Source organism: Amphibalanus amphitrite, unplaced genomic scaffold (assembly GCF_019059575.1).
Source record: "Amphibalanus amphitrite isolate SeventyFive unplaced genomic scaffold, NRLGWU_Aamphi_draft 000841F_arrow, whole genome shotgun sequence".
Classification (NCBI taxonomy): domain Eukaryota; kingdom Metazoa; phylum Arthropoda; class Thecostraca; order Balanomorpha; family Balanidae; genus Amphibalanus; species Amphibalanus amphitrite.
The window spans coordinates 8,170-136,762 of NW_024882335.1; the positions used below are offsets into that span (position 1 = coordinate 8,170).

A 128,593-nucleotide genomic window follows, 5' to 3' on the forward strand; every position below is an offset into this window, starting at 1 on the left:
TATAACGGATCAATGGTCAACTCGAGTGGTGTACTTCCTCCCTTCTCCAAAATAGATCACATCCCAATCTTTGTGTCCCTCGTTATCGACACCCCCTCCATTTCAAAATACACCAAACAAATATTTGACTTCAGACAAACAGACATTGACAAACTTGTATCACTGCTTATGGACACTGACTGGGACACATTACTAGACTGTGACTTAGACACTGCAACTCAAAATATGTCCGATGCCTTAACCCTCGCCCATGTAGGGGGGGGGGGGGGTTGGTGCAACCCCCCCCCCCCTGAGGTTTTTCGGAAATAGTGCAAAAACGGCGCCGCCAAATTTTGGGTACCTTATGGGGCAAACCTTGCGCATCTTTTGATAAAAAAAAATTTGACCGGGTCATGTCAGGTCACGGAGTTATGACGTCACAAAGGGAACAGCCTCCGGCCGGATTTTCACAAACTGAGTGCCAACGCCCGAGGTTTCCTGCCGGTGGTACGGACATCGGTTGATGGATCGTGATGAAACTTCCCATGCATGTTGGGGCAAGTATTGGCTATCATATGGTATAAGAAACTTGACCGGGTCAGGTCAGGTCACGGAGCTATGACGTCACAAGAGGAACAGCGTCCGGTACTATTTTTGAAAAGCGCCCGAACCACTATTTTGCTAATTCTTGTCACCTCAATGGGAATATGCAGCAATATTAGCTTCTATAGGGAGCAAATGGACCTTCCAAATCCAAAAATACAATCAGATTTCAAAAATTTAAATTTTGATTTTTCGAATTTCTGCCGCCGACTGTGACCTTGCCGACTTCCGGCGCTCCCAACGCGCCATTTTTAGAGCTAGGGAAACGAAATACATACCAAACGATAGAGAATTGATCAAGGAACACGATAGTGAAGGTTTCAAGTCGATATCTCCCACCGTTTTTCCGCAATCGCCGCGGAAAGTTGAAAAAAGTCTATTTTTCCGAAAATTTGACCTTTGACCGGTCAAAAGTAGGTCAAATGTTGACCTAGGACCAAAAAATATACCACCAATCGCGAGATCTCGGCGAGAGCAATCCGTTGGTCTTTTCCGCTAAGCTCTACGACGCTCCGTTTTCAAACGCCAAGGGGGGGGGGTCGCACCAACCCCCCCCCCCCCTGCATGGGCGAAGGTGGCAGATCGCCGTTTACGGGCGAGGGTTAATGGCTGCAGCAATAGCTTCTATTCCCCAAAAAACAATTTCATCCAAAACAAATAACAAACCTTGGTTTAATTCAGAGCTAAAGCGCCAAATTCGGAAGAGAAACAGGTTATTTTCTATTGCAAAAAGAAGGGACACCCCACAGGACTGGACACGATGGAGACAGGAACGCAACATAACAACCGAGATGAACCAACGTTTTAAAAATATTCATATAAAATCGCAGGTAAACAGGCTCATAGAACAAAAACAGAATCCACATGCATATCACAACATCTTAAAAAGTCTTACTGGTAAAGTAGCAAAGCATAATATACCACCACTTATAAATCAAGACGGGATGCCAGTTACTGACGACTCTGCTAAGGCAACTATCCTCAATAACCATTTTGCAGCACAAACTCAACTAGACACATCCAACCAGCAAATTCCCCATATTACCCCTCCAACCTTCCCAATTCCTATCCTATCAGAGGCCCAAGTAACCGAGCATGAGGTTCTTAAAATTATCAATACATTAAAGGCTAACAAATCATCAGGTCCTGACAAAATTCCTAACAAATTGCTAAAAATGTCAGCACTACTCATTGCCAAACCTCTTGCAAAACTATTTAATAAATCTCTTAGGCTAGGAAAATTTCCCTCTCAATGGAAAAAAGCTTGCATAACTTCAATATTCAAGCAGAAAGGTTCAAATTCAGACCCAACTAACTACAGACCCATCAGTCTTCTTCCCTCCCTATCAAAAATATTAGAAAAAATAGTGTTTGCAAAAATATACACACACTTAATTGAAAATAATCTTTTAACTGAAAAACAAAGTGGTTATCGGCCGGGTCATAGCACTCAAATTCAACTTCTTTATCCGACACATCAACTGTATTCCGCCCTGGATAACAACAAAAATTTCACTGCAATTTTCCTTGATATTTCTAAATATTTTGATAAAATTTGGCATGAAGCACTTCTTGCAAAATGTGAAATTCAATACGGTATATCCGGCTCACTGTTATCATGGCTAACTTGTTACCTTTCAGACAGAACCCAAGTAGTACGCATAGGCAACAGTTTTTCTCATCCACAAAAAATTATGGCAGGCTGCCCTCAAGGCTCGGTTCTTGGGCCTCTGCTCGCCCTGATGTACCTTAATGACCTATCAAACAAAACAACAAACGAAACTCTTTTCTATGCAGACGATACTTCTTTATATTCCTCCTATCCACAGAACAGCAAAACACATTTACAATCCCTACAAAACGACTTAGACAATATCAGTAAATATGGATCAGAATGGGCTATTACTTTTAGTGCACAAAAAACAGTATTGCAAACATTTACAAACAAACAGAATAACTCAAATCCCGAATTAAAGTTTAACGGACAAAGAATACCAAGTTCAACAAGTCACAAACATCTCGGCCTCACCTTTTCCACTGACCTACATTTCCACGAACATGTAAATTCGATCATCAAGACAGTGAACTATCATTTAGGACCAGTTTACCCTATTGCGAAATTCTTACCGAGACGTGTGCTGAATGACTTGATTACGACATACATTAGACCACACTTCGACTATTGCGACATTATTTACGATGGACACTTGACCTTGTTCGACTCAGCGAGACTGCAAGCTTTACAAAATGGCTGCGCAAGACTGGTGACTGGGGCCCTATTTCGAACATCTACTGACGCACTACTTAAAGATTTAGGCTGGGAACGACTGGCAGACAGACGACGCATACACAGACTGATATTTTTCCATCGACTATTCTACAACGACCCTCCCCTCCCCTCATACCTGACAAACCTCATAACAAACACGAGACAAAGAGCTACGGGACTAAGACTACGCCAAGCCCAACTTCTCTCAGTCCCTACTACCCGTTTAACATCCTTCCGCAAGTCCTTTATCCCTACCACCATTCGGCAATGGAATCTTTTTCCTGAAACCCTTCGCAATACCCCATCCCGCCGTGAATTCACTCGTCAAGTCTGGCAGCGATTTGGGGCACCGGAGCCACCAACACTGCATTCAGTAGGGACCAAAATGGCCAACACATACCACACCAGACTACGAGTCGGTCTATCACATCTACATGCACATCTATATCAGTATCAACTTGCACAAAGCCCAGCATGCGCATGTGGACATCACCAAGAAGACACTGCCCACTACATACTCCGGTGCCCCCTATATACACACCAAAGATCACTCCTCCTTAACGCGGCGCGAACAATCATACCAAACTTCGAAAACATTTCCTACAAACGCAAGCTTAGTGCAATCCTATTCGGCCATGATCTTACTGAGAACCAGGGAATCAGCATAACACATCATCTCCATGCATACATTGTACATACTCAACGCTTCAACACACACACACAGCAATAACACACACACACACACACACACACACACACACACACACACACACACACACACACACACAATCACACACACACACACACACACACACACACACACTACACAACATCGTACCCGATTGCTGCTGCCCGGGGCCCGGACACCTGGTGACTATGTCCGGAGGGCTGCTCGGCGGGCTGCTGGCGGGGCCGTCGTGACCTGTGGCCAGGTGGTTTTACTTTGCACTTAATTTTCGTGTTAATATTTCCTTTTTTGTGTGTTTTTTGTGCTTATGTTTTGTGGGAAAGGCGCTTTGATTTAAGCATTTTGCTTTTGCGCCGATCCGCGATTATTTTCGCCGATATTTTTTGTTCGTGGTTACCAAAATACACTGAATGAATGAATGAATGAATGAATTTAAATGTAGTCCTGTGATCTTTAGATTCATACTAGCCGTTTTCGCGAAGGGCTATCCGGCGAGTGCACCTAATTTGACCGAATCTGCACCTAATCTCGTTTACAGCAAATAGCTTTATTTTATGAATTTATTTCAGTGCTTTAAAGGTAGTGTGCCAGCTTTCTTGGACCGTATGGAGTTAATGGCCCAGATAAGGAGAACCGGATTTTTAGAACTTATCCATACCTTCAAAACTCATGGAAACGTCTTAAATTCTTCAAATTTTGAGTACCCCAGTGCGAAATTCGCCCCGATGGGTTGTCGGTCGTACCCCAACCACATTTCACACCACTATGAACAATAAATGCACACACTGAAATCGCTATTACCGATATGCTCATCCAATCAAGTTTCGATAAACCCGTTCATCATCATCTCCTGCGGTTTCGAACACGCCTGTTAGGTGGCTTCTGATGCTCGTCGAGGTCGGAATTTCCAAATACGCGTGGTGCGTCGGGCCGCGCGCTCTGACTTCGGCCAAGAAAAATGCGTCAGCTGATCATTGTCATTTCTGCCACTTGCGTGTGGTGAAATGGGGTCATAACTTATAAGACGGCTTTTTCATATCAATTATTTTACATAAAATCATATTTCAAACCATAAATAATGTTCTACAGCCAAATAAAAGAAACAATACCAATACGGGCTTACAGTTTAAGGCTCGACATTGTGTTGTCTACGATTAGACAGCTGATAACTCATTCCCGTACGTCGTATGGTCGTAACACTATAATGACCTTTGCTTATTGTCACAAGTGCGCCGCATTCGCGATTGTTGCCCGACGCCTGTTTGCAGGTGAGCCCACTACAGTTGTTATACATATCTAACAGGGGCGTCGACGCGTAAGGAAAACTGGTCCGACTTTTTCTCGGGGGGCCCCACCGGTGGGGGCTCCCAGGTGTCGAGGCGCAGCAGGGCCCCCGCGGTCTCTAGCAGGGCCCCCGAGCCGCAGTAGGGCCCCCGCGGTCTGCAGCAGGGGCCCCCGCGAGCCACAGCAGGGCACCGCCTAGTCGAAAAAGTGGTCCGACTAGTCGGAAAAGTCGGACCGGTGTCGACGCCCCTGATATCTAAAAACCGAAAAACTTTTAGGCGAAAAAGGCACTATTCCAGGCCCATTTTTGATTTTTTTTGCGATATTAGGTAAAAACAGAAGCTTCTTATCCTAGGAAAAATAAAATGGGAAATCTTTCAAAGGTGGCACACTACCTTTAATCGATGATGCTCTCTGATAATATGGCAAAGCAGGCATATAAACAATTAGTGCAACCACTAGCTGATAGCTACTAAGAGACACGCTGAACCTAATCTGACCAAATCTGCATCTAATCTGCACGAAATGTGCACCAAATGTGTACCAGATGGCAGTCGTGAAAACGGCTACTATGACCTTGTTACGGAGCGAGCAAAGCGAGCGGAATCTGGCCCCGGCCGGCCGTGCGGACGCTTTTGCGAGGCTTATATCTCAGCAACCACTTGACCGATTTACATGCGGTAAATTTTGTAGCGTAGCTTCATTCCTTCTACCAAGTATTGGACTATTCCAGATGCACGTGGGTGACCCCTTATGCACGTGCCACGTGCAAAACGAAGAGGTGTCAGTTTTGTATTGTTGCAATATCTCGGTAACTACCTGGCCGATTGCGCTGAAAGTTGGCATGTAGGTAGGCCTAGGCACCCACTAGGCACTGCATATCCATGTGCCAGAGTTGGGGTGCTGCTGCATGTGCGCACGTGCAGGGGTCGTTTCCAGATCTCGAGAACGGCTCGACCGATTGCGCTCAAATTTGGTACACAGTTAGGGACCGGTTAGTAGGGTGCCGTGCAAAAGTCAGTCGGGACCCATTTTGCACGTGTGCACGTGCAGGGTGCCGCTTCCAGATCTCGAGAATGGCTGGGCCGATTGTGCTCAAATTTGGCACATCGCTAGAGACCGGTTAGTAGGGTGCCGTGCACACTGCACAAGTCAGTTGGAGGTACCCCTCGCAATTTCGCACGTGCAAGGCCCACCCTCTCGCTCGCTCCGTTAGTCGCCCCAAAAGGCGTTATTCTGGTAACTATGACCAGTCACTGACTTGTCTTATAAAAGGCTCATCTCCCGGGTCAGGGCACGGGACACAGAGCACGACCTTACACACTCCATCAGCAGCCCTCAGATGCCGTTTTGGTTTTGTCGTTGGACGCTATAGATGTCAGGTCGTCGACCGCGGTGCCTTCCATGCGCATAATATATTTATACGCATAATATAATTACATTAGGTATATTCACCGTAGTTCAGTTAAGGTTCGTTACGTGTATCGTGTCTCAACTTCTCTGTGTAGCATATCAAAATTTTCCTGAGATCGTCTTTAGGGTTAGCTTTGTGCTTAGCTTTATGCTACCTATACTCGTATACCCACATGACGCCCATACCTGCATGTGTATATTGCATATCTGATGTCCGACGCAGCCACCAGTGCAGTGGTCGCCAGCCACCAGTGCAGCGGTTTCCAGGACGCCGCTCTGGCACCCCGAGCCCCATTGTCCACGCTGGTGTAATCGCTGGTCGCTCTGGCCAGCGTTGTTCCTGTTCGAGACGGCTTGTGACATCGGCCATTTCCTGTGGTTCCGTGCCCCAGGCTCGGTCCGACTCGGCTCATTACCTTACACTGCACTCGTAGGCAGATTGGAAACGAGAATAGGAGGGGAGGAGAGGGAGGTCTCGACCCCACCATGGGCAGACTGGTAGCGATAAAAGGAGGGGGGAGAGGAGAGGTTTTGCAAACTGCTGGTGGCGAGAAGAGAGAATGGATGGGGAAGTCCGTCTGACTATCCATCCGTCTGTCCGTCTGTCCGTCTGTCCGTCTCTCCGTCTGTCCGTCTGTCCGTCTGTCCGTCTGTCCGTCTGTCCGTCTCTCCGTTTGTCCGTCTGACCGTCTGTCCGTCTGTCTGTGTGTCCGTCTACCCCCACCAACGCAGTATGGCGCAGCGGAAGTATGCCTCTTTCTCCGATCCCATTCTTCTGTAGTCTGTATAGTCGACTACAGAATGATGTTCCACTTTTCAAAGGCAATTATTTGCCTGGAGTGGTAGGCTGTGCCGCATCACACGGGCTGAGTTCACAAATTATAGCTTTTCCCAATGCTCATAATCGACACGCTTAATTGCGTGATAAACGGCACAAATTAGCGCTCCGGTCAACTGATAGCTCCTGAGGAGTGGAACATCATTCTGTAGTCGACTATACTGTATATACAGTGAACGAGTATACGCATTATCATGTGGGCTAAATCACAGTGCCTAGCATCTAATGGTGGGACGCTTGCGTCAGGCAGTGACCACCGACCCCCCCCCCCCGAGCTTATTTCCAATGTGCAAATCATTCCGCACAGTTACTGCAACGTATGTAGGTATGTAGGTATATCATTAAATATGGTACTGCTTACCCATGGGGCTTTTTGCTCACGAGCTCTTTGGTTTCGGTTTGTTTTCTGATCGATGGCTGCCTGTTTTTTATGCAATTGGATATTTATGATTAGATTGAATGTTCTTCATATTCATCAAATTTAAATCCCATCACAATTATTATTAGTTGAGAGAAAACTTTATTATCTTTGCTCGCCCAAACGCAGCTCGGCCCTGGCTTCTGCTATCTCTGTTAACAGCTGACAGGTGTCGCCCTGATCAACAATGTAGGTGGCGCGCGGAGCGTGCTCAGTCCCGACCGGACAGCAGATGGGCAGAGCTCCGGAGGTGAGGGCGAGGGGGGAGTGTGGCGGGGAGAGGTGGCACGTGCCCGTGCAAGATTGGGCGATCAACTCTGTCACTTGCTGCTGTGAGGTCAGCGCTAGAAAGTTTTGAAGCTGATTGAGGCAATCGTGGCTAAAACGATTTTAGGACTGGCTAAAACAGTGCTCTCTACAAAAAATAAAAACAACGTTTTAGGCTATAGGTACGGTAGACCCAGAGCCTCAGCCGCTGCACATATACCTACGGCTGCACTGTCAGCCCACTCCCCAAACTATTAAGTTATGGAAGTGCCCGACCCTGTCCACTTTTGGTTGCATTGAATACGGAATCATTGTTTGATTTGTTTGATCCAGGCTGACTCGTTTCAATAATTCCCCATTCTGTTCCGAATTATATTACAATATTTCATTTTTTACAGACGACATCCACCGAAATAAGGATCATCATTCTATGTGAACTTTTCAACTCATTTCAAGTCCAGGGGTGCTTTTGATGGTGATAGCCATAGGGCGCTCGTCGCTCGAGTATCCTCAAAACTACTAATTCTCCATTTTTGTTTTCCGCATGGCTTCCATCTGCCTTCCCCTACCAGCTCATAGGTATGTAGGTATTTGCCGAATATGCCTTAATTGTTACTTTACTTACCCTGCCTGGGCGGGGAGGGGAAGTTGATGCTGAACCCTGACGGCGATTCCGCCGATTGCGACTGCCTTTTTCCTTTAGTTTTCGGAAATAGTCGATGTGCGCAGTTTCACCTCTGCTCCATCACGACGAGGCTGGCTGGGAGTTGAGACCTTATCGGGGCGCTGGTTATCCATTTCGGCAAATAAATACGTCGAAAATCAAAGCGGGACTCTCATGCTATCTGAGCTAAAAGTTGCACGAGCTTGAAGGTGCACCTAGAGAAACAGATAGCATGTTTGCATATGGTCTAGAATCAATATTGGTTTAAACACTCAGTATGACATTAGCACAGGAAACAGCTCAAGTTTGCAGTGTGCTTGGATTGACGATAGTGCAAGCCTGTCGGCTTAAAATAAGCTTATTATGCTTTTTCGGAGACTGAGAGCAGGATAAGTGGCAAAAGTACCTATTGCACAAAGCGGTTGATACAATGATACATAGCTCATTGGTAGCTGAAGCATTACATTCAAACCCGTAGAAAACTAATGATTGCCCAAGTATGTTCAATTACGTAGCCATAGGTGCGGCGGCGTGGCCGGCGAGGGGGGGGGGGGAGGGGGCAGTGGGGGTGGCGTCAAATTCACAAATTCGGAGCCGTGATGGCTAACTATTGTTTATTTTGCTTAGTAGCTTTGGCAGACCTAGAGATTCTGTATGACGTTGATGATCATGAATAGCATGGATCGATTAACCCGCACATTCCCGTTCTCCGGCAATATCCTCCAAACCACTTTACGTATTGAGACGAAAGTTTCGGTTCCTTCAGCGGCATCAATTTGACACCGTGACACCTTGTGTTAACCCTCGCCCTGGCAGGGCATTTTTCATAACACGGCCTGGCAGGGGGGGGGGGGTCGATACGACCCCCCCTCGCGATTGGCTCCTATGGCACCTAGAAACACCAAATTTGGTAGGTAGGTGGACCCCTGGAGTTCTCGCTCTTGTGCAAATTTGGTTGCTCTAGGTCAATGTTTAGGGGGTTTTTGGGGGGTATAAATGCAAAAATTTCGCTAAAAACAGGTCAAAAGTTTTTCGCTTATAACTTTTGATCTAATTAAGATAGAGCAAAAAGAAAAGCACCAGTGAACTCAGCACGTCAAGGCGCGTCGAATGTTATACTTTGTAACTTGCTTAAGTGTACTTAAAGTTTTTCTTAAATTTTAAGTAAACTTAAATTGATAAATTAATTTAAAGTTAACCAAATTGCATCATATCGCATATCATTCGATTCGGCTGATCACCAGGAACACAATGGTACCATTTTTTAAGCTCTAGCGTCATTATGTGCCAAGTTATTGGCAAAAAACGTCATTTGACCTCAATTGACCTCATTTGACCTGACCCATGGATAAGTACACCAAACAAAGAAGCACCAAGTGACCTGCTGTTAAGTACTGTGGTTTCAAAACACAAAAGTGATAGAACGAAGCGGATATCTCCAGTATTTTTCGAATTTAGTATTTTCCCATAGGCTTAACATTACGACGTAATGACCTCTAACTGACCTCAGGTCAGCGACCTAAAAAAACTCGAACTATATGTTATACAACTCGGTGAACTTAGCACATCCTGAAAGTTTGAAGGAAATCAGTCCAAAACTGTGAGTTGGACAGGTGCAAAAAGAAAATTGAAAATTGACCATGACCTTGTACCGGTTTTTCTGACCTGGTGATCTGACCCAAGGTCACCCGGACCTTAAATTTTCAGGTCATATGTAAAAAGGTTGCCCCATAGGCTGTGCCAAATTTGGCGGCGCTGCGCGCCGCCGTTTTTACGCTATCCTCGAAAAACCTTAGGGGGGGGGGTCGCATCGACCCCCCTGCCAGGGCGAGGGTTAAAGTTTCAACTTTCTAGCTACCATATGTCGGCCGAAAATGACGTCAGAGTGACGTCATGTCGGCTGATTTAGTGCAAAACTTTGAACTACGGCAATCGCTCTCAAGACAAGTATATTGGTATATATTGTCGCAAGTATATTGATTAAAAATAAAGAATAACAAAGACCCGACACGTCCCTTTGGATGAATCTGCGCGGGGACCTTTTACGCCCCCCCTCCCTCCCTCCTCCTCTGACAATTATTTTAGACACAGATTTAAGATATCCCGAGCGCCGGAGCGCGAAGTTTCATTGCCTTCTCCTTGGTTGTAACCATCCTGTTGAAATCTTCTCAAACAGAACAGTTTGGCCTCGCCCCTGAGGAATGACACTGCATTGCTGTTTTTTTTTATCATGCTTCATTCAAAGGTCAGGTACGTACATCATCTTTCATCTCTCTATTTGTACTACTTAGGAATCAGGAGGAACCTGCTAGCCCGGCAGGCGGTGGGCCTACCAGCCACCTTCCGCGCGGTGGGGGGGGGGGGGCACTTTTTTGCCCCCCCCCCCCCGTATCTCCGAAACTACTGGACGGATCCGGAAAATTCAAACGGTGTTCGATAGCCCTGTCAAATTTGTCGAGGGAAACCAATTTTCATTGACCTCGGGGTCACCGATGACGTCACAGGTCAGGTCAAAGATAAAATGTTTCACCGTTCACGGGGCTTCTAGGGAAAGCGCTATAACACCGAGTAAAACGCATTTTGTCGAAAATCAGCGATAAGGCGTCAGTTGTCTTGTACATATGTTGCTATTAGAGGTCACTGGTCATACCAGGTCAGTTCACAGGTCAGGTCACCAAAGGTCACCAAGGGTCACCATATGAGCCCAACTTTACTAAGGTTATGCGATGCATGTTTTATGGTCAGTTTTTCATTTCCAACTCAATGGTGTTGGTTATAAGACCATCAGGTACGGTTTAGGTCACTTTCTGGTGGAGGTCAGGTCAAGGTCAGGTCAAAAAAGGTCAAATTTCAAAGTTGATATTTTTGCATAAAATGGGTATCGATTCGATGCAGCTCGTCACGGGGAGTCTAATGGTGGTCTTTGTTTTGCGCTACGAGGTCTAGAATTGCTAAAAAATTGAGTTTGAAAATTTGACGTCATCAATTTTGAACAGTTTTTTCGCTATAACTTGGCCAAAAAAAAGAGATATCGATCTCAAATTTGGTATGTAGATAGAAGGGGGTAGGGGCTATCACATACATTCCGGTTTTTTCGAAATTCAAAAAACTTTTTGGATTTTTTGGCTATTATATTCAAAAAATCTATTTTTTGATTTTTGGGGGTCAAAATCCAAAAAACTCGAAAAACCGAAATTGCAGTTTTATAGTCCTTTTAATTCGACACCTTTTATGTATGAAACATTTTTCTGTATCTCTAAAGCTGTAGGCCTGACAGCTCTTCCCGCAAAACTTTTTTTTGGGTCGAAAATGGCAAAAATGACTTCACTCTGACGTCATTAGCGGCCAACCTATCATAGCCTTTGGAAAAAATTTTTGGTCACCATGTGCGCTAGCTGCTCCCGGGAGGGTACTGAAAGTTTGGTGACGATCGGCGCAGCGGTTCTCGAGATATATCGAAAAAACTAAAGGGGGGCAAAAAAATGCCCCCCCCCCCCCACCGCCTGGAAGGCTAGGCGATGAAGGCAGTCACTTTCAGACCGATGTCCTGCTCCATGACAACTACTTCGTTCGATTGTAATTGCAACGTACTAACGCATGACGGGATAGCGCAACACGTGAATCAGTGTCATCGATCAACAGCGGATGAAGACGTGACTGAAGAGACAACCGCTTGGTCTCTCCGCGTCACTAACCTAAGGCCGGGCATAATATCTAAAATTGAGTTTTAAGTGAACCATATGCGTAGCATTTGATCCCCTCAAGTATATACCTACTGATCTAGTCATGATGATAGGATACCCCCCCCCCCCCCCATCTCTTCATAGGCATTTAATGACTATGGCCCTTTAACGCACGCTATCTCCATTCTTATGCACCAAACTGTACATATTTCAGTAATGTCATTCAAGTTTCCCCACATATTTAGCCTGAGTCAAGATGAGCTTTCCTCGTCAAGGTCGCGAGGTTCGTGACACAGGTCCTCCACGGACCAAAGTTTCGACAAGTGCAGTGGCTTCGGCCGATCACCGTAATGCAGCCGGTGGCACAGATTACACATGGGGCGGGGATACTGCAGCTTGTGGGAGCTACGCCATGCATGGTACTCCTCATACGCCGTCCGATTGCGAGACAGCTCCAGCAGATGGGCGGCCAGAGCCTTGGGCCCGGCGAACTCCTCCACGTGGATGAAGGAGTTGGGCGGTGCCACGCGGTGGTAGGACTGCGGCGACGGGCCGCGCACCACCGGCACCATGCCGGCCTGCAGCGCCAGCCAGAACTTCTCTGTGATGTAGTCGTCGCAGAGGGAGTTCTCGAAGGACAGGTAGAAGAGGTGCGTCTCGGCCAGGTGTCGGTAGCAGTCGGTTATGTGCTCAGGACACCGCCGCTCGCCGCACTTGCCGAATGTGTCCACTGCGATGTGGTGGCGTAGCTGGGCGACGTACTGCTCCCTCTTACACACGGTTTTACAGTGGGACACCATCCAGGCCACTGGCCGCACCCTGCAGCGACGGTGGGGGGGGGGGGGGTCAGATCGGTCAAACATGTGGGAGTAACAGCGGAAGGCTACTGTTTATATCCCTGATACAGAAATGCTAATATGTTTATCCATAGACCTCTGTATACATACATATACTCTGTATACTCTGTATACTCTGTGTATCATACGAGGGGGTATCGTAAAGTTCTGATCATCACCATGAATTAGATGTGATAGAATTTTGATTTTTTTATACATGATGTTCATTACTCCTTTACAAGTCACCACACACGACCGCAAACTTATTGTATCGTTTCTTGAGCTGCCTCAGGCGGTCATTGTAGGACCCTCGCGCTGTCCCGTAAATCACTGCTCCACCTGATCAATGACGTCATTTCTGTCCTTAAATCACCGGCCATACTGTGGATTCTTCATCTCCCGTAACAATCAAGAGTCAGTTAATACCCGGTCAGGCGAATTTCTTAGATGCGGTAGGATTTAATGTCCACATCATGTTGTTTCTTCAATCGCAGCTCAGGACGACTGGGCGGGGACGCTGTCAGTGCGGATAAAACATCTTTCTTGGGCTTTTTTGAGGCGATTCTGCTTGAGGCCACCTCACAACTTCTTGAAAAGTGTGCAGTAGTGCTTGCTTATCATTATCCGACCATCATCAAGACAGTCGGTAATGACTATCCTACGCCAGATCCAGAACACTGATAGCATTGACCTTCCATATCGGCTTCTGCATCTTCGCCTTTTAAGAAGGACAGATGTGCCGTGCTTAAACTTCTTGATCGTCTTTTTGTCTCTGGATCATATAAATAGATCCAGCATTTGTCACAAGTCATCAAATGATCGAAGATGTCTTCTATTTCCTAAAAAAAAGACCTAGTTTTCATTTCGAAAGGCCAAGACGCATTTTTCTCTTGAACAAAGTAGAAACACGAAATTGTAAGCGGGCTGACTCCTTTATCGTCTGTAGTTCTTCGCTGATAATATCCTCAGGCACTGCCAGCATTGAAACCTTTCTATTGCACAATCATCTGAAAGGTCACACGACGATCTGTAAGGATGAGGTCCTCCACTTCCTTCACAGTCACCACCTTGTCAGTCACTGGTAGTCACTCACTTCTTGACTCCCCTGCAAGGGCCATGCAACCAAGTAGAAAATCATTTCTTCATTTTCGGTAAGTGCATGAGATGGGCTTTCCTCGCCATAAACTAATTTCACGTTCTTGATGTATTTTCTCAGTGTGATACCGTTTCAAATGCATTAGTTGGATTACAGTTCGGTCCTCAATGGGCCCAATATTCATCTTTTTTACTTCTAAGTCTCTCCTACATAAGATAAAACCACTTCTCAGGATTTTCTTTGCGGGAACATTGTTCTTAAGTACCAAATATGATACCAACCAAAAATCATCAAAATCGGTCTATATCTTCTATGTGATGATCAGAACTTTTCGATACCCCCTCGTATTTCGAAACATTCTTCAAAGATATGTCTGAATTGTGAGTTTAGGAGATGCTTTTTACAAAATGCAGTATGCTGAAATCGACTAACCCGCGACTGGCGTTGAAAGCCGGCACCTTTTCCGTCTGCTTGCCTTCACCCGTCAGTCCATATGGAAACAGCACGTCCGCGTCCCTCGTGTACGCCATCATCAGGTCAAAGTAGCCTACCAGTTTCCGGAGCGGGAGGCGCGACGGAGTCTGCGGCGGAGCCTCGCGCCAGACTAGCACATAGGGCTTGTGTGGCCGTTTCCGGCTAGGTAGATTGCTCATATTTATTCTGTGTCCATGGATGACAACTGCGTCAGCAATCGACAGCAGCTTACGATCTGAGGTGGCTGAACAGCTGCTCACAGGGCAGCCGGAAAATGACGAGTTGTTCACATGGAAGTAGAAGCCAGGCTGCTCTGTCCAGTGAAGAACAAGCAGTGGTTTCTTAGGATCTTGTGCTAGATGATTTTGGCTCACCCCGCTTGTGAGATAAGGTGATCGTCTCTGAGGAAAGTGTATTTGCCGCGCTTGAATCGTTTTCTCAACGGTACTAAGGTTGAGTGTATGCGAGACATTATTTATAGGTGGCTTACGAATGAGAATAAAGTGAAGCCAGAGGAATACTGTCAAGAGGAGGATAGTTACCAAAAACAGGCTCCGAACTTCTCTTGACGTGCAGACGGGGACACACCTGAAACGAAATAAATGCATTTTATGTAGATCGTCGTTCACAGCTAATTGATCCCCCTCCGACCCCCCCTCCCCCCCAGCAGGGCGTGGGAATACATGGTCTCCAACGGGGCGCGGAATAACTTGGCCTACAAAGGTCAACTTGAAAACGGATTCCAGGTTCAAAGTCGTGACCTAACCTGGAAAGGCCACATTGCGTATCAGTCAAGCCGTATCGTAAAGCTGAACACATTCAAGTTGTTTTCATCGCTAAGAACGTCCGTATCAAAAATATCAGTCGAGCCATATCGTAAAGCTGAACACATTCAAGTTGTTTTCATCACTAAGAACGTCCGTATCAAAAGTTGTCGAAAAACTGCTGAAAACCTTTTATACTTTAGGGACATGATGAGGGGTCACAGATGTAATTCTTGCGAATTGCATATTTCACGTCTACCTGCAAAATGATGTCTGGAGTGCTCAGATTGACTTCCGTTCAAAAGAAGCGCAGTTCAATTTTCTCTCATCGACCTACAGAAAGATTGCGCAACCCTGAAACGTGCCAGGCCTCAACTTTTATAGATAACGATGTTCTAACTGTAATGAAAAGAAAAATGTAAAAGATCTTACCCTGACATCCTGTGTTTTAACAAGAGCTTCGTTGTTGTGACATCCGTTCAACAGTTCTTGTTTCTTTGTGGTATGCTCTTTGCAGTGCTGCAAAAAAAAAAACGATCAGACTTAATTCTTCACCTCTCGAGGATTTCAAAAACATTATGATAAGTGTATGTGTATATGCATTGCTTAGGTTTGAGAAAGGCAGCATCCTCACAAAATGACGCATATAACATTTGTTTCAACCCGGATATGTAAACACCAACCGCGTTTTCATAAGTGAAAGTCTGTACGGCCTTAATGACAACTTTGCCCTCGGTGCCAGAGGGGTTTCTACAGAGAAATGAAGTTACAGGACTCAGTAACACCCGAGGCCTGTATAGCTCGGATTTTTTAGGGTCACCTGACTGGTCGGTTACGTGACTTCACCATCATCGGTCAGTGGGGAACTCTGGAATCTATTGTTTTGGCGACGGAAATATGTAATATAAGACTACCACAGTGACTAGAGTTGCAAAATTTCCCTACCGCACTACCGGCATGCCGGTAATTTTTCACTACCGCAGGTTTTTTCGTGGTATTTGGCATATCCTGCCGGTAGCATGCCGGTATTTTTAATTTTGCACCAAAAAAAAAAAAATTATCAGCATATGATTCAAACTTTGGACACTAAGAGGCTATTGAATTGTAATAACAGCAATCTTAGCCACTGCAAAATACATTTTGTGGTAGAAGTTCCATTGCTAAGGGTAATTGTACACATGAACCTCAGCATTTCACAGGTTTGGCTCTAATAAGAATTGTCAAGAATCTACTGTGGTCTATCAAAGGAAGAATACTCATTCATGTTGCAAAAGCGCAACCAATTAGTAAGTCTAATGGTAGGTAATAGGCCCGTAATAGGTAAAATACAATAAAATAAATTAATGTTAATGGCAACATTCCCTAGGCAAAAGGCAGAATCAAAACAACGCAAAACACATTGTTTGGAAACTGGCCTTGAGTCTTGAGATGTGGTCCGAGATACTCTACAAAGAATTTGACACTGAAAATCCAGCTGAAAAGGCAGGTGTTAGGAAGCCCTGAGCCTAAATTAGGTCCCAAAATGAAATGAAAATGAATTAAACTGGCATTTTGTCTTATCTTTACAAGAAAACACAACATGCAGGCCAAATGAATACAAAGTGGCGCAATATGATCAGCTGATCAAGCAACCAAGGATTGACTTTTAAGATCCTCTGTCCCCTAAAAAAAAAAAGGATGTAAGCTGATGACGTAATATTTATTCATATGCCCTTTTGGTTGAATTACTCAAGAGAAGTGGATTTTCTTGTAGTCAATGACACTCACAGTGTTGATTTTATTGGATTTTAATATCGTGTTGGATGATTTTTATCAAAAAAATCATTCACGAGGCAGTAGTTTGCAGTCCTAAAACTTTTTTTGCAGTGTTTTAATCAGCTGGTTAAAAACTGTGTTATGGCGCATCTGTTTCGATCCTTTATAACCTTGTGTTTGTTCCCGCGTTTGAGATGGGAGAGGATGTTATATCGTTTTTATACATATTATTTGGTGACTTCTCAGGACAAGTGAGTCCTGTGAGAGACAAGTGAGCACATATTTTTACATGATTCGTATCTTACTCACGAGCCGGCAAGCCACACTCAAAGAAATATTTACCCTAAAAATATGGGTATTTCACGAGTACCAAATCGGTACTATATTTACGGGTCCTTTAACGCAGAGAAAACGTTTATATCTACTCAGTCAGTGTTAGACTACCTAAACTGATTGTATCACAAGACCTACTTTATTGTGTACATACCAGCTATTCTTAGCTATCTTTACCTAAAAAATCCGGGTTTTTTCACGAGTACCAAATCGGTACTAGTTTTACGGGTTATCCTACCTCCAGAAAACGAGTATCAATACCCTTCATTGTTTCGCATGAACTATTATTACGTACAAATACCAGTGATTCTAGGGTATTACTAGCCACAAAATCCGGGTATTTTTGGAGTACCAAATCGGTACTACATTTACGGGTTATCCTACGCCGAGAAAACAGGTAGCTCAACCCTTTTGCGTCAAAATACCGAATTTATTTGTGTCACATGACCTTCTCACACGCATACGTACCGAATTTGTTTGTGTCACATAACCTGCTCACACGTATACGTACCAGTGATTCTTTGGTATTGTTACCTTTAAAGCCTTAAACTTATCCGAAAGTTATAAGGTACTTTAAAGGTAGACTGCCACCTTTTTTCCACAAAACGGTTTTCACTAGAGCTGAGCCACCTATGTCCCAGACTGAAGTCGGTTTTCCGAAATTCGAACCCGTTTGCGAGAAATCGGAGACCAAAGTTCAGTTTGATGCCATTTTTTAGTCCAAGAAAACCGACATCTCTACTGTTTATCGATAACTTTGAAACATGAATTTTCTTATCTTTTGGTAAATATATGTCAAAACTTTGATTGTTTCGAGATCAGAGAAGAATTTTGGAGTGTCAAAATAAAAGTTAAACTTATATATTCAGTGGTTCCTTTTTTCCAAAAAAGTGTGGGAAATGGGGTTTAACATGGGCCAGACCCATTCCAAATGAGCCATGATTTTTTTAATGTTTTACGAACTTAAATGCAAAATAAATTAAACATGGCCAATTTCTCATGAAATCATATATTAGTAAATCATAAAATACCTTATTTTTTCAAATAAAATGTAATAATCTTATGACCTTGAAGTCTAGTGATGTGTAAACATTGTCGCTAGACATTAACCGATTGATAATTGTATGAAAATCGACAATTTTTTTTCGCGATTCACGTGATGATACTTTGTCAGGTGAATTCTAAAATTTTGTTTTGTCCAGGGAATAAATCATAGGCCGATCTGAGAAAACTTTTTGAAGGTGGCAGTCTTCCTTTAACACCATGCTTTATTTGTGCTACACTTGTCGCAGTTTGCTATAAATAGAACAAAACAATGATATGTAAAACGGAGTTCGCTTGTTTATTGGGTTCCAACGAGATGGACAGAACCGGATGAAGATCATCGATTTAATTAGGAAACATGTCATGACAAACAAATAATCAGATTTTTCGCACGATGTGGACGCAGTCCCTTCCCGCCTACGGCTGTCGTCAGCTGGCGGTCAACCGACCGGTGAGCATTGCCCCGTCCCGTAATGCAAGGTCTATACTCCCATTCGTACCTGTAACACCGCGTACGACACTCCACTTTTATGGCGCAATGCGCGATACCCGACGGCCCTGGCAGTTAGCTTGTTCGGTCGTCGATCCCCATATTTGTCGGCCGGTTCAGGTTGTCCTGACGCTGGTGCCCTTGCACAACACGATCCACCACCACACTCGCCCGGGAAAGAAAGTCACGTAGCTCACTTCCACAATAAACCGCGTGAAACGCGAACAGCACTCGCCGTGCGGCTCCCAGCCTCTACACACACCCACCACGCCGGCAACGGCGGTTCAAACTGGCTCATACTGAAAGCGTGCGCGCCAAACACAAAACGCGGAACGATGATTGGTGGAGAGGAACACCCTTCTGCGCATGCGCGACCTAGGCCACGCCCCCTGTTAAAATTACTCACAAAAGGTAAATCTACCTTTAAAAAATAAGGAGTCAGAAAACCACATTTAAGTACTTATACACCCTTACGAGTTGATGCATGTTACAGGTACCTGTTTTTCAATAACAAGTAGTAGAAAAACATGCTGGTAGAGTAGCCCTACACCACCGATTCTGGTTTGTTAGATAGATGTACCATCTCTTCTGAGTAATGGTACCCGAATCTGCATGGTACTGTAAACCCATATCAGGTACATTTGCTACAATGTGTGTAAAAAGAACCATAGGTGTACAGGAACCCAAAATAAATGGTGTATATTTATTTCTGTCCGAGTTTTAATATCCGGAGAAATCGGGATACCGGTACCCATAAGTGTAAAATTACCCGTAGAGGGGTAAATTTTTCTCTGTGTGCATGGCGGATAGGAAAAAGCAGATGTTGATCTCGCTTCCTCAGTTAGGAACATGGCCAAATCTGTAGTTTTTTTATAATGTGATTTATGACTAGCTATAGCTCATTTTAGGGTAATGTGGAAAATAAGAACGCTTGTGGTAAATGTGATTGCTGCTCACTGTGCAGTCTTCAGGAACACATTTCAGTAATTCAAGTTCTTTTTGACCTTGCTTTTTTGATGAATGTGTGTAGGCTTTTTGTAGGCAATACCTCTTTGATTACAGGTGATATTTTAACAGCTGTAAACTGGAATTGAGTTTCAAAATTGTGGTATTTGTGGGGCCAACTCAGCCAAAATCAGGCTGCTGGAGTTTTGGTTGGACAATGGGTGGCTGCTGGGTGGGGCGGTAACTGAAATTGCCATAATGTGGCATCTCATGCAGGGGTAAGCCAGAATCAAGAATGCAGGTTTTTTAGTATGCCGGTAATTTGGTGGTGTTTTTGCTTGGGGCGTGGTAGCATGCCGGTATCCCAGAAAATTTTTGTGGGGCGGGGCGGTGCCGGTAGCAGCCCATAGGGAAAACTTTGCAACTCTAACAGTGACATGGAATCGTGAGGCCATACAATCCTTGCAGGGTCCGATGCTTAACGTTTACATTGTTTACCTTGCGTGAGGTTATATATGACATCTCCATAGTTCATCGAAGTTTAACGTCAATAACTCGCGATCGAACTTATCTAGCGAGTTGGGAAAGCTTCCAATAGACTCAAAAAGACTGCAAAATCAAATGTTATGTGATTTTTTCTTCCACAAGCTCGTGATCTAAGAAGCTGTGACCTTAGACCAACACCCTTAGTTGACCTCACCAAAACAAAAAGTACCGATCATTTGAGGCCCCTGAGCATGGCGGATACAGGCACCTCTGCGGCCATTTTTGGCGAAGTTATTCACCAAATATCAAATCCAATCTTGGGTTACTTGACCTGACCTCAGAGGTCACCGATTCGCCCCCCCCCCCCTCAGATCTCGGAAAGCTACCGACCGATTTTGAAAATTCAAACGGTGCATTCGGTAACGCCACCAGAGAACTACCTCGTGACCGCGTTTCGTTGACCTAGGTGCAACCGAGTACGTCACAGGTCAGGTCAAAGGTCGCATTTTTTCACCGATTACGGGCCTTCTAAGGAATGCGTTATAACCCTCGCATGTGTGCGGCGTTTGCCAGCTTCTAATGTGTATGTATAGGGGGCCGGTTGGACCCCCCCTTGCCGTTTGGCCCCTGATTGAGCTAGAGCTTCGCAAAAAAACGAGCGTGTTTCTCGTGACGAGAGGAAGCCGATGGTACCCAATTTTAAGGTCCTAGGTCATTGGTTGACCTTTCAGGTCAGGTCAATGACCCAAAATCGGGAAAATCGGGACCTGTTAGAAAGTCGTAAAGTGTGGCTGCTAAGGGGTTTTTCGGGGTGCTGATCACGAATATCGTGTTAGTTTTGATCACAGATGGTGTTTTTAAGCATTTAGACCGGGTCGGATCAGGTCAAGTCAGGTCAACCAGTAGGGATCGTGACGGGTATTCGTAGTACGTGTCAACCGCCTCTGACAGCTTCGTAACATGTTATGAAGGCACCAAAACTACTTCGTAAATGTTCAAATAGTTTCTAAATTCGAATTCAGCTCCAAAAACTAGCCTAGAAACATGTATAGCTCGAAAAAGTGAACCGAGGTCACCAAGGGTCAATGACCTTACCAGACCTTCAGGTGACCTTGACATCCACCCAAATGCATGGGAGCAACATCAAATCACATGTTTGAACGTTTGAAACCACGAGAAGCTTGCAAACGCGCGACTTATGTGAGCCGACATACGCCGAATCGCGATTCCGGCCAAACATGTGTTCGAGAAATACGTCACAGGTCAAAGGTCACTTGGGTCAGGGTCATGAAATTTTCAGGGTAGGTGTAAAATTGATCTATGCGAGGGTACTAAAAGTTTCGTCGCGATCCGCCGCTTTTTACGTGAGTTATTTGCGAAAAACCATGGGGGTCCATCCGACCCCCCTTACACATGCGAGGGATAACATCGAATAAAAGGCATATTATCGAAAATTATCGGTGCAGCGTTGGTCGCCTAATCCGTATGCTGCTTAGGTCACTGGTGCCAGGTCAGGTCCCTGAGGTCAGATCACAAAGGGTCACAATTATGCATCCAACGATACTAGGGTCGCGTGATACATGTTTTGTGGCCAATTTTACATTTTAAATTCAATGGTGTGGGCTACACGATCATTAACCCTCGCCCGCACAATGGGGGGGGGGTTGTTGCCACCCCCCCCCCAGGTAGTCTCTGCTCTGCACTCAACATTTTTAAAGCTAGAAGGCTGATTTTTTTGCATAGCTGCTCCTCTATCCTTTCTTGATGTCCACTGAAAATTTCAAGTTTCTGTGGTTTTTGGTTTCAGAGATATGACCTTGTTTTTCAGGTCATGTCATGACCCAAATGGCCAATTCTCAACATCTTGCGTTGGCTATGGGCCTTGTGAGCTTTTGACACCTTGATTTCGGCCTTTTTTGCCAGTCTTATCTCCCACCTATCATGGAACATGTTGTTCGACGATGTACAGATGTCAAGGTCAAGGTCAAGGTCAACCTAGGTCATCTAAGATAATTGCGTTTTAGGCAAGCGGAATTTACTTTTTGTGAAGTTTTTTGACTGCATTTTTGGTAAAAGCTTCTCAGATCATGATTTCATGCAATATGGACACATAAACAATCGGTGCACACATCAGTGTACACACAGACACACACAGACATACAAACACACATATCCTCTTGAGTCCCGCCAATTAGCCCATGAATGGAGAGCAACGAAACTTTTTTGGCTGAGAGCTTTGGTGCCAATAATGACCATATTGGTGACATTTCAGCCATGAAGGTCATCGCGCATGCGCAATGACATGTATACTGTGATATACAAAAATACTCAAAGCCTATAAAATATGACTGAAATGTAATCCATGAAAACTTCCATACAATCACCAAAGTGTATTTTTTCGTTTGTTTAGGGCGTAAAATGGCTAATAGTATTGACACGTTTAATTATCAACGCCGCTCGCCCTTAACCCTCGCCCTGGCAGGGGGGGGGGGGGTCGATGCGACCCCCCCCCCCCTAAGGTTTTTCGAAGATAGCGTAAAAACGGCGGCGCGCAGCGCCGCCAAATTTGGCACAGCCTATGGGGCAACCTTTTTACATATGACCTGAAAATTTCAGGTCCAGGTGACCTTGGGTCAGGTCACCAGGTCAGAAAAACCGGTACAAGGTCATGGTCAAACTTCAATTTTCTTTATGCACCTGTCCAACTCACAGTTTTCGACTGATTTCCTTCAAACTTTCAGGATGTGCTAAGTTCACCGAATTGTATAACATATATTCCGGTTTTTTTGAGGTCACTGACCTGAGGTCAGTTAGAGGTCATTACGTCGTAATGTTAAGCCTATGGGAAAATACTAAATTCAGAAAATACTGGAGATATCCGCTTCGTTTTATCACTTTTGTGCTTTGAAACCACGGTACTTAACAGCAGGACACTTGGTGCTTCTTTGTTTGGTGTACTTATCCATGGGTCAGGTCAAATGAGGTCAACTGAGGTCAAATGACGTTTTTGCCAATAACTTGGCACATAATGACGCTAAAGCTTAAAAAATGGTATCATTGTGTTCCTGGTGATCAGCTGAATCAAATGATATGCGATATGATGCAATTTGGTTAATTTGAACTTAATTTATTAATTTAAGTTTACTTAAAATTTAAGAAAAACTTTAAGTACACTTAAGCAAGCTAAAAAGTATATCATTCGACGCGCCTTGACGTGCTGAGTTCACTGGTGCTTTTCTTTTTGCTCTATCTTAATTAGATCAAAAGTTATAGGCGAAAAACTTTTGACCTGTTTTTAGCGAAATTTTTACATTTATACCCCCCAAAACCCCCCTAAATATTGACCTAGAGCAACCAAATTTGCACAGGGGCGAGAACTCCGGGGGGCCCACCTACCTACCAAATTTGGTGTTTCTAGGTGCCATAGGAGCCAATCGCGAGGGGGGGGGGTCGCATCGACCCCCCCTGCCAGGCCGTGTTATGAAAAATGCCCTGCCAGGGCGAGGGTTAACTTCCGCTTCTTCTGCCCCTTGCCCACTGCTCTTAGTTTTTTAGTTGCGATTTCCTTTGAAGATATGGAACTTGTAGCACCTGTTGCGAATCGATAAGCAGTAGAGGAAGGCCTTGCAGCATTATCTGAAGCAACATCTCTAAAAAGAATCGCCGTACGGTGTGTTTTAGGGAGGTGCTTGCTTATGTCATTGTGCTTAGGGGTCGGATTCTAATTCATCGGGCGATTTATCAAACTTTGAGTGAGGATCTACGGTCATTGAGGTCATCAACGATTCGAAGAATGTTAACGCTCAACTACAGAGCCACTTAAAGGCATAATGTTGTATGTGAGCCACAAAAAGGGCTTTAACTAACCCAGCGACCATGTATACTACAGTATACATGACTAGTCCTAGGCACAGTCCGTTGTATACTGACGTTTACATTTATCCGTCGTGCAGGATCCCGTTGGTCACTCGGGTGTACATTTATTTTTTCAGAGGCCAATTCCTCCCAATAATTGTAGTGCTACTTCTTAACCCTATTAGTGGCAGGGGGGGGTTGTTTTTATCCACCCCTCAGGTTTTTCGGGAATATCTCCGAAACCGCTGAAGCTACGATGCTGAAATTTTCTGACTTTTCCTAAAACTAAACTGGGCACATTCCCTGAAAATTTCAAGTTCATAACTTTACCAGGGGCGGCTCCAGAGCACTGGGAATTGGGGGTCCTATTCGTGAAGCGAGTCATTTGGGCGAAGATCACGATGCTGCACCAGTTTTACGAACAGTGAATGAAAGGTATCATGTGATAACATATACAAAGTTATTGTGCATCCTCTTTTGACACGTTTTTGCTATAATAGGCGGATCCAGGCGTCCAAAAAGGGGGGTTATTTTTTACCTCCCAACATAGGTGCCCTGACACCGCCTATGCATGACCAATACAATTTTAGTCGTTCTCTCATAAGAAAATTGTAACATAACAAGACCATTGCCACCCTTTTTAGAAACAGTACCAACAAAACCCTTATTTACTATACTTTTTGTGTACCCCCAATCTCAATGATCTGTATCCGCCTATGATTTTTGAAAATGCATATTTTTAGGATCCATGTGAATTCCTGGTTCATTCTCTATCGATCGGCAAAAGTTGCGTTAAGATTGGTTCAGAAACCTGGCCGTGATAAACAGTCTAAAATGTATCTGCAATTTGCCCGTTTTTACCCCCCTCTACCCCCCTATTGACATTTTTTAATTTTATTTTTTTTTTAGAAATGTAGATCTCGTTGAGCCAAATCGAATGCCGTTTGAATTTCGAAAATCGGCCGGTTAGATCTCGAGATATCAAGGGGGGGTCGTAAACAGCCCCCCCCCTGCCACTAATATGGGGTAGCCAGGAGCCTGCCACTAATAGGGTTAAGCACGTCTCAATTTTTTTCGGACCAAGGACATTAGTATATCTTAGTATACATGAACTTTAATTCTTTCTGGCAAAGTTTCAAACCCACAATTTTGTTTACAAAACCTGCAGGCAATGATCAACAGCGAATGGTTGTGTTAGCAAAACAACAGTTTTCAATGAGTCATACTCTTAAAAAGAAATAACAGGAAAATAATTAGGAGACGTACCTCTATGCTGCGACCGCCGAGATACTGGGAAGATTGAAGCGCTGAGGCATCAACAAATTCAACTTGAGGATATAAATTCAGCCACCAGGTGGCGGACCATGGCATGAAGAATGCAACGCATGGCCATGAAATAGCCTAGCCATTAGTGAATTCCGTAGAGATCGACTTAAGACGATGTATACCCCAGTATACAAAAAGAACCAAGAGGATATATTTTTTAGGAGCTGTTAATATTTTTTTATAGTCTCGGCATTTATTACAAACAACAGTGATATTCTCACAAAACAAATGCACTGCATGACGATATAGTGGGGAAGCATCAGATGAACGATGATTCAGATGAGCTTTTGACTGGTCTCAAACGACCCGAAAAAAATACGCACAATGATAGACAACAGCCCGTGTAGACACCTGACATTCCGAACGAGACACATGACATTCCGCATCACGTCTACAACACATTCAGCTTTAACCCTCCCCTCCCTCCCTAGGTATTCACATAGTCACACTTCTCTCCAGCTCAGTTCAGTTTCACAGTTCACAATTACCTCTCACACCAGCCACTTTACCCTAGCGCGGCTCAGTCATTTCTGCTGAGCGTGGCCGGCGACAGCGACTGATACGGCTTTGTGACGGCCGTCAGCACGGCGCTACGGAACACCTCGTCCTCCTCACAGGTCACTGACATGTCCGTCAGGTCAATGTCTTTTTTTTTTTTAAACGGGCCGCGGGCCCCCGCCCGCACCCCGGAAAATACAAACACATATAATTGACATTGACCTAACTTGACCTGAAATGACCTCAGCAGCAAAAACCTGGTCGGGTAGTGTGACAAAGAGGTTCTAGCTGGCTTGGCACCAGAAAGCGGCATCGTCATCGGTATATGATAAGCAGCGTACTTGATATCCAACGGTGACCCAAAACAGCAACATTTTTTTAGTTTGACCTGACCTGGAAGGTCAATGACTGACCTGAGAAGGTAAAACTGGGTATCATTGGATTTGTCTCTTCCCAAAGAATCTTTTTGGTCTTTACCGCTAAGCTCTATCTCCAACAGGAACGAAATCCCCATCATGGGTGTAGAAACATTTTCAAAGTTGGTGTGGAGTTTACAGCCATTCTCGAAAACTACCCCCCATTTTTTGCCGACTCCAAAATCTCATGGGATCTGCATCCATCTCAGGGGGTACTCGGTCGGAGGTTGGGGGAGGCAAACTGCCCCGCTTGCCCTCCCCCCCCCCCCGTGGCGACGCTAATGGTGTTGAAAGCCTTCACTGGCTATACATAAGAGCTTAGAGGAGGTTTGAGCAACCACTGGAACAGACCCTATCATGCTCAAGCTCGGGTGGAAACGCCAATCAGCTCGTTTATCGTCTTGCCAATCAGCTCATAGACCCGGGAACAGGGGGGAGCGAGGGCGATTGCCCCCAACTTAAGAGCCGAGGGGGTGACGTCTCCCAACATTCATGCAGCGAGGAAGGATCTTTCCTCTTTTTGATGATGACATACACCGAACAGTAGGTAAGCAGAAAACTGAAGTGGTCGAATTTCGACTCGAAGAGAGGGTCCGTCATTGGAATAAAGCGTAAATACCGCTCAGTTTTCGGCCCTAAGAAGACCCTATCATCTTGCCCTATCTCTGAACTCATTCATAGTTTCGTCGCAACCGGCAAAACGCCAGAAAAAAAGTGTAATATGCGTACAGGGCATGCATATCTTGGCTCCCTGTCCTTTGAGGTCCTGAGGACGATAGCGGAAATTCTGTGACGATAAACCGAGAGAGGTGGTCGAGGATCCTCCAGTTTTTTTTTTTCTAATGGTATTTTCTAATGGTTCTTCCGCTCGCCGCAGCGCAGCTGTGCCGACACCATCAAACAGCAGTGGTTTCAGCAGGATGGAGACCATGCTTGCACCGTCCTGAAGACCATGCATTGTCTCAGAGAGTGGATGTGAAAAGTTTTCCTTGCATATTATATCAAAATTTGGACCGAATTTGGAGTGGGAAGGGCTAAAATTAGTCTGGGCTAAATCAGTCCGGGGCCGGGCCCAAAGCCACCCATTCAACCATTCGGACAAAATTTCTAAACAAAATAGGCTAACTTTTATTTCATACCAAAACGGCACATTCGGAAACCGTGAATGCTGGTCTTCTGTCTCTTGTGTCTACCAGCAGCAGATTCGCGAATATCAATCCACTGCTAGATTGACGAGCATGCACGTTTCTGCAATGTTTAGACAACAATATCTTCTAAATAAAAAATTATTCACTTTTTAAATGTAATATATCACAAAAAGGCAAGTAAATAAAGTCAAAATGAAGCCACTGCCAGCTTTTACAAAAAAAAACAAATGCATGAAAATTGTCTTTTCCTGATGAAGGAAAACTTTTCTATGGCGGGAACAACAAATTAGGTATCATTGCGCTATTGCAACGATTATGGCGCAGGCCACTTATGCACATGTGCTACAGCCGTCAAACCAACAATACATCATTCTTATTAAAAAAAAAATCGTAGAGCCAAAGCACATAGAGACGGTAATTGTGCCCTGCTGAATGTGAGGTTTGTTCAAAAATTGCTAACTTATTCCCCACATCTCGTCGAATACTGCTGTTTTTCAGGCTGGGGATGACACCAGAGCGGGTAAAAAAACCAGCATCTTGAGGCATAATTCTTGTACAAATAAAAGCCAGGGCAGTTGGATAATGATAAAGGCTTGATTAATGATAATCATTTTCATCATGCATATTGTGTAACTGTGATATCTAGTGGGTGCATGCTTACATTAAATGCTTCATACAGTTATTGCTTACTGCTGATTAAAAATGACATGCTTTTTGGATATTTTTCTTAAACTTAGAATGTGAAATATTTTTGTGTAGACTTGCAGACTTTGGGGTGCTTCTGCCAGTGAGGGGTGCATTTTTTGGCTCAGGGGATGCTCGAGCATTCCCATACCCCCCTCCCCTCCCCCAATTATCCGCCTTTGTGGACTATGAGGAACCCATACTGATTTCTTCTGGCCTTGAATCATATTTTGCTGTTTTTTTTTTTTACTCAAAAGTGCATGAGAAGTGTCACCACTTAAAGTTGGTGTGGAAAATCCACACCAACTTTCAAGTTGGTGTGGAGCTCTCCATACCAACCACATACGAAGTTACGCCCATGATCCCCATGTGCGTTCTAGGATGGGAAAATGGCATGTGCGGGAGAGGGTTAAGGTCGGTTTAGGTTCCGTTATGCCGTTAAGGTCAAGGTCAGGTAAAAAAGGTCAAATTTCGAACTTGATATTTTTGCATTAAAAGGGTATCTATTCGATGCAGCTCATCACAGGGAATCCGATGGTGGTCTTCGTCTTACTCTGCATGTTCTATAACGGCAGACAATTGGGTTTGAAAATTTTACGTCATACATTTTGAGCAGTTTTTTTCGCCATAACTTTGCCAAAAATGGAGCTATCGAGCTCAAATTTGGCATGAATTATAGGCAAACCAATAGCTCTATAAAATATATTCTGTGTTTTTTTTTTAATTGTGAAAATTTTGGGTATTTTGGGGTATTATATCTAAAAAATCACTTTTTTGTGCTTTGGGGGCCAAAATCCGAGCATTTAAAAATCCGAGATAGTAGTTTTGTAGCCTTGTTAATTTTACACCTTTTTATGTTAAACATTTTTCCCTATCTCCAAAACTGTAGCCGTCACAGCTTTTCCCGCAAAACCTTTTTTTGGTAGAAAATGACAGAACATGACGTCACTCTGACGTCATTTGTGGCCAAACTATGATAAGTTTTGGAAAGAAATTGGTCACAAGGTGTAAAATTGATGTCCGGAGGGGTCCTGAAAGTTTCGTGGCGATATCTGCCACACTTCGAGAGACATCGACTGAAAAGGAGAGGGGGTCGTTTCGGCCTACCCCAACGCGGCGCGGGTTAACCCTCGCCCTGCTGTGGTATTCAGCCGAACGCGTCCCGTTGGGGGAGGGGGGTCCTCTCGTCTTTGCCTTTGCCTTTGCCTCTCGTTTAACTAACTTCCGAACGGACGGTCGTAGCAAGACGCGAAAACGGTAATAGAATGCTTTCAGCAGGACGAATCTTTGGAGAGCAAGTATTTGCCTATAGGTAACAGGTCAGGTCAAAATCGGGTCAGAAGAAACACTGCAAGTTCTAATTTACTGCCTGTGAAGCCCAAATGGCGTAGAACGGACTGAGACTGATCGCCTAAAATAGTATTGAGCTTTTGATTGCAGCTGTCTCCGTCTTTCTACGACCATCCGTTCGAAAGTTAGAACTTAGACTCGAGGTTCAGAATCTATCCCTTTCCCCACCACTCAGCGGGGAGCGTTCCCAGCGCGGGCTCCCGGGGCGTGGGTTAACGTAACCTTTGACCTAGCCTTGCCATTTGGGCAGCAATCAAACAACCGGCATTAACATAACTTCAAGCGCAAGGCCTGGCTTATTGCCAGCGAATATCTCCTCTTCCCTGCCTACAGCTATGGCCTTGTGCTAGCGGGTCTACGAAATTCACAGGAAGTGCTGATAGACGAGCAAAAAGCGTGTACTAGCAAACCTCTGAGTGAGGGCTACAGTAAGAGAGAGAGAGAGAGAGAGAGAGAGAGAGAGAGAGAGAGAGAGAGAGAGAGAGAGAGAGAGAGAGAGAGAGAGAGAGAGAGAGAGAGAGAGACAGAGACAGAGACAGAGACAGAGACAGAGACAGAGACAGAGACAGAGACAGAGACAGAGACAGAGACAGAGACAGAGACAGAGACAGAGACAGAGACAGAGACAGAGACAGAGACAGAGACAGAGACAGAGACAGAGACAGAGACAGAGACAGAGACAGAGACAGAGACAGAGACAGAGACAGAGACAGAGAGCAAGGGAAAGAGAAAGAGAGAGGAGAGAGAAAGAGAGAGAGGAAAGAGAGTGAGAGAGATAGAGGGAGGGAGGGAGGGAGAGATGACGCTTCCTTTGGATTACTAAGTGTCAGATATTCTGTAATAGGCAGCACTCAGACATATGAAAATGGTCACAATAAAACTGGTGGATCTTCGATTGCCCATAGATCGTCGATATGTTACAGGCCGTATGAAAACTCAGTCCGTTTGCAAACGGCCTGGCCCGATTCAGGCCGTTTGCAAACGGCCTGGATAGCCCAGTCAGTATGCAAACGGACTGAAAAGTCAGGCCGTTTGAATACGGGCTGAAATTCCAGGCTGTATGCAAACCGCCTGAAATTTCAGGCCGTTTGCAGACCGTCTAGGCCGTATGACAACTTTCCAGACACCAGGCCGTCTGCAAACGGTCTAGGCATTTTGAAAACAATCTGGTCTGCATAAAGTTACAGCTGGACAATGTTGAGTTTGTTGAAGCACGACCGTTTCATGCATTACATGGCACCATGAAATCCTGAGGTGCATTCGGCATCCGGAAAAATATTGTCACTCGGATATTCTCCGTCGGAAAATTATTGTTGAGCGCCTATCTTCAGCATGTCTTGTTATCGCGATACCGTTCGTGATCCCCGATGATTCTCGCTAGTTCCGGAAAATTATCCCTCATTTCCCGATGACGAATGCAGGCCTGGTCAGGAAGAGATTAGCAGAACTGAGACCCGGCCCGTATAGCGCCCGGTCGACCCGGGCTTCCCCCGGACTTCAAAGTTTCGCCTTCCACCGCAATGGTCAAGTATTGCCGGCGTACGCCACCGGCCAGCAGTGTTCGCCACGGGCCCCAAAATCCCCAGCCCAGCCCGGCCCGGGCCCATGGGTTCAGAGCCCGGCCCAGCCCGTAGCCCGCTCTTGGCAAATATGTCCAAGCCCAGCCCGGCCCGGCCCGTCAAAAATAGCAATCTAGTTATTGTCTTAGTCTATTGCTATAATAAGCATGATTGATTACACTATTTTGAGAACAATTCAAATTGCATGAATATTACCATGGCAATCATGACTCCCTTCTTTTCAATGAATATAATCATTTCAAGTACCTATGGCACAAATTTTAACAGTAACAGCAAGCACCTCAGTCAATTAGGTCATAATTACACACCTATAAAAAGTTTACATGATTATATTAACTACATTCTATGAGTAAAGTTATCTTGCAAGCTGATGTGTGTGAACATTATCATGCATAATTGGTGACTCTAATGCATACTTGAAGGAAGTATTTGCAACTTACTCTATAGGGGAGACTCGGGGGTATGGGCCCCCTGGAGGTATGGGCCATCGCAGTTTTGAAGAAGTGTTGCGTATTTTTACACATTTGACCGCGTAAACTGGCAGCAGCCATTCCGTTATACAACCCAGGTGATTTTCAAAATCCTCCTCAGTCTTCTTTGGCGATGAGCGGTGATAAAGCGTTTTTGCCCTCTTCGAGTAAAATACTGTGCATACAGAAAATTCGTGATAAATTTGAACCAGGCTCGTTTTATGATGTCAGACCAATGCTAAGATAAAGTTTAAAGCATGCAAATTAAGACTGGATAGACAATTTGAAGCTTTCTTGTAAGATTATGGGCTGAGATGCTACGCAAATTCTGGCGTCCTAACCGGGAGGTTCGGGCCATCCACTCCCGTTGATCCTAAATCAATAAAAAGATGCTTTCATTGAGTGTCATCTTTAATAAGTTTTATTTTTGTCGCGCAAGGTTGAAAATTTAGCTTCAAATATCATTCGAACAGAAAAAATATCATTTATTTTATTTCATGGTGAATGATACAGTTTACCAAAATACATATGTGCCCAAGTAACCTCCATGAAGTAAGCTGTTGGCCGCTAATGCGGTTCCTGGGCTCTAAGAGAGATCAAGGTAGATACCAGCTACGAGTATTGTTCTCATTGTCGAGAAAAGAATATGAAACATGGCACCGGCCCATACCTCCCGGGCCATGGCCCATACCTCCCGGTATATTTTGATGGATCGAAAAAGCACATTATTTATTGCAAGTTATCTCGAGACAAAATAGTTGATCCCAGATGCCTAATATCAGGTACACTTTGCAGGCGAAAGGCAATTTCACGTGCACAGAGTGAAAAACCGGGTCTAGCCACTGCCCACTGGAAGAAAATGGCGTTTTCACAAAACCGGCCCATACCTCCCGGGTCTCCCCTACTTCCCAGCACTTACCAGCCGAAAAAAGCTTGACTTATGGGAATTGATGAATCTGTCTGGGATTGACCTTGCTGTTAAATTCACTCCATTGATGCTGCAATATCAAAAGCCTGAGAAAGCATACAAAATAGGTGACACTAGCTTTAGCACTGTCTTCCAAAAAAGAGAAAATCCATCCATTTATCAGCAAAACTGATTTAACCTATTATGATTTTCAATTCATGCCCACGTGTCAACCGAATCTCTGTGGACAACTATCTGCTGCTTTCCTGGCTATTTTATGTTAGGCTCTTTTCAAGATATGGATATCGCTAGCAGCGTAAGCAGAAAACATGGTAAGCTTGAAATGTCATTGGGTACTTTTACGACTTTTACGCATCATCATCATCAATTGAAAATGAGCGAACACTTCTTGATTGTCGCAGCTGCGGCAGGTAACGATTCTGACCAAACTGTATAATAAAACATATATTATCAAGTTTTTATTTTGTTTTTCGTTCGAGTTTTCAGTCTTTGTGATTTAGGTTTTATTGTTCATTTGTTTTATTTTGTTTTTCATCTTGATACTTACTTAAAAAACGTATTTATTTGATATACTGTTGTGTATACTACCTAGATGCCGCCACATAAACATAGCGCCATGATCGCAAATTTTGTTGAGAAGGGGCTGGATTGTTGTTGTTGTGATTTATTTTGACAAATTTATGGACATTTAAAGAAGCTTTCATCGCGAAATACTCTGTAGAATTCCTCGTTACTTACAGCGTGTTTCGTGAGTATCCTTTTAAGGTTCTGCTCGTTAAAAAGCCGTCGGTGAAGGAAAAAAGACTGTGTTGGAATTGTCTCACTATCGCCATATATAAGTGTTAAACTTAATGTAGCCCTGTAGCCCATCATTGTTGAGTGGCTTCTTAGTTTTTGGAGTTGTAGTGCTAAGTAAGTTATTATGATAACTACATTTTAACTTTTATTAACAAACTAATGATGCTAGAGATTCTCTGATCTTTTTGGTTGCGGAATCTTTAGAAAAACCCTCCTATGTGTGACATGATGTGATATTGGATAATTCTCAAGATTCCCAAAATTCAATATCAAGTAGGTTTTCTTTCACATTGCTTAAATTTGGCATAGTTTTAGTATTTTCCCAGTGGGTTTTGTTTGCATAAGTTTCCAAATTTTCTTAAATTGACATTAGTCGCAAAACCCATAGTCCACAAAGTTCTTGGCCCGGCCCGTCCATAGCGCATTAACCCTCGCCGGCCGAGGGGGGGGGGGCGGGTGCCGCCCCCCCATAGGGTTTTTTCGCGATAGCTCCGAACACGCTGGCGATAGAGAGCTGAAACTTGGCATACCTGACCTTTGATCCAAGCCGGATCTTTTGACACCAACCACATTTTTGGGTCAGGTCAGGTCACTGACCTATGACGTCATAAGTGAACCTCTGCACGGTCTTCAGATGTCGCAACTTCGCAACGCCCTCACTGCCAGAGGAGATGTCACAGGGAAATGAAACTTGCAGGATCTAGTATCCATTATGAGTCCCACAACTTGTATATCTCGGATGGATTTTTCCTAAAGGTCATATGAGGTCAGGTCATTTTCGTGACCTCACCATTATAAGTCAATGGGGAAAAATGAAAACTGCTATTCTGGCGCCGGGAACGATCTCCAACTATCTCAAGCACACAGAATCGTGATTTGATGCACTCCTTGCAAGGTTAGATGCGTCACTTTTGCAATGTTGACCTTGCGTGACGTCATTTATGACGTCATCAAGGTCATATTAGTTTTTCGTCAATAACTCTTGATCAAATTGAGCTAGCGAGTCGGGAAAGCCACCAGTGGACTCAGGAAGACCTGCCGAATCGAATGATATGCGACATGACCTCTTTCGACCAACTTCGTGACCTGGGGGTGCTGACCTGACCTTGACCTGAGGTCAACACCCCAAGTTGACCTGACCCGGACAAAAAGTATATCATTCGACGCGCCTGAGCGAGACAAACACGATGCTGCCAAAATCGGCGCCCTGCGGCCGTTTTTTGCGAAGTTATTCACCAAAAACTGAACCGTACCTTGGGGCACTTGACCTGACCTCAGAGGTCACCGGTTGACCTAGGACCTTAAAATCGGGTACCAATCTCTGCGTCTCGTAACAGCGCACACGCTCGTTTTTTCCGCGACGCGCTAGCTCCACCAGGGGCGAAACGGCGAGGGGGGGTCGTACCCGCCCCCCCCCCCCCTCGGCCGGCGCGTATGTAGAAAACCAATAGGTCCGGCGAGGGTTAATTAGGGTGTGTCGATAGTCGCAGATTCGCGTTAGACAAAGATATAAATTGGCGCGAGCATGCCAAAACACTAGCCTTGCAGTTGGTTTTGCGTAAAAATGCGATTTGACGAGGCTCGGGCAGGTCGAAGTTACAGCGAAAAAGTCGCAGTCGACGGTGCTGCCACCTACATTGCCAATAACGGGCACTATCATATCGTGATAATTGGGGTAGTTTCAAATGAGAAATGACTTCTATTTTTGTTCAAACTGCTTAAGAAGAAATAAAACTTTTCGGAAACACACATTTTTCCCAAATATCGCGTTCCATTTTTTCCTGTTGAGTTGTTAGGAAAGTGGTAAATTTCAAGGTTGACGGCTAAAAAACGAAACAGGAGGAACAGAGCAGGAATCACCAAGACGTGTGCCGCGCCGATGCTGTAGCCTGTAGATAAGGGGTGAGCAACAGAACCAGCATACCTAACGATTTTGATTACTGATAGATATTTTTCTCTAAATGGAAGACTATTAGTAACTCAGGCAAGCCTTCTAATATAGGTATCGACAGGGTTGCGGTAAAAGGTACAATCGATGGCACATTACAATTATTCTGAGTTGGGTAACAACACTCTTCAGATACCTACCATCAACAACCTCACTATCTCCTATATGGGAGCTATATCATCTGATTCCAGCGCCCTGAAAACAAACAGGTTATTACCAAAAATCTCTATATTAGCGCCTACCGACATACGCTGAATGACGCTATCAATACCCGACATTTGTAAAAGGTGATTCGCCACACAGCCCGCCGGCGTCTGAGGGGTTGAATAAGTGAGCCAGATTGCCAGCGACTCACCGCTGAACTACCGGGCATAACAAAACGGACGATGCGACATGACTCAGAGATCATCACAGACGCAACGAAAAATGTAACCGAAGGCCATCTGAGCTGTTGTTGTTGTTGTTGTTGTTGTGTGTTCCCTCCAGCCGCGTCACCGCGGTGTAGCCGTGCGGCTCTGGAGGTCCCTCACGGCGGCCGCCAGGGCCGCCACCTCTCCGTCGTCGCGGACGTCTTCCGGGTTCAGGAAAATCGTTCCGTACATCCGGAGACGCCAGCCCATGAGGGCCGGGCACCGGAAGAAGAAGTGCCGGGGCGTGTGGCCTCCTCCCGGCACACGGTGCACCGGCCCGCCGCACAGTCGATGTCAGGGCACTGGCGGCGATCGTCGGAAGGGTTCCGTCCAATCCGGTGGAGGTATTGGCGGGATCCTGACCAGTGGCCCGCGCGGAGCTGGTGGACGTCGACGGCCGACGATCTGTCCCCCGTCGCGGCCGGCGGCGGCAGCCGGTTCTCCATCAGGGTCCGGTACCAGCCCTCCGGCCAGGCGGCGATGGTGCGGTCGCGGGCCAGTCTGGCGGCCGCGCGGTGGGCGGTAGCGACGTCCACCGGGACCGCCGCCTGGGGGAGCGCGGTCACCTCCTTGGCGATCTGGTCGGCGCGCTCGTTTTCGTCGACGCCGCAATGGGACGGCACCCACTGTAGGTGGATCCGGCGGGACGGACCGGCCAGGGCCGCTAGTTCGGTCCAGATGGCGGCTCCTAGCAGGGTCTTCTGGGATGCCGGGCCCTCTCTCAGCGTCGCGAGGGCCGACTGCGAATCCGAGCAGATGGTGATCGGCGCGCTCGGCTGGTGCGGGTGGTCGCGCAGGTGGTTCAGGGCCGCGCGGAGTGTGACCATCTCCGCCCTGAAGCTCGAGCAGAGTTGACCGGCAGGGACGCGTAGCTCGTCGGTTGCACCGTCCGGCCACTCCACAAAGGCTCCTGCTCCTCCGCTGCGGACTCCCGCATCCGCCGACCCATCCGTCCAAACCCAGATGGCTTGCTGGGGGAGGGACGCTAGGTGTTTCTTCGCCGCCTGGTGCAGTTCGTCAGGTTGGGCGTCCCGCTGCAGCGCTCCGATGTCCAGGGAGAATGTGACGTGTGGGCAGGCGGCCACCTCCCACGGCGGCGCGCGGGCGGGCAACAGGGGCTCGATCGGCAGCACGATCCCAGCAGCCCGCCAGGTGTCGTGCCCCACCCCGCCCCATCTGAGCTCGTGCGGAACCCTCGTTCAGATACGTAATATCGCTATCTGCCACCTCGCGGTTCCCTTGTCAAGCCGAACTCATAGGCGGCGGAACGGGGAGGGCACCGCGGCACCGTGCCCCCTTTGATTTTGGCATTTTAACATTAGCCCTATGGGCGTTGCATGGAATGAATGGGACCAAAAGTCGGCAGTGCCCCCCTTAATTGAAGGTATTCCGCCGCTACTGGCCGAACTGATGACACGCAATGGCCAGTCAGTCACAGCTCAGCTTCCTGCGGAACACAGGAAGACACATTCAGTGAGAGTCGGTGGTCATTGATTGTGTCAATATTATTGACATGGTGACTAAAGAACGGTTATATTGCGCCAATACTGTTGCCAGTAGCAGCACCACCAATCTTTTGAACTAAAACCACTTGACATCGGTAAAAAGAAACCCTCTAGCTTTTTTTCAAACAATCCGTGAAATAGAGGGGATTAGAAAAACCGAAAACCCAAATATTAGCACTAGATAACATAGATCTTAAATTTTGGCCAACATTTTTAAAGCATAGGTACAGTCCTCAGCAGACTGCGTGGTAGGTATTCTTTTTCCGATAAAACCGATAATAACTCAAAGGCTATGTTATCAGTCGGTCGGAGCTCACTGAAAATAGATGCGCCATGCTCCCCTCCTTCAATTAGGTCTATCACTAATCGAAGTATACGCTTTGTGTGGCAACACAATGCAAAAGTTTGTTTTGGAGGCAAATATACACTTTTGGGTTTTGTTGCCAAACTCGGTGGAAAAGGAATACACCCATAATGCCAATATAGGGTGATGAGTCTCGCGCATCTTGCTGTTACGATTTCCGAGTGACCGATATCATAGTATTCGCGTTATTCTAGGTTTTGTCGAAAAAAGAATACCTACCACGCAGTTTGCAGAGGGCTGTACATCAGAGGAGCTGTTGGCGGCTTACCGTCGCGTCTGTGATGATCTCTGAGTCATGTCGCATCGTCCGTTTTGTTACGCCCGGTAGTTCAGCGGTGAGTCGCTGGCAATCTGGCTCACTGATTCAACCCCTCCGACGCCGGCGGGCTGTGTGGCGAATCACCTTTTACAAATGTCGGGTATTGATAGCGTCATTCAGCATATGTCGGTAGGCGCTAATACAGAGATTTTTGATGATAACCTGTTTGTTTTCAGGGCGCTGGAATCAGATGAAATAGCTCCCATATAGGAGATAGTGAGGTTGTTGATGGTAGGTATCTGAAGAGTGTTGTTTCCCAACTCAGAATAATTGTAATGTGCCATCGATTGTACCTTTTACCGCAACCCTGTCGATACCTATATTAGAAGGCTTGCCTGAGTTACTAATAGTCTTTCATTTAGAGAAAAATATCTATCACTAATCAAAATCGTTAGGTATGCTGGTTCTGTTGCTCACCCCTTATCTACAGGCTACAGCATCGGCGCGGCGCACGTCTTGGTGATTCCTGCACTCTGTTCCTCCTGTTTCGTTTTTTAGCCGTCAACCTTGAAATTTAGGTACCATTTTCCTAACAACTCAACAGGAAAAATGGAACGCGATATTTGGGAAAAATGTATGTTTCCGAATTGTTTTATTTCTTCTTAAGCAGTTTGAACAAAAATAGAAGTCATTTCTCATTTGAAACTACCCCAATTATAACGATATGATAGTGCCCGTTATTGGCAATGTAGGTGGCAGCACCGTCGACTGCGACTTTTTCGCTGTAACTTCGACCTGCCCGAGCCTCGTCAAATCGCATTTTTACGCAAAAACAACTGCAGGGCTATAGTGTTTTGGCATGCTCCCGCCAATTTATATCTTTGTCTAACGCGAATCTGTGAGAAAAACCCCTCTGTCGACACACCCTATTAACTAACTAGATGCCGGCACTCGGCAGCGCTCTTGCGTTGCCTTGGGCCAGAATTGGAGGTACGGTACTGAAGGCACACACCGGGCCAAACCACCGAAACCCAGACTGAGCTTGGACTGAACCTGAAACCAACCGAAACATCCCAAAAATGCTTGGAAGCACGTGAGATTGGTGTGGACTGTGGATGTCTACCTACAGTAAGATATGCACGTGCATAGTTGATGTCCCAGGCACCCCAGTGCAGTCATTTTCATAGCATCCTGTAGCATGTGTCTAGTTCTATCAGTGTACCGACTTTTGTGTCGCTATCTCGACGTTTCCCGTGATCAGAGGATCCATCGTCAAAACCGTTAAGCGCCCGGGGAGCATTCATTCTGGCCAGGGTTCATAATGTCCAGGGTACGTTATGCCCAGTGTCGAAATGGCCAGTGCCTTAAATGGGCCAGAGTTCATAATGTCCAGGGATTGCATGGTCCAAATGCGGCCAACTGGCTGCAGATAGGGTATATTCAAAGAGGCCAGGGTTCATAATGTCCAGGGCACGATGTGTCCAGTGTTCGAAATGGCCAGGGTTCATAATGTCCAGGGCACGATGTGTCCAGTGTTCAAAATGGCCAGAGTTCATAATGTCCAGGGCACGATGTGTCCAGTGTTCAAAATGGCCAGTGCCTTGAATAGGCCAGAGTTCATAGTGTCCAGGGATTACATAGTCACTGAAAGTGACGTCATTATGTAAAAAACACGGAACCAGCTCAATGCGAAGCAGTGCAGTGCCGAAGGCAATGCCTTAGGAGAGATTACAGGCAATAGTGAATCAAATATTTTTAGGTTAAGTGGTTATGTATCTGGCTTCAGGCCGAAGGCCTGAAGCCTGATGCATAACCACTTAACCTAAAAATATTTGATTTACTATTGCTTGCAATCTATTCATGCGAGAAACTATTTCCTTATCCCCGGTAGGCAAACATCATTACCTTAGGTTAGGTTAGGTTAGGTTAGGTTAGGTTAGGTTAGGTTAGGTTAGGTTAGGTTAGGTTAGGTTAGGTTAGGTTAGGTTAGGTTAGGTTAGGTTAGGTTAGGTTAGGTTAGGATAGGTTAGGTTTGGTTGGGTTGGGTGGACTATGTAATCCCTGGACACTATGAACTCTGGCCCATTCAAGGCACTGGCCATTTTGAACACTGGACATATCGTGCCCTGGACATTATGAACCCTGGCCTAAATAATACGCACCCCGGGCCCCCGCACGCGCAGCTTGCACCCCTCGGATATTATCTCGCCGAAATGTCAAGATTCAATGCATTTTTTCTTATGACCTGCAAGTTTTGAACCAGTTAGAGCCGCCGTTTACCCTGCAGGCGTGGCAACGTACGAAGGGTTGCAATCGGCTTGCACGTGCATAGCTCATGCACCACAGAGTTTAGCTCAACCAAATGTGCACTATTTTGGAGGCCTTGCCTGGGACTACAATTGAACCGATTTTGAAGTTGATAGCTCAAAATTTATTTGAGCCAGAGGACCTCACGTCAAAACGGCTTTCCGCCACCAGCACGTGCAGCCTGCACCCCTCGCAGACGGTGACCCCCCTGGAAACTGGTTCAAGGTGTTACCAATGTGTCCCGCCAGTGTGGCTTTGTCCGTGACCTCGGGTTGACCTGTAGCCTTGACAAAAAATTTCGTGTCACCGAAGCTTTGAAGTGGAATAGCATGTGCCACGAAGCACTGAGCGAACCGAGGCCAGCACCAAAAGTTTACCTCGCCGGTGACGAGTCGAACGGTACCACGTTGGTCCCGATCGGTCCACACATTTTGACTCCAGGTCCAAAAAAGCTTGGACAAACTCTCATACATACTGACAAACAGGCTCAGCCGAACTTTTTTTCAGCGACCCACCAATGGGAATTTCCGGATGCAAAAGCATGCTATCGCATGCTTTTGATCCTCCAATTCTGGATGATATTTGGGGGCCCGGCCCAGCCCGTAGCCCAGCCCGGCCCATGGCCCGTTGGGCTGGCCCGGCCCGTGGCGAACACTGCCGGCCAGCCGCCGGCGGTCGACCGGGCGCGGTGAGGACTCTAATGTGAGCCAGTGGCGCGGGAACTTCTTCCAGACTGGGGGGGGGGGGCTGAACCATAAAAGAGATCAACCTAGGGTACCCCCAAATCTAATTTTCTCACCGGTTTTAGGCCACTTATTTTTCAGACCTTGGCCTTTTCAACAAAAAAAAAAAAACGAAAGTATTTGCAAAAAATTCCGCTATTCCTTCTCAGCTCAGTGAAGAAACTACCGTTTTGGCAGCCTGGAATAAAGGTTTTAATCTGCCAAATGAGTTGCCGAGCCAGTGAAAGAGGTGGATTTTTCACTAACATGTTTTCTTCCTTTGCGACCCACATCCCTAATAAGGGGAGGACAAGCTGCCCCAACGGTTCCTGACCTCATGAAAAGTTGTGGGGCACCGCCCCCACGGCCCCAGAGCTGTAGGAGCAAGCTTCCCCCGCTGCCCCCTCCCCCGGTTCCCGCGCCTATGTATGAATCTATGAAATTATGTTGGTAGATTTCCGATTTCCATTCCTCCAGCGGGGGGGGGGGGTCTCAAATACATTACGAGCCCCCCACAGCCGAAAAGTTGGAGGGGCTCAGCCCCCGCTAGCCCCTCCCCCCCCCCCCCGGTTCCCGCGCCACTGATGTGAACTCTGATGTCCATTGCGCGCTCCGGCGTTTTATGCCGCAAAATAATCGGTGAGTCTTGTAGTGATACGTTTCACCAGACCTCACCAGTAGTGGCTTCACCAGGCTCCATCAACTGGATGGCCGTACACAGGTGGACCGTGAACTTGTATAATTAGTAATATTGTCGAAAAACGTCCGGGCCGAGCATCAGCACAGTAAGAAAATGTTCGACGTATGTAGACGAGTCATTCGGCATGGAATGCGCAAGCATTCACATGGATGCAACCTGATCATCGACCAGCCTGGATCCATTAAGTTCAATCTTCAGAGGCTGTTGTAGTTCGCCAGACCGTTTGAAAACTGACTAGGCCGTTTTCAAACTGTCTAGGCCGTTTCAAACTGCCTAGGCCGTTTTCATACGGCCTGATATTTCAGGCGGTTTGCAAACGGACGGCTTTTTCAGGCCGTTTTCAAACGGCCTGACCGGGCCAGGCCGTTTGCAAACGGACTGGGTTTTCATACGGTCTGTAACAGATATATCGATAGCCGTTTGCATTTTTAACATCAGCACGGCAGTTTCGGCCTCGGGGATAATATAGGCTGGACCTTCTCTCCCTCCCCCCCATTTTACAGCGGACATGATCCTGAAATAGAATAATAGATGTGCAGTGAAAACAGAACCGACGAGAGGCTGAGTAATGAAAGGTTGGACATCACATTGACAATTTGCGCAAACAACGCACAAAGGTATTTGTCATTCTAAATAACACTCTAATGTTATTTTAACACACATACCGTAAATCAGCTATAAAGGGAGCGTTATACCAAAGCACTTTTTACGCAGGTCACCTTTCTTCCTTCGTCATTCTACACTGCCTGGTCGTCCTGTATGCGTGGCTGAGCGGCGCAGCGCAGCGGTGTCCTAACTGCACGACGGGCGACTCACGACTCAGCGGTGGAAGGTGACGCGCTGGCAGCCCCCCTCCCCTCCCCCCCCCCCCACGGCGCTGTGAATATGGTCGGCCTGGTGAGCCAAGGTCCCACGCCTCGGGTGCACCGATGAGATGGGCCGAATGAATGTCACGGCTGCATGCGAGGCAGTGAACTGGTTAGCCGTTGTCACGACGGGATGTCTGGCGCGTGCAGCAAACTGAATAAAACCTAGCCAAAACTCTTTTACAATAAATATCTTCATATCATTAATTTGTTTCTTCAAAGTTTTTTAATGAAAATAATGCCTGATAATTTCGTGAATCAGGCATGCAAGCAACAACTGCTACTACATTAACCCTCGCCGGCCGAGGGGGGGGGGGGCGGGTGCCGCCCCCCCATAGGGTTTTTTCGCGATAGCTCCGAACACGCTGGCGATAGAGAGCTGAAACTTGGCATACCTGACCTTTGATCCAAGCCGCATCTTTTGACACCAACCGCATTTTTGGGTCCGGTCAGGTCACTGACCTATGACGTCATAAGTGAACCTCTGCACGGTCTTCAGATGTCGCAACTTCGCGACGCCCTCACTGCCAGAGGAGATGTCACAGGGAAATGAAACTTGCAGGATCTAGTATCCATTATGAGTCTCACAACTTGTATATCTCGGATTTTTCCTAAAGGTCATATGAGGTCAGGTCATTTTCGTGACCTCACCATTATAAGTCAATGGGGAAAAATTCAAACTGCTATTCTGGCGCCGGGAACGATCTCCAACTATCTCAAGCACACAGAATCGTGATTTGATGCACTCCTTGCAAAGTTAGATGCGTCACTTTTGCAATGTTGACCTTCCGTGACGTCATTTATGACGTCATCAAGGTCATATTAGTTTTTCGTCAATAACTCCCGATCGAATTGAGCTAGCGAGTCGGGAAAGCCACCAATGGACTCAGGAAGACCTGCCGAATCGAATGATATGCGACATGACCTCTTTCGACCAACTTCGTGACCTGGGGGTGCTGACCTGACCTTGACCTGAGGTCAACACCCCAAGTTGACCTGACCCGGACAAAAAGTATATCATTCGACGCGCCTGATCAAGGCGAACACGATGCTGCCAAAATCGCGGCTCTGCGGCCGTTTTTTGCGAAGTTATTCACCAAAAACTGAACCGTACCCTGGGGCACTTGACCTGACCTCAGAGGTCACCGGTTGTCCTAGGACCTTAAAATCGGGTACCAATCTCTGCGTCTCGTAACGGCGCACACGCTCGTTTTTTCCGCGACGCGCTAGCTCCACCAGGGGCGAAACGGCGAGGGGGGGTCGTACCCGCCCCCCCCCCCCTCGGCCGGCGCGTATGTAGAAAACCAATAGGTCCGGCGAGGGTTAAACCCCTACTAAGAAACAGTAGCCCCTTTTCAGGACGGAACATTGGGCACCTTTTTCATTGGACACCTATTTGATCCGTTTGATGAATTCGGAATCCGATAAATTTTAGAAGCTGATAACAAATAGGGTTTTTCGAGTGAAAATGTCGATTGTTTTGCTTCTTTGCTTTCAAATTCAATCACATATAGGTGCCCGATATTCCGTCATGAGCAGGGCTACGATGAACCTAATTTGACGAAATTGCACCAAACACCAAATATTTGCCAGTTAACCCGCGCGGGGCTGGGGTCTCCAGCCGAACGCGCGGGGCTGGGGGGGGGTAAATTTTACCCCCCCCCCCCTGTTATCTCCCGAACTAATGGTCCGATTTGGAAAATTCAAATGCCAATCGAAAGATCTCATCACGAACAACTAAAAACATGTACTTAATTTTAAGTTTGAGGTCAAGGTCAAGGTCAGGTCAAGGGTACAAATTGCAAGTTCCTACAGTATCGGCGTTGCACCGTAGTTGCCGAAGAATGGAGTCATGGACTGAGACTGATCGCCCAAAACGTGTTCTTAGGCTACCAAGACAATATTCGTTGCATACAATATCATTCAGAGGTCAAGGTCAAGGTCAGGTCAGGTCAGGTCAGGTCACCAAAAACAAAATATAGAAAAGGGCATGTGCGACACATGTTTTATGGGTCATTTTACTCATAGAATTCAATAGGCACACTCAATAAGTGATATGGACCACCTCTGGATGAATTTCAGGTCGAGGTCAGGTCAAGGTCAGGTCAAGTGAGGTCAAATTTTGAAGTTGGTTGTTAAGGCCTAAAAAGGTGTCTATCTGATGCAGTTTTTCACGGCGAATCGAATGGTGCTATTTTTGTTTCCGTACGACGTCTAGAACTTCCAAAAAAGTCATTTTTCAAAATTTTTGTGTGTCGTGACGTCATACAATTTTGAATAACTCGCACATTTTTGAACCGATTCTTCTAAAACTTGGTATGTAGGTACACATAGACCACTTCTCTGACAATCTGGATTAGACTGAGACGGCAAATACCAGGCAATCTCACACACATAGAACCGATTTGCCACTGAATGCAGTCACGCCAAAGATGCCGCTCCGGTAGTGCAGCAGCGGTGGTATGGGGTTCGGGCCTGAAACGGGCACAAGGCACGTGACGGTAACAATGACAAACCAAAGGCAGGTGGCCGGAGAATCTGACGTTGCAACAACGGAGGCAACTACATGCCACTCAGGGCAATTTTTGGGCTGGGAAACGGTACATGCCCCGCGGTCCCTAGCACCGCAACCAATTGAGTCATGAGCATGCGCGGCGCGGCGAAACACCCGGCACCAACGAGCTAACATCGAAAGTCACATTCAGATTGATACATTCAGCTCGGCTTGCTTACAGGCGGGTCCACATGATGGGCTTATGTCGATCCTGAGTCAGAAATACATAAATGGGGCATCAATGATAGAGAGAAAACACGACATGCATTGGAGAGACGAAATGCAGAGCAGGTAAACGTCAGCGGCATGGGCGTGACGGCGGTGAGCACTAGTGATGTCAATTACAGAAAATCGGAATACCGATACCAAACCAAATACCAACCAAAACCGTGGAGAATTACCGAAACCAAACCAACTTGGGAACATGAGGAAAATACCAACTTTTTACCGATTTCTTATAGCCTCTTAAACGTTAGCGAGGGTTCATGATACCAACAAAATACCAAACACATTAGGATTGAAATACCAAATACCGAGTTGGTATCGGTTTGGTATCGGTATACCAAAAGTTGGTATCCGATTGACATGTCTAGTGAGCACCTATACCTTACACCGCATAGCATAGCGTGCCAGTGCCCACTGTTTGGGCGCTAGTCCAAGGTCACGGTACCAATCAATACAAACAGGTCACATAGTCGGCTGGGGCATAGTTCGAGGCTGAGTAGGGCACTGTCACCATTGGACACGGGCCCAACATCTCCAAAATGCATGGTTCCCCGTATCCCGGTGTGCCTGTAGGCATGCTGACTCATTGATGAGGGATAAGGATCAATTTTGTTGTAATGCCAACGAATATATTGACATGAGAGTTTGTGACAATGGCGTGCGAATGAATTTTTATTGATGGAAAAGCATGCCTAATAATATCGACTGTCATGTCATTTTGTGTATATGATGACCTTACTTTACCTGACCTTGGTCATCGATAGCGAAATTCCGAGATAAACATTTTGTACCTATTGTTGCTCATATCAACTGATGAAAGTTTCAAAGCGATCGACCACTCGGTGTAGCTATGACGGGCACTGATTTTTTTAGGCGTGGCCACTTGACGTGACCAGGTGACCTGACCTTGAGTGACCTTGGTCTGAAAATTTCACAGCATGTGCGGAAGAGATGTATGATGCGGTGTCCGTGTGCCAAAAACCGGAGGGGTGTTCACTCCCCCCCCCCCCCCAGCAGGGCCCGGATTATGTAGGTAATGTCAAAACATAAGTGCTGCCCTGATTCTGCTCTTGTGCTGTTATTTGTCAGCATGTTGGCACAATAAATTGTGATTTGTGAAGCATGCTGGGGCATTCCACGTCAAATCAAACACCGAAATCCGTCATCCCCTTCGATTTTTCTGAAAATTTGTAGGCAGACTGGGCATGGTTCAAAACTGAGTTACGTATAATATTTTCGAAATTTGATAACGTATCGCTGAGATATAGGTCATCGAATATAGCGAAAAATGCCACACATCAATTTTTTAAATGGCTATAACTCTGGTTCCTTTTCTGGTATCAAAATGATATTAACAGGGTCTTATAGGCAATTGATAACGCTTTGATTTTTAATTGTAAAATTAAATTGAAGTGACCTTGAAATGCATTTGACCTTGAATTAAAACAGAAAAATTTAAATAACAAAAAACACGTCACCTTCGATTTGGGTAATTTTTACATCTTATGTCCGTCACAATGTTCCTAACCATCTGTGAAAAAAATTGGAGTGGGCCATTCATAACTTTCGCGACAAACGCCGTTTTCATGCATCAACATCACGCAACCGCGCGTGACCTTGAAAGACAGAGTCAAGACATGCTTGCTTGTGTACACTTTCTGAAATGAATGATTGCTGATTAGTGATATCCCAAACTCTGCGAGAATGGAAATGCATAGTCATCGTAGTCAAGCATTCACGTTCCATAGTAAGTGTCTCAGGCAAACGGTATTTTGCGGTGAATTTTGAGCCGTGTGGAAATGCATCATGAAGTAAATTCAACGAAAACATTATCACGCAACGATATCTTCACGTCTTTTGATCTTCACTATACGAAAGAACATACATTTTTTAGTATGTATGGGGAATTTCTAGTTAATCCAATAATAAATATGGCAGTTAGAGGCCTGCTAAGAGTAACATGTCGCCGGCTGAGGCGGGCTCGGCCGATGCGGGAAACGCAGCTATCACAAATTTTGTGTTTACACGTTCATATTTCAATTGTTTACCAACTGATTTTCAAAATTCTTTCACCATAAGATTGCCTGTACATTTCTTAGTCTTCTCACAAAATTTGACGCGAATCGAACGTAATCAGCGGTAGGGAGCGCGATGTAAAGACCGAACCGTTCCGTTCCGTCCCGGCACAGTCTACAATTCAGGCGGCGCGTAGCGGTCGGCGCCGGCTGCCGAGTCGCCGCGTCGCTGCGGCGACAGGATGTTCACTTTACACCGCTATTACTAGAACAGTTGTGAACCGATTTTCTTATTGTTTGCACGATGAGATGTTCAATTCAATTCTTGACAGGTAGCCATAATTAATTTCGCATTAATCTTATAAAATATTGGCGAAAAACAGGAGGGGTGGGCGAAATTCGCTCTTCCCCCTCCACTGCGCGTGCTAACATACGTTTGCATATGTGCAATTTTCTTCAAAACTTATGAATGGCCCACTCTAATATTTTCACAGGTTGTTAAGAATATGGTAGGCAATAAAATATATGAAAATGAGCCAAATCGAAGGTGACGTGTTTTTTGCTATTTCAATATTTGTGCTTAAGAACAGAGTTAAGCAAATTTCAAGGTCATATATTTAAGTAGGTGCAATTCTAAACAAATGCTTAAGAAATTACCTAAACAGTAAGGTTTATTTCATTCAAATCAAACAAGTACAACCAAAGTTATGGTCGTTCAAAAATATAAAGATGCAACATTTTGTAAAAATTTGATGCCCTATATTTAGAAGACCTGTGGTCAGAATGTGCAAAAAACATCAATGTAATGTCCGGGGCCACACAGGAACTCGCTCACAAATTTATAATGAAATCGCTGATGGTAAGGTGCAAAACAGCCCATTTTTGTTCGATTTGACGTGGAATGCCCCTGCTTAGGAGTGTTCACTATCTTGCGCAATCATACACAGTACACACACGTGTGGCAAAGAGACAGAGAGCCCCTAAATGCTGGCGATCATGTCGTCGGACGTGCCTCAGGTCACGTGACGCTCGCTCTGGCGTCCGTGTTTGTATGCTCGCAGCGGCGGCGGCGGCCGATCGTGTTCCGCCGTGTTCCGGGAAGTAGGAGCCGACCGGCCCTATCAGTGCACGGTGGCCAGCTGTGCTCATCTCGCGACGACTGACGTCATTGGTTGTCCGACGCCATTGGTTGATGAATAACTGAGCTGCGGAGTGCGGCTAGCAAGCGCACCGCGACAAGTCACCGCAGTTAAAAGTAAACAGCTGATACTGAACAGCTGATACAGCCCAGCAGGACGCCACACAGTCGCAGTCGTGGCGTGTTATTGTGATCTCTCGCTGCAGTGTAGTGCTGAGAAGTACTGTGTCTACTGTCTAAACGTCTGCAGTCTGCTTCAATTGGATGGCGGTGAGCAGAAGCAAGTGAGAGCAGAATGAGTTCAATGAAGAGTTCTTTCGGGCGGTATTTGTGAATGCTGCTAAAGCATCATCCGCTATCATCACCCTGATAATAGCTCAGAAGACATCATGGCCAGTTCTGGCAACACGAGTGCTCTCTTTTACTCTGTTCCTGATACGGATCTGAACAGATTCTTTGGTTCGGGCAATCGTGACCCCTAGAGTGGGCTACCTTTACGTCCCTGCTCTCTGCTTCTGCGGTATCTGCTACCTGAACAGGAGATTGAACGGTACGTTCTGCACCGACGGGTTCCACTAGAAAGCATGGAGCACATGATCAATTCTCGTTCAGATGGACGTCACACGGTCATCCACATTACGGGGTCGTCTGTAGAGGGACTTTCAGTGCCTCCGTACAGGGAACGGACACAACTTGGTGCGCCGGACGAAGTTCCTGGGCGTGCTAGAACATTATTTTACCAGGCTTCCGATGTTGATAGTATGTCTGAGGTTCGCTTTCTTCCAGTGGAGGTGCGACCGAGCTCTGGACAGCTGTACGTTGATGAACAGCGCGCCAGTCATGTGGGCTATGTTCGTGTGGTGCTTGACCAGCCAAACGACACGTATGGCCTGTCATTTCCTGTAAGAGACATCTGCAAAGGTGTTGAGGAAAATGACAAAGTTGTTTACTACTTGTCCAACAACGAGTTCACAAAGCGTTTGGAGAAGCTGGCCAAAGACAGCTGTGGACATGCTGATCATGAAGTGAGCGCCTCAGGACCAGCTATCACACTCGAGCCGAAACATAGCGGACAACAGGGCCTCGACTTGGTCCCTGACATCGATATCGTGACAGCTCTCCCGCTGCTGGGGCACCCTCCATTATTTTGTCAATGGCTTGAAAGGGTGTCGCAGCGAGATCTGTACTGGCCCAGTCATGAGACTGTCGACGACATCCGTCTTCATGGAAGATGCTTTGTGGTGACCACAGGACACGCCAGTAGCGAAGACAGAGACCTCGAATGCCGTCTGTCGTTCTCTGATCCAGAAAAGCGACTAGCGCAGACTATGACCCCCGCCCAGAGGAAGGTTTATTTGCTGGTCAAGCTACTACAGAAGTGCTATCTCAAAGTACCAAAGGTGTTGGTGACTTATCATCTCAAAACCCTTATGTTCTGGATCCTGGAAGCATCAGAGGCAGGGCAATGGACGGAGTACATGGTTTTCGAGCAAGTGCTCCGTTTTCTGGACAAAATGATCGAATGTTTGGAACAGCAAAACATCCCAAGTTACTTCTACCCAAAGAACAACCTCATCAGCCACGCAACACCGGAGCACGTTGCAGCGACTCTGGCAACTGTGCGACGCCTCCGCGAGAACCCACTGCACTACCTGTATGGCGTTGATGAGCGAGTCTGGATGGGGTTTTCAACACTGGTGCCTCTGCCGTCTCTGTATCGTCCCGCACTGAACGCGATAGGTGATGACAGCGAGGATTTCCGCATGAAAATGGCAAACGGTCTGATGCAGCATGCGAAGCGCGGCACCATGCGGGACATATTGTGGCCGTTGCGCTGTGCAGACCTCATGCGCGACACATTCGGCCTTCTGCAAGATGTGACGTCCACACAGCTTGGCGACGAAGCCCGTACAACCGAAGGATCCACAGTCTGGTCAGCTAGCGACTGGCTAGTTCTTGCTACCCTTGCTGTATTCGCCGCAGTGCAGCAAGAAGAGATCAGCTGGGTTCAGAAAGTGGCACGCCACAAACTACTCAGCGAAAACATGAGTTCCAAGGGTAACAATCCTTTCGTTGAGGCCACTGACACGCTACTTCCCGACAGACCACATGCTGCCTTCATGATCAAAATGTTTCTTGCTGCTGAAAGTGGAAACTACTCACCGCTTGACCCTTGTGCTACTCTGAAGTACTATCTGATGGTAGAAAAGGAAAAGCGGGAGTCCCTGTCAAACCAAGCCTTGAAGCGGCTCAGCCACCAATCAGTGTTGCAATCTAGCACAGCAAAGGAGCAGAGAGCTGCGTTTGGAGCCGGACAAGAGCGCGAACCTTGTGCCCACAATGTCTGCGAAAGCAGCGCAATGCACTCATCCAACTGTCATGAAGCTCTCATCGAAACCGAAAGTCCCTCCACAAGTCCCACTCAACGAGCAAATCTTGGTGGAGCAAGGCCAAAAGATCAGCGAGCGCTGACGCCAGAAGAACCACCTCCGTCGTCACCTGACTTGCCGTCACTGATAACCAGAGTGGTTATGCCGCGTGCAGAGCTCCAGAACTCGGCAGCCGCTGCAGCGTCGCCCCCTGGCACTCCATCGTCACCTGTGTCACCGACGATGGACCGGATGGCGGGAAACCTGCAGTTTCGAGAAACCTACGGCTGGTGCCCGCAGCTGATCGTCGAACTGCGCGTGGTCATTCTGAACATCATCGGGTACCTGCTGCGCCGCCAACCTAGACTGGCATGCCGCTGTGCCTTCTGGGTACACCAACTGACGACCAACTTTGGAGGATGGGGTCCAGAGGTCGCTCCCAATGTGCCTCTTTCTGCCGCGCCGCTGTTCCTCGACGTCCTGCCACCGTCTTCGGCTGCCTTGCTGCGCAGACCCTGCGCCAAAGCAGCGCTGCTGCCGCTCTCAGCCATGCTGGTGTTTGCGACAGTGACACGGATCGACGAGCGATTTCGCCAGCAGCTGAAACAGGTTCAGGTGACGGACGAAACCCTGGCTAAGTTCTTTGATGTGGAGTTGAAGAATAACACCGATGGCTGCGGTAGCTGTGATGACGTGGAGTGGACCAGTGTTGTGTTGAAGCTGTGTCTGCGGGAGATGTTGGGGCAAGACACACAGGACTGTTTGCGTGAAATTGGAGCAGTAGGTGGAAGTGATAAGGGTAAGATGGCGAGACAAATTTTGACGAGATACGATTTATAGAACTGAGAACATGATCACCACATCAATCCACAAGGGCGAAGTGTGAGCGAATGGTGATATTTCCTAGGTATATGTTGACCTGATTACCAACCATACCGAAATAAGTTTTGTCTGCATTGCCAACTTTATGTTGCGTTGATAATGTTTAGTTGTCGTTTATCGGTTCGAAGTGAAAGAGCTTATGAATATCAACGCGATTTATTTTAGACAGGTGCAAATGGGCCGAGAGAGAGATCGAAACGTAAACAAGTATAGCGAGCGCCAGCCCACGTCTCGTGCGCCAGTCACGCCGCTTGGCGCGCACGGTCAGCTGGCGCCGGCAGGGGCGCTCACAGGCACCCGGCACCGTGGGGTCGCAGAGGCGGTCCAAGTAGGGGGCCTCGGGGGGCCTATATACAAACACAACATCTCCCCCTCGAGACAACAGTCGTGAAACCGCCAAAAACACAACACTGCACGACGTTGTCTCACTCCTCATACGAGGTCGCACCCTAACAAACGAACAGACGATCGGGGCTGGCACACACGACTGCTGCGACCCATGGCGGCGGGCGCTTGTTCCGGCGTCCGCAGCGGGCGCGCCCGTTGTCGCCCGGGAGGTCACCGGTAGGCGGCGCTCCGGAGTCGGGTGGCGGCCACGGATCACAGCCAGCGGCGTCTCCGGCCATCCCCTGAACCGGGCCCACGAGCGGCGCCAGACACGCGTCATCCTCAGCACAGTCGGTCTGTCCCATGTCCGCCTGCGGCGGCGACACGGCGTCACTGACGACCTCTTCTCTGTCCCTGCTTTGCGTCGGCGGGCCTCCCACCAGCGGCGGCGAGGCCCCGTAGGCGTCATCAGTCTCACCGGGTACGGTGGGCTGTGTCACGGAACAGTCGGTTTGGCTCGTGTCCGTCGGCGGCGGTGACACGGCGGGGCCGGCAGCTGCACCTCGGCCCGTGCTCAGCGTTTGTAGGCCTTCCGCCGGCGGCGGCGAGGCCCCGTGGGTGTCGGCTGGCCCGCTAGACTGTCCTGCGGTGGACTCCATCTGGCCGGTGTACGCCGGCGGCGACGACACGGCGGGGCCGGCCGCTGCACCTTGGCCCGTGCTCGGCGTTGGGATGCCTCTCACCGGCGGCGGCGAGGCTCCGTAGGCTTCAGCGGCTCCGGCCGGGCCTGCGGGCTGCGCCGCAGTAACCCCGGGTTGGTCCGTGTCCGCCGGCGGCGGCAACACCGCGTCACCAGCGGTTTTGTTTACGTCGCCGGTCCGCGTTTGTAGACCTCCCGCCGGCGGCGGCGAGGCTCTGTACACTCCAGTAGCTCCGTCCGGCTCCGTAGACAGCGCCGCTGTACGCTCGACTCGGCCCGTGTCCGCCGGCGGCGGTGACACGGCGTTGTCAGCGGTTCCGTGTCCGTAGCTGGTCCGCGTTGGAAGGCTTCCCGTCGGCGACGGCGAAGCTCCGTGGGCGCCAGCCGGCTCTGTAGACTGCGCCGCGGTACACCCAGCTCGGTCCGTGTCCGCCTGCGGCGGTGACACGGCGTTATCAGGGGCTGCCTCTCGGTCCGTGGTCTGCGCCGGCCAGCCTCCCGCCGGCGGCGGGCAGGCTCCGCGCGCGCCAGCCGGCTCGGTGGGCTGCGCCGCGGCACGCCCGGCTCCTCGGCCCGTGTCTGCCAGCGGCAACGACACGGCGGCGCCGGTGGCTACCGATGGGCCTCCCGCCGGCGGCGGCGAGGCTCGGTACACTCGGTCCGTGCTCCAAGTTGGGATGCCTCCGGCCGGCGGCGGTGAGGCTCCGTAGGATGCGGTAGCTCCGACCGGCTCAGTCGGCTGCGCTGCAGGACTGCCGGTGCGGCCCGTGTCCGCCTGCGGCGATGACACGGCGTTGTCAGGGGCTGCCTCGCCGTCCATGGTCTGCGCTGGCCGAGTGGCCAGCCTCCCGCCGGCGGCGGGCAGGCTCCGTGGACGTCAGCAGCGTCACTCAGCTCGGCGGGCTGAAGCGCAGTGCGCCCGGCTTGGCCCGTGTCCGCCGGCGGCGGCAACACGGCGGTGCCGACGGCTACCGTTACTGGCGCCACCACCGGTGAGTCGCGTACTCTCGTCACTGCAGATGTCGCCACTGGACGATCGGCCGTGGTGCTGGCCCTCTGGTGGCACACCACCTCAAAATGTCCTGGTTCGCCACACGCACGACAGATGGCGCCAGCGGCGCGACACGTGTCTCCGCCGGCGTGCTGGCGACGGCCACAGGTAGGGCAACGCTCAAGAAACTGATGATCTGTAGCGGTGGCGGAATGGGCGACACTCGGCCGCCTGCGCCTCTTGTAGGCCGGCAGGCGCGCCGCGGAATGTCCCTCGTTGCCGCGGAGGTCTGGGCACGTGACATGGGCACCATCGCTCGCCCGACGAACGGTCACGGCGTATTTGAGCGTCAGCTCAAAGTCCTCCAGCCTGCGGCTCACCGCTCCTAAATCACTGTCGGGAACACTGCACTCGGCACGGTCGTTGCACGTCGATGCCGACTTCGGTTGCGCGGTCGGGGTTGACGACACCGGCAGGCAGACAGTCCGGCGGGCGGCGCGGCGGCAGCTGATCCAACGGATCCATCAGCGCCTCGCTCAGCCCCCGACTCTGACACTCCGGTCGTCGCGTCCGTCCCCGCGGAGGGCTCCCTGGTTAGCAGCCTCTCCAAGCGCTCCAGGCGCTTGTCGGCGTCGGCGGCTCTCCTCACTTGCCTCTCCAGCAGTGCCGTCAGTTCTTGAATGATAGTCATCGCGGTATGCTCAATCACGTAGTAATTCACAAAACCGACCGCGCCATGTTTAGTTGTCGTTTATCGGTTCGAAGTGAAAGAGCTTATGAATATCAACGCGATTTATTTTTAGACAGGTGCGAATGGGCCGAGAGAGAGATCGAAACGTAAACAAGTATAGCGAGCGCCAGCCCACGTCTCGTGCGCCAGTCACGCCGCTTGGCGCGCACGGTCAGCTGGCGCCGGGCGCTCACAGGCACCCGGCACCGTGGGGTCGCAGAGGCGGTCCAAGTAGGGGGCCTCGGGGGGCCTATATACAAACACAACAGATAATTGCACTTGAGCTCAGTTCGACGTACTGCTTTTTTCTGTTAAATCGTTCTTCGACAGATATTTAGTCACGGCATGCATTCCGTTTACCGTTAGGATCGCATCTATGCCTTTGATTTTTGAAGTAGTGTCTGCTCTCCTGGCAGAGACTGCGTTATGTTAAAACGCAAGTAGACAGTATGTATCGTATGCCTATTGCCTTGTATGTATGTGAGGTTACAAAACCGCGTGCCTGGATCTATTACGAGTATATTCAATGGCTCCTGCCTCTTTTCCTTGGTTTCACGACGTTAGTCGGCATTATAGGTATAGTCTTGTCCATCGCGCTTCGCAGGAAAGGTAGGCAAGCGTAGGCAGGGTTGGATAATTTAAGGGTTTGAAGGCGCTCGAGCCCCCTTGCACTGCCAAAAGATTCCTTGCAATTGGATATTTCACATAAAATGATGATTATGGATGAATCAGTGCAAGTGCAATAATGAAAGTCAAAGTGTCTACCTACATAAAGTGAAACACCGGGGCATCAGGAAAGAAAATCCGCTGAGGAAGCTCACGTGTCTATTTAAGCTCGTTAAAATTTACGGAACCGTTTGGACATTGCTATAAAGCTCCCTCATGCACTGTTCAGAATGTTCTACTGCCTTTGTCCCACTCGTGAGCCCATGGGGATGTATGATACGACCCGGCACCCGTTCGCAACACAGTAACAACAGGCGAATAACATAATCGCAGCCGGTGCCAGGCCGAGTTGCACCGCCGCGGGACGGGGTCTTTACTTCAAACACCTGCCCTAAAGCGTAAAGGCCTGGCTACACTATGCGTTTTCTGCGTGCGTTTTTGCAGGTTTGCGTGTTTTGCGTAATATCGTTCTAGGAAAAAAGTTATAAACAATATAATTTTTACTTTGGTTATATACAAAAGCTAATATAACTCTTATGTACCTAACTAAAATTTAAGGTGAAAAACATCACAAAAACGTAATATCGTTCCTTTTTCTAGAACGATATCACGCAAAACACGCAAACACGCAAAAAAAAGCATGAAGAAAACGCATAGTGTAGCCAGGCCTTAAGACGAACGGAACGAAATCCTTTGTTTTACAGCAAATGTCAAACAGTTGGCTTTCCAACGATGGGTTACTTTGCTCTGCTGAATGTTAGCATATCGTTGTAGTCGCACCTATCTCTTCATTTTCATTGGATCATTCTGTTTGCTTGGGTTAAAAAAAAAACTTATGATGATCCCATTTCAAAGTGGAATCATGTCCGTTGTTGCATACGCTGTATTACATTCATTTTAATCTAATTAATTGATACATTGTAAAAAGATAAGTAACAAAATTAAGTTACCTTTTCATGTCGTAGGTGTCACATGCCTACCTAAATGGAAGCTGGATTTTGTAAGTATATTGTATCCTTGTGTGAATAAGCACTACCTACTGTCTCGTAAGCTTACCTCAAACTCTCTGCAAAACGGAGCTTATCGACGGCCTTCGGCTGCACGTTGAGGCTGCACTCTGTCGGCCATTGACTGAATGTAGGACATTCCAGATGTCGCTGCCGTCAGCGCTGTGACCTAGCCGTTCTCTACTGCCAGCAGTGTGCAATGTGCATGGAATTGGATATATTATGTGGTGTGTAGTAAAAGGGCGGCGGAACACCGTTCCGTGCTTCTATCCTCAGGATACTGAAATCCTTCTCCTCCACGCCGCAACCCCCTTCCGGGCTGGACAGTGGACAGGCAACTTTATCTCATGCGGGCTGCTCCCTTGGAGCGGCACCGCTGCTCCCGAGGGAGCGCATCCCGTAGCCGGGTGCAGTGAGTGCCTTGGGGCTGGGTGGCCTGTCCTCTGGACGGGCTCAGCCCCGGCGACTCACTAGGGTGCCTGCCCAGACCAATGTCTCCCCCTATATCCTATCATCCTCCCGGCTCTGAAATGGTCTCATTGGACCGAAAGAGCCTAACCCAACAAAACAAACAAACAAACAAAAGGGCTGCGGAGTCAATGAATTCTCCGCGAATCCGACTCCGACTCTGATTCCACTGCCCATAATCTACTCTGACTCCGACTCCTGGCAGAACTGTCGACTCGGACCGACTCCAACTCGGACTCCGACTCCGACTCCGACTCCGCAGCCCTGAATAAGTGTGATGCGTATGGCGATTGGCAGTACCTTAACTGTCCCCATGAAGGGCGGTAGTTGATTGACAGATTTGTTTTCCTAGGGCCCTAAAATAGCTTAAAAAATGATACAAGAGCAAGTGGCGTCCACTAAGCAAAACAAAAAATCAAAAATCTCTCCAAAATTTGATTATTTTCCGCTATAACGTTTATATGATGTTCATCGATGTAATATCACTGGATTCTTACTTCTTTTAACCCTATTAGTGGCAGGCTCCTGGCTACCCCCTATTAGTGGCAGGGGGGGGGGGGCTGTTTACGACCCCCCCTTGATATCTCGAGATCTAACGGGCCGATTTTCAAAATTCAAACGGCATTCGATTTCGCTCAACGAGATCTACATTTCTAAAAACAAATAAAATTAAAAAATGTCAATAGGGGGTAGAGGGGGGTAAAAACGGGCAAATTGCAGATACATTTTAGACTGTTTATCACGGCCAGGTTTCTGAACCAATCTTAACGCAACTTTTGCCGATCGATAGAGAATGAACCAGGAATTCACATGGATCCAAAAAATATGCATTTTCAAAAATCATAGGCGGATACAGATCATTGAGATTGGGGGTACATAAAAAGTATAGTAAATAAGGTTTTTGTTGGTACTGTTTCTGAAAAGGGTGGCAATGGTCTTGTTATGTTACAATTTTCTTATGAGAGAACGACTAAAATTGTATTGGTCATGCATAGGCGGTGTCAGGGCACCTATGTTGGGAGGTAAAAAATAACCCCCCTTTTTGGACGCCTGGATCCGCCTATTATAGCAAAAACGTGTCAAAAGAGGATGCACAATAACTTTGTATATGTTATCACATGATACCTTTCATTCACTGTTCGTAAAACTGGTGCAGCATCGTGATCTTCGCCCAAATGACTCGCTTCACGAATAGGACCCCCAATTCCCAGTGCTCTGCAGCCGCCCCTGGTAAAGTTATGAACTTGAAATTTTCAGGAAATGTGCCCAATTTAGTTTTAGGAAAAGTCAGAAAATTTCAGCATCGTAACTTCAGCGGTTTCGGAGATATTCCCGAAAAACCTGAGGGGTGGATAAAAACAACCCCCCCCCCCTGCCACTAATAGGGTTAACCCGCGCCCCGCTGGGGGGGGGGGGGCAGAATCTGCTCCCACGTCCCGTTTTTCGCCGATAACTTCCAAACGCGTTACGGCAGCGACGTCAAACTTTCCGTACCTTATCATACATCAATTTAACACGTTCTCTGAAATTTGGCGCCAGATTCGTCGAAACATTCTTAAGAAAATAACATTTAAGTGACGTCATGTCACGCCATTTTTGCCTCAAAAACGGCAAAACTTCAAACGCCGCTAACCAGGGGCGGATCCAGCCGATCCGTTTGGGGAGGGCAAAAGTTTCCGACCTATCCGATCCACCCCGCACTGGGAGGAATGTAAGATAAATTTTAGATGGGGATGCAAAATTTTCTCAAGGGGCCCCACTGAAGGTTTTGCCCCCCCCCCCCCTTTACTTTTTCAAACTGTCAATCATCGATTTATGAAAGCCAAAAGTTAAGGAAACAATCCATGCAGGAAGTTATCCAAAATGCTTGCATATTTCAGTGAACCTCACAAAATCACAGCATACCTAAATAAGTGAAATGCGACAAGTTTTTTTTTACTGGGTGATTTTTCTTATGCTAACCACCACCCGCAAGCCTCAAACCACTTTTCTGGATCCGCAGTGGACCTTTGAGAGCCCTACGGGTCCGCTCTTACTTACAAGCCGTAATCGCCACGCCATATGTGGAAGGCTTTTGGTGTCAATGCATACATACATACATACATACATACATACATACATACATACAAGACCGTCAAAAACCTCTGGAAACTGAATGGCTCAATGGAGGCTCCTCCAGAGACCTTCACGACTTCTCAGATTGAATGAGCCCCGACCAGGGTCGGTTCCTCAGAAGGTGCTGAAGGGTTTCAGAAAGCAGCGTAGGCTCGAGTCTTGAAAGTTCTTCTTAGGGTTCTTCATAGGCCAGCGTGGGCCCTTGGAGCCTTCGTTACAGGACTCTCAGAGGTCAGCATGACCCCTGCAGTCTGCCTGCATTGAGGCCCGATCAGAGGCCGTCGTGGGGCCCTCAGATGCCAGCGTGGGCATTTGAAGCTTGCGTTGGGTCCTAGAGGTCGTCGTGAGGGCCCTCAGGGACCGTCCGTCTCGGGCGGAATCAGTGTGGAAGTCGTTGTGAGGGCCCTTAGAAGCCTTCAAGAGGACCATCAGAGGTCGTCATGAAGATCCTTGGCCATCATGACGGTTTTCATAGGCCCTGGGCCCTCAGATATCTTTGCAAGGCCCTCAGAGACTGTGGTAAGGCCATCAGAGTCCATCGTTTGGGCCATCAAGAGACCGTCACAGGTTCCTCAGATGCCAGCATAGCTCCTGCAGCCTGGTTGTGTTGGGGCCCTCAGAGGCCGTCGTGGGTCATCTAAAGCCCGTGGGCACTCAGACCTGATGGGTCTAGGACCGTGTCACGAGGGCCCTCAGAGACCGACGTGGGGGCTCTCAGAGGCAGCGTAACCCCTGGAGTCTCCGTGGGGTCCTCAGATGCCGTCATGGGGCACCAAACGCGGTTCGGGACACTCCTAGCCGGTGAGGGCCCCAAAGACCAGCATAGGGCGCTCCTGACCAACAACTGGACGTCTGATGATCGGTGATCCCACATGATCGTTCGTTTCCCGATCACTGGTCTTTGGGAGAAAATGTATTTGGTGGTGTGACAGGCCTCTTATACGGCTTTTGGGGGGTGCAAAAAGCTATGTTTGCACTCCAATGTTTTTCCATGGGTCTGGAGCTGAAGCCCCTGCACCCTCTATCCGCGGATTTCCGCTGCTCTTGAGCACCGAGATGACCAAGCGACTTTACAACGCCACACTACCTACATGTAATCAGTTCAGGGAGTTTGATCTATTTACAGCATTCTGGCATAAGTCATCAGCAGCGAACGTCCAGCTCCTTCCTTCCGAATGGCCGTCACCGAAAGTCCTGCTTTACGTCCAGATAGCCCTCGACGCCATATCATGGCCATATTTAATTTTATCATCTCTACATGCTTTGGGAGGGGCAGAAGGACAGTCTTGCCCACATGATTTAGCTTTGGGGAGGGCAAATGCCCATTTTGCCCTCCCCTGGATCCGCCACTGCCGCTAACATCTTCATTTTTAAAGGAATCAAGACGTAACAAAAAGGTTATACGTGATTCCAATTTTTCTTTCAAATGGCTATCTCGGTTTTTAAAATATTTTGAATTTTTGCCCAATGAACTTTTTTGGGAAAATAATTATAAAATCCGAAATTTTGAGTGTATCGAAAAAACAGAATATATGTCAGAGAAGTGTTCTACGTGCACCTTCATACAAATTTTTAGAAGAATCACTTAAAAATTGTGGGAGTTATTCAAACTTTTATGACGTCATGAAACACAAAATGTTTGAAAAATGAATTTTTCAGACGTTTAAGACCTCGTACGGAAACAAAAATAACACCACTCCACTCGCCGTGAAAAACTGCATCTGATAGACACCTTTTTAGGCCTTAACAACCAACTTCAAAATTTGACCTCATTTGACCTGACCTTGACCTGGCCTCGACCTGAAATTCATCCAGATGTGGTCTGTATCACTTATTGAGTGTGCCTATTGAATTTTATGAATAAAATGACCCATAAAACATGCGTCGCACATGCACTTTTCTATATTTCTTTTTTGCTGACCTGACCTGACCTTGACCTTGACCTTTGCATGATATTGTATGCAACGAATATTTTCTTGGTAGCCTAAGAACATGTTTTGGGAAATAAGTCTCAGTCCATTCTTCGGCAACTACGGTGCAAGGCCGATACTGTAAAAACTTGCATTTTGTTCCCTTGACCTGACCTTGACCTGACCTCTGACCTACTTAAGCAAAAAAAATCGGCTCTTAAGATTCGCCTTGTTGAGAGCTTTCGATTGCCGTTTTCCCTGTCTTTCTACGACCATCGGTTCGGAGGTTAGACAGGGGAACAGGGGGGAATCTGCCCCCCCCCCCTCAGCAGGGCGCGTATGGCTGAATAGCCCAGCGGGGCGCGGGTTAGCTTGCATGCATTTTTGTACTAAAAAAAGGAAAATTATAAAACTGTCACATTCAAAGTCATTTGTATTGGTATTATTTAAAGAAAACGTTACCAATAAATTGTGCGTAATGTTACGTTCAACTGGCGCTTTAACTACCCTCATATGCATATTGCATACCCTTTGGGTCCTATATGATTGAGTCGTTTGTGGAACGCCTTGGTGGAAAGCCTTTGGTGGAATGCATCTTAACTCTGTATGTTACGCACTTCAGATAAAGAGCATTTTGAAGCAGAAAAAAATCATCAAGGTTAGCTTAGGAGCCTCAGAATGTAAACTAAAAATATTTACAATCTGTTCTGGGTTGCTGGCAGGCATCGGTAGGATTGTGATTGCAGGATTGCAAAATCCTGATTGCATTCCTTTTTGGTGGATTGCACCTGGATTTGAACTCCATTCCAAAAAACAGGATTTGATTGCGGATTGGATTGCATCATACTTCCAATTTTTGCAATCCAATCCGGATTGTGTTTGATTAGTGCTTTGAAATGGTTTGTTGCGATTGAAAATTATGAGATCGGCTTCATCGGCTTAATGTTCTTTGCTATCAAGGGCTTTACATCGAAACTTGAAATAATTACGGAGCGAGCGAAGCGAGCGTAGTCTTTCCTTAGATTAACGGAAATTTCTGAGTATGAGCGGCCGGCCGGCCGGCCGGCGCGCCGTAGGGACTTATGCGATCCTAGCACGAATTAAGTGGCAAAAACAAGTATTTTAATTTCGACTTTCTTCATACCTTTTGTACGCAAAATTGTCCAGCGGATCCGAATTCGACCTTAACCCTATTCCTGGCGGGCTCCGCCGGGACAAGAAACTGGCGGGGGGGGGCCGATTCGGCCCCCCCTTCAGATCTCAAAAACTACACATCGCAGCGACAAACGGTAAACGGCATCGGATACGCACGGTCAAGATCTACAATTTTTACAAAGGTCATTTTCAGGTCAGGTCAAAGATGACGTCACAGGGGTCGAAAAAGTCAAAATGGCGGCGCTAGATATGGAGAGCGTTTTTCTCGAATAACTTTCGAATTAGTCAAGATAGGAACAAACTAAGGGCATCATCGTGATCCTCTCGTCAATCCGCATCGAATGATATATATGTTGACCTCGAAAGGTCAAGGTCAAAGGTTGACCTCAGGTCACGTGACCTCGAGGTCATCATGTATATCATTCGATGAGTCTTGACGAGCTGAACACAATGAGACCATCCACGCGTCGGTATCTTGTTCCTGTACGGAGTTATTGGCCAAAAACCTTTGGTGACCTTTGATGACGTCACATGACCTCACAGCTGCCCAACAGCAAAACAGACCTCAAGGTAGTGAAGGTTGATCGTATATGAAGTCATGTATGGTATATGGGGCCATTCCGACCCGTTTTAGTGGTAAAAACAGGGAGTTGATTTTTCCCCCATTGACTTATAATGGGGAGGTCGCGAAACTGACCTGACCTTAGGTCACCGATATCAAAATTCCGAGATATACAAATTGCACATACTGGTACCCTAACTAAAGCCTGAAGAGAAGAAATTGATCGGTCAAAAACTCTAGCTCTGGCGTGATTGCAAACTTTTCTGAGGTAGGGTCACCAAACCGCCTCTGGTGACCTGACCTGAGGTCAGATCAACTCAAAATTTTCAGACATGTTGCGTAGAAGCCTTTTAGGAAAAGTCAGAAAATTTGAGCTTCCTAGCTCAACGCGTTTGGGAGAAATAACCAAAAAACCTCAGGGGGGGGGGGCTCCTGAGGCCCCCCCCCCCGCCAGGAATAGGGTTAAGTCGCTTTAAAAATTATTACTTATATCTCAAAATGCATCACAAAGTGAAGGGTTGCTCTGACAAGCACCGTGCTCCCCGAATAAGGCGAAAAATTACATGACAACGAAACGCTCGGTCATTCGTCTTGTCGAGCACCATCTTCATGTTGCGATATGTCTTTATCATCGGTACTTCGTAAGGAATATGGCCATATGCATGACAAGCTCGAAAAATAATATGAAGATATGAATTTTGAATGAAATACGGAGAATGTTCACATGCTTCTTGTCTCAGAGACTTGACTCAGCAAATCATAGTCTTACAAAGTTTGATACGCGGTGTTACGTGTGGAAACACATACCAAAATATTATCCAATAAATTCTGCATTGGAATCAACTTTCATTTTTTGCCGAAATTTGCCGAAACCTTTACTACAAGACATCAAAGCAGAAGATGTCGCGTAGCTCCCAGCGCCCCGCTGCCCAGCGCCGCGGCGCGGCGGTCAGCTGATTGCGGCGGGTTCCCGGTCAGTACGGGCTGGGGGGAGGGAGGGGAGGGGTGACATCATGTGTTGACCTTTAGAGATAAGCTCCAAATAGTTTTTACATAACACAAATAGTTTTTACATAACACAAATAGTTTTTACATGTTAAGATATTTTTTTTTATAAATTGTAGATACTTCGTATCCATATTTAAGTGGCTACTTGACAACGTGACCTGACCTGACCTGACCTGACCCGCCCACCACTATCCACCGCCATGTTGTAAACAACGTGATGTGACCCGACGAGCTTAGTGAGGCGTTCAGCATGTGTTTTAAACGGCTGACCCTTTCCAGAGCCTTACTGGAGGGCAGAGGCATTGGTAAATGTTGTCCTCAAGATGTTCGACGCTTTTGTGACCAGTTGGTTGCGTTGACTGGCCAGGAGGCGCCAGAGGATTCGGTGCGAGATGTGAGCCAGGTAGCCTATGCGATCAGGCGGCGCTGGGTCAGCTGCAATCGCACCAAAAGGTGGTTCATGAAGGAGAATGCTGACTGGCTAGAAGAGACGGTGTGCCTGTCACGGCCCGTATGCCAGGCAGAGGCAGCCACGTCGCGCGGCACGGGACGGCCCAGTCTCCCATTTTCTGCGCAGAAGCACCGCGCGAAGCTGAAAGCCACAGCCGTGCTGCGGAAGCGGCACAGTAGCCGGGAGCTGATGTTCTCCGCGGCCTCCGTTCTCCATCAGGAGGGACACCGGAAGGCGGCCAAGCTCGTTGCGGAGGCCGGCTCTCCCAGCCGGGGCCCACAACTGGCAGCGCAGCTCGCGTCACAGTCCACATCTCCGGAGCCATACACCGTTCAAGAGGCCCTGTCGCTCGTCGTAGATTTGGACCTTACAAAAGCGCAATACACTCAGCTGCAACAGTCGGCCAAGAAAAAAGGAAGTAAGCTGTACCCGCCCTACAAAGCGGTTGCCAGAGCCAAGTCCGTTTGCCTGCCACCCGCTGCTGCTATCACCGTGGTACCGGACCGAGCCAGCGTCGATCTGCAGGCGCTGCTGGACCACACAGCAAACCGACTGTTACAGCTACAGGAGGTGGTGGTCTCCCAACTCAGCTCGGTCGAAGAGGAGAGCCGCCCCGATCTAAAGCTGACCTGCAAGTGGGGAATGGACGGCTCCTCCTCCCACAGCCAGTACAAGCAGAGCGGCGTCCAACACGACAGCAATATGTTTGTTGTCTGCGTGGTGCCGCTGCGGCTGGAGACGGAGAGCGGCACAATCGTGTGGGAGAACTTGACGCCAGGTTCTCCTCGTTTCTGCCGGCCCATCTCTATCAGCTTCAGCAAGGAGACGCCGGCAGTGATCACGGAGACGACAAGCCGCATGAGGGAGGAGATCGCTGGGCTACAACCGCTGCGGACTGCCTCAGCTGTCGTGAAGTACGTTCTGCACATGACGATGGTTGACGGCAAATGCATCAACGCTGTCACCAGCACTTCATCAACGCAGGCCTGCAGCATCTGCGCCGCCACGCCCAGCATCATGAACGATCTGGACGTTGTATCAGCCCGACCTGAGACAAACATAGAGTACGGCATCAGCAGCCTCCACTGTTGGATTCGGATCATGGAGGCGCTGCTACGGATCGCATACCGTCTCCAGCTGAGAAAGAAGACAGCGGCATCCCCGGAAGAAAAACAGCAGCTGAAGGAAGCCAAACAACGAGTCCACGACAGCTTGAGGGAAAAGACTGGCCTTCGAGTGGACGAGCCAAGGGGCGGCGGTGTAGGCAATTCAAACGACGGGAACACCGCCCGGCGCTTCTTTCAAGCTGCCGAGGACGTCGCTGCCTGCACGGGCCTCGATCGGGACCTGATTCGGCGGCTGCATGTGATATTGCAGGCCGTGAGCGGTCGACACGCAGTCAACCCAGACGCACTGGCCAGCTTCTGCAGGCAGACCGCCCTGATGTACGTGGAGCTGTACAGCTGGTACAGCATGCCTGTCACGCTGCACAAGCTCCTGATCCACTCGGCCACGGTCACCAGCTGGTGTCTCCTGCCCATCGGGTGCATGTCGGAGGAGGCGCTGGAGTCGAGCCACAAGCAGCTACGGAAGTTTCGCTTGAAGCACACTCGCAAGGACAGCCGCCTCCACAGCATGTCCGACCTCTTCGGATTCATGCTCGTGAGCAGTGACCCGCTGATGAGTAGCCTGGAGCTCAGCAGCAGGCGGCGCAAACATGCAGCCAAACAAGGACGGCTTCTGCCGGAGACCCGTGCACTGCTCTCTGAACCACGGCCACCTGGGCCCGGTCAAGGCGGGGCAGTGACGGCAGTGAGCAGCAGCAGCAGCAGCAGAAGCAGCAGCAGCAGCAGCAGCAGCAGCAGCAGCAGCAGCAGCAGCAGCAGCAGCAGCAGCAGCAGCAGCAACAGCGAGGACTGCACTGACAGCGACAGTGACAGCAGTGACTAAAGCATTGCAGTGCCACAAGCCAGGGGCGTCGTTCATCGGCCAGTCAACGACGGAACATTCTGCACTGAGCGAGCACCGTGGACTGCCGACCTGGCGACTCACGCATTTTATAAGTGTATGTATGGTTCCAAAAATGTCTGCTAACTACATCTGTTTGATTTTAGTTTGTATTTAAGTTACGTTTGTTTTGATTTTATCCATGAAGGTTGTTTTTAAATAATACGACGATGCCGCACAATCCTGTCTTTACTGGTTCCTGCCTTCGAAATTCACCTTATCGAGCGCCAACTATTGAAAAGTTTTGATTTAAATCTAAAAGGGTAACGGTTAGCAGGCCAGGTTAATATCAGGTGTTCCGCCGTCTATCCTTAGAAGGCGATAAACACCACTGACAGATTCGCAACAGTTGCATTAGCACCAGAACTGGCTCCCATCCCAAATGTTCAATTAAATGCTTAGTTCGTAATAGTCTCCCAAAATTGTCATGCAAGTCGTATCACTAAAAAAAAGTCCACCGCGATCATCTAAGGTCAAAGATCTTGACCTGACCTTCACATGACTTTAACACCCACCAAAATCCATTGCACAAACCGAAACGCATTTCACGTATTGCTGCGTTTCCAATCTGATTTTTTTTAGAAGCATCCGTATGCTGTGCGCATATACCCCGCTTTATCACCATTCTAGCCTCAAATGGTCTCGAGAAACAGGTCCAGATCAAAGGCTATTTGGGTCAGGGTCATGCAATTTTGAAGTTAGGTTTAAAACTGATTAACTTGAGGGTACAAAAAGGTTCGTTGCGATCTACCGTTTTTATGTGAGATATTCGCAAAGACCTAGGGGTCCATCCAACATAACAACCCCCTTTACCTAGATGCAAGGGTGGAGCCCGAGATCTCCTTCTATGATGACTGACCATGAGCATTGGTTATAGGCTGTAGGCATGACAAATATATGTTTCTAAAACAATTGTAGCCCGATTAACTTCTTCTAAACGCTTCCATGCCCACGCTGTATTGCTAGCCGGAAACGCCTCTACGCTAAGTCAATGGGGCGGGGCGGGGGAGGGGATGGGGTGGAGCAGGGGAGACAACCAAGCTGTCGGGGAGCAGGCACCATTAGTCGAACCATTTGAAGGTGAAATAAAGTTATCAAGAGCAGTGTAGGGCGCGATATGAATAAATTCGTGCTAGGAACGACAAAATCCCCATAGTGCGGCGGTGGTCACGCTTTTGCGAGGCTTATATCTCAGCAACCACTTGACCGATTTACACGCGGTAATTTTTGTAGGGTAGCTTCATTCCTTCTACCAAGTATTGGACTATTCCTGATGCATGTGGGTGACCCCTTATGCACGTGCCACGTGCAAAAAGAAGAGGTGTCTGTTTTGTAATTGTTGCAATATCTCGGTAACTACAGTCTGTCTTAAAAGTACCGCGCAAAGTGACGGTGGATCCATCAAGCTTGACCGAGGAAGGGCCTGTTATAATTTGAAAGTCACCGAACCAATCGACCCGGGGAATGGGCGAGGATATCCACTGCTTCGATGACTCAAATTTAGCAGTCCTTCCTCGGTCAGGCTTGATGGATACTCCGTTACTTTGCGCGGTACTTTTAAGACAGACTGTACTTGGCCGATTGCGCTGAAAGTTGGCATGTAGGTAGGCACCCACTTGGCACTGCATATCCATGTGCCAGAGTTGGGGTGCTGCTGCGCGTGCGCACGTGCAGGGGTCGTTTCCAGATTTCGAGAACGGCTCGACCGATGGCGCTCAAATTTGGTACACAGTTAGGGACCGGTTAGTAGGGTGCCGTGTACAGTCTGTCTTAAAAGTACCGCGCAAAGTGACGGTGGATCCATCAAGCCTGACCGATAAAGGACTGCCAAATTTGAGTCACCGAAGCAATGGACATCCTCGTCCATTCCCCAGCTCCATTGGTTCGGTGACTTTCAAATTATAGCAGGCCCTTCCTCGGTCAGGCTTGATGGATCCACCGTCACTTTGCGCGGTACTTTTAAGACAGACTGTACAAGTCAGTTGGGACCCATTTTGCACGTGCGCACGTACAGTCTGTCTTAAAAGTACCGCGCAAAGTGTCGGTGGATCCATCAAGCCTGACCGAGAAAGGGCCTGTTTTAATTTAAAAGTCACCGACCAATTGACCTAGGGAATGGACAAGGATGCCAATTGCTTCGGTGACCCAAATTTAGCAGGCCCTTGCTCAGTCAGGCTCGATGGATCCACCGTCACTTTGCGCGGTACTTTTAAGACAGACTGTACAGGGTGCCGCTTCCAGATCTCGAGAACGGCTTGGCCGATTGTGCCCAAATTTGGCACGTCGCTAGAGACCGGTTAGTAGGGTGCCGTGCACAAGTCAGTTGGAGGTACCCCCTCGAAATTTCGCACGTGCAAGGCTCACCCTCTCGCTCGCTCCGTTAGTCGCCACAAAAGGCGTTATACTGGTATACGCTGATGAACTACACGATAGGCGTTATCACAAGTGTATTCGCGGCCATTGGGGCGACGTAAGAAAAGAAGAAACCAACTGGCCCCAAGAACTTTAAATTATCAGTCAGCATGCACCTTTTCCTTGATGTGTAGAGAATTTACCATTATTTGTTACAGAAAATTGCATTTAAAATCTTCCATTTATGATTTTTTCATCGTTTGCACAATATGTTCTTTTACTAAGCTAGAAACACTAATTAGAAATAGTTCCCGCATCATCAAGAACAATAGGGAAGGCTTTAAGTGAATAAAATAATTTAAACGGTTTTGGAGTCTATGTGAAGGCACTTCTAAAATTGCCTGTAGAAATATTGAAGGCAAAAGTTCAACTTTTTCACAAGACGGATGTCTATAAACCTATTTAACTTGTGACAACTCAGCCGGTATTTCGTCGCCTACAGCCCAGCTTTCCCTAGTGACCGATAGAGGCGCTGCCATCGATGTCCGCCCGTGCCGCCTAACGATAGGAAGGGCAAAATTATGTATTTGAGGGCGAGTTTTAAAAATATAAAACACTGGTTGGGTAGAGGTTTAAATGTGGGGGTGTTTGAGGCAAAAAATATTTCCCATAAAATACCTGTGCCTTAGATAGGAATTACTCGCAAGACTAGGTACCAGAAATGGGTGATTTGGGGATGGAGGCACGGCCCTATGCCCCCCTCCCCCTTCAGATCCACTAGTGCGCATAATAATACAACAGGATTGCAAAAAAGGATTGCGGATTTGATCACAATCCAAGTGAAAAAAGGGGATTGCGGGTAGGAATGCAATCCACTTCGGCACTAGGAATGTGGATTGGGAATGCAATCCTTTCAAAAAGGATTTTACCGATGCCTGGTTGCTGCTAGTTGCATGTCACTAAAGGGCGCTGATAAAAACATCTCGCTCACCTCGCCCAGCTGCAGCACGTAAAATACCACCAGCAGCAGCACCATATATCGGTACTTCGACCTCCAGCCCTCCAGAGGGCGCCGTTTACTTCTGTGGGGGTGTGTGCCGCCAATTTACTGGTGCCGTTTGGTTCGGGGGTGTGTTCGGGGGCCCGTTCAGCGCCGTGTCTGGAGCCAGAGGTGATCGGCAGGGGTCAGACCAGCTGCAGACAGAGCAGTAAACGTCTGTGCTCCCTGGGCTGTGCACATGTGGGGGCACCAGAGAGCGACCAGTGAGTGCCCGCAGTGACATTCGGTACGGAGATACGGTGACATCAAGACGGCGAGACGCGCAGCTCTGGAGACAGGAAGACACCTGAAACGGGAGCGAGTGCTTTACAGGTTACGTTACCGCACCGAAATCGCCGCAGAAATGGACGAGCTCGGTAGGTGCTTCTCTCCAGCGTTGGGATCAACATTACGGGTAGTTCATTTTTGCACTGATTTCAAAATTGATTAAGCTGTTTGATGGCAGTCCTCGCGGTGAATTATTCCCGCTGTTGGTTTGAGGTGTAGTGATCGCTCATGAACAAAAATACTGATCCTGATCTGGGCGGCAAAGATGATAAGCCTTATATCTTGTACACTTTTAAGATTCTTATTACCCTGCTCTAGAAAGTAAATCCCATGCCGTCAGCAGACGCCATAGACATATGCTTAACAGTTTTGTGGTTTATATAATTCTAAAATGTAGAAAGCTCGTTATTCCTTTGCAAATCCGACTGCATTGCCAGCGTAACGATTGGACAGTCATTCCTGTAAAAGTATCGCATGTGCCGTTTTTCTTTTTCTTTTTGCATATGAAAGGTCAAGCTCAAGGGCCTGGATAAACATGCAGCAAGGAAAATGTGAAATAATTATGGGCAAGGCATCTGTCAAACAAATGAAGAGTAATTTAGGTTTTTATTTTCTTTTTTATACGCTAGCTATTTAGGCAGCATTAGCCGTTTCACGACTGGCTATCTGGCGAATGCACCAAACATGACCAAATCTGCACCAAATCTATTTTACAACTATTATCGTCGTAGCATGGTCCATGGATTCATTTCAGTGTTTTATTAAGCGATGATAATGTCTGATAATTTGAAAAATCCGGTAAATAAGCAACTGTGCAACCCAAAGTGATAACTTTTAAGGAACATAACGAACCTAATTTTACCAAATCTACACCATAATGGCCGTTATCACGAGGGGCTATGTGGCGAATACGCCTAATTTGACCAAATCTGCATCAAATCTCTTTTACAGTAAATATCTTCGTAACATGAATTTACTTCAGTGTTTTAATCGAAAATAATGTCTGATAAGTTAAAAAAATGAGGAATATAAGCATTTGTGTGGCCCAAACTGATAAGTTTTGAGAAACACACTGAGCCTGATTTGATCAAATCTGTACGAGATCTAAACCTAATCTGCACCAAATGTGTACCAGATGGCCGTCGTGAAAACGGCTATAATATATTCTCCTTAGCAGTAAAGAGACATTTCTCAACAGAATTTAGCGACCAATCTGAGTGGTGCTGGCACAGTTGTTAGTGGTGTCACCTAATCAATGAACGGAGTCCAGCCGCCTATGCCAGATGGCCGGCAGGCACCTGCTTATCATGGCGTGGTCAGATCAACACCAGGCCTTCTGTGGATCACCCCATTTCCACAAGCTCCACCACCACGTCGGAATCTCTTCGAACACGCCAACGGCCAATCGGTAGGTTACGTTGCGGGAAGCGTTGAAATAAACGTTTATTTATTGATCACACAGAGAATGCTCGTAATGCAGGAATTACAACTCATTCTGCCGACGTAAATGATAAATAAATATGCCGACCCGCTGGGTAGTCATTCAAAGCCATTGCTAATGACTCCTTATTCCTAGAACCTTCAAAGGATGACCAGTGGCCTTGACCCATGTCGTCCTCTGGCAGGCGGTGATGGTGCTATTACACATGATAACATCTATCTCTCAACCATATGTCCACTCAGTTCCTAATAACACTATCCTGCTCAGACTGGCGATCCCCCGTCTCCGACAACGGGTGGAGGGCAGATCCACCAGGAGCATACAGTTCCGCGGTGCACCTTCGAGTGGTTAAATGGCTCATCGTGACGGGACTCCCGTACTAATCAGCGACTGACAGTGGTGCACTGTTCCGCGGTACAAACCAGTCACATGTCTCCCGTGAGCCTATATATCCTCTCATCCCATGATCTTAAAATGGTCGTAAGCGCTGTCTTCTGCGCTGGGTTGTATCCGCCACGGGAGGCAGAACTCACACGCTGAGTTTCAGGCAGCGACAAACAATGCATGTTGCCTTAGCATGAAAACTTGTCGTGCCATTCATCGGTGGGTGCTTGTAGCGTTTCGTGCTCTTGAGCTACAGTGGCAATCTAGCATTTCTACACCAACATGTCGCCGTTGCTGTAGCCGCGTCCCTCGGTCATCCAGGTATCGGTCCTCCAGGCCGGGTCGTAGCGGGCGGTGCGGATGTACTTGCGGCCGCAGCAGCCGCCGATCCCGATGATGTTGATGCTCGTCATGAGGTGCGGAGCGTTCACCGAATAGATCGCAGCAGCGGCGTCGTTGCGGTGGACGTTGACGAGGCCGTTGTCGTAGCTGACCCTGAAGCTGTTGAACTCTGTGGTGCTCAGCACGGGACCTGTATAGTTACGAAGAGTCCAGAGCTGAATGTCACCATAGTAGCCAAGGGCCGATTCGCGATTAGACCAGCACCCGATGCAGATCTGCAGCATGCGGACGGTTGGCGAGTCTTGCTGCAGCGCTACGATACAGTCCGTCTGGGCCATGCAGTCAAAGGTTATGGTCACGTTGCTTGTGACATTGATGTTGCGGTAAGCGAAAGTGCTGGGTCTTAGATCTATGACGGGATCCTCAGCTACCCCCGAGTCCTCAAAAAGCCAGGGGTCCGCCACACCAGAGTCGACATACATCCAGGAGGGGACGTTGTTCCAGCTGTAAACTGTGACAAAGTTGATGGGCTGGGTGATGGGCGCCTTGGCATTAACAAGGGTCGGGTTGTCCACGGGTCCGACAGCCATGTTACCCTCACACCAGGAGACCCGAAGGCGACTGAAGACGTCGCTGCTGACCAGACCCGGTGTGCCGACATCCATGGCCAGAGAGTGTTTGGTACCGTCACTGTCGTAGTAGTACAAGCTCGTCTCCGAAGTGCTGAACCGGAACGCAATGCGAGTTCCCATAGGGTCATCAACTTCCGTAGATGAGATGACTGTCTCCGCTCCAACTCCTAGTTTTATGTTGATGTCGAGAGCGCATGTGCCAGACTTGAGCTTCTTCCAGGTCCAGACGTGCCAGTCCATTCTCCAGAGCTGCCAGCGGGGGAGCACTAGTCCAGGCCTCAACTCCCACATTTTGTTCGACAGCTGACAAGTACCATTCAGGCAATGAAACCCACCTGGGGGTTTCAAATTCCCAGCACAGTGAGCATCTATCTTGCAGAAATCACCAGTCACTTTAGCCGCGCATTCTGCAGCGCAGTATCCGTCTTGCACACAGCTGGGGTCGTCCCAGAACGGTGTCAGGGTCTCGGCAGTGATGTTCTGAGGCTCGTCGTACACGTCGTAGTAGTCAAAGACAACGTCGGCGATCAGCGATAGGCCGTCGCAAGCGCGCTGACCGAGCAGCTGGCAAAGCCCGGACATGGTTCCGAAGTTGAGTGCGACGCAGTTGTCAGCTCCTTCGCAGAAGTTCAAGCACCTGATGGCAGAAGCTGCCTGATGTTGCTCCAGTGGAGGAAAGGTGTCGGTCACCAGACGAAAGCCGGAGCGCCGTGCCCCGCTGGCGTACTTGCCCTCGACGCCAGGGTACAATGGATGCCACAGAAGGAGCATCAGCAACAGTGATATGGACATTACTGCGCTGCCGCACATTGTGCTGGGATGGTGGACACTTGCTCTCTCCAGTGAGATGTGGGCACCAAGAAATACCGTCAGAGGTCCTGAGTTTCCCCGTCCGCCATGCAGACGGCGGAAAACCAGAGGTACCTCTAAACCAACGGTGATGCTCACGGACAGTAAGGCGTTCACTGTTTGCTCAGTTATGCCGCCTAGCAGACGCCTAGCAACATATCCACTAGCATAAACTTTGTGCTATTCTTCACCCTAATTGATGCTCTGGGCAATCAGTGGATTCTGTCGTACCTGCGTAAGTGACGGCTTTGGAGGTACACGGAGCAAAGCAATACAGTAATATAGTGTTTATAAGTGCAACGCTTGCCCGACGCATCACATTACGAGTCGACCATTAAACGACTTATCATTCCCAATTGCAGTTCCAAACAATCCGAGCTTTGCTAGCGCATATGAGCTAAACGCCATTGCGTCAAACTACAATTGCACATTTGCTCAAATAACAGCCGTTAACCCTGAGCTAATGCAGCTTGTTACAAGCCGCTATGTTACAGGCCTGAATGAAACCTCCATCCATTTGCAAAGAGTCTGGCCGAGTCAGGCCGTTCAAAAACGGTCTGAAAACACCGGCCGTTTGCAAAACACCTGAAATATAAGGCCGTTTGGAAACTGCCTAGACTTTGATATCCTGACTGGTCGATGATGTCTGCGGAAGGACTCGTCTATGTCGAACATTTTCTTACTGTGCAGGTGCTCATCACGGCCCTGCTTGTAATATTCAGTTCAGAATGGTCGACTTACCCAACGAAAAAAGTAGTTGTGAAGCCCTCCCCCCCCACCTGTTTCAAAACATATAAAAGTGCATAGCAAATGGACGATGGAAAACTTATACATAAAGGCCTAATTATTATGCAAAAAAGATCACTTTGGTGATCTTTTTGCATAATAATTTATCGCTGTACTGGAGAAATCTTCAAAGGTGCCGAACCCCTCCCCCTAAAACAGAGTTAAGACTAGAGTGAATTGAAATAGAATAGGTCATATGAACAGTATAACCCAAATAAGTCTATGAAAACAGCTAATGCAAGTATGTACTATGTAGCAGTGCTATGTCACTCCAGTTTGTTTCGATAACCAAAATGGTGTGAAATACGTAATGCGTAATATGCCACTGCATTCCGCCGTCCATCAAATAAAGTGTCCCCTTCCGCCCGCGGGACCGGCACAACACGCGCATGTCGTGTCAGATAGAAGTGTGGTGTGCCCACGTCAGCTACGTCGAAGGGCGCGCGCCGTATCAGCACCCCGCAGGCCGCCGGGCCCCGGTGTGACGTCATATGTGACGTCATACAGGATCCGGGATCAATAGCGTCGCGGCCGGCGGCACTCATACGTGAAACAAATGATGAAATCTGGCATCGCATTTTATTTACGGTGTAGACGTGTTGAAACGAGATCAAATGCTAGTTAAACTTCCAGACGCTCATAAAATAACTTCATGCCTAAGTGCAGCACTCGTGCAGTGCAAGAAGCTCACAAACAAACATGTCATGCAATCGAGCCAAAGCACAGTTTTGTCACTTTTTCCACGTGAAGATCCAACGAGGCACGCGTCGGCTGGGGCGACGGGGTGGCTGGAGCAGTTGGCTGGAATGTAGAAACGTGACGGATTCAGTGCAATGGTAAACCCACAACTGCCACGTCACTTGGACACACCCCTTCCAGCTTCCTTCCGACACCCGCTGGCTTTGACTGGACAGTGGTCAGGCTTGACCAGGCGGGCCACACCATGCGTCGAGTGGTGGTGGCGAGCTATATTTTTATAGCTCGGCCGCCGCCCAGTCAAAATGCAGCTGAAATGTGGCGTCCGTTTTGTGTATATTGCCAACACTGTATGCCAGCGTGTACGCCTAGCAAATATTACTCGCACGTTGTGGGGGTTTTGAAAGCCCTATTATACCGGTATTCTTGTATTCTTGTATTCATTTTATCACCGACGGGTTATGCACCCATTTACAGGTGAAGTCAAATAATACATTTCCCACACTCACAAACACTTTAGGCAAATCGAACACTTGGACTTGCATCTCAGCTGTCCCTCGCTACATAGGCAGCCACTCGACTTCTGAATTCGCCGGCGCTGCTCCTCCATATATCCACATCGCGGTTTGCATCCAGGAACGCGTTGCAGTTGCTGGGAGCGCGATTAAAGATGGACGTTTTCACAGTATTGACACGCGGTCGCGCCAGGGAACTCGCGAACATACTCTGATGCCTAAGCAGACGAACAGGTACTGAGAGAGGGAACACATCGAGAAGGAACGATGAACGTATCCTCTGGCGATGTATGTCCCTGATGAAGAGAATATCAAAACGCTGGATCCTAGCTGTCACAGTGTCCACTCCGAAGTGCTTAACTAAGTCTCGGTACCCTAAAGAAACACCAGTCACCCAACAGCGAGCACAGAGCCAGACAAGAAACTTTTCCTGCACACGTTCAATTCTCTGGATGTGTGACACCGCTGCTCCTCCCCACACCACACTGCCATATAACTCAAGGATGGAGCGAACGTTTGCAAAGTACGTCGATAACAGAGCGCGCTGGTTCCCGGTTTTGAATGGCTTGCCTTTCTTCCCTGTCTGGAGCGTACGCATTAGTAGCCCAAGCGCTCGGTTGGCCTTGCGGACAGTATAGTCTACATGCTCTCCAAATGTGAGCTTCTGGTCCAGCAACACACCTAGGTCACGCATGACTTGGACACGTTCTAACAATGTTCCTCCGACCACATAACTCGCGGCCACCGGGGCGCGTCTCAGCGTCAGTGTCAACACTTTACATTTGGCAGGGTTGAGCTAGAGCCCCCACTTCTCCGACCAATCACACAACTTGTCCAGCTCGGTTTGAACGTGAGACACGTCGGACATCGAATCTATACGTCTGTAAATTTTGACATCGTCAGCGAACATCAGCGTTTCTATATCCAGGACTAAAGGCAGTTCGTTCACAAAGCACGAAAAAAGTAAAGGTGAGATCAGTCCGCCTTCAGGGGTGCCTGATGTCACTGGCACCCACTCGGAGCACTTGCCCGCGACCACCACCCTCTGCTCTCTCCCAGACAGATAGGAGCCAATCCAGTCAAAAGCTTTACCCGAAATATGGTAAGAATTTTTTAACTTGTGAAGAAGCAGGCGTTTGCGGGTTTAAGCGTCTCAACCTGGGGCGCTCGTTTGCCTAGACGGGAAGCCGGCTGTTCCGTGTCAAAAGCCATGACAGAGACTGTCCTTGTTGGGCTTGAGAGCCCTCGATTATTATATATGTACTTGTGTCATATTTGTATGATGTGTCAATAAATGTTGGAAAAAAGCAACTTCGCAACGCCCTCACGGCCAGAGGAGATGTCACAGGGAAATGAAACTTGCAGGATCTAGTATCCATTATGAGTCTCACAATTTGTATATCTCGGATTTTTCTTAAAGGTCATATGAGGTTAGGTCATTTTCGTGACCTCCCCATTATAAGTCAATGGGGAAAAATAAAAACTGCTATTCTGGCGCCGGGAACGATCTCCAACTATCTCAAGCACACAGAATCGTGATTTGATGCACTCCTTGCAAGGTTAGATGCGTCACTTTTGCAATGTTGACCTTGTGTGACGTCATTTATGACGTCATCATGGTCATATCAGTTTTTCGTCAATAACTCTTGATCAAATTGAGCTAGCGAGTCGGGAAAGCCACCAATGGACTCAGGAAGACCTGCCGAATCGAATGCTATGCGACATGACCTCTTTCGACCAACTTCGTGACCAAGGGGTGCTGACCTGACCTTGACCTGAGGTCAACACCCTAAATTGACCTGACCCGAACAAAAAGTATATCATTCGACGCGCCTGAGCGAGGCAAACACGATGCTGCCAAAATCACGGCTTTGCGGCCTTTTTTTTGCGAAGTTATTCACCAAAAACTGAACCGTACCTTGGGGCACTTGACCTCACCTCAGAGGTCACCGATTGACCTAGGACCTTAAAATCGGGTACCAATCTCTGCGTCTCGTAACGGCGCACACGCTCGTTCTTTCCGTGACGCGATAGCTCCACCAGGGGCGAAACGGCGAGGATGGGTCGTACCCGCCCCCCCCCCCCCCCTCGGCCGGCGCGTACATAGAAAACCAATAGGTCGGGCGAGGGTTAAAGGAAAAGGGCCACCTTTAACATGGAGATTGAAACTGAGATAGCCATCTTGTAGCCCGTGTCCGAAAACCTATCTGTCTACCTCCTTACGGCCGATTTCGGCCTCAATTCGTAGTTATCGGCAATTTTAAAAGAAAATACAACAAGAATGCGTCCTTATCCCAGGAATGCGTTCTTATCCGACAATACAGCCACCCGCGGCGAGGCTTTGGTTTTTTACCAATCAGCTCCAACCAGCTCAGCTTTAACCAATCAGCTTATCTGACACAATCCGACGAGTCTGTCTTCTGAACGCTGATTGGCTTGAGTGTGACGTCATCGGTATGCCATCATACAGTAGGTGCCGTAGAGAGTATCAACATAGTACCAATATGTTAAATAGTTTTAAATACTTTTTCGCGAATTGTGCACTTCTGGCACCAGTTTTAAAAAGAAAATGAAAAAATAATAATGTCAAAATGAAAAACAACGATATCTTCATATTTCACGAAGGTGGCCCTTTTCCTTTAAACAGGTGAAAGGTTTATCCCTTATACCTAACTTTTTATCTAAATAAGATAGAGCAAAAATAAAAGCACCGGTGAACTCAGCACGCCCGTGCGCATCGAATGGCTTATTTTGTTACAAGTTTAGAGTGAATGTAAAATTTTCCTAATTTTTAAGTGAGCATAAATTGATTATTTAAGTTCAAGCCCTCGCCCCGTTGGGGGGCCATTTTGGCCCTCCTGTGGTTTTTCCTGAATAGCAAGAAAACGGCGGCGCGCAGCGCCGTCAAATTTTCAGTACTTTCCCGGGCATCAATTTGACACCTTCATGCCAAATTTCAAGTCTTAGGTCACCTTAGGTCAGGAGTTATTGAGGTCAAACTGAGGTCATGTTCGAGCAAAAATGAGGAAAAAACATGCAATCTTGAAACGCTCACCAAATCTACAGTTATCAAGCAATTTCAAAGTTCTTTATAGGGTCTGGTAGACAAAAAGCGGTGCTACAAACTGCTACCTCGGATTTTCAAAATTATGGGTTTTTGACCCCAAAAAAATCAAAAAATTGATTTTTTAAGAAAAACTAAAAAAAACCAAAAACTCCGAATTTCGAAAAACCGGGATATGTGTGATAGTCCCTGCGGCACTCTTCTATATACATACCAAATTTCAGATCGATATCTCGTTTTTTGGCCAAGTTATAGCGAAAAAAACTGTTCAAAAATGATGACGTCAAATTTTTGAACTCAATTTTTAGCGATTCTAGACCACGTACGACAAAACAAAGACCACCATTGAGCTCCCCGTGACGGGCTGCATCGATACGATACCCATTTTATGCAAAAATATCAACTTTGAAATTTGACCTAATTTGACCTGACCTTGACCTGACCTTGACCTGACCTTGACCAAAACGAGACCTAAGCTGGCCGCAAAGGCTGCCTGACCCACATAATCGCATTTGTCATGTAAAATGGACCATAAAAAATGTATCACACGACACTTTCATATTGTGACCCCCAGTGACCTGACCTCTGTGACCTGACCTGGTATCAGTGACCTCAAGTAGCAAAATATGTGTTTGAAGAACATTTCTCCATCGATGTTTTTCAATGAAATGCATTTTACTCGATTTTACAACGCATTTCTTGAAATGCCTGTAAACGGTGAAAATTGGACCTTTGACCTGACCTGTGACGTCATCGGTTTGACCTAGGTCAATAAAATTGGGTCACGAGGTAGTTTCCTGATAGGGCTATCCAACACCGTTTGCCGCTTGTCGCTAGGTTGCGTGGTTCTCGAGATCTTAGGGGGGTGCAAAATGCCCCCCCCCCCCAACCGGGCGCGTTGCTCGGCAGAGCCCAACGGGGCGCGGGTTAACCAAATTGCATCATATCACATGTCATTCGATTCAGCGGCTGATCACAAGGAATGAAGGAACACAATAACACCATTTTTGAAGCTCTAGCCTCATTGTGTGCGAAGCTAGCAAAAACGTAGTTTGACCTCATTTGACCTCAGATGACCTTTTTCAACAAGCAAATACCGAATTTATCTTAAATGGAGCTAAAACAACACAAAATGTTGAAATGGAGCATATTGTTTACGATTGGAGCTATTCAGACAAATTTTCTTAAAATTTGTCGTGACCTCTAGATGACCGCAGGTCACCCGAACTTAAAAACCTGGATGAAGGTTGTACAACTCGGCGAGATCAGCTTCTCCTGGCAGTTTGAATCAAATCGATAAACAACTACTTATAGATTTCATTGAGAAAATAACGTATTTTCAGTGCCATTTTGACCATGTAACGGTCTTTGTGACCTTGTGACCTGACCCGAGGTCACTGGAACACACTCCTCGACAGGTGTCGAATGGCTGCCCTAAGTTGTGTCTGAAATTTGGTGGCCCTAAGCCTTACGGTTCTAAGTTCTAACGCTATTAACGATAAACGATAAACTGAGCGATTCCGTTGCCAAGATAATTTGAAAACGTACTATGAATTTGGCGGCGATAGGTACCTACGCGCCGCCGTTTTTACGTTATTTGCGGAGAACCTTAGGGGGAAGGGGATCCATCAACCCCCCTGGCCCGGCGAAGGCCAGGGGGGTTCAGCACCCATCTCCGCGAAAATTCACGCCATTGTGTCCTCAATCAACACTGACCCATCGCCGGCGGACAGCCACACGGCATCTGATAAACAGATCCCGAGTGTTCCGGCACCTCTTCCATCACGGCGCCGGGTATGCCGGCTGACGTGCCAACGTCAACTCCAGTCACCTCCTCAGAAAAGGTCCCCCGGACCCCCTTCGACGTGTCATTAGTGTTCCGAGTGACGTTCATCAAATCCTCCCCTCCCCGTACCCTGACGGCTGAGCCATGACCCGGGGTCACAGACTCACCCGGTGACACGGCCACGGCGCGGAGGCCCCTGGGGGTTCAGTCTGCCCGGACACACGATCCCCCAACGGGCCGGCGCGGTGGGAGGCGGGTGGTTGGCTGCCTGCCGGCCGGCCGCTAGGTCTGCGCTGAATACCGGCCGGCCGCGCGTGCGCGCCTGGGGCTATGAGCGCGTGACCGGCGTCTGCCGCCCAGCGCTGGCAGAGTGACCGGGGGTGTTGGGTGCCGTCAGAGAGGCAGGACGCCATAGTGTATCACCGGCGCCGCCACCGATTCATGATAGAGCGCCTCACGGCGAAGAAATGCAAAAGAAGCATGGTCAGTCAGCTGGTGAGTACTTTTGGGCTGGGCGGCTGGGTACTAGCTGAAATGGGGAAGCCATCTCGTCCCACCACTATTTATAGATGGGGGTCACGTGACTGATCTGAGTCTGATGCAAGAGCAGGTGGTGGGAATGTCATTGTTATTTCCTCGAGGGACGGAGGCTAATGGTCATATGTGAGTGGTCAGTGGTGGTTGGTCGGTACCTCATGGAGGCAGGGGCATGCTAATGGTTATTGATCGTCATCGCTTTTGTGCTGAATGCCGAGTTGGAATTTTAGGTAGGCAATTCTGTCTAAAGTGTGGAATATGGTTTTACCTATACATATAGGGCTGCGGAGTCGATGGATTTTAAGGTGACTCCGACTCTGATTCAGACTGCGGCTTCAAAAATCGACTCCGAGCCCGACTCCGACTCCAGTTCCGACTCCAGACATAATAAATATATTCCGACATAAATAATTCTATTTTACCTATAGGCATTTCCACACCTAGCATGAAGGTAAAAAAAAATTCTTGTCAACATAACTATCGCAGGCATAACCATTAACCATAGAGTTCTGTACCTACACCTCTGCCTACAGAGGTCTGAAGTAAAACGTTGATGTTTAACGAAGACACTCCATTCCAGTAACAAGGAACAAATTCCAGCTCACACTCAACCCTAACCAGTAGCGGCGGAACACCTTTAATTAAGGGGGGGGGGGGCACTGCCTACTTTTGGTCCCATTCTTTCCATGCAACGCCCATAGGGCTAATGTTAAAATGCCAAAATCAAAGGGGGGCACGGTGCCCCGATGCACCCTCCCCGTTCCGCCGCCTATGATCCTAACGGGAAAACTGCGCAAGTGAAACGGAATGTTGTGACTTCTGATCTCTCATCCCGGTCATGTCATTGTTGGCGTTGAAGGGATTTCCCATGGATGCCAAGACGCGTTCATCTCGATAAATGTGCTGTATAGCTTGCGTCAGTACATTTCAACCTACATGAGTGGTGGCTCTGCCCCGGGAATATTTCGAAAGCCAGCCTATAGGCCCTATAATCTTTATGGATTTCTGACATATCATTTTCCAAAGCAATCTTATGCAAGTGTCGGAAGGATGTCGTCACACCATCACGGACTATGCTCAACTGCAGCATACCTCCGCACAATGTAACAGCCTCATGTCTCCAATCACGCCTGAGCGATGATTGCATATCGGACAAGACGGGCCTGCAGGTCTGCTTTTCACGCTGTCAAGTCTGGTAGTCATCAGACCACCCATTTCATCACCATCACAGTCTGTGAGCACCAAGAGATCACCAGCGGCTCCCGGCCCGGTGTTGGCTCCACGGTCACGGGCTCACGGACACGGTGTTTACGGAGTGTGACCAGATTGCTGCGACGGAGTGTGACGAGATTGCTGCGACGGAGACACGTGCAGTGCTCGGGGGGCGGAACCGGTATTGGATTACGGAGGCTCCGCGAAACCCTCGCATCATTTGTGGTCATAATATCACGCGGTGCGCTCAACGAACATGGTGCCGCAGACATTCGCGGTTTGCCACTTGCATTTTTACAAGGAGAGTTGGAAGTTGGAACGAATTTTGCAGAGCTGGGCGCGTTCCTCGATTTTCGGTAGTGCGTTAGCGTTCCTGCGTTCCTCCGGCCGCGGTTAGTGCGTTCCTGGAATAGCGTTCCTCAATTTTTTTCGTTCGGTGCGTTAGCGTTCCTGCGTTCCTGCGTTCCTCCCTCAAAAATACCGCCGAACCACGCGGCGCGGGCCCAACCAAACACGGGGTGAATCGATCACAGAATACCCAGAATGGCGACGTGGGGCCGAAAAGCAACTCGACATCTCTTTTCCGAATCGAATATCTGAAATACGTTTTACCAATATCATCCGTAGGGTTTTCAACAAAAATACGACCTGCTTAAAAACAATAGTTTAGTTAAAAGATGTATCTTAGTAAAAGTTATCATATTTACTTTACACATTTAATGCCTGAAACTGAATCGAATAGTAAACATCACCACTAAAAATCTTTAATGCCTGAAACCGAATCGAATAGTAAACATCACCACTAAATCTAAGCAAGCCTTCCTCGATTCGACTGACAAGTGGCGCCTCTACCGGCAAACACACGTACTCGAGATTCAAACATTTGACGCAGAGCTCATTGGCAGCAATATAATTTTTCGGGTGGTTCCGCAAGAACGCAGGAACGCTTCAAAATTTCGGGTGGTGCGTTCCTCTTACTTGCGTTCCTTTGAAAAACTTTGCGTTCCTGCGTTCTTGCGTTCCTAAAAAGGGCGGTGCGTACGTACGGAAGAACGCAGGAACGCACTAAAGGAACGCACTTGCCCAGCTCTGGAATTTTGCCAGAATTTTTGAGCGTTTTGAGTCTGTCTTGTCTTGATCAATCTTCTTTCTATTGCGGACTACACGGCGGCCGCTGGGCCTCCGCGCCACCCGCCGGCCGCCGCGCTGGGGGGGGGGGGCATATGTAGTTGCCCCCCCCCCTTTACTTCTGCTACGATATCGTCGCAACGCGACGAGATAGAGAAGCGAAACTTTGCACACATCTTTCTGAATACCTAGCCGAGGGTGTGTCCAAATTTCGTGTCGATCTCATTTGAAATGACGTCGCAGTGACGTCATAAGTCAAATTATAGATTTGCGACTCTCAGTTTCCTCACGGTATATCAGATATATGGGACCGAATATAAAAGGCCGATTGTTCGTCAGGAACTAGATGGAAGTGTACTTTGATGTTTTAGGATGACAGCAGGTGCTGTCTAGTTCATTTACAGTTGAGTTTCATGCTCAGCGACATTAGAAACTGTCCGTATCGGAAAACGACAATGTTTTATGACGTCACTGTGACGTCATCTTAAATGCTACAACCACCAAATTCTGCTCAAGCATTGCCCAGGTATTCATTTGAAGCTATGGCCCATAGACCCGGGAACAGGGGGGGCAGCGGGGGCGCTTGCCCCCCCAACTTGGGAGCCGAGGGGGCGGCGCCCCCTCAATATTGAGGCAGCGAGAAAGGATCTTTCCTCCCTTTTCCGGACTTCTTTCCTTCTTGTTTCCTTTATACATCTAAACATCAACACACGGCATTTTCCTTGCCATCTGAATGCTTTCTGCTGATTGGTACATTATCGATTTGACAACATCTGCTATTGTCATCCCGCTTTGGTTTGGGCCTGACCTTGGCCATATGTTTGGCAGGCCAGATTTTATAATGGACCATTTCGGGTCAACTTTGAGAAATACATAACGTACATACAACGGTGGTAAAATCGTTGCTATAGGTATAACACAGTTTACTCGCTCTGGGTGTTGGGCAATGAGTGCACCGACGTGGCGCCCTCGGAGGGCCGGTATGGGATTAAAGCTCAGCGACACCAAGGGCTTGTGTGGTGCCTTCGGTTATCGGTAGCACCCTCAGAATAACCGGCGCAAGGTCCTCAGAGCCGGCGGTAAGGGACCCTTAGAGTTTAGAGGCACTGGTGTGGGGCCGTCATGCAGGTGCCGGTGTGGGCACTCGTAGGTGTTAGTGTGATTCTCCCAGAGGCGCCGGTGAGGGTCCTTACGTACAGGCGTAATTGCTGTAGGCCCTCATAGACGCTGGTGTGAAGCCGTTACAGACGGGTGTGGGGCCTTTAGAGCTGCTGACGCGAGCTCTCTACAAGCCGGCAGGGGGTCTCAGTGACCGGCAAGCGACCCTTAGGCCGACAGAAGAAGTCCTGTGAAGTCCTTAGAGACCGGCAGGGTACTGTCAGACGCCGATGGGGCCCTCAGAGTCACCGGTGTGGGGCCCTCAAAAGTCACCAGTGGATGGCCTTTAGATGCGCAGGTGTTGGTGGGGTCCTCGGAGCCGCCGATATAGGGCTTTTAGGCACTGGTGTAGGCACTCAGAGTTGGGGGTGTGAAACCCTAAGAGACACCGATGTGGCCGTGGGCTCTCATAGGCGCCGATGAGGGCCCCACAGTTGCCATTATGATTTATGGGGCCCTCAGAAAAATAAGTGCGGGAACATCACATGCGGGAAATGCCCCTAGAAGTGGCCCCTCATAGGCCAGTAAGAACTCTCAAGAGGCCAGTAACGGGCTTTTGGAGACCACCGAGGGGCCCTTAAAGGCCATAAGAGGCCCTCAGAAGCCAGCGTGGGGCACTTATGGAGATCTTAGTGTGGCTATTTGGGGCCCGTGAGGTGCTTCTAAGTCGAAATATGGCAATCGTTAGCCCTCAGCGGTCAAATGGCGCCGCAGGGCCCATCGGCCCCAGGGTCCCTTTGAACCCGATGGGGGGGGGGGGTACGTGTCCCCTTAGACCCCTAGCTACGCCACTGTTTCATATGCATCATGTCAGGTATTTTAGACTCGCCCCCCCCCCCCCCCCCAACTTGAAAATCGTTCCCGGGCCCCTGAGCTATGCCAAGTTTCACGTTCGTTGCTCATCAGGTTTTGGAGATATTCCGCAAAAAGTAAAGGGGGGGCAACTTTATGCCCCCCCCCCAGCGGCTCGTGGGTTAAACAATAACAAATCAATGACTGATTACAGGACGTAACTATTTTATATTTTCTAATTATTTCAAATAGCACAATTAAGTGTTCTAATGGAAGCAAATTTTCTGGTTGCAAATTGCAACCAGAAATCGCTTAAATTGGAATGTTTTGACTCGCGTAATGGACTTAAGCCTGCGAATCCGCGTCCCATCAAATCGATGTGATCAGCTTAGCCACCACCACCGATCGTATAGCATCCCCTGCAAGGTCAGAAGATTTCCTGTCCCTTTCAACGTGTTCCATATGCAGTACTCAGAAAATGTCACTGTCAACAGCCCATGGGCGGAAGCGTTGACCTCTGACATGAAGGTTTGAAAAGAATGGACATGTGTTTTATCAATCGCCCAATGATAAGGACGATTGGCCAGGTGCAGTGATTCTTCCAAGTGCTGTTACAATACAACGCATTACACAAAACGCTCTAAGTCAACAAAAATTTATTCAAAAGTACTATTATTTTGACTGACCCTGCTAACGGCTCAGGGCAACTGAAGAAAGGTGTCAATAGTTGTATCTAGTCCAGGCTATGATAGACAGCATGCCCAAAATATCGGCGTCCATTAATTTTTCCAGGACGCCTTGAGTGCCCATGAGCCTCTGCTGGCCAGCACCACCCACCGATCGGGACCACTCTCAGTCCTGGCACGCCCTTCGACATGTAACGCCATTGTTGTACTTGGCATTGCAGTTACAGACAGTCGAAGGTGTGTCCGGGTAGAGGCTACATACTTGAAGGTGTGTCTGGATGGAGGCTACGCCGCCGCTCACAACTGCGCACCCACTACTGTGAGCGCATGCCAAGTGGGCTTCTGAGTACGAGCTCACTGCTCATTTGAGATATACGATACACGGTATGGAAACATGTCATTTGTTCGTCACTGGGTGACTAGAATGAACTCCAATGGAGAGTGAGCAGGGTGGGTTGTTGGGAGTGATTTTAGCACTAGTAACAATTACACAGTTACCCGCCGTGGATACTGATAATGATTTCTAGGTAGGACAATTGGATAAGGAAACTGTTACATTAAAAATATGCTTCCTGACTATCACGCTTATAATTTCTTCATACCGTTTTGCTCATCTATGTCGAATCAGCTTTTGAATTAAAAGGATCGGCTATTGACTATGCGCTAAACGAAGCATATGCTATCTAATTTTGTGGCTTTGTTGTCTTGCCTCACGTTAATATCTCTGACAGGTTAAATTTTATGAAGTTCGTTGTAATTATGTTAAGGACGTTACAGCATCTGACTTGCGGAAAATTGCTTGCATAACCATTATTCATGCAAATTTCTCTATTGTATTGGGTATACTTTAAAATGCAGGGTCGAATATACCTACAGTGTGCAGACGGTGCGCAGGTTTTAGTCTGCATAACTTGGTGTTTTGCGCCACGCATATACGAGTAGGGAAAGCGTAAATTTCTGTAGCATTTTATAATAATTATTGCTGATGCTTTCAATGCTATACGTTTTTTTTTCTAATGAAACATCATTGAGGAGATAAATTGCAAGAATAAAACGGAAAAATAGACGAGCGAAACGGAACGAATTGGAAAAGAATTTCTTCAGAAATATGCCTACGGCACACCCACTATAACGCAAGTGCTGCTTTTGCACGGGCTTGGTATTGCATGATGGCATCATTTGCTGCGATTTAGCATCAGAAAAGATATAAAAAATCCACTTTTCGATTCCTCCACAATCCACATGGGTATGAGAATTTAAATATATGCCATTGCGTCACGTATTGCAGACGTATGCCATTGCGTCTGCCTGTCATGGGCAGATAGCGTGGTGACCCCCGGCCATCTTTCCATCCCTCCTCTGACGGTCTCTCCCTCTGTCTTCCATCTTCCTGACGCCCAAGGGCGGCAGCCCGGACAGTTCTTTGGACCGTCAGCCATCCTACAGGGCCCTGAGCCCCCCTCCTCCCCCACCCCTCGCCAATCGCAGTGGGTCGAGGCCCGTTGCCATCCACAATGGCATACCATCGCTGTGGGCGGCGGACGCTAAAATTGTCTGACGTCATAGGCCTCTATCGCAGCGGGACACATGGCACCGTTCACCGACCGGGGGCGGAGCGATGTCAGCCGTGGTGAGAAAGGGGTGCGCCTCCTCCCCTCTACCTCCTCCTCCCTCTCCTCAAGTCTCCTCTACCCAGCGCGTGATCCCTTCAGAAATAAACGTCTCCTACAGGCTGACGACACAGCCAGTACGGTTTGGCACCTTATTGTGGCTGACAATGGTCGCCTTCCAAAGACACATGCCTCTCGGAGAAAAATAAACATCGCGGTGACGGATGAAGGGGTGCGGGTGGTCGGGTGCACGGCAGGAGCGGGCAACTAGACCGGTCGGTAGGAGGGGCGGACAGGGGTGGTGCGACGGTCAGTCGCTCGGAAGGACAGCACGGCGGTCAGTCGGTCGGAAGAGGCCGACGGGGTAGCACGGCGGGGTCGAAGGGTAAGGAGCGGGGTGTGAGCTGCGAACAGTCGGTGGAAAGGAGGCCCACTGTTGATTGTTCCGCCGGGAACGGAAAGGGCGAACGTGACTCTCAACGGAGCATGGATGGTAAGCTTGATGACCGAACGTTAACTTAACACAATGCAAGAGTTAAGTGTTATTGAGTGATCGTTTATAGGTGTACTACCGGGCTACCGGCATCGAGATTAAACATGAACAACTTAAAAAATCTGGTTATTCGAGCTTCACTTCTCGCCATTTTGACTCAACAATCGAGAAAAACAAGCTTATAGACTTGTGGAGGGCAAACATAACCTTGCCACCGCACGTGACTGCACCACTTCGTTTTTATGTTTTTGGCAGAAGGCGTTCATGCCTGCCTCAGGTCTGCCCGCTCATAATCCTCTTTACATAATGGCGGTCGCTCGTTTCTGATCGAACACTTGTGCTCAGTTACCCAAGCGTAGTTCCGGGACAATAAGCGCTATCAAACACACTTGTGCACTGCACGCCTGCCTCGGTGCAGGGATGCGCGTCTTATAAAACACTTGGGCAGTCGAGGCTAATGCTTGCATGTCTACTTCGACGTTTCATTACCCTCTACTGCAACACCTGACCCGTGATTCCTCAGAGATTTATGACATGCATCTGCCATGACCCGTTCCCGTTCCGATATTGTCCTCTCTTGGGAAATCATGGAAGCATTCCGGGTCCCCTCTCCTGAGCTGCGGCACGATTTTCCGGCCCCAGCTGCGCCGGGAGAACGGCTGACTGCCGTCTCTCCATCGATTTCATCATCCCGTGCGGGCGGGGACCGCCGCTCTTGGGAGGGTGGGGTATGAACGGGGAGGGGTAAAATCTGAGGGTCAGGGAAAGACGGTCGGCTCAAAGGTGCAGAGAGCGCTTCCCTTGGTTGCTTTTTTTCATTTTTCTGGGTTGCTGAGTGGTTGATGTCAGGCGCACATCGTTCACGTCTATTAGCGTTCAACAGATGCCATGTCGTTAGGATCTCTTCGGACGTTGACGTATAGGAGTTAGTGACTGGTCTAATTGGATTCAGACTGTTTTTTACGAGCTAAGAGAGTTCCGTTTGTCATTTTGTTGTCGAGTGTCACGGTGCCAGGATGGCTGACGTAACGGTGACTGTAATTGTCATAGAGAATCATGTGACTGGGCGGGCAAAGCCGCTGTTTTTTCCGAAACATATGATATTAGCCGAGAAACGTCATCAAGTTAATGTTATTACTATGTGTTAATGTGTACATTTGCTATTAAATGTCCTCAGCTGTTCCGAAAAGTTCGTGACTGTATTTGTCACTTCGTCAGCGGTATATCTCTACGGTAGAGCTATACCGCTGACGAAGTGACAAATATAGTCACTAAACTGTCCAAAACAGCTGAGTACATTTAATTTTTACACATACTCATGTCCAGAACTATTATAACTTTGCTGATATGACGTCCTAAAAGAAAGCCACGGCAGTTGTTTAAGTAGAGATCACTAAAAGGGACAACATTATAGGCATGTAAGTTTTTAAATATTTGATGACAAGAAACGACTTTCAAAATTCCTCCAAGCTCTTCTTTGCTCGAAGTTACAAAAGCTCATGGAACCTCCACATGTGTCTTGACAGCAATATTACACACCCTCCTCTCCCGATTTCGAACCGGGCTGGACCGAACCAAACCGGATCGGACCGGAACGGACCGGACCAGTGAGAGTCCCTGAGGGCTTCCACCTGGATACAGTGGGGCAGGGGGCTGAAATGAAGCATGGTGCGCCGGGCCCCGGGTCGTCCATAGGTTGGAAGAGTAGCGTGGACTGGGGGTTAGGAACCTGGGCCCGTGTGGCCAGAAGTTTGTGTGAGAAAGCTGGGGTGGGTCGCTAGCAGGTGGGCGAAAGGGCGGTAGGTTGAGGAGAGCTGCAAGCAGGCTGTAGGTCGGCAGCTTGACGTGTAGATGTCTGCTAGCTGTCTAGATCGGCAAGATACGAGAACCCTGGGAAGGGTAAGTACCCAAGCTGTATTTTATTTGACCAATTCCCAATGGAATACTGGCCCTTAAATGTTTGAGTGTTTAAAAAGTCCTAAGTTGCGAAGATGACGTGCCGAAATAAAAAACCGGTTAATTTAGTATAAAGCTAGGTGCGAGCCACCTAGCCCAGTGAATCCCACGGAGAGAAGGGCGCGGACTGACCAGGTCGGGCGGTCGATCGATGCTGCGAGCCGGGGAGAAGCAGAGCCGGCGGTAACCCTAGGAGACTGGCCCCGGGTGTTGTATCGGGTCCGAGCGCCGAGTCCCCACCGGCTGCCGGGGCTTCATCGCCCGCCAGACCGCAGTTGGGAACTCGCCGGATGTTTATCCGCACAGTGCTGCTGTCGAGATTGAGTGTGTGTGAATTTCGACAAGTCTCACCGGCCATGTTAACCGTAAACGAACATTGAAGGGCCAGTATGAGTATTCCAACAGCGAGCAGCGTTGGAAGTGTGACTATGCGTAGCAGCTGCGCGCCGCCAGAAGCGTATGCAATACGTATCTCACTAGGCAAGCTGAGACGGTTCTTTTATGCGTTCATTCACTATGAGACACAAAGCTCCATTCATTTGTGCACATTGTGCTGTTCTTATAAGTGTGGAAAGTGCATCGTACTGCACCATGAATGATACTAAAACGTTTTAGGCTTTCAGTAGATCTATTTTTAAGTGTGCAATATGGCTTCTTTGGCCAAGCGGATAAGTGTATTGACGCTCCAAACCCTTTCTCGCATATCTTTTTTCCCTATTCCCCTAATCATCCTTCCTGGTATTCATGCGTCCGTCTTTTTGCCAATCCTTTCATAACTGTCCCAAGGCGACCCCGCGACTTCCATTGCCGCGCATTATCTCTCCCGTGCTCCCGTCCCTGACACTCTCCCTCTCTCTCTCTCTCTCTCTCTCTCTCTCTCTCTCTCTCTCTCTCTCTCTCTCTCTCTCTCTCTCTCTCTCTCTCTCTCTCCCTCTCTCCCTCTCTCTCTCTCCCGACCCGCGGCCCCGTCTGTTCCCCGCCTGCCGTCTGTTGATAGTGCAGTGTAGGTGGTATCGGCACTGCCGGCCTTCGGGATCCGTAGTCTGGCGACGGCCGCTGGCTCACCGGTCCGGGACAGAAATACACGGTCGGACCCCTCCCGGCCCCACTGTGCGGTTCGCGGATAGAACTGAGGTGGATTGGACGGAGGCGGTGACGGTTATCGGTAAACAGAGTGACACACGTCACCATTTGGGGCTGTGTTTAGCTAATCAAGCGTTTCGTGTGTAATCTGATGTCTGCGTAATTGTTACGAGATAATTAATGTCATCAATGTCAGGAGATGGAATAAAATCAACGTGCTTTCGATGCGTTGTTCGTGTGATTATGGAAGGCGGATATGCCGATCGACGTGCAGGGGCTCATAAATCACGCATAATGAACATGTCTGTCGGTTAAACTAGCCAAGACCCTATAAATAGCAATCAGACTTGTTGAAATATGCACAGTGTACGAGTATATGAAATATGTTTGGAATGCTTAGAAATAATCTCAAACATTCTGACTATCATGAAACGTATCATTATACAGGTATCACCGGTTTGAATATGATGACATGCAGCGTTTTTTTTTTTATTTGTAGACAGTTACCTATACTGGCAAAATAGGTGTGTGTGTGTGCCTAATCCGTTGAGGTATAGGAGCTTTCACTTATCTGTATACCCGTAAAATTCTTGCTTTCAGCAACGAAAAAGTTCTACACAACCTAAATAGGTACTATCAAGATGTTAAACATTTACAAACGAAAAAATGTTTGTCTAGACAACAAACACAAAAATGACAACAAAAATGTTTGTCCCTTTCCCCTGCTTGCAAACGCCTGGCTTCCCCACAAAAAAATAGAAGGTGTCGTCATTCAGTCTAGCCTAGCCCTAGCTTACATTTCCCACTGACCCCAGTGACGTCATTTGCCGTCAGGAGGGCATCTCAATGGAAGTGTACAGACGAACGGTGGCTCCGGCCAGCTGTCTGACTTATCCGAAGGAGAAGCTGGTGACGTGCTGGCGCCACCCGCACCAGATGAGGGCAACGCTACGCACCTCGAGAGAAGGGTGGGACTCTTCTCTGGGGTTGCTCTAATTGTCGGCACCATGATCGGTAAGTCAACAGTATTTAACAACTTCTTAACAAAAGTGTGCGGATATTGGCATCTGATATCAAGCTGTGATGATTTTTAGGTAACGTCAAAACTCTGGACATAACGTTCCGCGTAATAATGTGCTGCTACTCGCTGGCCCATTGACCCCATATGCTTACGGATACTTATGCGTTTTTGTGTGTTGTATATTTATCCACTATTTTGTTTAATACGTTTTCGTCAATTTGTATGAACCATATCACTCAAAGACATAAATATTATGTATTTGTATCGCTCCTGCAGCTCTACTTTTGCGACCGTGAAAGTATGCATTTCAGAAAATTATGATCCGATGTAGACAGAAAGGAATGCGATGCTCAAAAGGTCAGCCCGGACCCATGGGAGGTCGGTGCCCCCGAGCCTCGCCTTTCTATTGATTCGCATGGAATGCCACAACACAACAGACCTGGAAGGAATGTGCCACCCCATCACATACCGGAATAATCAATGCGCGATTTAGTGTCCAATGTCCATGAGTCGTGCCCGAGGCTAAATTACTGACTCTGATGGGAGCCTAGCACTGTCACGAAATCATTTTGAGTTAATCATATCATCGGTCTGCTAAGCATGAAAGAAAATGATGATCGTTTTCTTTTGCCATCCACTCACTGTTGCCACCGGTCGCCATCATCTTGTCCGTCGGATGTGCTTCAGGATGATATTATATAAACTATGATCATATCCAGGACATTCGTTCAGCATAGGTAATTTACAATTTGCGTGGGGCTGCATGTCTGGTGTCCAAGACTTTAGAGTTCTGTGGTAATGACCTTCCTGTCCTTATTGGACGAGCAGCTTCCTCGTTGAGCTCAGCACCGATTCATGCCATAGTGACTGGTGATAAAAGATATTGCAGCATTCAAACGTGGTCGACCGTTAATCACAAAACCAGTGCAACAGGCGGGCATTTGCATACTAAGTCGCGGACGTCGCTCATTATGGAAACTACTGAGAGAGAAATGTCAAAAGCAACACGCAAGCGTCGGGTGCTGAGTTGGCCCTATTACGCTAATCAGATTATATGGATACCAACCAGAGCGTCGAGAGACGAGAACCGCAAAGTCGAAACCTTGCAGTTTTGTTCTTATTTTGTGTAAAAAGGCGCCCTAATGTGACCATGGACCTAATGTGTGGAAATGACGGCAATTATTCAATTCTTGTAGCTTTGCTTTCTACGATTAGAGACACAAATGAATGCACGCACACCATGCCCTACTACAAAACCTTTCTAGAGATTTTCTCGTAACCTAGCCTTCTTTGTATGTTGATATGCATTGCTTTGTGATATTTGCTACGTTTTGTGACCGACTGACCGGGCGGATCTCTCGGCAGGATCTGGGATCTTTGTGTCCCCCAAGGGTGTGCTGGAGCGCACCGGATCCGTCGGAATGTGTCTTGTCGTGTGGATGGGATGTGGTGTCCTCTCCACATTGGGTGAGTATCAGCAGCAATCTCATTCGTCACGCTTTTGTGGCACTAAAATTGCCGACATTTATTGCTAGCACCTGTTCTGATCTTTGAGGGCACTTGATAGCCTACCTGTGCCCTAGCGCCCACCCAAAAGCTCCAACAACAAATGATTCTGATCTTTTGGCATGACACAATCATTAACAATACCCTCAACATGCTTATATACCTACCTTACAATCATATTTATTGGTAACAACAATCGATGGCCTCATAAGGCCGCCAGACGGGTCTTCCCTTTGCCGCACTTGTGTGGTGGCCTGAGTAGGATCTTGTCCTACCTGCACACCGATGTTCCTGTGATCCAATAGACCTCGTACGGTCTCGCCGCTGATGAGTTAAACCCCAGCGGCCTTCATGGCCTCCTGAGCTGAGCTGAGTTGAGCCGGTCTCGGGTGACAGTGATACTTGAGGCCGACGACGTCCTGTCGAGAGAAGCCACCGGCTTCCTGGATGGTCAATGGGTCGTACCGTGTCCTCAATGTTAGGGCTGGCCGGTCGGTTCGGCGGTTGTCGGTCGGTCGGTCGGTCGGTCGGTCGGTCAGACAGGCCCATATTTTCCGATTGGGGCGTACTGAAGGTAGGCTGTCTTTTTATATCGGTCTGGCTTATTGATGTTTTTTTCTTACCCGCGAAATGAATACTGTGTTGCTATAAGTGTCCTTTGCAGTCTTCAGTATGACCCGTGTTTCCTGACTTGATTGTGACCTCCTTACCTGAGCCCTTATAACCTGACGCTTCTTTTGTCCTAGCACAATGATATCCCACGCTGCTCATTATATCCCGGAAGTTAAGCTTCCTAGCTAGAGTTAAGAACTTCCATCGTCGGTAACCTTGGTTGACCTTTTGAACCTTTGTTCGATTCTACGTGACCTCATGCTAATTTAGGGATTGTTCATGTTGACAAATGTGTCATCCCATCCAACATCTTGGATCCTCTTGTAATCAGTTGTTAACTCGAGCGATCCCCGTGGCATTTCTATGAGCTCCCTGTGATCCTACGTGACGTCAATGTAACCTCCTTTGACCCCAATATAACTTCCTGGGAGCTAATGACCGATTCGAATTGAAAAATTAGCATGTGACCCATTGTGACCTCTAATATGACACGAAACTTTGAAACCACACATGACACAGTACGTCCTTTCGTACGGCGGTACGACCTCTCGTGGTCCTCTTCTCCCACGGTGACCCAATGTAAGCACTTGTATTCCGTTGTGACCTTAAATGAACCACTCTGCTTTCTCGCGAGGCAGGCTCGACCTCTTGTATTTTACATGTACCAGTGCAACCTTTAGGGGTTCCCATAATGAACCTTGTAACCTTGTATGACCCATGACCCGCTCGTTCTGAGAGTCTGACCTTAGTTGACCTTTACTGACCTCATGTGACTTCTGCTGGCCCAGGTGACTTCGGCAGACCTTATTTGACCTCTGCTGACCCGGGTGACTTCAGCTGACCCCCGTGTGACCTCTGATGACCCGAGGTGACCTCTCATGACCTTTTATGACCTCAGGTGACCCCTACTGACCCTATGTGCCCTCTGCTGACCTCATGTGCCCCCTACTGACCCCGTGTGACCTCGGCTGACCCTCAGGCGCGCTGGCGTACGCCGAGCTGGGCACGGTGATCCCGTCCTCTGGCGCCGAGTATGTGTACCTGCTGGTGGGCCTGGGCAACCTGCCGGCCTTCGTCTTCTCTTGGGTGTGCTCGTTCGTGCTGAAGCCGAGCATGCTGGCCATCATCTGCCTCTCGTTCGCCGAGTACCTGGTGGAGGCGTTTGTGGAGGAGTGCGAGCCTCCCGCCCAGGTGGTCACCCTGGTCGGAGTACTCACTATCGGTGAGAAGGGAACTCACTCATCACAGTGAGAGCTTATACGCAGCAGAACTCACACTGAAATCTGTCACGGAATAGTCTGGAGAGCTTACATAGGAACGTTCGCACTGTGTGTTTAAATATTAAAAGGAAGTTCACAATAGCATTAAAAGGAAGTTCACAATAGCCGTTTTCACGACGGGCTATGTGGCGAATGCATCTAATTTGACCAAACCTGCACCAAATCTCTTTTACAGCAAATATATTCACAGCATGAATTTATTGCCGTTTTATTCGACAATAATGTCTGATGATATGCCAAGGCACATAAATATTAAATAAGCAATTAATGCAACCCTGACTGATAGCTACTAATAAATACACTGAACCTAATTTAACCAAATCTGCACCAAATCTGCACCTAATCTACACCAAATGTATACCAGATGGCCGTTGTGAAAACGACTAATGTGTTTACGGGCGAGCTCATAGTGGCCAGTTAGCTGTGAATAATTGTGAATAATTGGCTCAATGTTCGCCATATGTCCCTGTCCAGTGTCCGCATCTGTTGAACTCACGTATATTGCGTGGTACAATGAATTAATGGATATGTACTCAGTTATCGTACGAGTTGGGATATATAAGACCCATTTATATCCAGATTTTGATTGATATAAATTATTTTAAGCATGTGATGTCGAGACCTTATAGGTGTACCTAGTTCTAGTTGAAGTGGAACTCCCGTTTGAAACGAATAAGTATTTGTTCTTATTAATTTCATGCTGAGGTTCTTTTTTATCTCCGTAGAAGTTATGACAAATTTGGAGACCTATTTTTATCCATGCAACTGCTTGGCAATGGCCAAACACCGTGAAACAGCTCTTGATAATTCATGCAGGATGGTATTGTAAACAACCATCGTCCTGCATACCCTTTCATAAAGCCAAATTAATGACACTGTTTTCCTAAGTGACATTGTAAATAGCTGAAAAACAGTGCCGCTTCGCTTTTCCTTAATGACCTCCTAATGAGATAAAAAAGAGACCGTATTCAACCCTTGTGCCCTAAAATGGTGCTGGCTCATCTCCATTTTCCTGTCTCACATGTGCTTTTATGTTCCCTTGATAGCAGCACCATCTTAAGAGCATAACCATTGGCTATGCTCTTCGTCTTTCATAAATGCGGCCACATATATGCCAGTTTTAAAGCATCATTGTCTCAATTCTCACATGGCAGGGCGCAGGTGTGCTTGAGCCATTTCGTAATACAAACGTCACATGTGTAATGGATATGGTTCCCACTACTGTCTCTGCTCCCCGTGTCTCAGCTGCGCGTAGTCGATCCCGTGTCGGTGCCGTGTCCCCGACGAGTCGTGTACGCCGGGGGCACAGCTGCTCCCTCCTAGACCGAGCACTTATGACGTAACAGGTGACATGGCGACCATCCGCAGCTGGCTCAGCACGGTCCGCCGCGTCGGTCTCTCTTTAGGCAGCCCCGGTCCTGTCATGGCCTGTGACGTCAGCGAGACCCACTTCACCCCCCCCCCCCTCTCCTGTCTGTAGGTGGTGCCCCCTCCCCGCTCATGTCTCCCCTCGAGGACAGTGCCAACCGGCTGGGTCATATACTATGGATGCGGCCTTGCGGCAACAAATCAGCCCTGTCGTGCTCTCTGTTGTTTTGAGCGGCGTTGGCGGACGGCGTGTCATATTTCGCAGACAGGAGCTGTGTGTTTTGGCTTATATATGGCATGAATGAGCTCAGTGACAATGCGAGAAGTCTAGTGTTTCCTTCACGCATTGAAGTGAGCGTAAAACAATTATATAACTTCATTTATATTTCAAATTGAAAAATTGAGACCGTAGCAACGCTATTTTAACAATGATTTTATCCCAAAGCACCGCGGGCCCAGTTTCCAAGGAGTCCATCTCGACCGAAATGACCTTCAGTCGCTCCCATCCATAAAGTGGAGTTCTGTTTCCGGCGCGGGCCCAATGTCGTCGGTTTCATCATGGTGTGTGGGCTGTGGGCGCGGACGGACGGATCGGACGGGGCGGTGCCTCTGCCCCTGCCCCTGCCGGCTGTCGAGCCTCTGCCAACTGAGGCCTGCTTCACTGTCATGGCGGCCTTTGCTGACCGGACTGTGTCGGCTTATTGATGGCGGTCCGCGACCGAGCGAGCGTTGTCATGGAAACATCCGATTTGGTAATGCTGCCCGCCATCCAGGGATGTTTTGCTTTTTATTAGTTGAATGAGTATGCAGCTGAGTCAAATGAAGACCATCAATGACCAGTGAGAGGTCCCATATTGTCAAATTGCCTACAAGAAGTTGTAGGGTGAGCTTGAACGTATCGCTTAGCCTGCCGAATGTCGTATTGCCCATATCCAAATATAGATTCTCGCAACCTATTGAAAGCACAAATCATAAGTTTTTAAGTTTTTTTTTCTTTAAGTTTTCTTTATAGAATTTCTTACGTTTTAACTTTCATAGGTGTTCGCTTATTTAGCTGTGGTTGTTCCTCCACATTAAACCTACGAATGAATGCCGGCGAATTAAGTTTATTTCTATCCTGCTCGCCCCAAGGGCCCGATTAAATTGCTGAAGCCCGAAATCCTTACGTAAAGTACAAATAGCCGAAACCTTGGACAACATTTCCCTGAAAATGTCACGTCCGTTTCAAAAATAGTGGTAAATAGGAGCTACAATCGTCGATAATTCAAATAAGGACCTCTGAGAAAATCTTTGAGCGTCAGTCTGGAGCGCTTTGCGATGAGGATTCATAAAGGTCGCACGAACGTGACCCTCGAGAATTGGACTGCCTTGAGTGAAGCGATCGTCATCGATTTGAACATGAAATGAAATGAAAATAATTTTTACATTTCACAGGTTTCTGGCCTAGTGCGCACTTCAAAGTTCAATGGGTCCAGATAGATCCCTAAAAACAAGACGAATTGTAGAATGAAGCCATAGTTTTTCATTGGGTTGTCTATTCCAGCTTCAAATATCGTGTTTTTCAGTTTCAAAGCTGAACCTTCATATAAAAGCATATTAATAGGTGCGATTATACGTAAAAAAGACGTCGTACGGTACGAAAAACGTGCGTATTGGGTAAGGGCATGGCTCCAGATAGTAATATGGTCTTCTTCCTAATTATTTGGTAAGTAGATATTTCTGAATGTAAAATCCAAATGTCCTATCAATATCATAACATTTTTAAAGTAAGTACATAGCAACAACTATAAGCTGCGCTGTTGTTGTCGGCATCAGACAGAGAAATCTGTTTGAATCCTAGCGGCTTTGGCTGACGAGCTTTGAAGCTATCGAATAGCTTCAGCTTACAATAGTTAGTACCCAGCGGCAGCGTTCTCCGGCTTAGAGTCTCCACAAATGACAGTCGTCCGGCTCCCGCCCAGTAACTCTCGTGGCAAACTAAGCTGCTATTGGAATTAACAAGCAGTCGGGCACAGTGCTGTCTGGCGCCCCAATGAGAGCGCACTGAACCCTCGGACATTACTTCTCCTATTGGCAACTGGTTGACGTCAATGAGTCCATCGACATCGCGGCACGTAGCGGTTTGGATGGCGCTGGAGGTTTGGAGTGTGTCCATTCTTTATTGAAAGGGCATACGTTTAATTTATTATGCCAACCGTTCTTCGGATTATTAACTAGTTTGCTGAATCAAAAGCGGCGCGGGCTTATGCAACCCCCTTTGACTGGGGGGGGGGGGGTGGAGGTGTGGACATTCCTGTCGTAAAGTGCCATGAAATTAGTTTTCGAAATATGAAGAAATAAATAAATGAATGAGTTTGATGAATATTTTATGGAAATTGGCCTGCCATCACTCATCACTATTTTATCGCTGCAACCCTTTGCGATTCTCCGCAATCCTCTGCAACCCTCACCGACCCCCGCGATCGGTTGGTGCGTGCCCGGTCCCGGTGCCAGCTGCCTCGCATCACCGACACCTCATTGAGCGAATCGCCCGACCGCTGCCCGATCCCAGAGGTAAACAGGGCTATGTTCGGGCATACCGGTCATCCTCTCAGCCGCGAGGTCACATAGCGCTCGGTCGTCAGCCGCTGGCTATCCGCCCAATGGCATCTGTCCCCTCCCTCCCTCCGCTCGACACCGGTCGGTCTTGTGACATTGTTCGGCCTTGAACAAAGGAACGAGGTCCCGGCATGTTGACCCTAGACTAATGCGAGCAAACAGGTCAAGGTGATTAACTCGTTAGTGGTGTGAGGTGAGCCGCATCGTTTGACGTGTGCGAGCCGCGGTCGCCTCACGAACTAGACAGACGACCTTAGCACAGAGAATGCCGTCTCGTTCCATGACAGACCATGCTTGCTGGCACGGTGCCAGACCTTCATGTCTAATGTTGGTCACGTGGGGTGGCTCTGACGTCACAGACGCCTGCAGAGGTGTGTCGGCGGGAGGGGGAGGGGGAGGGGAGGACTGTGAGCGGCGACTCGGGGGTGGAACGGATCGCTGCCGGCGGGGGCCAGTAATAACACGGACCCGTCCCGAGGGGGCCGGGCCGGGCGGCAGTCGGCGGCTGCCCAATTCTGGCCGGGGCCGGGCCGGGCCGCCAACGACCTCAGACCAGACCTGTGTGAGTCACTCATGGCGGCAGTTCTGTGACATAATCTACGCCACAGCGGAAATCTCGTCATCAGGCTGAACTTCCAGACATTTTACGGTGGCAGAGTGACATGGAATGTCATCTACTAAATTGTATAAGCGTTAGTGGTGCTGAGCGGTGCGGTTCAGCACCTGTTACAATTATATAAGACCCAGCAGGCCGGGGACGGTGAGGTCAGTGGGTATAAGGAACCATGATTATCCCCGCAATTACTGCATTCCGTTTGGTGGTGCTTTTCGCCGACGCCGTGTACTACCGCAACCTATCTATGTAGGTCGTTACCCCCGTATCGGACGTGGCCTTCGTATATTTGCTGCCTTAGTATTTTGATACACGCGTTTTGTTTATCAGTATGGCTAATTTAACCCTCGCCCTGGCAGGGCATTTTTCATAACACGGCCTGGCAGGGGGGGGGGTCGATGCGACCCCCCCCCCTCGCGATTGGCTCCTATGGCACCTAGAAACACCAAATTTGGTAGGTAGGTGGGCCCCCTGGAGTTCTCGCCCCTGTGCAAATTTAGTTGCTCTAGGTCAATATTTAGGGGGGTTTTGGGGGGTATAAATGTAAAAATTTCACTAAAAACAGGTCACAAGTTTTTCGCTTATAACTTTTGATCTAATTAAGATAGAGCAAAAAGAAAAGCACCAGTGAACTCAGCACGTCAAGGCGCGTCGAATGATATACTTCTTAGCTTGCTTAAGTGTACTTAAAGTTTTTCTTAAATTTTAAGTAAACTTAAATTATTAAATTAAGTTCAAGTTAACCAAATTGCATCATATCGCATATCATTCGATTCGAGTGATCATAAGGAACACAATGATACAATTTTTTAAGCTCTAGCATCATTGTGTGCCAAGTTATTGGCATAAACGTCATTTGACCTCAGTTGACCTCATTTGACCTGACCCATGGATAAGTACACCAAACAAGGAAGCACCAAGTGACCTGCTGTTAATTACTGTGGTTTCAAAGCATAAAAGTGATAGAACGAAGCGGATATCTCCAGTATTTTCCGAATTTAGTATTTTCCCATAGGCTTAACATTACGACGTAATGACCTCTAACTGACATCAGGTCAGTGACCTAAAAAAACCCGAACTATATGTTATACAACTCGGTGAACTTAGCACATCCTGAAAGTTTGAAGGAAATCAGTCCAACAATGTGAGTTGGACAGGTGCAAAAAGAAAATTGAAATTTGACCATGACCTTGTACCGGTTTTTCTGACCTGGTGACCTGACCCAAGGTCACATGGACCTGAAATTTTCAGGTCATATGTAAAAAGGTTGCCCCATAAGCTGTGCCAAATTGGGCGGCGCTGCGCGCCGCCGTTTTTACGCTATCTTCGAAAAACCTTAGGGGGGGTCGCATCGACCCCCCCCCTGCCAGGGCGAGGGTTAAAATTTCAACATTGTTTTGTGTTGCTGTCAGTATGATAAGATCGATTGATTTACGCTAAAATTGTATAAGCTTTGTCTATCTATCTGAAGTTCATATTTGGTTACGAATATGATGATCGCTTATTTCACTGAGATCCGTTGACAAAATGCCGTTAAATACACACAAAATGCAAAAAAAAAAATTGTCCACTCATCACTCGTCTTTTTTGTGCTCGACTTTGTCTCCGAGCGAGGAGATTGATTTTAGCCACTGCCTCATTAGTGTAGAGGGCGAGGGCCTCCGACGTCTATTCTTAGCCCTGCCTCGCTCCCCTTATTCATCAAATGTCCGATGGCGGGCAAATGGCCACAGCGACCGCTGCTAATATAGGCCGATTAGAAACAATAATTTGCGGATATTTCACGATAATTTTATAAGATGATGTCGTGTATGGACTTCGAGATCCGGTTCGTGTGAGTGTCATCAAGCAAACCGAATGAAACCGAATTTTCGGCCCTGCATTGACAGCTGACACCAAGCTTAGTACGAGACCGTGACGATTCCGTATTTCAATTGTAGATATTTGTACAGATAAGCCTTATACCTATCTTTTCTGCTACTGTTTTCTTTCACGTCTCCTGTTGTGTTTAGTGCTGCAACGTTAACGCATCTTCAACTTTTTGTCGCCAGGTGGCATCACGTTCATCAACTGCTTCAGCGTCACGCTGGCGACCAAGGTGCAGAACGTCTTCACTGCCGCCAAGCTGATCGCCATCGCCATCATCGTCGTCGGCGGCATGTACTCTCTGGCCGAGGGTGAGTCCAATAGTCCTGTCTGTCAGTCCGTTGAGAGTTCAGTCTATCAGTCCGTCTTTCCTGTGAGTGAGGTCTGCCCCCTAAACCCGTACCCATCCACCCTGGGAAAGGGTAAGCGCTGACCTCCCAGTGCCCACATATGCATAATCGAGAGTCTTGTCTGACGACTGTCCGTTTTGGTGAGGTTTGCTGCAGTTTCAGGCTTGTAAGCGATTTAGCTCCGATTGAAACGATTCATATGCATTGGATACAGCCTTTGACTCTTGTGATGGAGTCAACTAAATCCCCTTTGCCAATTCAGACGTGGGGTTCTTGTTCCTAGATGAACTCGGTGTAGTTCGTCGCTTCACGTTGGCTTGGGCGAGGTGATCTGTCTAAATCTAAAATTGTAATGGCTCTGCACGGTAACGCAGATTTACGACGTCGTGCAGGGAAAATGGCGCCGCTGCGCTTCCTTCACTTAGTAAACTTGAAATGAATTGCGCATTGCACGTCCGAGAAACTCGCAACAAAGTTACGCCATGCGGCTAAGTGAACTGTCGAGTACGCCGTCTATTTTAATTTAACTTTTACGGGGTCGACTAAAGGACTTTACCTGTTGGCAGCTATCAACAACTTTATTTTAGGAAAGTAATGCATGATGATCATATCATGCTCTCTTGCCCTGCTCCTCGGTCAAAGCGAAACCATCATTGAAAAATGAGCTCGAGTCTACCCGTATTTATCTATGCGACTCTCCGGCGGACCGGAGCAAAGTCGGCTCTGTCCGTGTTCACGAATGCCCCTTTCCACTGCGTATGCTCTATACGATGGCGCCGTTATTAGCTATTATCGCCTTATGTAATATATCTGTTTCCTGTAGGCAACACGCAGTACCTGCGCCAGGGTTTCGAGCACACCACTAGTTCGGTGAGCGATGTGGCCACGGCCTTCTACAGCGGTCTGTGGGCCTACGACGGCTGGAACAACCTCAACTACGTCACAGAGGAGATCAAAAATCCGTCCAGGTCAGTCCGCAACGGTCAGAGCGAGAGGCTAGCGCTCTAGGAAATGGGCGGCGGTCTTACTCCTTGATGACTTTAATCGAGGTGATACCTTACCAGGTTTAGAGCTAAGGCGACATTTGGGCTTATGGTTTAACGCTCGTTTTTTCATGACTTAAATATAAAAAGAATAATATCATTGTACCTAACTATGCTTTTACTTTACATACGAGTATGACTCCGCAAGGCGGGCCTTGGCATTGACTTCATGTGATTAACTTTCATGGCGGTCGCTGCAAACCTTTTACGTACTCGTCTTACCTCAAACGCGACGTCTACAGCGCAAACTTTTCCGGCTGGCATGTCGTCTCGGCGATACAGTGCTACGATAGTCGCGTTTTCGAGACAGTCTGACCAAACTATGTAAGAAACGCTAATTTCTATGACAGCTTGGCACTGTGTTTCTCTAACGATAAGATCTCATCCCCCGCTGTCAGCGACCACGTGGTAATATGCTGACTCGCTTTGGCGCGCCAATTTCGCGCGGATGCCATTATAGGTGATTTCGTTTGTTGGCGCGTGTCACCAACCGTCAGGAGTGCTGTCAGACTGTCAGTCTGCCGTCATGGCAGATGGAATCAGCTCGGTGGCAGGTGCCTGATGACATTACGATTATGTCAGATATACAGGGATCACGTGTTCGCTATGCCCCTAATGTGCTGTCATTTGTCCGTCACTAAATCGATAGCCACTGATCGGAAAACTGACCAGCTCAAATCATATCATTTGGTGGCTACAAGGTACTGCTGTCAATTTGTATCGTGCAGGCATACAGGCAGTTATTCTCCCTCCATTTTCTTCCAATATGCCTGACATGGTTGAGTTCTGAGCATCAGTATTGTCTTGATTTATTGCTTCTGAATACTCAGCTTAATTGATTTAGCTGTTGTTTGTGGCTCCTGTTTTGTTTACTCAGTCCGTACCCCTTGACGTCCAAAGGCTTTCATCACTCGGACTAGGCTGTAGGATGATTATTCACTTGGTCTGTCAACCCAGAGCGGGACCGTTATAACTATAGCAAGTGTCCCGTTATAGGTCAGCCTCTTGAGGTCCTTCCGTGATGCAATGGCATTGGTCAACGGCTTAGAGTCTCTCAGCTTAAAGGTAGTGTGCCACCTTTGAAAGATTTCCCATTTTATTTTTCCTAGGATAAGAAGCTTCTGTTTTTACCTAATATCGCAAAAAATTCAAAAATGGGCCTGGAATAGTGCCTTTTTCGCCTAAAAGTTTATCGGTTTTTCGATATGTATAACAACTGTAGTGGGCTGACCTGCAAACAGACGTCGGCAACAATCGCGAATGCGGCGCACATGTGACAATAAGCAAAGGTCATTATAGAGTTACGACGTACGGGAATGAGTTATCAGCTGTCTAATCGTAGACAACACAATGTCGAGCCTTAAACTGTAAGCCTGTGTTGGTATTGTTTCTTTTATTTGGCTGTCGAACATTATTTATGGTTTGAAATATGATTTTATGTAAAATAATTGATATGAAAAAGCCGTCTCTTAAGTTATGACCCCATTTCATCACACGCAAGTGGCAGAAATGACAATGATCAGCTGACGCATTTTTCTTGGCCGAAGTCAGAGCGCGCGGCCCGACGCTCCACCACCGCACCACAAAGTATGAGCAGAAGCCGCGCCCAAAGCCAGGGCCCCGGTAACGTGAGGTAGCCGAGTCGGAGCAGCGTGCGCTGACCCAAGCCGGAGCCGCAGCTTTGGGCGCGGTCTACCGCATCCCCGCGGGCAGCCCCGGGCTATCACATGACACCGGGAGGACGCGCGGCCCCGGCTTGGGTCAGCGCACGCTGCCCCGACTCGGCTACCTCACGTTACCGGGGCCCTGGCTTTGGGCGCGGTCTACCGCACCACCTAACAGGCGTGTTCGAAACCGCAGGAGATGATGATGAACGGGTTTATCGAAACTTGATTGGATGAGCATATCGGTAATAGCGATTTCAGTGTGTGCATTTATTGTTCATAGTGGTGTGAAATGTGGTTGGGGTACGACCGACAACCCGTCGGGGCGAATTTCGCACTGGGGTACTCAAAATTTGAAGAATTTAAGACGTTTCCATGAGTTTTGAAGGTATGGATAAGTTCTAAAAATCCGGTTCTCCTTATCTGGGCCATTAACTCCATACGGTCCAGGAAAGCTGGCACACTACCTTTAAACTCAATTGAATAATCGGCCGATCCCGATTCCGCCACACTTATACTCATCCGCCTATTCATCATACGAGAGCATCCAATCCACCAGAGTGCTATTTCGTCTGTATTGTAGAGCGTAACCTTATCGCTGTAACACAGCATTACGATGTCGTGTCACACTCCACAGGAACCTGCCTCTGCCTTAGCCTCTGTATCATATAACGTAACCCCATCTCTGTAGCAAATCGTCACGATTTCGTGTGGCGCTCCACAGGAACCTGCCTCTGGCCATCATCATCGGCCTGCCGTTGGTAACCGCCTGCTACCTGCTGGTCAACATCTCCTACCTGGCCGTCATGTCGCCCATCGAGCTCCTCCAGTCAGATGCCGTCGCCGTGGTGAGTTGACAATGCTGGAGGCGATGCTGATGCTGTTGGTGGAGATGTTGGTGAATATGTTGTAGTTGTTGTTGGTGGTTTTGTGGGTGGCGGAAGACAGTGATGGTAGTGGTGATACTGGACGTGCTGAAGGTAGTGTTGGTGGTGTCGTTAGAGGCGATGTTTGCGGCGTTGCTGAATACTGATGTTGTTGACGGCATTGATGAAGGTGCTGTTGAACGCGCAATGCTGGTACCGTGGCTGCTTACGTTGCGGATCCTTACGTCATTGTGCATGCTGGAATGCCTTCTACCTGCAGTCAGTGAATGTGTGGCAGATGTTGGCTATGATGACGGATCACCTTTGATGGAGTTGTGCGTATGTATGGACTGTGGACATACTCAGGTGCTGCCATATCTCTCCACCTAAAAAACGTGTGCATTATCAACCATTATCAACCACTGCAAATTCTCTAATGTTGTTAGCTGAGTCTGTTCAGTCTGCAATAGCCGATCGCAATAGCGGTTCCCTGATCGATACTGCCCAGGCTTTTCGGTGAAATTTGTCTCAATGTTTCAGAGAGTAGATCTATGAACCCCGATCTCACGGTTAAATGGCATTACGACGTTCCTGACCTCTGCAAGCCAACTGGGACACTCAGGGTGGAGAGCGGAATTGGGAATCAATCTTTAAATGTGTTCGCAAAATCGCTCACTGACAGGCTTTTCAACATTCTCGTAGCGTGATGGCCGTCACAGAACCCATGAGGCCATCTAGCTGTTTAAGGCACAGTGAGCAGAATATGGTATCGTTAATGTTTTTGGTACTGTTATGGTGTCATTATGAAAAATGCACACATTAGACACCTGGCCATTTCCAAGCCATTAGCGGCTAAGTGTCAGGTCGGTCTACTCGCCGGCTCTATCGCGAACAACAGGCCGACCGGGGCTGTATAGTGGCGGCAGCGCCCCATTGAGACGAGCCCACTGCCGCTGAACTCCCACAATCGACGCCCCCGTCGATCGGACCGCCCGCTATCCGGCCGAGCCGACGCGCGCGTCCGACCGACGATCGTCGAGGCCGACGCTGGGCCGGGCGCGTCGTCATCGAACGCGATCGGGCGTGGGCACGCACCCACTCGACCGGGGCGCCCACTCGAGTGGGCTAGGTGTTTGCAGCAGCCTCCTAGAGACGACTGTGTTTGTCCGACATTGATCCGTGCTCCGTTGTATTGTCGGCTACATACCGACGTGAAATATGTACGTTCGTATATACGTCGCGTGGCATGACTGATCGCATACTGTCCGCTGAATGAGACGTCGTGTTAGTTGATGGACAAACTAACTGGTATCATGACATCATAAAAACAACGATGTAGCAGGTTTCTTGGTATAAACACAATAGCACAGCGTTCTAGCGTGATTGACTACCACAAGAAGTTGTGACGCAATACGTTTCTGACATCAGTCCACTGACTTGATTGGGGTATATGCCAGCCCCCTCCCCCTCTGACTGAAGTTGTTTCTCTTCCTCAGACGTTCGGTAATCGCATCCTCGGTGTAATGGCTTGGCTGATGCCTCTGGCAGTCACCATGTCCACTTTCGGCGCCGCCAACGGAACCTGCTTCACATCGGGAAGGTGAGCGGTGGCTTCGGCACGGCTCAGATAAAATGGCATGCGGACTGGTGCAGGGTCGCTAGGGCTGCTTGATGATAATTGGCAGTCCGCCGGGTTTTTGATATGGCAGACGGATGATGAAGCATAATGTGATGAGTGCGCTGTGCGATTTAGTGAAGTTAGACGCTCGCTAAAGGTCAGGCTCATTATACCCAACATATTGTCTATTATATTGGGTATAATGATCGGTATTGTCCAACATCGATTAACAACTCCGACGATCTAACTAACGCTTCGATTTGTTCAGCAGGGCATCTAAAATAATTAGAATAGTTAAATTGACTTCGCTTTATTTTACTTAACCCTATTAGTGGCAGGCTCCTGGCTACCCCATATTAGTGGCAGGGGGGGGGGGCTGTTTACGACCCCCCCCTTGATATCTCGAGATCTAACCGGCCGATTTTCAAAATTCAAACGGCATTCGATTTGGCTCAACGCGATCTACATTTCTAAAAAAAAAATAAAATTAAAAAATGTCAATAGGGGGTAGAGGGGGGTAAAAACGGGCAAATTACAGATACATTTTAGACTGTTTATCACGGCCAGGTTTCTGAACCAATCTTAACGCAACTTTTGCCGATCGATAGAGGATGAACCAGGAATTCACATGGATCCTAAAAATATGCATTTTCAAAAATCATAGGCGGATACAGATCATTGAGATTGGGGGTACACAAAAAGTATAGTAAATAAGGTTTTTGTTGGTACTGTTTCTAAAAAGGGTGGCAATGGTCTTGTTATGTTACAATTTTCTTATGTGAGAACGACTAAAATTGTATTGGTCATGCATGGGCGGTGTCAGGGCACCTATGTTGGGAGGTAAAAAATAACCCCCCTTTTTGGACGCCTGGATCCGCCTATTATAGCAAAAACGTGTCAAAAGAGGATGCACAATAACTTTGTATATGTTATCACATGATACCTTTCATTCACTGTTCGTAAAACTGGTGCAGCATCGTGATCTTCGCCCAAATGACTCGCTTCACGAATAGGACCCCCAATTCCCAGTGCTCTGGAGCCGCCCCTGGTAAAGTTATGAACTTGAAATTTTCAGGGAATGTGCCCAATTTAGTTTTAGGAAAAGTCAGAAAATTTCAGCATCGTAGCTTCAGCGGTTTCGGAGATATTCCCGAAAAACCTGAGGGGTGGATAAAAACAACCCCCCCCCCCTGCCACTAATAGGGTTAACATCAACCAAACATAACACATCAACCAAATATTGTATCGAATCGCGCAGGTTTTGGAAAACTTAATATGAGCAGTTAATCGACATATTTTTTCATTTAACACTCGTTTCATGCTAGAATACGCCGAATCCAAATATTTTTTCCGCTGACTGATATCCCCAACAATTCAAGGTCATTCTTATAAGCGAAACAAAATAATAATCGCACATACCCTAATCGTGCCCAATCGTTTCTACAACATTTCGCTACCCGTAACTGGAATGTATGTTGTGTGCGCACTGCGCATCCCCTTTCTCTCGAACTCATGCAGACAGCAATCACACCTCGCTCTTCAGTGACGGACACTGTATCCCCACCCCTTCTCCCCCTCCCCTTCTCCCCCTCTGGCCATCTGGATCGGGGTACCGCTGGGACTCGGGCACTGAGCGCAGCGGCCGGCCGTGTCACATTACTCGGTGACATCGGGCCGGGTGTCGGTTTACGGGCCCCGCCTCCAAGTGCATGTCGCTGACGCAGCCGACAGTCGACACTCCCGCTCAATGACTGCAGGAATGCAGCTCGACTGATGCCTATTAGGCGTCAGACGTGGGTCAGATTCATCTCAGGGAAACTTGTCTGTGGAAAGTATGTAGGAATTATTTGGGACATCATGTTCATACGTACAAATTTAATATGCCTTCAAGCGGTGAGGTATTCACTGTTGTAAATTTATCTAGAATGGTGCGATATCTATGGCCTGGTTTGGATCAGGACCACACCACTAGCTGAAGCCAGCGGCTAGGAGTGTCCAGTGGCCGATGTCAGTGCCACTGACCTAACCAGTTGCCGCTGGGCAAATCCGGTACGATCCAGTGGGCTGCCCGATGACAGTGCTGGCTGGATGTGGTTGTCATGTCTGGCATCATCTGAGCTCAATGAAACTACTGCCTCGTATGTAATAAAGTGCATCCCTATCAGGGAACAAGGCTGAGGAAGCTTTTGCGTTGATAATCATTATTCAATATGCATGCTGTATTTAATGTCAGGTGACATGTATCTGACACGATTGGCTGTCGGCAGGCTGTGCTACGCCGCCGCTCGTCAGGGCCATCTGGTGGACATCCTCAGCTACGTCCACGTCCGCCGCCTCACCCCGTCCCCCGCACTCATCTTCAACGTGAGTCGTCCGACAAATTGAGAAAGCGATAGATGTAATTTGCTTTAGCACCTTGCATATGACATCTGGCTTAAAACATTTTTATGGCTGAAAACATTTATTTTTGGTTCAGCAATGTATCTATCGCGCTGTTATTTACGAATTTATAATGTGGCCGCAAGTTTCTCGAACGGCATCGGTTCAAATGGCACAGGGAACGTTGGGCGTCACTGCAGTGCAAACTATGCTGATCATTACACTCGCCAGTGATCTGCATCGGTGAAGGTGTCCCGCAGGCGCACTGTGTGTCCACAGTCATCTGAATATGTCATCAATGATCCATGACCACGTTCTGTCAATGTGCGTCCACGAAAAACTACATTTTCACAATATCCTGCCGCTGTTTTTTTTTGTGTGTGCGCAGGCCATCATCGCCATTGCCATGATCGTGGCCGGCGACATCGGCAGCCTGATCGACTTCTTCAGCTTCACCGTGTGGATCTTCTACGGCATGGCCATGGCGGCGCTGATCGTCATGCGTCGCACCAAGCCGGACGCGCCGCGCCCCTATAAGGTCGGTCAGATCGGCACGGGCTTGGCACGTGGCACGTGCGGCGCGGGAGGGGCTGAAAAGGCCGTAGCCTGGGTCTCGGTGATTGAGTTGCATTATTTTGGTGGCGTAGATGCATTTGCGGTTACCGAGATGGTTGTTGCGGGCAATGTGGCTGGTTGGGAGATCATCGTTTGGCTGGTTGGTGCTGTGTTTGGTGTTTTTTGGGTGCGCTGGTGCGTATTTTATGCGGTGTTTCGCTGCCAATTGTTTGTTTGCCCGGTGGTTGACCGCAAGGTCGCTGCCTGTGTGTCCCACATTGGCCCGTGGTTCTTTCAGGTGGCATGGCCGACTGGCTGTCCACAGATTCGACAGTGTGCCGGCGTCCACCGTCTGAGCGCGCATGCGCAGAGCGGGCGCACCCGGTAACTAATTGTCCCTATTATGTAGCCACTTTTCAGGGAAGGAAGAGTGTGCAGCCTTTTCGTGAGCTTCCTTCATAACACTATCAAAAGACAATGCTTCCGCGGCACTAGATGTGCAGCGGAAATCGTATTTTTTTCTGCACTCTGCCGCAGGAAGAGAATATTAAAGTTTTATTAGATATGCTTCTATAACCGAACAATTATGGCTTGACCAAAACAATAACGTTGGTCTGACGGACTTTTACTCTTCAATGAAGCCTAGCAATGCAGCATGCTATTTTCTTTGTTTTTGGTATTATTGCCTGTTTTAATAATAAAGTAATTATTTCGAAATTGAATTTTGATCCACGTCACAAGTTTTTTATCGCTTGGAGTTTGGACAAAATGCCTGAGCCCTAGAAATAAGGCTTGTGTTCGTTCGGCCATGTCGCGCAGCATGCAGCCTGCGCGTATAGGGTGTGCCGCCGTACAGCTGTGTGCTGCGGCACAGCATACGCATCAGGCGGCTAAGCCACGCAGAAGGCCGCGCGTAACAGGCAATAATACCTGATGCGGAGCACGATATGCCATACCGTTTAGTTATAGCTTCTCAAAACGAATCAAAAGACAATTGTTACTACTAAAGTTAGCCACAGCGTTACAATTACAGCACATTATTTAATATTCAGTCATATATCATACGCATAAAACTGCCTTTTTAATATGAATCAATTTACCTCTATGTTTAGAGCCAGTAGGTATAATAATTATTCAATGTAAAATTTAAATATTTATCAATTTGTGAACTTTCAATGTGAGTTTCGGAATGAAACTTACAAAAGGTTTTCATAACAGGGAGTTAACTATTTGAAAGACAAACTTTTATAGCATCTTGGCCATCGTGGAATGAAGGAACATCACTACAGAGAAAGAATAATGATACAATTTAAAAAGAACACACACAATTATTGACTTGGGCGATTATGACAGCTAATAGTCGCTGCTGTTGAAGGTGGTCGTTAATTAGAATAATACAGATCGTTGAGCTTTACATATGCCTACTTTTTATACTTACAAACTCTTAAAATTCGCACTCGCAATCGTTCAAAGTCAAGACACTGAAAGTGACTAGTGACACACTGTAAATATTCTAAGACGATAAGAACAACACATCACAATATCCTAAGAAGCATCATCCAGACACCTTCCTAGATGGTGCCGCCGTCTCTTTTCCGCCCACGGGCTAAGCCCGTGTCCATCTCTCCCAGCACGCGGCGCCGGCTATAGTCCCTCTCTCCGAGACCGGGCCACGCGGAGCTGACTGAGCGGCGTCCCGTTACAGGTTCCGATCGTGATCCCCTGGCTGGTGCTGTTCATGTCCATCTACCTGGTGGTGGGACCGATCATCGACGCGCCGCAGATCGAGTACCTGTACGCGCTGGGCTTTGTGCTGGCCGGACCGCTCGTCTACATACCATTTGTCCATTACAAGTGGACGCCGGCGTTTGTTGGTGAGTTGGTGTGGGCGGCGAGATTTGACAGTGGAGCTGATCATGGGATGGAAGATGGAGTTGTTATATGATTTGTATTATTTGTCGCTTTTTATGTACATTTATTATTGTCTATATTTATATATAATGTTCTTGGTCTGTTACTATATAATTGGTCTGTTATAATATAATAGCACAATATAAATTGAGACATTCGATATCTGTATAGTCGTATCAAAATCAAATTCGTAACAAAAAAAGGACAACGAATAAATTAGCGATTTGGGTATCTCATGTACCGCCAATAATGCTTATAAATGACGGATTTGCATTTGTTGAAATGGTATGTTATTTGATTCTCTAATTTTGCTAAGCCTATGAGTTTCGAGTTTGATCCGAACTTGGACCTGGTTTGTTTGTGATGTATCTTATTTTAACAAAGGGTGGCTTTTGGTAGCATAAAGAAGTACGATGTTGTGTTGGGAGGATAATATTGCGAGTTATATACCGGGATATATTTAAATTCATTATTCATTATTCAAATTCACCCGTTTTCTGTTTATTGGTAATATAATGCATTCTTCATTGAAATTCAAAAGTAAGTGTTAGGGACTGGTAATAACTGTATCATTGTTGACGACTGATAGCATGAGCTCTCATATAATTCTGACAAATGATCTTACTTGCAATTTCCGTTCCCACAGGGAAGACGACCCTTTTCTTCCAAAAGCTGCTGGAGGTCGTCCCGACATCTTACGACGACTAGTCGGTACCACCAAAGTCGTCTGGAAAGACTGACAGTCGCTCAAAGTGACCCAGACCTCGTTGTCAGCGGCGACAACCGGCCTAACCAGACGGCAAGCGTAGAAACAGCGACCCAGCCTGTTTTACCATCACGATACAGAAGAATGAACACGGCGATCGAGAGTTAAGCGATGGCAGAAGATCAGAACAGCTAGATGGCACTGGTGTACGAAAGTAGGAACGGGCAAGCTGCAATCTCAATCGTGTGAACGTCTTTCATTGCTGCGTATTCTTCTTTTGTACGTGCACGCAAGGTGACTAGTTTCTTTTGAATTAAGTGTGCTGGTGTGAAGTCGGTTTGTTTTTCCTTTGCTTCCTTGTCTCGCACTTTGATCCTTTATTTTCTTGCCAGAGGTTGATGCTGGTCAGAGCGTGAGGAGTCAATGCTAAGAGGTTCAGTTGTGCCAATAATTGGCACAAATCGTGCGATAAAGCATACCAATTAAAGATCATTTGTTGCTTTTACCTTCTTAACCAGCTTTGAGCTTACCAATTCATTTATGGTAAGTTCGCATAAAGATCATCATCATACTCTACTTTTACTGATGCCTTTTATGATAACCAAAGGTTTGTGTTCAGTTCTTAAAGACGCTATGGTGTTTTTTTATTGAAAGTAAACTTGAGTTACCGGAAAATTTTGCTTAAGTTTGGTAATGCCATAGCCACAAAAAAGTCAAAATTCCTTATGAGCGACAGTGGCTCGACTCACCCGAATGCGTAAAAATAACAAGTATGTTGTTCTGGGCCCCACCTATTACAAAGTTAGCAGCCAGATTTGCCTAGGAAGAGAAGACGGCTCTCTCACTACTGAAGATCAAATCATTCCGAGAGGCAAGCCGTCAGAAACCATCAGAACGTAGCCTTCGAGTGGGCTACTGTGAGCTCTGGATATCCTAATCGGTAGCACCCCACGTTATCCTTGCTTATAGCCACTGTGGACAGCAGTGAGCTATCCTATGATACCAAAATCGCGATTTACTGACCTGTTTTATGCTTCTGAATCGACGATTTTACAGAAGATATAAATTGTTTTTTTTTTTAAATATTGTGCGTGACAAAGCCTCTTGTTTCATCCCTAGAGCGAAAAATAGTATTAAAAAATTGTATCCGCATGCTGATGCCAAAACCACCGCACGATTGTCGATTCAATCTTATAAAACTGACCCGGCGGCAGCGGTATATGACCACTCCTCTCCCGTGTGACTGAGGGCACCCAGTGTGGCCGGCACGGCGGACAGAGGAACCAGGAGTGGGGTCCACCCGGACCCGCGGGGGACTCTGCGGACCCAGGTGGGACCCGCTCGAATGATTCTGACCGCCGTTTGGCAACGCCGGGCTCCCCCGGCCAGCACGGATTGGGAAAGGACGTACCTTGCCGCCGGTCACCCCTCGTAGCAGCACTTTGTTATATTTTGTATTGTTGCTCGAGTATTTTTGTACTCGGAGGATGGCAGTGGGCTAGCGGCGGCAGGTCGCGGGGAGTGCAGAAGAGGCGGCAAAGCTCGATGTTGTGCTCGTGGGCCGTGCTAGTAGTGACTGCTGCGCCTTAATGGCTAGATGTCTTCGCAACGATGGCAGTAGCAATCGGATGTCTCTGCTACTCTGTGCTATTCGCGTTACATTGTCAATGTATAGGAATACAGGGTGCTGAGCAAGGCTGGCTGCGCTCCAGAGCCGATATATCGTACTAGTGTGACTTTATATATCTTCTGTTGTTCTGTTGTCTATTATCTACTTTACATGGCTCCAAAAAGGATCATTCCCGAGCCTGAAACTGATGATATCGTTAGAGACTTGCCTCCTTTCTAGACGAGCAAAGGTTAGATCAGTTTGCACCGCTGCCCCTTTCCCCGGTAGTTAGTTTTGTGTGTGCGATCAGCGGTAAACGGGACTGCTGCGGTCGAACAGTCGTATACCCTTGCGACCAGTTCGGTCCCACTGGCCGCGACCGACCGAGAGTGATGGCGCCGCGTCGCGCTGAGCCGTGCTGCGCTCCACTGTAGATGCGATATTTAGCCGTAGTAAGGTGAGACGATCCCTGGGTTGTGTGGGCTCAGAGACCGTATGAGAGTGTGGAAGAGGAAGGTTTGTGTGTGTCGGCTGCTGATCATGTCGACTCGCTGAATGACTGATGATGTGACGCTGTGGAAGGGCAAGCGTTGATGTGAGAGGAGACTGAAGGCGTATATGTAAAACCAAACATTTATCCCACCGATTCCGCACGTAAAACTAATATCAGCGACACCTACTGCTAAAAAACGCGACCGTCGCGCAGCAGGACGTGACATGTGCCGAAGTGGCACCTGCCAAAGGCACCAGCGTTATATCTGATGTTCGTTACACCACAGAGGAAATGGATGTGAGGTAATTGACGAGGAGAGCTGTGCAGCGATGTTTTGCGATGATGACTGGTTGTTCGGCAGCAATATGGCGGGGCGTGCTGTGAAGTAAAACTGGCATGGCTGCGGCAGGGTCGTCGCTGATTAAGATAGCATTAAATATGCTGTTTGTTATTCAATAAACGTGTGAATCGAGCGGTTGTGTGTAAATGCCTTCAGTGTCCGAGAATTTTTGGATATTGCAGGATCAATGACATCGCTTATGCAACAATTAAACCAACAGTCGATTGTAGGTATGGGTTGGCACGGTAACATAAATCATGGCTAAAACAGACTGACTTCAATTCGAACTCTTCTTGGGATTTATTGGAAGCATGTCGCGTTAGTCGAGACATTCTTTACTTACCTACCCTGTCTCACATTCGAATTTTGAGGCCTTTTTAGACTTAAGTTCATGATGATGGGCAACGAATGTCGTTTGTCGCACTGAATTTCAGCACTTCTTCCAGTCGGGTTCCCTCAAGCCAGGTCACCTCCATCTTACGTATCCGGTATGTGGGACGAGCAGCGTCGGCGGCAGCGACTTATGGTCGCACGGGGTCCGTCTGCCCCCCCCCCCCCTTGCACCGACTCTGCCGGGGCCGACCGAGGGTGGTATCGATCGCCGGCGGCTGGCTGCCCGCTCCGTGGCGTCACTGTGCTCCTGGCCAGAGAACGTCGCAGGCGACGGAACAGCGCACACCTGGCCTCACATCTGTCGACACGGCACAGTGAGCTGGGTTTGACGGCGGACGGAGGTCGTGGTGGTCAACTTGACTCGCTGAGGTGAAGCTCTGGTGACGGACGGAGCGGCGGCGGCCAGGAGCGGCGGCGGCGGTCGGCGCGCGCAGCGCAACATGAATCGCGACTTGGGAGCGGGGCCGGGTGTCCGCTGAGAGTGCTCCGATGAGTGCCCCATGGGTGCCGCACGGTATGAGCGCGGGCCGCGGCGGGGCACCTGCAGAGTGACGCTGATGTCAGACCGGCTCGGCTTCTGTGCGGCTCTCCTGTTCGCCAGCCTGGCTTCAGGTGAGTGCCTATGTCACTGCGGTCCTGATCTGTGCTCCCAATTTAACGACATTGTGCGGCCCCTTTTTGTTGGGGATAAGAGTTTTCTTTACTGTCGATCATGGGATTCCAGCCTGCAAGTGAATGCATTAGACAATGGGCGTTATTTTCCTTCCATTCTTTTCTCGTATCAGAATAATTTCAGTTATTCATGTTGACGTCATTTGACGTGACTCGTTCGCTGGAGCCTGATTTTATTGACAGAAGTTCCTATACTGCCAATTTCTACTTACTTCACTGTCAGTTAGGTACTGTCAGTTCCATTACTGTCCTTTACTCATTAATGCCTTTGCTGTGTCCTTTACTGCAACCGTCTATTCTCATGTGACCTGCCCCGGACAGCGTCTGACCTGATGTGACCTGTCCCAACCCGCCAACATCATCTGACCTCCTGTGACCTGCCATGAGTCATGCGGCCATGCCTGACCTCAAGTGACCTGCCCCGTCTCCATGTCAGTGACGGCAGTTCAGACGGCTGACCGCGCGCGCTCCACCGACAAGCCGCTACTCTGCTACACGTGTAGCTCCAGAAACAACTCCAGCGGCGCTGTCTGCGAGAACGGCACTCTCATCCAGCAGATGCCGCCGGACAGTGGGTGGCAGAATCAGTGCGGCGCACAGCACACGTCCTGTATGGTGAGTAGAGCGCACAGCACACTCCTGTATGGTGAGTATAACACACAGCACACGTCCTGTATGGTGAGTAGAGTGCAGAACCACTCCTGTATGGCGAGCAGAGCGCAGAGCACACTCATGTATGGTGAGTAGAGCGCAGAGCACACGTCCTGTATGGTGAGTATAGCACCCAGCACACGTCCTGTATGATGAGTAGAGCTCACACAGCGCATTCCTGTGTGGTGAGTATAGCTCAGAGTGCACGTCCTGTATGGTGAGTATAGCTCAGAGCACACTCCTGTATGGTGAGTAGAGCACACTGCACACATCCTGTATTGTGAGTAGAGCACACAGCACACGTCTTGTATGGTGAGTATAGCTCAGAGCACACTCCTGTGTGGTGACTTCCTAAAGCTCAGAGTGCACGTCCTGTATGGTGAGTATAGCTCAGAGCACACGTCCTGTATGGTGAGTATAACACACAGCACACGTCCTGTATGATGAGTAGAGCTCGCATATAGCGCACTCCTGTGTGGTGAGTATAGCTCAGAGTGCACGTCCTGTATGGTGAGTATAACACACAGCACACGTCCTGTATGATGAGTAGAGCTCGCATATAGCGCACTCCTGTGTGGTCAGTAGAGCGCACAGCACACGTCCTGTATGGTGAGTATAGCTCAGAGCACACTCCTGTGTGGTGAATATAGCTCAGAGCACACTCCTGTGTGGTGAATATAGCTTAGAGTACACTCCTGTGTGGTGAGTATAGCTTAGAGTATACGTCCTGTATTGAGTGTAGAGCGCACAGCACACGTCCTGTAGGTATAGTGTATGGTGACTGGCGAGTACAGCGCAGAGCACACTCCGTGTATATGGTATGATCACTCACGCCTCAGTGTATGGTGAGTGTGATCACTCACGTCTTACTGTACCTATGGTGAGTGTGATCACTCACGCCTCACTGTATGGTGAGACTGCAGCACAGCACTCTGCATAGGTATACCCGTAGGTAGGTATATGGGGACGAGACCTAAGGAGCAACTCGAGTCGAATGATGGTGGCCGTCCAGTCTAGAACAGGGGTTTTCGGTTATGGGGGGGGGGGGGCATATTTGTGCGTCACTAGGATAGACATGACGTCTATGAGTATCGGAGTGCAAACATACAGGGATCTGAGTGTAAAAAAAAAACTAATGCCTAATAGCCGTTTTCACGACGGCCATCTGGTACACATTTGGCGCACATTTGGTGCAGATTAGGTGCAGATTTGGTCGAATTAGGTTCAGTGTGTCTCTTAGTAGCTATCAGCTAGGTGTCATTAATTGCTTATAGGCCTGCTTTGTCATATTATGAGAGAGTATCATCGATTAAAACACGGAAATAAATTCATAAAATAAAGATATTTGCTGTAAAAGAGATTAGGTGCAGATTTGGTCAAATTAGGTGCACTCGCCGTATAGACCGCCGTGAAAACGGCTAATGCCACTTCACTTCATCCTCCACTCATGGGACGAATTTTGTTTGTTTGTTTTGTTGGGTTAGGCCCTTTCGGTCTGACGAGGCTATTTCAGTGCCGGACGAATGATAGGAATTAGGGGGGGGGGGAATTGGTCTGGGCAGGCACCCTAGAGAGTCGCCGGGGCTGAGCCCGTCCGAATGGACAGGCCGACCAGCCCTCAAGCACTCTCTAAGTCTCTGCAACCGGCTACGGGGTGCGCTCCCTCGGGAGCAGCGGTGCCGCTCCGCCTCCAAGGGAGCAGCCCACATGAGAAAAAGCTGCCTGTCCAGCCCGGAGTGAGGGTTGCGGCGTGGAGGAGAAGGGATTTGAACGTCCTTAGGAAGGAAACGACAGACGGGTCGCATTCAAGGGACGAATCACGAACAACCGTCTCTCATACCGTCTCTCCCTGACGATTTCCGTCTGTCTTTCAGGTGCAAGTCTACAAGACGTCAAGCACTGCGAACGCATCCGCAGCGCTAGTGGAACGCATTTGGTCGGTGGAAAGACAGTGTGCAGAGGACTGCGATGCCGGCTGCCTTGTGGTGGGCGAGCGCACGAAAATCATAAAGTGTGTCTATTGCTGTAGCGAAGACTTGTGCAACTTCGCGGACGGTGCTGCCAGCTCGCGGCAAGCTGTGAAAGCTCTGTTATGTGTGGCGCTACTAGCGCTGTGGCTCGTGGTGAAATAGCGATGAAGAGTGGATCTGCGGTGGACTGTAAGTGAAATGATGATTTTGGTGAAGGTAGAGCTGTTGTCTAACAGGCGTGTTTCGTTTTTACAACCAAGGAGAGACGCTTTACCCGGAGAGGTTTCTTTCTAACCAAACCAACCCAACCTAACCTAGACTAACCCAACCTACAACCTACCTATACCTATACCTACCTACCTACCTACAACCTCCAAGCCTATCTACCTACAGACTACAACCTAAATACCTACAACCTACAAACTAAAAACTACAAACCTACAACCTACGAACCTAAAACCTACAAACTTACAAAGGGCCAAAAGTAGGTATCTGCGGGTAGCAGGCTGCGAATCCTCGACCTTTGAATTTTGAGGCAGGCACTTTAACCACTAGGTACAACACGCAACAATGGCTGGCGGCAACAAGATGTTTGACAGTTAAAAATGACAACGCGGTATTCGCCGGTTAGCGCCTCTCCTTGGTTGGAAAAAGGAAATGAGCTCTTGACAGGGACACCTGTACCTAATTGTACTTGAAAATGTGCAAGGTGTTGTTGGACTGATTTCTTAGTTTTTGTTATCGCCTTCCTTTTGCGCACCTCCTTCCATTTGGGCGGTGTAGCTGACTGCTGTGCTGTGCGCATTAGCTGATGGCCATGGCTGATAAAACCTAATTTTGATGGGAAGCATGGTTTCAAGTTTTAACTGACAAAGATGCATTGACATGTCCAATGCCGCCCTTCGCTATTTCATTTGACCTCTTTTTCGTAAGAGTTTCATTTTCCCCGTTTATTTGTTTCGTAAGAGACATTTAGTGGCATATCATGGGTGGAGCTTTTCCAGGGAAGTTGGTGAGGCAAAACGTCGTCGAACTAGCAAGGTCTGATTGTCAGGTTGAATAAAATGTCGCACTGCATCAATTCCTATCATTACAGATACGTGATTTATATCACACAGATATTCTTAAGTTCCTTAGTTCGAAAAAAAGATTAATTTCCAAACCGACAAAGTCCTATATAAATCAGCTGTAGTTGGTAAGGACTGCCCCACCAACTGTATATGGAAGCATCGCCCTGTTTGAAATTACAGCCGGTGACCCAGCAATGGCGTTCGAGAACTCTGACATAATGTTGAGAAGCGACCAATAAAAGTGTTAAAGTTGTGCTTCAAATTTCCTTTATCAGTATCAGTACCTATAAAGTTGTTTTACGATAATGTCAAGGTAATTTACTTATCAACTTATCTAGGCTATTACCTAATATATGAAATTATTCTGACGGAAATGTGTCATTGGGATATTGGTAGGACTAGGTATTTCTTATTTCAAGCGTTCCAACATTTACCTATGTCTATTTCGGGGAAAAAATGAACAGCACAACTGAGCTCGTAATATGCATTTAGCACATGGGTGCCTAATTGAAAAGGGATTTTCATTTATTAGTTGTCGAGTACCTATTGCCGGGATTTTTAGCAGGACAGAATTCGTCGACCATGCTATACCTACTTAATTCACTTTTCATGTGTATTTTCTGTCACAATCGGTACCTACCTATGTACCTACCGACTTTGTACTCGAGACATTGCTTTGTAAATAAACGAGGGCTAATAATGTGTACTGTTCTTGTGCGCGGGCGAGTTACGTGGTTATTAACCGTTTTCACGACGGCCATATGATATCACATTTGGCACCCATTTGGTCAGATTTGGTGCAGATTTGCTCAAATTAGGTTCAGTGTGTTTCTCCGTAGCTATTAGCGGGTTGCGCTAATTGCTTACCTATAGGTATGCCTTCTTTGTCATACTATCAGACATTATCATCGACTAAAACACTGAAATTATTTCATAATTTGAAGATATTTGCTCTAAGAGACTAGGTACAGATTTCGTCGGTACATTTAACAGATAACCCGTCGTGAAAACGGCTATTGTGTGATCAGTTACCGCACTATTACACACGTCCCCACTAGAGTTGCAAAGTTTTCCCAATGGGCTGCTACCGGCACCGCCCCGCCCCACAAACATTTTCTGAGATACCGGCATGCTACCACGCCTCAAGCAAAAAAAAACGCCAAATTACCGGCATACTAAAAAACCTGCATTCTTGATTTTGGCTTACCCCTACATGAGATGCCACATTTTGGCAATTTCAGTAACCGCCCCACCCAACAGCCACCCATTGTCCAACTTATTACAATTCAATAGCCTCTTAATGTCCAAAGTTTGAATCATATGCTGATAATTTTTTTTGTGCAAAATCAAAAATACCGGCATGCTACCGGCAAGACATGCCAGATACCACGAAAAAACCTGCGGTAGTGAAAAATTACCGGCATGCCGGTAGTGCGGTAGGGAAATTTTGCAACTCTAGTCCCCACCCTTATCACGTGCACCGACGGGGGTCTGCGCCAACTTCGCACCGACGGGGGTGGCGGATGACCGCCCCCACCCCCCTGAGGAGATCTCGAGAACGAAGCCAGATAGCGACAAGCAGTAAACGGCATCGGATACGCACGGTCAAGGTCTACAATTTTTATACAGGTCATTTTCAGGTCAGGTCAAAGATGACGTCACAGGGGTCGAAAAACTCAAAATGGCGGCGCTAGATATGGAGAGAGTTTTTCTCGAATAACTTTCGAATTAGTCAAGATAGGAACAAACTAAGGGCATCGTCGTAATCCTCTCGTCAATCCGCATCGAATGATATATATGATATATATATATATATATATATATATATATATATATATATATATATATATATATATATATATATATATATATATATATATATATATATATATATATATATATATATATATATATATATATATATATATATATATATATATATATATATATATATATATATATATATATATATATATATATATATATATATATATATATATATATATATATATATATATATATATATATGTGTGTGTATAAGCAGGCAATATATCTTCTTTGAGGCAAGTTTGGTTGAATACGATCGCGTATTTGTTTTTTATCACTTTCTTTTGAAGCTTTTCTTTCTTTCTTATCACTTTCCGGTCAGTTTCTGGCAGCTGGTGTAAAGTATCTCCAATGTTCATACATGCATTATATTGATTTACGTTTTGCGACGCGTTTCGAAGTACTCACTTCGTCATCAGGCATTTACACTTTACACTCTCATCACATTTAACACTTACATTATATCTAAGTTACTTCATACATTTTTGTTGACCTTAAAACAAATGCGATGTGACCTGTCAAAATTCAGTGCACGGTTGTTCGAATCTAGTTCGAAAATTCAAACGTGCTGCTTCCATCATGCAACATCTCCATCTACTACCACCGATCTAGCAGATACTAACGTATCAGAATGAACGAAATGTCTCGTTCACTATACACTGAACAGTCCCCTCCCCACACACACACACACACACACACTTCACCATCACCTCCTATCCTGTCAGCGTGATCCGTCCCCTGTGTTCGCGCTGATCACACATGGACGGGCAGTGTTCTAGGATGTAGGCGGCCTCGAGGATCCTCAGCTTCCACATGTTATTCTCCCTGTCCAAGATGCTTGTGTTGTCCACCATGTCCTGTCTTGTGATGCGCTCACCGTGGGCACGCTGGGAGTGTTCAGCTGGACCACCCGCAGACAGATGGTATGAGAGTCGGCGGGATTTTGATAACGTAGTGAAAAACAGAATACTCAACAAGCTAAACAAGTTGTATAATGGCCAAGTATTTCTTCCAGATAAGTCGGTATCATTCGTGAATCTTTCAAGTAGACAGCTAAGTTCAGACGAAAAGGAGTTTCTTGACCTTGGCCTGAACGTACACCTCGGGACAAAGTTTAATAAATGTAGAAAACTCACGGAACTGGAATTGGTACATCAGTCGATTACAAAGCTTGAAACACGGGGTCAGGTGGACGTGAACCCAGACCTACGACCGCAACTCCTAGCCGAAGCTACAAAACGTAGAAATTTCAAGAAATGTGAAGTCTTAAGCAAGGATCTGGAAGAAGCTGCAAAGGCACTCAGAGAAGACGAGACCATTGTCATCCAGAAAGCTGACAAATCCTCAAGCTACGTTATTATCGACAAAACAGAGTATCTTCAAAAAATCGAAGATATCTTGACAGACAAGTCTAAGTTCAAGAAGATCAAGAAAGACCCTACGAATGAATTGAAAAAGAAGGCAAATCAAGTAATCGAAGCCGCAAATGCAGTCGTAGACGGGGAAAAGTTTCAACCGATTGTGGGAGATTTCGCACCAGGATATCTATACGGAACGGTAAAGACACACAAAAACAACAACCCACTGCGACCTGTCATCTCACAAATACCGACACCAACCTATCAGCTAGCCAAACGTCTGAACTCTCTACTTACCCCATACATTCCGGTCCAGAACACGCTGAAGTCGAGCGAAGAATTCCTGGAAATTATCCAATCGAGTCAACCAGCCGGGATTCTAGCATCTCTGGACGTGGAGAGTTTATTCACGAACGTGCCCATCAATGAAGCCATCGACATCATCACGGAGTATGCTTTTAGCCATGATAGTCTACCACCACCCAGGGGCCTATCACCCGAGCTTCTCAAGAAAATGCTGCGCATTTGCACCATGGAAGCCCCCTTCAGATGCCCATCAGGGAACCTGTATCGTCAGATCGACGGCGTTGCAATGGGGTCCCCACTTGGGGTGCTCTTTGCAAACGCATACATGTGTGCGGTGGAGGACAAGGTGCTCTCCAAGCTGGACAACAAGCCTGCTTTCTACAAGCGCTACGTTGACGATGTGTGCCTACAGGTTGAAGACGCTGAAGCTCTAGAAGTTGTGAAGAAAACATTCGAAGACAACTCCGTCCTCAAGTTCACGTACGAGATTGAAGAAAGAAGCAGACTCCACTTCCTTGACGTTGACGTGGACACAGCACAAGGAGGCAAGTTTGTCACGCAAGTGTACAGGAAGCCAACTGACATCGGCCGTTGCATGAACGCTCGCAGCGCGTGCCCCAAACGCTACAAGACTGGCATGATACGCACATACGTGCGCAGAGCCATGACACACTGTAGCACATGGGAGCTAGTGCACCAAGAGCTTCAACATGTCAAGCAAATGTTAGTAAACAACGGCTACTCCTGTACAGACATTGATGCCGAAGTCAAATCAACACTGGACAAATACCAAGCGAGACAGTCACACACCAACGGCAGAGAAATGACAGGTGAAGACCAGCCCAAACCCAAGTCTCAAGTTCACAAGCTGTTCTACATGAACCAGATGAATGAGGCCTACCTGAGTGACGAGAAGGTGTTGAAGAGCATTTTGAAGAAAAATGTGATTCCAAAGGAAGGGCATGAAGTCAAACTGATCGTATACTACAAGAGCCCCAAAACATCCAATTTGGTGATCTGTAACCGCCCCAAAAGAAGCTGCCTGCAAGAGACGCATGTTGTCTACAAATACAATTGTCAAAAAGGAGATTGCAAGCTCCGAGACACATCGTCTTACATAGGCAGCACAACGATGACCCTGTCCCGCCGACTCTCATACCATCTGTCTGCGGGTGGTCCAGCTGAACACTCCCAGCGTGCCCACGGTGAGCGCATCACAAGACAGGACATGGTGGACAACACAAGCATCTTGGACAGGGAGAATAACATGTGGAAGCTGAGGATCCTCGAGGCCGCCTACATCCTAGAACACTGCCCGTCCATGTGTGATCAGCGCGAACACAGGGGACGGATCACGCTGACAGGATAGGAGGTGATGGTGAAGTGTGTGTGTGTGTGTGTGTGTGGGGAGGGGACTGTTCAGTGTATAGTGAACGAGACATTTCGTTCATTCTGATACGTTAGTATCTGCTAGATCGGTGGTAGTAGATGGAGATGTTGCATGATGGAAGCAGCACGTTTGAATTTTCGAACTAGATTCGAACAACCGTGCACTGAATTTTGACAGGTCACATCGCATTTGTTTTAAGGTCAACAAAAATGTATGAAGTAACTTAGATATAATGTAAGTGTTAAATGTGATGAGAGTGTAAAGTGTAAATGCCTGATGACGAAGTGAGTACTTCGAAACGCGTCGCAAAACGTAAATCAATATAATGCATGTATGAACATTGGAGATACTTTACACCAGCTGCCAGAAACTGACCGGAAAGTGATAAGAAAGAAAGAAAAGCTTCAAAAGAAAGTGATAAAAAACAAATACGCGATCGTATTCAACCAAACTTGCCTCAAAGAAGAATATATATATATATATATATATATATATATATATATATATATATATATATATATATATATATATATATATATATATATATATATATATATATCTCATCGTCATATATATATATATATATATATATATATATATATATATATATATATATATATATATATATATATATATATATATATATATATATATACAAGTGTTGTTGAACAGAATAGAGAGTTTCGCATTTGTTATTTTTTTGCTCAGACTTTCCACGTTTCGTATAATCTTCTTATTTTCTGGCGTATGTTGAAAGAGGACATTTCCGAGGTTCATAGTGAAAAGAAGGAAGAAGATGAGACACATGTTTAATGAGTAAAGACAAATCAGACGTTTCGTGTAGCATTACACATTTTCAATGGTTGATTGTTACATGATTACAGATTAATATGAATCAAAAATCAAATGTCCCCGGCTTACAAAAATGACGAAAAGGCCCTCAAAACAATCATCAAACGGAACGTCAGACCCACGAACACATCCCATGAGGTCAGACTAATAATCTACTACAAAAACCCGACGACCAAATCATTAGTCCTTCGAAACAACCCATCCAACGACCCATCTATCCTCAAAAAGACGAACGTTGTATACCACTACTCATGCAAAAAGGGAGACTGTGCGCTCCAAGCTAACAGTGGCTACATCGGACACACAACAACGACACTTAGCAGAAGAATAACAATGCACCTGCAACAGGGCGCGCTGCTGACACACAACGACACACACCACCAAGACGACCATCTCACACGAACTGACATCACTAAGAACATCACCATACTATGTCAAGAAACAGACAAGAGAAAACTGCATATACTGGAAGCAGTTTACATCAGAAAACTGGAACCTAAAATCAACAGACAGGTCAACGCCAGAGGGATACTCCAGCTTTTTGAAGGTGCCCCGCCATAAACGGAACGCAGGACAACACGCGAACTGATTAATTCAAGTCGCTCCACTTCCTTGCCACATTCGAAACCATCTTCGAAACACCGATCGATATTGTACATTTGATGTGTTTTTATATGTCATCATGTCATCATATTAATCTGTAATCATGTAACAATCAACCATTGAAAATGTGTAATGCTACACGAAACGTCTGATTTGTCTTTACTCATTAAACATGTGTCTCATCTTCTTCCTTCTTTTCACTATGAACCTCGGAAATGTCCTCTTTCAACATACGCCAGAAAATAAGAAGATTATACGAAACGTGGAAAGTCTGAGCAAAAAAATAACAAATGCGAAACTCTCTATTCTGTTCAACAACACTTGTATTGCCAACAATCTGCTTCCCAGCTACAGTAATATATATATATATATATATATATATATATATATATATATATATATATATATATATATATATATATATATATATATATATATATATATATATATATATATATATATATATATATATATTCATCATGTATAGCATTCGATGCGTCTTGACGAGATGAACACAATGAGACCATCCGCGCGGCTGTATCTTGTTCCTGTACGGAGTTATTGGCCAAAAACCTTTGGTGACCTTTGATGACGTCACATGACCTTACAGCTGCCCAACAGCAAAACAGACCTCAAGGTAGTGCAGGTTGATCGTCAAAGTACAGCTGTAGTAGTACTTAACGTTACACGAATATGATGTGTATTGTGTAACTGTGTTAGACATCTTGCATTGTATCATGCCAATAGGTATGCTTTGTCCCTATATGATGGGATGTTAAATAAAACTGATTGATTGATTGATATGAAGTCATGTATGGTATATGAGGCCATTCCGACCCGTTTTAGTGGTAAAAACAGGGAGTTGATTTTTCCTTCATTGACTTATAATACAGAGGTCGCGAAATTGACCTGACCTTAGGTCACCGATATCAAAATTCCGAGATATACAAATTGTAGCTACTAATGACCTTATAACATCCTGCGACTTTCAAAGGCCTCCGACATCTACTGTAGCTCTGGCACGGTGACAAAGTTGCAAAAAAGTGACTTAACCCTCGCCGGCCGAGGGGGGGGGGGCGGGTGCCGCCCCCCCATAGGGTTTTTTCGCGATAGCTCCGAACACGCTGGCGATAGAGAGCTGAAACTTGGCATACCTGACCTTTGATCCAAGCCGGATCTTTTGACACCAACCGCATTTTTGGGTCAGGTCAGGTCACTGACCTATGACGTCATAAGTGAACCTCTGCACGGTCTTCAGATGTCGCAACTTCGCAACGCCCTCACTGCCAGAGGAGATGTCACAGGGAAATGAAACTTGCAGGATCTAGTATCCATTATGAGTCCCACAACTTGTATATCTCGGATTTTTCCTAAAGGTCATATGAGGTCAGGTCATTTTCGTGACCTCACCATTATAAGTCAATGGGGAAAAATTCAAACTGCTATTCTGGCGCCGGGAACGATCTCCAACTATCTCAAGCACACAGAATCGTGATTTGATGCACTCCTTGCAAGGTTAGATGCGTCACTTTTGCAATGTTGACCTTGCGTGACGTCATTTATGACGTCATCAAGGTCAAATTAGTTTTTCGTCAATAACTCTTGATCAAATTGAGCTAGCGAGTCGGGAAAGGCACCAATGGACTCAGGAAGGCCTGCCGAATCGAATGATATGCGACATGACCTCTTTCGACCAGCTTCGTGACCTGGGGGTGCTGACCTGACCTTGACCTGAGGTCAACACCCCAAGTTGACCTGACCCGGACAAAAAGTATATCATTCGACGCGCCTGAGCGAGGGGAACACGATGCTGCCAAAATCGGCGCTCTGCGGCCGTTTTTTGCGAAGTTATTCACCAAAAACTGAACCGTACCCTGGGGCACTTGACCTGACCTCAGAGGTCACCGGTTGACCTAGGACCTTAAAATCGGGTACCAATATCTGCGTCTCGTAACGGCGCACACGCTCGTTTTTTCCGCGACGCGCTAGCTCCACCAGGGGCGAAACGGCGAGGGGGGGTCGTACCCGCCCCCCCCCCCCCCTCGGCCGGCGCGTATGTAGAAAACCAATAGGTCCGGCGAGGGTTAAGGTTGGGTCATTCAAAGTGACCTGGTGACCTGACCTTAAAAGTTGGGAGGTTCAAACTTGCACACCATGTGTAAAATTGATGAGGGAATAGTCGTATCAAATTTCGCGGCGCTACGCGCCGCGGTTTTCCCGCTATTTGCGAAAAACCTAAGGGGGCGGATATCCGCCCCCCCCCGTCGGTGCGCGTATTATACATATATGTAGCTATAGCCAAACGCCCAACATGTGAATTACACCTTCACGCTGCCAAACATCCTCATTATCTATACAGTATACGTACGGCACCGCTGCTTCGCCGGTTTCCTGTACTTCCCCCTACTCCCCCTGCCCCCGCCCCTCCCCCGCCACCAAGGTCGCGTGCAGGTGCCGGCTCGGTCGCCGGTGCAGGGCGGCGACGGCGCCGGCCGGCGGCCGCCCACGTCCACCGGGAGTAGTCGCGCGCC

The 128,593-nt window shown here is 47.6% G+C and overlaps 4 protein-coding genes across 10 annotated transcripts; 2 read left to right on the forward strand and 2 right to left on the reverse strand.

Moving 5' to 3' along the window:
• Positions 1-12,283: 12,283 nt before the first annotated feature.
• Positions 12,284-15,793, reverse strand: LOC122366966 (alpha-(1,3)-fucosyltransferase 7-like). The gene is made up of 3 exons (XM_043339675.1): positions 15,709-15,793; positions 14,471-15,100; positions 12,284-12,925 (listed from the first exon to the last, which is right to left on the reverse strand). Exons 1-3 carry the CDS (start codon positions 15,714-15,716, stop codon positions 12,358-12,360), a joined length of 1,206 nt encoding a protein of 401 aa, XP_043195610.1. The 5' UTR covers positions 15,717-15,793; the 3' UTR covers positions 12,284-12,357.
• A 36,302-nt stretch (positions 15,794-52,095) lies between these two features.
• Positions 52,096-54,355, reverse strand: LOC122366956 (skin secretory protein xP2-like). Its single transcript, XM_043339648.1, has 5 exons — positions 54,314-54,355; positions 53,994-54,104; positions 53,652-53,816; positions 53,305-53,448; positions 52,096-53,106 (listed from the first exon to the last, which is right to left on the reverse strand). Exons 1-5 carry the CDS (start codon positions 54,353-54,355, stop codon positions 52,096-52,098), a joined length of 1,473 nt encoding a protein of 490 aa, XP_043195583.1.
• A 14,860-nt stretch (positions 54,356-69,215) lies between these two features.
• LOC122366953 (b(0,+)-type amino acid transporter 1-like) lies at positions 69,216-115,102 on the forward strand. Of its 7 annotated transcripts, none has more exons than XR_006253973.1 (13): positions 80,258-80,412; positions 91,407-91,586; positions 92,959-93,060; positions 94,691-94,933; positions 101,622-101,747; positions 102,610-102,754; positions 105,218-105,341; positions 106,856-106,959; positions 109,245-109,341; positions 109,745-109,894; positions 110,210-110,295; positions 111,617-111,785; positions 112,469-115,102. XR_006253973.1 is itself a non-coding variant. In XM_043339643.1 (12 exons), the coding sequence occupies exons 1-12, from the start codon at positions 69,499-69,501 to the stop codon at positions 112,528-112,530; spliced, it is 1,515 nt and encodes a 504-aa protein (XP_043195578.1). In that variant the 5' UTR covers positions 69,216-69,498; the 3' UTR covers positions 112,531-115,102. The 7 variants fall into 7 exon arrangements, 5 of the variants coding, with proteins under 5 accessions (XP_043195578.1, XP_043195576.1, XP_043195577.1 ...); XR_006253974.1 differs by having other exon boundaries at positions 80,270-80,412; positions 91,410-91,586; XM_043339643.1 differs by lacking the exons at positions 80,258-80,412; positions 110,210-110,295 and adding an exon at positions 69,216-69,511.
• Positions 115,103-115,554: 452 nt separating this feature from the next.
• Positions 115,555-120,428, forward strand: LOC122366955. The gene is made up of 3 exons (XM_043339647.1): positions 115,555-115,975; positions 116,472-116,650; positions 118,561-120,428. Exons 1-3 carry the CDS (start codon positions 115,864-115,866, stop codon positions 118,816-118,818), a joined length of 549 nt encoding a protein of 182 aa, XP_043195582.1. The 5' UTR covers positions 115,555-115,863; the 3' UTR covers positions 118,819-120,428.
• Positions 120,429-128,593: the final 8,165 nt, after the last annotated feature.

What these genes read in the sequence shown, in the direction of transcription:
- LOC122366953 (XM_043339641.1), top strand. Translation starts at nt 80,385, where the DNA reads ATGCAAAAGAAGCATGGTCAGTCAGCTG. An exon ending in TGGTGTCCTCTCCACATTGG is followed by an intron (nt 93,061 to 94,690) that starts GTGAGTATCAGC and finishes GCTGACCCTCAG; the next exon opens with GCGCGCTGGCGTACGCCGAG. An exon ending in GTGGACGCCGGCGTTTGTTG is followed by an intron (nt 111,786 to 112,468) that starts GTGAGTTGGTGT and finishes CCGTTCCCACAG; the next exon opens with GGAAGACGACCCTTTTCTTC.
- LOC122366966 (XM_043339675.1), bottom strand. An exon ending in GCTTTCAACGCCAGTCGCGG is followed by an intron (nt 12,926 to 14,470) that starts GTTAGTCGATTT and finishes CCGTCGCTGCAG; the next exon opens with GGTGCGGCCAGTGGCCTGGA.
- LOC122366956 (XM_043339648.1), bottom strand. Translation starts at nt 54,355, where the DNA reads ATGACTATCATTCAAGAACTGACGGCACTGCTGGAGAGGCAA. An exon ending in CGGCACTGCTGGAGAGGCAA is followed by an intron (nt 54,105 to 54,313) that starts GTGAGGAGAGCC and finishes GCGCAACCGAAG; the next exon opens with TCGGCATCGACGTGCAACGA. An exon ending in CGCTCAAATACGCCGTGACC is followed by an intron (nt 53,817 to 53,993) that starts GTTCGTCGGGCG and finishes GGCCGTCGCCAG; the next exon opens with CACGCCGGCGGAGACACGTG.
- LOC122366955 (XM_043339647.1), top strand. Translation starts at nt 115,864, where the DNA reads ATGGGTGCCGCACGGTATGAGCGCGGGCCGCGGCGGGGCACCTGCAGA. An exon ending in GTTCGCCAGCCTGGCTTCAG is followed by an intron (nt 115,976 to 116,471) that starts GTGAGTGCCTAT and finishes TCTCCATGTCAG; the next exon opens with TGACGGCAGTTCAGACGGCT. An exon ending in CACAGCACACGTCCTGTATG is followed by an intron (nt 116,651 to 118,560) that starts GTGAGTAGAGCG and finishes TCTGTCTTTCAG; the next exon opens with GTGCAAGTCTACAAGACGTC.